This window comes from Thermobia domestica, chromosome 15, assembly GCF_964235325.1.
Source record: "Thermobia domestica chromosome 15, izTheDome1.hap1.1, whole genome shotgun sequence".
Lineage (NCBI taxonomy): Eukaryota > Metazoa > Arthropoda > Insecta > Zygentoma > Lepismatidae > Thermobia > Thermobia domestica.
Window position 1 is genome coordinate 175,211,448 of NC_137468.1, and position 144,179 is coordinate 175,355,626.

The 144,179-nt window shown below is 36.2% G+C and overlaps 1 protein-coding gene across 1 annotated transcript; it reads right to left on the reverse strand.

Annotated features, from left to right (window-relative positions):
• Positions 1–23,431: 23,431 nt before the first annotated feature.
• On the reverse strand, positions 23,432–93,987 carry LOC145671963 (uncharacterized). The gene is made up of 2 exons (XM_081741155.1): positions 93,827–93,987; positions 23,432–23,718 (listed from the first exon to the last, which is right to left on the reverse strand). The coding sequence occupies exons 1-2, from the start codon at positions 93,941–93,943 to the stop codon at positions 23,482–23,484; spliced, it is 354 nt and encodes a 117-aa protein (XP_081597281.1). The 5' UTR covers positions 93,944–93,987; the 3' UTR covers positions 23,432–23,481.
• Positions 93,988–144,179: the final 50,192 nt, after the last annotated feature.

Consider the following 144,179-nt stretch of genomic DNA (forward strand, 5'->3'; position numbering starts at 1 on the left):
CTGCTATGAATGTATGATTAACTTTTGCTTTACACGATGTGAAATACTTGTGAAAATTTTCGAGTGCAACGTTGTAATTCGTCTTCAAAAGTCTGCACTATACTGCTTCAGATATGGCTAGGGTTCTGAATTGTCCCGGTTAGGGTGGAATTAAGCAAGAATCTTAAGTGTTGCTCCGGAGGAATTTGTCTTTCATCGAGATGGTTAAAATTCTGGAATTCCATATTCTGTCTCTTAAATAATTAATATGCGTCACTTTGGTTATACAATAAATAAATAAATAAAATGCAATTTTGCAATTATTGCAATCGCAAGGCTCCAAAAAAAATTTTTAAAAAATACCAATTTAAAAATTCAGCTCAGGTGTCGAATACTGATCTTCCCAGCAGGAGTGGTTGTAAGTAAGATAAATAACAGTTCCCTGACCACCACTACCACACAAAAAGTTCTATGCACCGGATCCCAGTGTGTGGGTTCGATGTATTTTGTTACTCAGAATCTAAATTTCGAAACCCCGAGACGATCGAATATGTCAATTTTTTTGTTATGGGCGAAAAACTTGAGCGATTTTGGATAGTGAGGTTACACGTAACACAGCAATATATATATATATATATATATATATATATATATATATATATATATATATATATATATATATATATATATATATATATATATATATATAATAAATTGTGAGCGAACCCCAGGATATGGATTGTTACACGGCATCCAAATCTTAAAACCCCAGAACGATTGAGGGGCCGCGGTGGCTCAGTAGCAGAGCGTTCACCTCTGGTGCATGGGGTTCCGGGTTCAAACCCTGCTCCCGCCAAGTGAACGTGGGTTTCCTTGGAGTTCTCCCGTTTCCTCCTACTTTCTTCATTCCACCATTTCATTCATTGTTCATCATCACTGTCTTCTTTAGCCTAACCGGCATAACCTTGGGACGTAAAACTCAAAAATTTCATTTCATTTTCCCAGAACGATTGACAGTATTAATTCCTTTTCATGGACGAAAAACTTGAGCGATTTTGGAAAGGGAGGATACATGTAACACAGCAATACAATAAAACAAAAGTCCTGTGTAGTGGACCTCAAGGTATGGATTCAATGTATATATTGTTACTCAGAATCCAAATTTCGAAATCCTAGGACGATTGACCGTATCAGGTTTGTTGTATGGGCTGAAACTTCTGTCCTCCCTATCCGAAACTGCTCATATGTATCGCCCATATCGTTGGTAAAGGCACGTAGTGGCGTTACTCGCAAAAAAAGCACCATGCATGCTTATTTAACCTGCTCTATCAACCATAAAACTTTCAGAGCTGAAATCTTTATATGAATGGAGATACGAGCTGTCTGCAAAAGCCGTATCTTGAAAGTAAGCATCTAAAATAGCTTACCAAGAGGCGTGAATAACATATGGGTTCTAGCTATTTGGTCGTTGACTAGTTTCTTATCTTACTGATAATTTAATTGGTTCCTTTCAAAAGAAATAGCACATTTACGTATATCAGGGACATTACTACTTCCTGGTCGCAATTACACTCACATTGGAGTGTCAAGAGCAGTGATGTACTGCAGTGGTGATTATGAAAGTACCGGGGAACCCAACTCAGTGTATTCTTATTCTTATTGTTGTTGTTCATACTACTACTGCTATTACAACAACAACAACAACAACTACTACTACTACTACTACTACTACTATAATAATAATAATAATAATAATAATAATAATAATAATAATAATAATAATAATAATAATAATAATAATAATAATAATAATAATAATAATAATGTAATAATGGCCACACACACACACACACACTGTGGCACTTCCATACTGAGTTCAAACCACGGAATATGAAAAAACAAATTTTCTCGCAAAGAAATGTTCAGAATGGTACTCATTACCTGAAAATGTACCGGAGTGCTGCTATGGCAGTAAGAAAAGTACTACGGCATACCCTAGGCGCGTCCCGGCTCCACTTCATTTCTGATCATCAGTGTATTCTTGAACGCTGAACACTATTGCTGTACCTTATTTTTAATTTCTCAAGAGCGTAACTTAAACTTTTCTTTTCTTTAAAAAAAAAAAAAAAGCGCAGCAGAAGAGAGTAATGGATTGCGGCACAATTTTTCCCGTCAAAAGTACAACTTGGTCAACTTTTAGTAATATCTTCATAAACACTAAGGTCAAAGCTTTCTTGGTATAAACTTTCGCAACACTGTGTTCAAAATGAAATGAGTAGTAAGGTGTAATATTATACGAAGAAGTTCAAATCGCTTTCCTGTAAAATTATAAGCATTCAGATACACCTGAACGTGAGTTTACCGACGATATTACATACGTCAGCTATATGTAGTACACGTCCATCTGTATGTGAGATTCTTACCGCCGGCGTACATTTCTATCTTTCATACGTATAGATGGAACACTTATACGGAAAATAGTATAAAACATACGTTTTCAGTTACACGCTTGCTGGAGAAGTTACCTATAGTCGTGCGTTGGGTCCAAAAAGTACTGGATTTACGCATGAGTACTGGATATACTTTTTTTTTATCTGTGTGTATTTACATTCCTTGACTTGTTTTACTGTAATTGAAAAGTTTGTCAAATAATTAATTTCAATTTCAACAACACTATTCAGCCACATTTTTTCCTTATTTTGAACACGTTATTCTAATCATTTTTATAAAGAAAGAATTAAAAAGGACCCGGAAATTTATGAGAAATTTTCATTTTGTAATTAAAATATATATATATATATTTTTAAAAAAAGTTATATTAAACAAGCTGAATTCTTAGTTTTTATGTTTTATCTTTTTTCCTTTTCTTTCTTACTTGCCGGTCGAGAATATTTTAATGATGTAACGAAAAACCAATTTTCACGAGAAATTCTCTTTTACAGAAGTAGAAACAATCCGCTTAACCAGGAAATTAGCTTCGTACGCTTTGTAACTGATGCTTTAGTGCGCTTATATACATATATTCACATACAAATGTATGAATAATCTACCTATGTGCGTTAGTAAACTTTTCATGTTGCAGTTGTGGAAAAAAGTAAAAGTTTTCAATTTATTTTGTCACTCATTTTCTTGGAGCTCCTGTTTTCACATTTTTGTGTTTTTTTAAGCTCTTGTAATTAAAAGAGGATATCTTTCATATAGTGGAAATTAAAATGTAAAAGGAAGTTGCATTAATGAGAAATGCGGATTTATTTTGACGTGCAATCGCATAATGATTATGAAAAAAACTTTGTGTATTTGCTGTTTGGTAATGAGAATAAATCACTTCGCATAATTTTATTTTTTCCTTAGTGGATTTATCTGCTATAGACAGTTCACTATCTCTGGTAAAATGTAATTGCATTTGCATCTTTTCCCCTCTTTTTCTGAGTTTTTTTTTTAAAAAAATGAAATTTCATTCCCATCTAAAGGTAACGCCGCAGAAGGTAACGCCTTCTCTAGAGCCGTGAGCATTTATTAATTTGTAGTTTAATTTGAAAATGGGTAACGGGATTTATTTATTTATTGATGTGTTTGGCTAGATACAATATAAAATTACAGAAACAAAATTACAGAACAATACACAATAAAACAGGGAAAATTCATCTTATAACAAGCAATGCAGTGCTGGAGTGCTGAAAAGATTTCTTGACTTCATGGCAGTGGCGTATTTACGATTTTGTTTCGGAGGGGCTTTGCTAACTTTCGGGGGGGGGGTGCTTTGCCTGAAAATATGAAAATTCTGCAAGATATTTCATACAGACTACTTTACTCTAGTAAGTAAGATTTCAGGGGGGGGCTTAAGCCCGGAAGCCCCGCCTAAATACGCCACTGCTTCATGGTAATAGTTCACAAAAGACATCCATGAGGGTGGTGAATTTTCTGAACAGATCTGAGGCGTCTTTCAGCTTTGGCATGCAGGTGCGTAGCGTATATACCTTGTTGGTCAGGTTTAAATCTCTCACAAGTTTAAGAAGTTCTTTAGTAATGTGGGTATCTTCATAGAATGAATTATCATGAGGGGACGTATTCGGTATTGAAGCTGCGATACTGCGGTTCAGGTTTTGAAGCAAATGTAGCAGCGGTGTCTTGAAGAGATACTGAATGTGAGATTGCGTATTTTAGTTTCCTTTTTGCTTGTAGAATTTGTTGTGTTCTTCGACATCAGGAATAATTAGCAGGATGAATACTGCTTTTACTGTTGACACATTTCACTGGTCTCTGGTCTTCTTTTCGCATTGATACGTACAACGAGAGCCGGCATACTTAACGCACTGAGAATAGTAAAAGAACATGAATGTAGCATGTGAGCAAACTTGAATACCGTAACATTTTAGATTTATACAGGCTGTCACTACTATGAAACTCAGTTATTACTGCATTTTGAATAAATAAATTGAGTTAATTTAATTTTAAAAAGATATATGGACACTCATCGCTCATCTGCAAACAAAGCTATATACGCATTTTTACAATCACCTAACACTCAATATTACTATCATACCTTCTTGTTTAAGGATTTAGAAATTTAGGAATTAGATTCCTGGGCTTTCGGCATCCATGGCCATGTTAGATCGTCACGTCACGTTCCTCACACTATTCGATTAAAGGAAACGAAGAAAGGATTCGAAAAGGATCCCCATGCCTTAAGAGTAGCTGAAAATGAAATGAAATGAAATCTTAGAGTTTTACGTCCCACGGTTATGCCGGTTAGGCTAAAGGAGACGGTGATGATGAGTAATGAATGAAATGGTGAAATGAAGAAAGTGGGAGGAAACGGGAGAACCCCGAGAAAACCCACGCACACGGTGTTTGTCCACCACAAAGTTCACTTGACGAGGGCTGGGATCGAACCCGGGACCCCAAGCACCAGAGGTGAATGCTCTACTACTGAGCCACCGCGGCCCCTAAGAGTAGCTGAACCACCGATGGGCAACCCCACTTCTGTTTTGAAAATTATACCACCAGTGGCCAACCAGCGGTAGAGACGCGACAAAACGCTAATCAACCACAAAAGTATTCCCCAAAAATATGTTAAATTGCCTATATGCGTGATTTCTTTACATTAACGTGAGTTTAGAAAATACTATAAAAAGAAAAAAAGTACCACAGAGTGGGCCTGAACCACCAACCTTACCAGGTGCATGTTCTTCCAACTTCGCCACGAAAATGATGCAGAAAACCTGGCTTGTAAAGGGATAAATCGTGAAGGTCTTCTAAATTTGGCTGATAAGAGTGCTCCTTTAAGTGTGTATATTCAACAAAAACCGTTTGGGACCAGATAAAATGTGTTTGCCATGTAGTTTTATAACAAAATAACGCGCGTCTATTTACTTTATTTCATAGTTCTCCCATATTCACTTTCTAATGATCGTCATCAGTTGCCATCCAAATTCATACAATTATACACAATCATCTAAAGAGTTTTCACTTCATTATGTAGAGGCAGGGGTTTCTCTTAACCCCCGGAGCTCACTTTAGGAACAATTCGTCAGGAAAACATACCGTATATAATAATAACCGGATGTGCATGACTGCGATAGTCCGTGTTGGTTGGACCCTTCGCGATTCCCAGCGATCAATCGAAAGTGGTAACTTCAACATTCCGACTCTACATATCTGTTTCGACTCGACGAAACCCTGACGCCAGTGGCACACTAGCGGCCATCCTTCGACGCATCACTATATCGACGATCGCCATTTTCCAGGAAGCAGGCCACTAGGTGTTGTCGACGTTTAAGGAATGGAGATGCGGCCTGGGACCTATATATTAGGTCCTTCCCGGTATTTGCCTGGTGTAAATGAGGAAAACCCAGGAAATCCTCACTCAGGATCAGTGGCGTATTTACGATTTTGTTTCGGGGGGCTTTGCTAACTTTCGTGGGGGGGCTTTGCCTGAAAATGTGAAAATTCTGCAAGATATTTCGTATACTTTACTATAGTAAGTAGGATTTCGGGGGGATTAAGCCCGGAAGCCCCCCTAAATACGCCACTGCTCAGGATGATTGGCTTGAAAAAGCTTTTACATTTTTTGATCTAGTGTTCCCATTGTAATCGAACCCGGGATCGCTTACACCAAAGACGAGAACGTTAGCGACTACGAACTGCTTGTTGAGCTCTGAGGGTCTTTCCAAGTCCCTCCAATTGAAGCCGAGTGTACTTCTGTGTAATGCAGTAGATGTTTATATTTCCTATCCAGTTCTTTCAATAGCTGTAGTGAAGTTTATAATTTATCTGTATTTTTATACGAATTTCAACAATCTTGGCATCAAATGTAATTCTTTGCAGAAACATATTCCAAAATCACATCTTACATTACTTTACGAACAAACGCATTCATGGAATTTGTGTGTTAAAACATAAAATTGAAATATTAATGTATCCTAACTCGCAGTTATCAAAAGATAGATTAAATCTAGCATTTGCAGTAAAGAAGGTTAAAGAGGTGTTGTACGGATAGGGCGGAAAGCGCTTAATGATGTAGTACTGAATCTCAAAAAAGTAGGTAGTAATCTGTTTATCTTAATTCTTTGAGCTTTATAATTGGCAATTAAGATAGTTTAAATGTCGCAAGAGTCTAAATACCACATACACTTATCCTACAAGATTTTACATTTGATTTTGTGTTCGTTACTTTTAATTTCAGCCAGTGGCGTAGGGAAGGGGGGAGCCCGGAGGGGCCGCCCCCCCCAAAGAGGTCCGACAATGTAATTTGGTACTTTGATGTTTGTAATTTTTTATATATTTTTATGTTTATATATTTTTTTGTTTGTAATTTTTCTATATGTACCTATAACAACACTTGCCCCCCCCCAAACACATCCTGGCTACGCTACTGATTTCAGCTAAAAGAAGAATCCAAAGTTTGCCCTCAACTTATTCAGCAAAGGACTTGTTACCAAGAATTATTAATCTCAATCGCAGGACAAAGGGAAACTAGGATAATAGATCCAAGGATCTTATAAAATAGAGAATCTGCCCTTACAACAAAAACTTGAAGCTATACGTCACAGTTTCGCCACCCCTACTCTGCCCACGCCGCCAATAGGATCGCAATGTTTTTAGCCAACAATCATGGCGGAAAGGAAAGTAGCCAATCAGACGATGGCAGAAACGAGAGTAGCCAAACAGACGTGCCGATGCTCGTTTGTTTCTTGGCTTTATCGATTTAATAGGATGAAGATACATATGGGCAGATCATCTATTTATAACATCCTTGGATAGATTTGTGCCTCAAAACTATTATCCTCGAAACAGGTTAAGGAAGAAAGGAGACTCTAAATAGTGGGGGTTCGAGACTACATAGTGCCAATAGAGGATGATCCATCTCGAGCTCCGGTTTAATACAATATTATTATTTTTTTTTTAGAAATGTTATTTTGTAGTTCTTTTTATGTGAAACAAACTTTAAATGAGTGTGGACATTTCTAAAAACGACAATCTTATTACTTACAATGTTTAAGCTGTATAACAATTAGTTTAACACTCACGATTTCGGACAACATGTCTGCGCCATTTTGGTTTAATAACTTCGATTATTACCAAGACAATATATAGAGTATATCAATTCGCTTAATTCAATTTTCTACTTTTTATCAATTTAAAGTGTAATAGTCGACATGGCTAATGGCTGCGGCATTTAATCTATATATAACCACAAATGTGGTTCTAGAAACAAGAAACAAATAGTAATAATTGGAAGTGATTATAGATAGTCACTGCAAGGTATGTAAATACGATACAAAGATATATACGTGGAGAGAGTAAGCTGTACCTGTCTTGTGGGTAATAAAAGTGCGAGATTATTCTTCTCGACATTCAAAGTTGCATAGAAGAATACATTTTTCATGTTTAGTTTTACCAATACTACACAATCACACTTTTTTTCTTTTTTGTATACATATCTACATAGTGTATGTCCAGGTATACGTATGCAGAGGTACGGAACGAACTTGTGGCATGAAGGGTATGAGAGGCAATGGGAGAACTGAAAAAAAAAAACAGGGTATTTGCTCATCAGATTATCCTCTTGGCGAGAGCCGGGATCGAATCAGGGTTCCCACGCACAACAGGTGAGCGCTCTACCACTGACCCACCGTTGCCCACGTGTATCCAATCGAAATTGAATTGTTGAATATACACTATTAAGCTGGTCATACTATTTCATGAGCCATAGAATCAAAGATTTGAGAGTAATTTAAGCAATACGTTTTCCTTTTTCTCTTTGTTTTATTTTAAAGAAAAAACAGTCAGCATTGAAATTTTATCTGCTTGCTTAATTTTGTAGTATTTGAAGCGGGAAGTGATAATAAAATCTGTCCTCACTTGCATACAATCAGCTGTAGATGACAGCATCACGCTGGTCTTACCTTCAGCTGGAGTGTTTTTTTTTTTTTTAACTTCGCCACCGTTCGTTTTTCATACTATATCAATTCCTGTCCGATGAACGCCTGCAAACTGTGTTACTGAAAACTCATCAAACAGACATTTTTGCTTGTAAACGGCTAGTGAAAAACTATCCAGGACATTGTTTCATGTTGACAATATCTGTTTTACTCTCCTCATAGAAAAAAAGCCCTTTTCATGCATTGTAATTTGCTACAAAATATTAGTCATGACCATTTTGAATATATGTACTGCATATTCCAGTATATGGTTTGAAAACCATCACAATGCTAAGTAGATAGTTTCCGGAATGAAAAAAATCTATATAGCATGTGCTGTAGACAGCCATTTAAACACGTTTTAGTTGTAATAGCTGGTGAGCCCAATAAACTCTCCGACAGAGCAATCGTGTTCAGACAGCTTTTTGTATAGTTTATCCCAATACATGCAACAACACCCTATTTGTATTAGTAACCAAACATATGTGGAGTACACAGAATTGCTTGTCACTGAAAACTTGCTGCAGAACAAACCTTAACAATTGTGTAATGTCATTTCCGTAGTTACTGTATGGTCCATATAAGAAAAAATAAATGGAATCTTTGAGTTTTACGTCCTATCAGTGACGTATTTAGGGGGGGCTTCCGGGCTTAAGCCCCCCCCGAAATCTTACTATAATAAAGTATATGAAATATCTTGCAGAATTTTCACATTTTCAGGCAAAGCCCCCCGAAAGTTAGCAAAGCCCTCCCCGAAGCAAAATCGTAAATACGCCACTGCGTCCTACAGTTGTGCTGGGTAGGCTATAGGAGATGGTGATGATGAAAAATGAATGAAATGGTAGAATGAAGAAAGTGGGAGAACCCTGATAAAATCTATGCACACGATGTTTGTTTATCACAAAGTTCACTTGGATCGAGCTGGGATAGAATCAGGAACTCCATGCCCCAGAGGGAACGCTCTAACACTAAACCACCGCGACCTCGTCCATATATGTGATTGACAATAAATGAGGAAAATGTCCAATGGCATAGGTAAAGAAAACACTTCTTCCCTTGAACCATTTCGTCAGAATGTTTGTCTCGGATTTTAGCAAGTTATTGCAAAGGTAAAGTAAGAAGAGAATGCGCGGTAGGGGAATTCGTGCGAGGGACTAGAAGAAAGAAGAAGAGGGTATAGAGAATTGTAACAAACGGAGAATGGCAACTTTGCAAATAGTGTTGTCAATTACATTCATGTACCGATAGAAGTAGTTCTTTGAGAGATATGTTTAACGTTTTGCGTGAATGGTGCAATGTAAGTTCGAACATTATCCCATACACTCAGTATGTATAAATCCATAGGAAGGTTGTGGTGTGAAATAATACTCAAAAAGTTATGCGTATTTAAGTTAGTTCAATATAGAAAATAGTTTGCCGCCACTCTGGAAAATTCCAGCTGAGCTAGGCGCATTCGCAAGATTCAGGATTTAGATTTCTGGGGTTGCGGCATCTACGGCTATATTAGCCCTCACGTTTTCCTTCAGCGAGCACGCTATCCGCGGAAAGGGAAGGAAGAAAGGATTGGGGAGGAAGGAAGCAGCCTAGGACCTATATGTTAGGTACCTTCCCGGCATTTTCCTGCTGTGAATGAGGAAAACCCACGAAAACCTCATTCAGGAGAGCTGGCTTGAAAAGCTTTTCACACCTTTTCAACCTAGTGCCCTCAGCGGGAATCGAACCCGGGACTGCTCGCACCGAAGGCGAGAGTGGTAGCGACTACGCTACGCGGGACCACTTAGGCAGGTTCATATTTCTTATCTAAATAGAACAGTTAGTCTAATCATAAAGCATCAGAGATCGCACACACATTCATTGAACGCAATAATAGGAGAGATGTGCATACGGGGTAACTAACATATTGATCGCGAATGTCATACTATAATGAGAAAATATGCAACAAATATATCAGGCCTGTAGCTAGGCTGTTGTTTTCTGTAAATATATCAGGCCTGTAGCTAGGTGTGGCTGAAACCCCTGCATCTACCTTTAGCTCCATTGAAAATTTCAGTCGTTTGTTGTAATATACCCCTATGCATGAGGAGTAAACTAAAAGAGTCCACCAAAAGTGTTCCTGTCTTAGCGATCTGACTAGGACTTGAGGTAAATATTTGTTTCAATACGGAAAGTTGTTTGTTATTTTGGTAGCACAATTTACAATTATATTTTCATAGCATTGATATTGTTTTTATAATCGCTCATTGTACGTGTTTTCATAGTATCGTACAGTAGCATACGAATCTTCACAGTCATCTGAGTCATGTTTCTAAAACATATTTTGTAATTTCCTCATCAACCAGATGGTTTCTGTATTATCACCGTCATAAGCGATCTCTAATATCCCTGTACGAAAGATCGCGCAATAAAGCGTTTCGAAAAACTGAACCACTAAGAGCATAATCATTTTCAACAATGATTGCAGATCTGGTATTGTACACAAAGTACCCCAACTACACACTGAGTCATTCTTAATAATATTGCAATACTTATTGGATATTTTAAGCAAGTTCGTTAAAATGTCCGCGAACTACCCTTACTTTATCTTGTAAAGAGAATCATACTTTTAATCACAAGAAATCTTCCATTATGTTTCATCTCCTATAGGTTAAAAAAAAAGTATGTATTGCATGATGCATCGTAACTCTGAAACGCCCGAAACAACTTCAACCAAACTTTATACACATACGAATTACATCTGAAAAACATACTGTGGTTCTAAATACCCCTAGCGCTTCTAGAGTTAGGCGTTAGAAAAGAGTTATATTTAAGAACAGCCCCTAATGGATTAGGCAACACTTCCCAACTTATGTCAATGTTGGTTGCCTACACAAAAGACATATTATTTCCATTGATATTCGTTTCCTAGTGGAGAAAGGGGTTCAAATACTTTCTTTTAAGTCCTTGTGGGAAAAATGGACATACTGAAGGCATTTTTACCCGTCATCCTTTATTCTACTTAGTCCTATATCTTCGCCATGCTTTAGCATTTTTAAAAATTCCACTCCTAAGGAGAAAACCAAGAACATTTCTATTGTGAGGATTAGCGTTAAGTTGGAGATGTGAAATTTGTTTCATGCAGTCTCAGTAAGAGAGTACATTTTCAACGTTTTTGAAAATTCCTCTTCTATTGGGGGATGGACAGGGAAGGGGGGTGATTTCTACAATATTGAAATTTCTTTTAGGTTATTCACAAAGTGCTGTTTGTAGAGATTTGGTTACGTTGGAGATGTAAAATCCATTATATAAACTGTCTAATAAAAAAGGGGAATACGCGTTTTTAAACTTTTTCGAAAATTCCATTCCTACGGAGTAAATGTGGCTTTAATATCCAAATGTCCTTTTCTTTCTTCAAAGTAATGTTTCGCGTAAGTTGGAGACGTGTAATTCTGTATATAAACGCTTAAATAAAAATAAGATAATCAGTGTTTCAGAGTTTTTGAAAATTTCTCCATATTTTCTCCTTTTGTCTCGATTCTCGGAAGATTTTTTCTCGTTTCGTCACGAAAATGTTCTCTTCTTGTTTTGCAAATTCAGGAACAAACTTTGTGACCTTTTTTTAAAAAAATCATGCAGAAGTATCAGAATTCTTCCGTACACAAGATATCCACTAAGAGTGTGATGTAACAAATTTAAACCATATTTTTCTTATTGAAGTATATTGTGTGTAATGACTTACATTCATATAAGCTCTTCATTGCATTCGTACATTCACGTTATCAATTTGTAGTTTTTATATTATGAATCATGAAACATTAAAAAAAAATTTGAGATCGAAAGCTTCGGTGAACGAGAGCTGTTAACGAGACGAGAAATATTTCGTCTCGTCTCAAATTGAGAAGAAAGGTTCTTTTCTGTTGGTGTCGCCTCCATTTTCAAAGAAAATTCTTTCTTGACTCGTCTTGATTCTTGATAAAGCATTTTTCGTTTCACCTTGTTTTGTAAATGCATGTACACTCCGCATCAATAAAATTGCGACAGCTAACGCCGTGCAGTTAAGCCACCCAATATACACTTTCTTATCTCATAATCGTGTCTGGTAAAGAGACCCCCTCTCTCTCCTTCTTTCTTCTCTCCCATACTAAAATTAGATAACAACATAAGTGCAATTCTAATTTCAAACTACACATGTATTAGTTTCGATAAAATGAAATAACAAAAGCGAGACGAAACAAGATTCATAAGTTAATGTAGGGAGAAACTAAAACACACACACAAAGAAATATTGAAACCAATGGATGTCTATTATACAGAGATTCAGAAATGAGGCAGAAAGAGAGAGAGAGAGAAAAAAAAGAAGAGGAGAAAAGAAGGAAACTAAAAGGCAGAACAGATAAAAATGTGGAATTCATACGTAGTAAGAAAATAACCTACCCATATAAACTTCCGTTTCCAGAAATCCAACAGTGATATAGAAGCAACGTTTTGTTTTACATATTTTTTCAGAACTATTCGAATATATAGAAGATGGTTTAAACATTCATTAAAGTCACTTTCATAAAGGATAGAATACTCAATTGGCAGTAGAACTGTAAGTCTCCGAGACACATCTAGGGTAATGTCAAAAGTTTAACACACATGCTTTGTTTCCGCGGGGTTCGATTGCAAATTCGGTAGTGTTCATTGGAAGTACTGATCGAAAAAAAAATCTAATAAACTCAGTAGGTAGCGTAGGACATATCCTCCATTTCTGACTACTAATGCAAACTTAGCCAAAAAAAAGAAAGAAAAAAGAAAAAGAAAAGAAAAAGAAAGAAAGAGAGAGAAAATTGAAGAGTGCTATTTTACTGCTAAATTTCTATTAGAGATACCCTATATTAAAAGCCCAAACTGTATCGTAATGAAAAGTTACAAATGTTCGAAAGGAAAAGTTTATGTTCCTCATAGATGTAGCATGTTTCAAATTTCAACGTGAATAAAACACGTTGAATTATAGGATGGAAACAAATTTTGTGTCGAACTAGTATAAATATTTTTTTCAAATAATCAAAGATTTTACCATTCTAGTCTTTACCGAAGATTTATCTGTTCTAAACATCCAGGCAGCCAAAAGAAGGATTCCAACAGATCTTCAAGTAAGCAAAGAGAGGTTAATTGTCCCGCAGAGCTTCATGCAAGCTAGGACGTTGCTCTTAGAATTCTCTCATAGCTCTAGGCAAGCTAAGAGTTTTGTTTAGATTAGATCTATCAGAATTCCAGACAAGCTAGGAGAGGGGTATTGACCAGCAAAAACTAATGTTGGTTGAGGTGTTACATGAAGTTTTATACCTTCTCCTGGACAGCGCTGGCGCGAGTGTTCCTTTTCTGTAATCTAACCTGACGATGACGATGATGCCTGTCGTATGCGTTTTATAGTAGTTGTAGTAAGGGAGTATGTCGAATAGAAATTAACATTTAAGAGTTAATCGTATTTTTTAGGTATTTCTTATTAAGTACACTCTCAAAAAATACCGGATTCTTTTTGTGGTGACGCCACATTTTCTCTGAAAAATCCACAGAAATTTTCTTGTATAACAAGAAAATTAGGAAAACCAAAAATTGATCCAAAGATTGCGATTTTTCAAATAATTAGATTTTGGATCAGGGGCTACAAAATTTTTGAACGCCCCTAAATCGAGTTTTCGTATTTTGTACTGAACAAGTACATCATATTGAGTTAAATGATAGTTTGGGTTTGGCTACACTATATGTAGTTCTCCAGATATAAGGATTATAAGAAAATTTTGATTGAAATATATTGGATCTTTTGATTCAAAAACACACAGACTCCAAATGAACAAATGGCGCCAAAAAGTGTTCTTTTAAACGCAATTCAGGATAACATACGCAGAAGCCGGAGTAGCGGAAACATGATTCATTTAGTTTGTCTAAGATCCTTCTTAGGATATTCACGAGACCACGAGATGTTACACTATAGAAGAATTTATTAACTCATGAAATTGCTTTACGGTTTCATCCAGAAGAAATAATAAACAATATTTTGTAAAAACATGTTATTTTCATTGTTTTATAATTTAATACACATTCAGTTAGTAGAAAAAATATGTTAACAATTTCAAACATATTAAAATAGCATTTGTTAAGTGCTGGATAATTGTTCTAAAGTACTACTGAGATTTCTCCTAAAATACAATTCTGGTAAACGATCTGTAAAAGTTACCTTGATTTTTCTCCGAAACTTCCTGGATTTTTAAAGAGTGCACCCTACATACGGATCACTTAATAGTGTCATAATGACGAGTTTTATAAAGCAAGTCATCGTTATCAGATTATCTATCAATGTCACCTTAATAGACGATTTGTGTATTTTTTGCTCAGCATCAGTTTTTATGAATACTAATTAATGTTTTTTTTAAATTTCTCATAAACTGTGTATAAGCTTTTATATTGACACAAACCATTTTGTTCTGTTCAATGAGATCTATTAATTTGTATACACCTGATGTTTGAACATGTTTTCATTGAATGTTAATAATATTGGAAATTATTGTATAAAGATTTTCGTATTTTTAAAAGTTGATAAATGTTCTTCATTGTGTTCGTACAATCTCTTTATTAATTCATAGTTTATAAGTATACTGTAATATGACTGAAGTTAATTGATAAAGGGTTAATAATATTTTATTAATCTTCATATTAATATTTTGTAAATTTTCATGTTTGAAATGGAAATAAAAACTCAATTCCCACTCTGGTGCTGTTAAGTCGTTCACATGTGTAGAGCAATTGAGGAAGTTCTCCTAACAACTCAAAACTATGTCTGGATAAAAAATATTATTTTCAATAGGAAATATAACTTATGTTATGCTGCAATGTGTTAACTTAATAACAAACACTTTCTACTTCGAGTCATGAGGAACTTCTTGTAAATGTAATTGTAAGCGGAAGAAATGGCGCTACCATAAACTAGGAAGAAAAGGTAGGTGGACAAAAAGAGTAGTGAACTTGGGGGAGAGAGAGAGAGAGAGAGAGAGAGAGAGAGAGAGAGAGAGAGAGAGAGAGGGTTTTAATGTGACCATCACAGAACAAGGTTCGACCTCTTAATTCTTCTCCGATCAAAACTTGGTGAATACATGCTGGTTACGAATTGATCAAAATCTAACTCCTATGACAGTCATTATTAATTTTGTCATAAGGCCACAGCACCAGTTTTGGGTAATTATCTAATCTGATATCTCTAGTTTTTTTATTTACCCAATTAAAACAATCCATCTAACTATCCATTGCTCTACCTAAATTAAATGGTTAAGTACGTTATAAGATTGCACTCTAAATTGCCCTCATGCTAACATGTATATTATTATATAAGCTAAGTGTGGTTATAATCATGTATGTCGACGTCCGGATTTCGATCCAATAAGTTGGCATACGTTAATACTATTAACTCCTTATGTTTCAGGTATCATTTTCCTATGTGCTGTAATATAGTTTTCATTTACTGTTGAAAGACTGTGTAGACCGTTATACAGGGCATAGTTATTGTACACGCGTCAGGAGAGCATTCACAATACTGAAATTATTTGTATTGTGAAACATTTGGACTGGAAAAGGGAAACTCTGATGTTCTGAAGGGATTTTATGCTACTTAAAGTTGGAAACACTGACCAGAGATCAAAGACAAAGATTTTCCTTTTCCGATCTAGAAATAGATTTTGAAGTTGCTAATTGTTTATCGTCAAAATAAACACATGTGTGTTGCAATTGAATGCTTCCTTAGCCCTACCATCAACTGAGACAACACATGTTTTAAAATCTTTTCTGTCAGTAACGTGCTGTCATCTAAGGAGAAATAGTAGAACTAAGTTTTGTGTTGCATCCACTAACAAACTTCAGCACCTCCACGATTAATACGATGTTTAATAAGGGATACGTTTCCATGACATCCACTCGGATGTCACTGGTATACAAGAGGTTAATCATATAACACTTTAAACAGTGTTTGAGATATAAGTCTTGGGTGAACTAATGTTTCCCATAAGAGTAAGTCATAATTTCCACACTCAGAAAATGTCAAGACGATCACACAACCAGTCATAACCCCATACAAATGAATAGATCTCAAAAGACTTACACAATCGGTCATAACTACCACAGAAATGGACAAAATCTCCTAAATGCGCTAACGGCCATTACCCCTCGCCCCCCCACACACTCCAGAAATGTCAAAATGACCACAGAATCGGTCATAACCTCCACACAAATGGACAAATCCCTTAAATGTTCGAACGGTCAAAACCCCGCACTCCAGAAATCTCAAAACACCCACACAATTGGTCATAACCTCCTCACAAATGGACAAATTCGCTAAGTGGACGAATAATCATAACCCCAACATTCCAGAAATGTCAAAAACACGCACAGAATCGATCATAACGCCTACATAAATGGATTATCCCTGATGTCATGAACGGTAATAACCCTCACTCTCAAGAAATGTCAAAACGTCCACACAATCGGTCATAACCCTCACGTAAATGGACAAACTCTCCAAATATTCGAACGATCATAACAACCACACTCCAGAATTGTCAAAGCGCTCACACAATCGGTCATAGCCCCCAATAAATGGACAAATCCTCAAATGCATTAACGGGCATAACTCCTCAGCCAAAAGTCTCACACATACGAAATATCAAAATGCCCATACAATCGGTCATAATGTCCACATAAATGGACAAATCTCCCTAATGCACGAGCAGTTATAACCCCCACAGCGAATACCTCTACATAGGTAAGTGGTCATAACCCACACAAAAATGGACAAAAAACCTCACATTTCTTGAGAGTTGGGGTTTATGATTGTTCTCGGATTTGGCGGATTTGTCCATTTATGAGGCGGTTATGACCGTTTATATGGGTGTTTTGACATTTTCAGAGTGTGGGAGTTTCGGCTGTAGAGATTTTGTCCTAGATCCTTGCCCAGGCGATTCGAGAAAGTTCTCATGTTGTCTCGAATTTAAAAAGGTACTTCTCATTTCAACTCTAATCTGCCTCTCGAAACAAGACGAGAAATTCCTCGTTTCGCCGGCAACACTTAATTATAAGTACGAACTATATTTGTGTAACGTTATTTCCTCAAAATAGCATTTTACAAATTTGTTCCGTGTATTTGCTAATATGGTTCTGAAAAGCAGTTAGAAAATTAAGTTCGTTTTTTGGCTCGGATATTGAAACCGGAAGTGGAAGAAATCAACAATTTCCGTCAACATTTTAGCCAAAATTGACGGTGAACCATAAAATAGAATTTGAGTTTTGTTTCTTCTGAATAGACGGACATAGGGACACACAGACAGGCGAGGTAAATATTGAAGGACTTTTCGTATACCAAACTCCTCAGAAAGAAAACCTTGTTGCCTGCAGTTGGCTGCCTATCTACGTACTGGACTATTGAATAAAGTGTGTTTTAGTAATAAGGCGAACTGTCACCTTACGTACGTACGTTAATAGTCTAAACAAATGTATATTGGTCTACAGAAAACCTTTACGGGTTAAACGAAATAGTGTTACTTTTTTTGAAACATCGATTTTTGTGTGTAATGTTCACTTTCACTACAAAGTAAGATGGGAATTTTAGGAATTAGGAATTAGGAATCATATTTCTGGGCTTTTTAGTGTCTAAGGTCATTTTAGCACGCCGCGTATGAAAGATGACACCCTTCAGCAATCATACTGGAAAAAAGTAATATTTAAGGAAGGAACCGGCCTGTAATCTTTACGTTCAGTACAATCTCTGCTTTTGTCTGGTATGAATAAGAAAAACTCATTTAAAAAAAAAACCTACTCAGGATGGCTACCCTGAAATGGATTTTCTATCTTTCCGACCGAGTATCTCCAGAAATAAAACTTACCACGATTCTCAGTAGTACTCTTTTTTTTTTTTTTTTTTTTTTTTTTTTGACATTACCTTCCATACTGTAGTTAGATGTACAGTAAGGGTCACTTCTGGATGGTACACTTTTGCCGTAAATTTTCATATGGGTGTACTATCCAGAAGTGTGCCTTACTGTACCAGGATATAGTTATGATATTCGCTGCACCACTTCTTGAAGCAGTCTGTGAAAAGCTGCAGCAACGTGTTAAACATCTCGTGTCGTGACAGAGCACAAGTTATTAAAGAAATGTTTAATTAGCGTCTGATTTCAAGATGTTTATGTAGAACACAGGTCAGCTGATTTGTTACTACTGGAAATATCTCAAAGACTGGATAGAATAAATCCACGCACAATAACAGAGCTGAAGAGGAATATTAAAAGAGACAGAGAGAGAGTCTGTTTAATCAACTGAACGCTCTTACATAAGATTGAAAAGACTCGAATCTGTCTTGAGACTGAGGATAGAGAGTTTGAACATCTGTATCGTTGATTGATTGAACACTTTCGCTTCTGTCCTTATATGACTATGCAAATACCAGCTTCCTAGCAGTTTTGTACCTTTTTAAAGAGATATATCAGGTAGTAGAAAAAGAGTAGACATGAGAAATATATGGACTTAAAGTGTGATATACCTTTAAACATCAGAGTCATAGCTAGATATTTCGGCGACCGGGGCGAAGTAGAATTCAATGCCTCCTATACTCATACCACAAAACTTCTTCTTTTTATTTTTTTATAGCTGAAATGCATATTCTTCGCGTAGGTCAGATACAATATTTATGTAAACAATCTGAACAACCAAAGGAAAAAAATATCGTTCATTTTCTACTACTTTTACATATCCCGGTAAACGCTCCCTGAGACTCCCTGGTTGGAATTAAAAAAAAAAAAAACTTATCTGGCCTTCAGCCGATGGGGGCTGTATTTGGAAGTCAATGCCTGTGGAAGTATCACCATTTATCTTAGCGACCGCGAGAACTATGGATTTGACACTAATATCGGTCATTTTGTATTATTTTTACGTCTCATTTTTCCTCCCCCTCAGGTGACCCCCCGGCCCGCATACAATGGTAGCTGAATTTGAAAGTCATCACTAATAGAAGTGTCACAATTGATCTCAGCGACCGCGGAAACTATGGATTTGACACTAATATCGGTATGGATTTGACACTAATATGGATTTGACACTTATTTTTACATGTCCCGGTAATTCCTGAAACCTTCCTGGTTAGATTTAAAAAAAAAAAAAGCGCTTCGTCTTGGACCAAGGTACCCGGGACCAAACTTCGGTAAATCTCGGTCCACTCTTGTGGTCCCCAGGCCGTACACAGACCCACAGACAGACAGATACACAAACAAACCTTTTATTTTATTTATATTAGATTTTTATATTTTTTACGTATAAGAGAAGTCGCTTTTGTTGTTATGCTACACAGAATTTTTATCAAGCTGCTTGTACAGACCATTGCAACAACCAAAAGCGATCATTATGTATTCTTTTACAGATAAGAACTGTTTTCAAGACGCTTATTTTCGATACTTCTTTTTATTTTTAATTTGATAAAACTACATTTGGTTTGTATACAGATCCACTAGAAGAACGGTTATGGAAATTTATAGTACAAGTATTTGCAACGTTTCATTCTATCGATAAGAAATGCATTTTCAGTACGTTAGAAACTATATATAATTTTAAAATGTTCAAAATGGGTGACAGCATTAATTTTCAGTAATAATTGTAAACTTTTAAAATTTTATTCTCTATATAACCACAAAATAGCTTATAAAATTTGGATTCTTTTACGATAAAATTATTTTGTGAAATGTAATGTAAATTCAGAAGGAAAATTCTTTGCCGATTTTTTAAATACTAATCGATGTTTCGATGGAGCTGAAAAAAAAGTTTAATGTTTGTATTTAAATTCCAAAATATAGTTTAAGTACTACCTATGTTTGAAATTACAGTAATTACTTAATTTCTCAATTTCTCAATAAATGAAAAGTATTGAATTTAAGGTTACCTATTCAGTAACATATTAAAAAGACACACACATATATATATCTATCTATCTATCTATCTATATGTGTGTATATATATATATATATATATATATATATATATATATATATATATATATATATATATATATATATATATATATATATATATAGTATAATGTTTGTATATATTTTGTATATGTGCGTAGATAGATAAGAATATAACACAACTAGATACGAATATACAAAAAAAATGTATATATCCTGGTGATACAAGTAGTTGATGAAGAAGTAATCCCAATAAATTCCTTAAGATTAGAAGCATTTCATTCATCAATGGAATAAAACAAAAACACTGGATGTGAGCAGTCTTTAAAAAAAGAAAGAAAAGTCATTGGGTTAAGTTCTGACTGCTTTATCCCCTATTCTACAAATGCTTTAAGTTAGAAAATGTTAGTATTCCCCTCGTTTACCTTAATTTTGCTGCAGCTTGCGTGTATATCTTCACTTTTCTCATTTTCATATCTTCATTCTCACCTTCGTGATTAATCCGATTGGGTAGAAAAGCGGGACTAATTAACCAAACTTATCCCCATCAAAACGCCGAACAAGTATTTCAAACTTTGACTCTTCCTAATTTTGAAAACGCTCCTGCATGCAGTATAAGTCAGTACTCGGCACCTTGTATATCAGATAGTCATTAAGAAATCATATATAATAACTTCTTTTTTAAGGAATAAGTAGATACTTCTTTTAATTTCTATTGAAACTTTTGGGTTGCGAGCGGAGCGATCGAGAAAATTTTTACAAAATGTATTTCTTTGTAAACTGACAATATTGATTTAATAGAGCGCCAAACACGTTTAAGGAGCGCAACGTCGTTTACTCTTTTCGAATACTTTTTCTGTCTGCTTGCTCGTTCGGCGCCCTCTTGCTATCAGCGGCCAGAGGCAACGGGCCCCCTCGCCCGCCGTGGTTACGACTCTATTAAACATTAAATTTTAAGGTGAATACAACATTTGTTAATATTATAATATTCAGTAGAGTAACGGTACACAGTTTTTTCTTCCCTCATTCTTTTTTTAGTTATAAAAACTTACATAGTTCGTACGTACACTAGATTACAAATAAGTAATTTCTCTAATAGTTCTTTCCTCTATAAACTGGACCTCCCGCCCATAGCAGCTCGGAAGTTTTAAGATTTGTTGGTTGAAAACGACTCTGCTAGTTTCAGCTTTGTTTAAAGAAATTTCTTTCCTGATGCAGCTCAGAGGTAAGGTTGGGGGAGTTAGTCCCGCGCAATGCAGCTTGAAGAGATACGAGGGTCATTGCAAGAGTCATAGCAACTATTTTTTTCTCGAAAACGGTAACGAATAAACTAATTCTGAAATATGCAAATGGAAGGTTAGTTCACATGTAAACATTACATGTAAGGAGATGGATGAACACACACGCCACCATAAAGATATAGCACGAGAAAGAAGACGAAAAATTTTACCCGAAGTACCAACTTCAAACATAGACCTCACACAAAAACTGAAAGAGCTAATTGCGTTGAACATGCTTCCGTACACGTGAAGACATTGCCCCAGCAGTGACGCGTGAGATCCGAAGATTCGCTCATGGTGAGGCCACGAGTATTCGGCGTCTTTCACAGCGTTGGCAGTGTGTGATGGGTTCTTTGGGGGACTACTTCGAGAGACTATAAGATGTCACAGCTACGTGTTCCTGCCCTGTACTATTGCGTACTGTTGCAATTGACAGTTAAACACGCTTGAAACGACAAAATATTTTTCGTCTTGTTTCTCGTGCTATATCTTCATGGTGGTGTGTGTATTCATCTATCTTCTTACATGTAATGTTTACATATGAACCAACCTTCCATTTGCATATTTCAGAATTATTTTATTCGTTACCGTTTTCGAGAAAAAAAAAATTGGCATGACTTTTGCAATGAACCTCGTAGGTAGGATGTGACCAGTTAATAACTGATGTCTTCTGCCTCGAAGTATTCTTTTTTATAGCCAGTCTTTGGAGACGGAGTTTGTGGAGAGGTTGAAGGGGTCCTCTTCGTATTTCTTCGTGTTCCATCGGAAACGTCGTCTGTCGGTTGCTTGGTAGTGCCCGTGCCAAAGCATTGCTTACTAATATAAGGGGTTATTGCAATATTGTTGAATACAATTGCTATAGTATTACTTCAAACAAAGGTTACTCTATTTACATCAAAATATTTTTACGACACAAATTACGTGTAAATTATACAAGGTGCGAAATTGCTTTATTATTATTATGATTGCATGAAATAAATGGTTTTCCTTCATGAAATATGTACAAAGAACACCAATATTGAAAAAGTGTGAAAACCGATTACAGGTAAGTATACATTTATTTACATATAAATTCTTATACCACATAACCTTCTTGGTTTGTTTGATAATAAGTATTTTCGATAATTGTACATTTTAAGTACATATTTACTAAAAATCTACAGACTGTTAAACATGGAAATTACGGTAATCCATGTGGCAATTGCTTCGCACTTAAGAACATCTTTCTGTATCCTTTGATATCTTAGTACATCTACGCTTATGTTCGGTTTACGTCTGAAAAATTAAACAAACAATAAATGATTCATTTTCACATGCTTTAAGTTGCACATGTACTTCCAAAATATTGGAATCCCATTATATCTCATTCATGGGCGACGCTGCCAAAAATATTGGCAGGGAAGAAGAAACCAAGTACGTTTCACTCATATAACACCAAACACAAAGCTGAATATACATAATTAGGAATGTTCCAGATACAGCAAACCAGCAATTTTATATTCAAATTATACTTAAAGCACTAATTGACACAATTTTAGTTTACTTTAGACAATATTTAATAGAGTAGAGATTCTGGCTTAACATCAAGTAAATATCGTCGCTTTATTTCGTTAATAACTTTACGTGGGTGAGAGTACTAACGTTGTGTTTGCAGCACTAACAAGCACTATTGAAGCACTAACGATCGATAGTACCTTTGTATACTTTGGATAATATTAAAAAGTGGCGATTCTAGCTTGTAGTCAAGTGAATATCTCCATTTTAATTCATTAATGACTTTACATGAGTGAGAACACTTACGTTGTGTTATCAGCACTAATGAAGCACTAATGAAGCACTAACGATTTATACTACATTGTACACTTTGGGTATATAGAGGAGCTTTGGCGCCGAGTGGAAGCTGCTTGGGACGCCATACCTCAAGCAGACATCAATGTGCTCAATCTCTACATGTCTCATGGTGTTCCAGTAGTTCTGGGCGTCCCAAGCGTCCCAGTAGTTCTGGGCGTGGAGACTCTTCACACTATTAGCTTCAGCAGGTTCTGGAACCCTGCTACACATGTCACCTTTTACAGGACCGATCTGTAAGTATAATCATTTTCCTTCTCTTATTAGTACATCTCTGTTTGACAAGTTTCACATTTCTACCTCATCTCCTTCTATACATTATTCGGCGTAAGCTCTAAACTGCGATAAACAAAGCCACGTGAAACTAAATCTCGCTGATTTGCTGTTGTCCTACCAACGATTGTACTCCTCCGCAAAATAGTTCATGTGATTACATTATTACTTTTACTATGAAGCTTCCTATAAAACTGCTATATTATTATAAATGACAAAAATATAATACGGATTATGTAATAATACTGCAATCGAGTGTGGCTAATGAAACAATAGAAATAAACACTAAGCATGCGCAGTAATTCTGGCGCCAACTCAACTGTGGACGCGTGTTCTGCTTTTAAAGTCTGAAAGATGACTGGCATGAATCTCAGTTCCGCGAGTGTTGTGGTGAAATACCAACAAGGCAAACCTTTACTCACTAAGCAACAATTGTTTACGAGCGAAATTCAAATACATTTTTTAAAAAAATCTTTTGAGTTTCTTTTCTTTCTTTTCTGCTGCTGCTGTAAGTATCTGGACAACACGAGACAGTATTGTCAAAATGCACGTGTATAATTTGCTCCTCCCCGTGGGGAGTGGGAGTGATACATCACTAGCCAATCGTATTTGTGACAAGCGGAAGGATACAAATATTTTGTTTATCGGAGTTTAGAGCTTACGCCGAATAATGTATAGGTGTTGCAATTTTAATGGCGAGCAGTTTATATACATATAAAAATTTTTTAGCAAGACAAAATTTAACAACTATTTTAACATCCGCAAAACGAGGGGGAAAGGAAGAACTACTACGCATTATTCAACCTTATACGTACTTTTCACTTAAATGAACTTTTCGCAAGAGGCGTATATTGTTCTTTATTTTGTCAAAGAATTAACAGCAAGTCCTTGCCAAGTTTATTTTGCAGAGCGTTAGTCCTTTCACTGTTGACTCTTCCATTAAACTTCTCTATGGGAAAAAAAGCGCCAGAAGCTGTTAAATAACTTTGCGACTAGAAACTAATTTTTTCGTCTGACCGAGACTAAACACGAAACCACCCGGGACGCCGGGATGAGCCATCAAAAACCGGGACGTCTGGTAAGCTTAAGTAAACATCATTCTAATAGTTGTCCGATGTATAATTTTACAGCACTTTACTAGCACAACTTTACCTTCTAAAGACCATCAAACCTTAGTTACTCGGCTCTACCTAACTTTCTCCTAATCGAAAGGCCTTGAAAATAAATTTTAGTTCTCGTAACAGCATTATGCAGATACTACCAGGGTCAGTTTCTACATTTTTGATGTTTTTCATTGTGAGTTATTCAATATTTTTTTAAAATTAAAAAACTGAGGTTGAGCTTAGCAAAGGTATATTTAGAAAAATAAAATTTTTTACTCATCAGATATACCTGTAATTTGTTTTTCGCTATATACTTCGACTTCTTAGTGCCAAAGGAATGTATCTCCAACAATTGTTTTCTTTGAGATATGAACGTTTCTGACATATCAGAAGTCGAATGTTTCTTTCTGTGTAATGATTATAAGTCAAACTTCCTTGTAAAACATAGTTGCTAAAATATAAAGCATTATCACAAACTAAAATCAAATACGAAAAAGACATTTATTTACGCGATTCTAAAAGAAAACTAACTTTTTGTAAATATGTTCGTATGACACTAAACCGTCGACTTTTGACATTTTGTTTTGATTAAAGTAAAGTTCAAATTAACCAAACTATTTTCTCAGAAAAGTCAATCCGTTCTGAGTGAATAAGAATTTACATTCTCCAGTCAGTGTTTATAGTGAGTGTCGTGTTCACTGACTGGGGAATGTAGATCAAATGAAAGGACAACAGTCTCCTGCATGAGTTGGCAGTTAAAACAAGCACAATCATGTTTGAATATTATTCATATAGCAAATAACAATGAGTACTTATGGACTTTTTTTGGGAAGCATGCATTTTGACTATCACCGACCTGAGACTCATCTTTTGAATTTAAAAGGACATTGGGAAAGACAGACTTGATTTCGAACTTTATTAACTAACCCTCGTAGATAAAAGGGAACAACTCTGATGCTTTCTTCATCGGTTTGGTATTTCGTACATTAGTGTTGGTAGCCCTCACTTCGATTTTTACGGCCATATATGGTCGAGGAACAAGGACCATTCACGTGATAATAGCGTGCTTAGTGAATGTTCCTTTGAGTCTGATCTTCGAGACAATCACTTTCCACCTACGCGCTTTTATAACTAAAAGCTTATTGGATAATAATTCTGGTCCCAACGCTAAGAGTGAACACCGGGTTTTTCCCAGTTGGCCGTATACAAGCTTTGGTTTGCTAACTAGAACGCTCAGTGTGTTTTTGGTACGCGTGCCTGTTAGGCATTTTTTCGAAGAGCACCCACCAAGGCGAGTACGGTGCGCTATTTTCCAAGACTAAGACAGAAGTGCTCCCCTTGGAAGGGTTGAGCTAAAGTAAAAGTTCGACTTTGTGAGTCGCATATAGTACATATTAACATTTTCAAGTGTGTCTATAGTATCAGTGTTTCCGTAATGAACGTTTGAGTTCGAACTAGCGAGTAACAAGGGACTAAGAGCATCGGTTAAGACGATCACTCACTTCTACTAGCGGGGAGCTGAATTGGGATCCCAAAGTTAACATACGCCGCTTCAAGCTCATCCTGGCCTCAGCCTAAAAACCTTCGGTGAACCTGTCATCTAGTGGATTCTACCCCAAGGCCCGAGTGAAATCAACTGACCGGTCGAAGATTAACTGTGAGCAGTTAAAACATTGATTCGTTAATTTACTGTGTTTACTGTAATTATTACTGTAATTTACTGTAATTTTCTGTGTTATTGTAAGTGTATATTTCGTATCTAATGAATATTATACTTTTAAATAGTTTAACTAGGTTTTGTGATTTATATTATATAATAATTCTCGTCCATTAATACTTTCGTCGAAATTCACTATTCATATTCACTTTTACTTTACGGTTCTTATATTTTATTGATCTGTGTGTCCGGCTTCGGTTCCAATAAGATATAAGTGCGGAAGTGATCGTGACCTGCCGTGGCAAAGCTGGGTAAATGCAAATGAATGTTTAGGCTTACAGAATTTTAATACCGGCGGAGAAACACGATTACATGACTTTCTCACCTTCTGCTGATAGCGGCATTCTTCACCAGTGCTGCTGTGGGTGATAAGACAGTGAGTAACAACTAGAGGAAAGAAAGGAGCTTGAGAGCCTTGACTGGACTAGCCATTCCTCCTACTTTATTTTACGTCATAACAACGAATTTTCAGTTGAATTTGTGAACAAAACACCTCCTAGAGTATGACATCATTCCTTAATACTTTGACCCCCTTCTGCTCAAAACCACAAAACGCACTTTCTTATGTGTTATGGTATGCTAAAGGAGTAACTATACCCAAAATTTCAGATTTTTTTTATCCGGGCCCATTGGAGATATTGGACAGTGAAATATGCCAAATTGGCATAATTCCTCAACTTTACTATATTTTTTTCAGGCCTTTGGGAGCAGCTACAGGTCTGAAAATTTTTTAGTATAAACTAAGACACCGGACTACATGCACACAAAAATTCAGACCTCTATATCAGTTCCTTCCTCTCCCCAAACATGTCTTCAATGTCCAAAATTGTTGCTCCTGTAGGCCTTAATTTCATCCCTTTCAAGTGGTTTTAGACAAAAATGTTAAGAGGACAAAGTTTTAGCTCTGCACAAGTTGGACACTCCCAGCAATTTTCAATTTGCTAGGACAAATACATACGGAGAAATTCAAAACAACGTAAACGCCTGAAATCGAGAAAACGCAAAATGGCGGCAGAAGCTGCGTCGCTACGAGATGTTTTCAAAAATAATTAATTGTTGTTTTGAAGTATTGTGATAAGTATAAACATTCATGAAAAGATTAGATTTTTTGAAAAGGTCGAGCGGCAATTTTTCTTTTTTCTCGATCACTTGACATGGATTGACCCAGAATTAAAAATCTTCTTAATTGACAAACTATTAAAGACTTCTTGTTGAACATCAACAACTACTGTACGTATGATTTCATTATTATTGTGTAAATAATATCATAATGCTTTATTTTTTTTTAAATTACTGTTATTATGATTTCCTTTTATTGTGTATATGATATCATAATGCTTTATATTAACGTTTAAAATTCCTGTTATTATAATTTCATTTTATTGTGTATATTATATCAAAATGTTTTAACTTTTTACATTACTGTAATTATGATTTCATTTTATTGTGTATTTGATATTGTAGTGTTTTATTTTTAACTTTTCAAATTACTGTTATTGTGATTTCATTTTATTGTATATATGTTATCATTGTGTTTTGTTTTAACTTTCCAAATTACTGTTATTACTGATGTTAGCAGTTTTCTTTCTATTTGTGATAAAAGCTTTCTTATTAAATAAATCCTAACTGAAGATCAACTTCTACGGTTTTCGTATTGATGGGTCATGTTCAGTCGTTATTAAGTAAAAACGAACTACTTTAGATAAAAGTAATAAAAGTTAAAGTGCTTTTTAAGAGTTATCTACTATTCTGAGATTGCTTCACACTAAAAATTACTACTGGAGCAAGTATGTGGCAGGAAATACAATAAAACCAAGGAGAAAATGTGAAATGGTAGATTTCCTTCTAGAGATGGAAATTACAAGTTAATGAAGCGAAATATAGAAGTCTCAAAGTTCCCTCTCCTAAGACCATTTCCCAAGAAAGAAAATTCCTCGCCGTTATTAAACCATAATAAAATCATGTCTTGGTATTTGCTAATCATGTCTTAGTTAATCTCTAAAGTTTATTGAAATGAATTTTACAAAAATAATAAAATTCCTTTATTCGTTATGGATGTACATTTCGGTTATAATGCAGTCAGGAGAAAGAAAGAGAAGAAAAGTTATTAGATATAAGCTTCAAAGAATACTATTTTTCAACGTTTGTCAACTAGTAAACAAGACTTTGGGAAACGATAAATATAATTAATACTTCAGAATTGTTTTTAGTGTTTTACTATGGGGTAACATGATACTGACGGAGAAACTATAAACACTTTCTGAAAAATACTACGAAGTAGGTAATACGGAACAACTAAAATATACTGATTTCCTGTAAATACAGAGCAAGATTATTACTCGAGGTCCCCCAGAAAAATAAAGGTTTACTGCGGTCTCGTCGTCAGCTTCAGTGAACTTAAGATTATCACACGTCCATTTAGACAGCCCCCCCACCTTTTCAGATTCAATCAGAAATGGTCTCAATTGTTTGTACATCGTTTGTACAGAAATGTGCAGGCGAAATTTTCGTTTGTACACAATTAGGGGCGCCGCCAGAACGAAAACAAAGTGGGGGGGCTGTCTAAATGGTAGCCCCCCACCTTTTCAGATTCAATCGGAAATGGTCTCAATCGTTTGTACATCGTTTGTACAGAAATGTGCAGGCGAAATTTTCGTTTGTACACAATTAGGGGCACCGCCAGAACGAAAACAAAATGGGGGGGCTGTCTAAATGGTAGCCCCCCACCTTTTCAGATTCAAGCGGAAATGGTCTCAATCGTTTGTACATCGTTTGTACAGAAATGTGCAGGCGAAATTTTCGTTTGTACACAATTAGGGGCGCCGCCAGAACGAAAACAAAGTGGGGGGGCTGTCTACATGGTAGCCCCCCCACCTTTTCAGATTCAATCGGAAATGGTCTCAATCGTTTGTACATCGTTTGTACAGAAATGTGCAGGCGAAATTTTCGTTTGTACACAATTAGGGGCACCGCCAGAACGAAAACAAAGTGGGGGGGGCTGTCTAAATGGTAGCCCCCCACCTTTTCAGATTCAAGCGGAAATGGTCTCAATCGTTTGTACATCGTTTGTACAGAAATGTGCAAGCGAAATTTTCGTTTGTACACAATTAGCGGCGCCGCCAGAACGAAAAAAAAGTAGGTGGCTGTCTAAATGGTAGCCCCCCCACCTTTTCAGATTCAATCGGAGATTGTCTCAATCGTTTGAACATCGTTTGTACAGAAATGTGCAGGCGAAATTTTCGTTTGTACACAATTAGGGGCGCCGCCAGAACGAAAACAAAGTGGGGGCTACTATTTAGACCAGCGTTTCCCAACCTTTTTCAACTTGCGGCACACTTCAGGGTAACTTGAATTCTCGCGGCACACATATTATTATTATTATTATTATTATTATTATTATTATTATTATTATTATTATTATTATTATTATTATTATTATTATTATTATTATTATTATTATTATTTGAAAATATAAAATACTGTAGTATTTTTTTCTGATTACTGACATCCTTCTCACAGAGAAGAAAGCTAGACCACTGTTTTTCCCCCGTGGTAAATCATTATGCTTATTTTTCATTTTAATTTAAAAATAGAAAACAATTTCAATCAGATATAGGGCTCAAGTTGTTAAAAATACACTTCTTTTTTCGAAAACTGTATCCAACCTTTCATTAAGAAGGAGGATCACTAAATAACGAACGAACAAACGAATCTCTTTTACTTTTAAAACACAAATATAGGTAATTCGTATGCATGTTTACTTTGCCGGAAGGATTGAATAATATTTTAAAATTTCAAGTTACGAAATAGTCTGCAACAATAAAGAAGCAATAATGGTCATAACAATGATAACAAATACTTTTTTTCAAAATTAGAAATGTACAGAAAAATGTTCTACAGAAAAGTAACACAGTATGAAACTTTAAATTTTAGATTCATAGTAGTAATTTGAAATACAAATATATCTTTTTCTGTATGTCTTGCAATTTGATTTTTATAGAATTAATAATTTTGTTCCGATTTCCTCGCGGCACACCAGCGACCCATTCGCGGCACACCACTGTGCCGCGGCACACTGGTTGGGAAACGCTGATTTAGACAGTCCCCCCACCTTTTCAGATTCAATCCGAAATGGTCTCAATCGTTTGTACAGAAATGTGAAGGCGAAATTTTCGTTTGCACACAAATGGGGCGCCGCCAAAACGATAATAAAGTATATGCTGCCTAATTGGTAGCCCCTCCCCACGTCCGATTCAAAATAAAATTATCTCATTTTTTTGTACATCATTTGTACAGTAATGCGCAGGCGAAAGTTTTGTTTCTACGCTATCAGGGGCGTCGACAGAACGAACACACATGGGAGCTGTCTAAGTGGTAGCCCCACCATGTTCGATTGAACCACAAATTGTGGCGATCGTTTATACATCGTTTGTGCAAAAATGTGCAGGTAAAATTTTCGTTTGTACTAAATAATATACGGAGTATTTTTAATGTTTGACCTAGAATTGAAGAAAAGGGTTGGGTATTGCAATTACTATAATTATGTATATATCTCGGGATTGCTCAAATTTAGAGATATGAAAGTTGTTATTTCGACTTCACATTTCAAATGTTAAACCAGTGTATCATGGTTTAACGTTTTCTGATTCTTAACCTAAAATGTAAGAAAGGGGATTCACTAAAATGCTCACGAAATTCGCGATTTTGGATTTTGGATTAATTCTATATTAAAGACTCAGGATGACGACAAAATATTGCGCACAGTTGCACGTTGGACCATCTGCTAGTCCTAAGATGATAATAATAATAATAATAATAATAATAATAATAATAATAATAATTTTAATAATAATAATAATAATAATAATAATAATAATAATAATAATAATAGTAATAATAATAATAATAGTAATATTATAGTAGAAGCAATTAACTTTGAAAGTACTGGTTAATGGAACATTAAAAAATGTGTCATATACTATGGAGTATTTACTAACAAGACATGGGATGCAAATACAGGGGATATACAAAAAGAGTGGAAACACCTGGTATAAAAGATTGAGCCATTTCAAACACGATTTGAGTCTGAACATGATGGTGTCGCTGTGGTCACCGGCACATCCCTTGAGGTAAACAGCCTGGCCAATCGAACAGAAGGGCCAATTACAGTTCAACGACCAGTCCGTGCAGGTTATCGTGAATCATGTCTGAACTGATAGAGTTTCAAAGAGGGGAAATTATTTGTGTACGTATTGTGGGAGTTTCCGTAACGAAAGTAGCGGAAATTTTTAGTGTATCAAGAGGTACAGTCTCGAAGATCATGTTTGCCTACGAATGTTTCGGAAAAACCGTTTCAGCGAAGCACCAACTTTGTCGCAAGTGTGTGTTGCGTGACAGAGACACGCACATTGGGTAGGATTGTGACGAAGCAGATCACCATGGCGCGAAAAGTCAATGCTGAGCTGAATACTGTGCTTACAAAGCCTGTTAGTGTTAAAACAGTCAGAAGAGAACTCCACAAGTAAGGAATTTATGGCAGATTTTGCATTTCCAAACCACTCGTTACTATTTTCTATGCTGCTATACGGAGACAGTGGTGCAACGCCCATAAAAACTGGACAATGGAGAGGTGGAAGACTGGCATCTGGTCGGATGAGTCTTCCTTTACATTGTTTCCAAGTGCTGGTCGAGTTTACGTGTGGAAAACGCCGGCACAAGCGTACAATACAGACTTCTGTTACCAATAGTGATGATTTCGGCAGTTTTGGTGGTCCAGTGATGATTTGGGCAGCCATATGCTGGTATTCTGCCAGACTCATTATCACCTTGCATGAACATGTCACTGCCAAGGACCAAGTAACCATTTTGAGTAACCAGCTGCATTCCACGATGCAAATCTTATTTCCAGATGGTAATGCCATGTTCCAAGATGACAGAGTCCCTGCTCATACAGCTCACATCGTCCAGAACTGGTTCGATGAGCACAAATATGAAGTGTCGCAACTTCCATGGCCCCCAGAATCGCCACACCTCAATATCATCGGGTCCTTGTGGTCAGTTTTGGATACCCGCTACCCACCACCGTCCTCTCTATAACAACGTTCCGCTACTTTGGCGGAAGAATGGTATAACGTCTTTTTGACAACCATACGCGACCTGTGTTTCTCCATTCCCCATCGACTACAGGGCGTTCTGCACACGGTCCTACTTGCTCTTAGTGAAGGTAATGTGCATGAAGGGAATCCATATTTTTGTCCATCCCCTGTAACTTTTATTCTTGAATTTGAAATTTAGTAAAAATGATAACAAGGTATAATGTGGAGGAAAATATACGGAACTGTAGGAAATATATGGAAATAATATTCAATTGAATAATTGTTGCTTCAAATTTATTGTAACTTAAAAGAATGTCTTAGTGAATTTTTGCTCCATGTTCGATTAAATGAATGTACTACATTCATAGATGTACAATATGAACACAATTTAATAAATAGATAGAAATTGATATGGATAAGCAATGACGTAAATATTAAGAATAATTTTTAGCTCCCGCCGTATGAATATGGGAGCTTATAGATTCCTACCAGATGTTTTGTAGGTTTGCCTATCTCTCTCTTTCTCTCTGTGTGAATGTGATGTTTTATTTCTCCGTAAATACTGATCGGATCTGAACTAAATTTCGTGAACAAGTCAATAGAATATAGCTATATTTGGTACTTCCTCTGACCCTTCTATGGGTGCTGATATGTGTGTATGCGATACTCTATTTCTTGGTAATTTCAGATCTAAATCAAATTTGGTGATTAGGTAACCTATCGTCTAATTAATAAAGATCGCTATATTCTGTGAACCCTCTCTGACCTCCGAGGAGTGATGGGGGTTACATGTAAAAGTAATGTGTCGGATCCATAGTTCAGAGGGTCTGAAAAGAATAGTGATACTTCTGATGTCATTTAAATACAATTTTAGCCCCCACCGTCATGGGGGTTCAGAGGGAGGAATAATCGAAAACAGACGATATTAGTGTCGAAGGAACAGTTTCCAGGATGACTGAGATGAATAGTGACATATTCAATGCCGTTTTAATTTCAAGTTCAGCCGTTATCGACATAGAGTGGCATATAGAAATAATCAAATTAATGTTTAAATGGGAATAATAAGGACCAACACAGTTTGTGTTTCACGCTTTGCAAATCGAGAACTTCTGAGTTCGGTTCACAGACTGTCCCTCAGCTTCTACTCTTTCCAACTACGGTAAAGTTCGTACGTGTTTCACCCACTCCACTTAATACATTTACAGTATATTGACGATTATCGGAATAGGAGATAGCGAGAACTGGTGTTTTGCAATCTAGCGTTCTAATAATATGTACCATTTTCAATCTCAGCAATCGTTATTCAACCGGTTAACGTTGATCGCTAAACTGCAAAAACAGTAATACACAGCTGTAGCCCAATCCCCTTTCTTACTTTCTAGGCTAAATATCAAAAAACGTTAAAATACGATACACTGGTTTAACATTTGAAATGTGAAGTCGAAATAACAACTTTCATATCTCTAAATTTGAGCAAATCCTGAGATATATACATAATTATAATAATTGCAATCCCCATTCCTTTCCTTCCATTCTAGGTCAAACATTAAAAATACTCCGTATATTATTTAGTACAAACGAAAATTTTACCTGCACATTTTTGCACAAACGATGTATAAACGATCGCCACAATTTGTGGTTCAATCGAACATGGTGGGACTACCACTTAGACAGCTCCCATGTGTGTTCGTTCTGCCGACGCCCCTGATAGCGTAGAAACAAAACTTTCGACTTTGCATTACTGTACAAAGGATGAACAAAAAATTGAGATAATTTTCTTTTGAATCGGACGTGGGGAGGGGTTACCAATTAGGCAGCATATACTTTGTTATCGTTTTGGGGGCACCCCTAATTGTGTGCAAAAGAAAATTACGCCTGCACATTTCTGTACAAAGACGTACAAACAAGTGCGACAGTTTGTCATTGAATTCGACATGGTGGGAGGTCTACCATTTAGACAGCCCCCAGTTTGTTTTCGTTCTGGCGGCGCCCCTAATTGTGGAAAACGAAACTTTTGCCTGCACATTTCTGTACAAACGATGTACAAACGATTGAGACCATTTCCGATTGAATCTGAAAAGGTGGGGGCTACCATTTAGACAGCCCCCCACTTTGTTCTCGTTCTGGCGGCGCCCCTAATTGTTTACAAACAAAACTTTCGCTGCACATTTCTGTACAACGATGTACAAAAGATTGAGACCATTTCCGATTCAATCTGAAAAGGGAGGGCTGTCTAAATGGTAGCCCCCACTTTGTTTTCGTTCTGGCGGCGCCCCTAATTGTGTACAAACGAAAATTTCGCCTGCACATTTCTGTACAAACGATGTACAAACGATTGAGACCATTTCCGATTGAATCTGAAAAGGTGGGGGGGCTACCATTTAGACAGCCCCCCCACTTTGTTTTCGTTCTGGCGGCGCCCCTAATTGTGTACAAACGAAAATTTCGCCTGCACATTTCTGTACAAACGATGTACAAACGATTGAGACCATTTCCGATTGAATCTGAAAAGGTGGGGGGCTACCATTTAGACAGCCCCCTCACTTTGTTTTCGTTCTGGCGGCGCCCCTAATTGTGTACAAACGAAAATTTCGCCTGCACATTTCTGTACAAACGATGTACAAACGATTGAGACCATTTCCGATTGAATCTGAAAAGGTGGGGGGGCTACCATGTAGACAGCCCCCCCACTTTGTTTTCGTTCTGGCGGCGCCCCTAATTGTGTACAAACGAAAATTTCGCCTGCACATTTCTGTACAAACGATGTACAAACGATTTAGACCATTTCCGATTGAATCTGAAAAGGTGGGGGAGCTACCATTTAGACAGCCCCCCCACTTTGTTTTCGTTCTGGCGGCGCCCCTAATTGTGTACAAACGAAAATTTCGCCTGCACATTTCTGTACAAACGATGTACAAACGATTGAGACCATTTCCGATTAAATCTGAAAAGGTGGGGGGGCTGTCTAAATGGACGTGATTATCACCTCGATTCTGTTTGGCCATTGTCCCAGGGTAGTAACAACTTATTATTATCAAGTATTCTGCCTTTCTTCAGGTCCTGGGACTAATGAGGATTTTTTTCAATTTTTTTAGATTTGGGCCTGGAAATGTTTCTTCCACCTTTCTCAATCTTCAGCTTCCTCTTTTAATTCCCAATATTTTCTTCTATCTTTCAAATCATCGATCAGCTGTGTTCTTCTTCTTCCCATTCCTCACTTCCCTTCCACCTTTCCTTCTATGGCGGTGTGAAGAAAACAATTTCTTCGCAAGATGTGTCCAAACCAATTGACCTTTCTATGAAGGATGGCGGCTAGAAATGTCCTCTTCTCTCCTATCCGTTTTAAAACATCTTCTTTTGTTGTTCTCTCTGTCCATTTTATCTTCTCCATCTTCCTCCAACACAACATTTCGAAGCTCTCTAAATATTTCTTCTCGAACTTCTGTAATGTCCAAAGTCTCTGAACCATACAGTCCAATGCTCCATATATAGCACTTGACCAACTTCTTAAGTCCTGCTGGTTGAGAGTGATCTTTTCTTGTTGAATCCTTCTTTAGCTATGGCAATTCTTGACCTGGTCTCTTTGGTGCAGTAAGCGTCTCTCGTCAAAATACTTCCCAGATACTCGAAATTATCGACCTCTTCAAGTTCTCTTTGTTCTACTCTCATTCGTAAAGGCATGTTTCCACGAGATATTCTCATGGCTTTCGAGTTTTCAATGTTAATTTCCATTCTATACAGTTTTCCATTGTCAACTATTTTGTCAATCATCTCCTGTAATTCTCCTTGGGTTTTAGCTATTATATCTCTGCATACTTGATCTTGTTAATGATCTGCCCTCCAATCTTGAAATCTCCAATTCCCATTAGTGCTTCCTTCATTAAACATGGACTGTAAATGTTGAATAATTGAGGCGATAAACTACATCCTTGTCTGGCTGCTTTGTTTCTCCTTCATTCAAGCGCAATTTCACTTGTTGTCCTATGTACAGGTTTTGAATGAGTCGTCGATCTCTCCAGTTGACTCCGATTTCTTTAAGTATTTTCAGAAGTTTCGTCCAGTTAACTCGGTCGAAAGCTTTTCGCCAGTCGATGAAGCACAAATTCAACTCTTCTTTTACATCAAAAATTCTTCCTGATATAATTCTCATCAATCCAATAACATCTCTGGTGCCTTTTCCTTTCCGGATTCCAAGTGATATATATCTTACTTTCCGGCCGCCTGTTCAGTATACGTAAAATGATCTTTCCAGTGTGGGAAATCAGGCTATTGGTTCTGTGATCGCTGCACTTCTTTGCTTGCTTTTTCTTGGGCAATACAATCACTGTAACATCAAGAAAATCCTTTGGCCATTCTCCACTCATGTAGATCTTGTTAATAAGTGAAGTCAGTACTTTCATTGCGTTGTCTCCTAATCCCTTGAGCAAATCTACTGGTGGCCTTTCTCCTTCGCATGTCTTTGATTTCTTCTACTACTTCACTGTCCAATATACTGGGTCCTTTTTTCAGCATCATCCACCTCTTCCTCTGTTTCGATCGCAATACCTTTGGGGCGGTTCTTCTGACCATACAGATCTTTTATGTATTCCTCCTAAATTCTAAGGATTCTTTGATGGTCAGTGGTTACATTACCTTGTTGATCTTCGATGCCGAAGGTTCGTATACTTTCGTTAGCTTTCTCTCCTAATTCTTGTGCTTTCTGCTACATCAGATCATATCTGCCGCGCCGTTGAAGTTAAATTATTTCTTCACATATTTGTTCCATGTACTTTTCTTAGGCTTTGTCCGTTTCTCTTCTCAATACATTATTCAGCCTTCTGTATTCATTGATGTCCGTGTTTTTCGCCCTTCTGCATTCCTCCATCTTCTTAAGCATTACTTCAGTCATTCATGGTTTACTCTGTGCTCTTTCCATCCTGCGAATGTTACTGTGGAGTGTATCAAGTAGAATCTGTTTAACTTTTCCCCAACTATTCTCTACATTGTCAACCATATCGCCCATTGCACAGAATTTTTCTTCAATCTCTTCTTTCACATCATTGTCGATATTTCTTAGTCGCTCCAGGTTCCATTTTCGATTTCTCCTCCCATTTTTCTTGATCGACTTTAACCAGGTTTGCACTTCCGCCACCAGGAGATTGTGAACCGAATTAATGTCCGCTCCTGGCAGTGTTGTCACGTCTCGTACACTATTCCTGAAACGTTGCTTCACAAGAATGTAATCGATTTGGTAGCGTTTCTTATCTCCTGGATTTTTCCACGTGTACAACTTAGTGCTGTTCAAATGAAGGAGTTACAGTCATCTGAAGAAATTTAAATAAGAATTCTAAATATGATATCTCATCCATACATTCAAAAATGTGTTACATTACAGAATAGCGGTTGAGCCATATAGAACCATTAAATATTTGCAATACTACCAATGCCAGAGGCTTTGCCATATTCAAACAATACGATCTGTTCTACTATGCTGTTTAAAATGTTCTAAGCCTCATTTGCAAGATACTACCCAAAAAACGTACAACTCCAGCGCTTTGTGTTAAGTACAAGGGAGACAATTTCGCTAATGAAGAATGGAGGTGTTCCAAATGGAGAAAGAGCCTCGGAGCAACCTTCAGGTACAAACATTTAAGAAGACTCCAATCGAGGGAAATATAAGTGTCTCTGCGGAGGAACAGAGGAGCATATGTCCTCCCCCCAAAAAAGATCTGTAGAAGAAGAAATGGGTGAAGGTTAAAAGTACTTAGTGAAAGAGATAGGAGGAACACACGAATGTTATATTTGTTGTTAAGAGCTAGTGGTATTGCATTGTGTATATGCTTATATTTGTGTTCTGAGTGCTGAGGTATAGAGAGGAAGAGAAAGACTACAATCCCTGAATAGTATTAAAACATGTAATTGCTATGTCACAATAAAGATGTTGAGCACCATTCGTACCAGGGGTAAAGGATCTGAAAAGGTAGGGGAACACATGACGTCACGCCCTTCCCCGTTGCCTATATTTGCCCATTGTAACTTATTTAGAAAATGGGGGGACGCCACAGATATTTACTGGAAGCGGGTGGCCGGCGTCGACCCGCGTTCCCCCTAACTTTTACCTCTAATTGGTACGAAAAAGAACACAAAATTGGTCAAGTTACAATCTGTGCTGACTGAGGTGGAGCTCCACTGAAAAATATATCTAGGAAGAAAAGTAACAGACAATATGTTAGATACTGAAAAGCTTAGAGATAGGGAAGTAGAAACACACACACACACACACACACACACACACATATATATATATATATATATATATATATATATATATATATATATATATATATATATATATATATATATAAAGTTATAAATTAGATACAGTAACTAATTAGTTGCGGGAGTATTTTGGACTTGCGAGTAAAGGTGCAGTATCATAAAGGTAGCGTAGAGAGTGGGTTATGGAAGAAACTTCGGAAAATTTTGAAAAGATAAATAGCGAAACAAAGTTGCACTCAAGAATGCATGTAAGATAATGGTGTAGAAAGTTCAACTCTGAATTAAGAAGCAAAATTGGCTGAAACGTTGAAACAAATAGCAGACAAAGATAACAAGAGAAGGAAAAAGAAATTTCAGTATTACATATGGAAGTAAATTCAACAGAAATAGAAGGGTAGTAAATGAACTAGGGATGGAAATGAGTCTTTAATGAGTGAAATGCAGTTTAAGAAAATGGAAACAACAGATTGAGTTATATGACAGAAAGAAGAAGCTGTGTATTTTGGGCATAACAAAGTAAACGAGGTTTCCAAAGAAAGATGTTAGTACTTCTAGCGACTACACAACTAATCGAAGTGTAGGCAGTCAGATGCTGAGGCTATGTCTGTCTTGGGAGAGCCTTGTTTTCAGAGCCAGCTGGTGTTCAGGAGTCATAATGTCCCACACATTCTCGATGGGGCTTAGGTCCGGAGATCTAGCAGGCAAGAGTAGAAAGCGCATACCGCGTAGAGCAAGGGTTCGCTCAGTATATGGCTACGGTCGAAGACACTTAATTATACACTTCACAGCTGGCGTCGACCTAGGAATGATCCACAATTAAGTGCACTCGTCTTTTGTCCGATAACTTCTATACTACTACGAGTATGTAGTATGTCCTTCTACAAACCCGATGATCAACCTATCAATTACGGTGACTAGTGTACTGGGAACTTCAAATTAAGGTCAACATGCCCTCTACAGATACACTATTATATCATATACAGAATAAAATGAAATCACAATTACAGTAATTTAAAAAAAGTTAAAATAAAACACTATGATATCATATAAAGAATAAAATGAAGTCATAGTAACAGTAATTAAAAAGTTAAAATAAAACACTATGATATCATTCACGCAATGAAATCATAATAACAGTAACTCACAAAGTTAAAACACTGTGATATCATATACAATAAAATGAAATCATAATAACTAATTTAAAAAGTTAAAATAAAACACTGTGATATTATTTACAAATAAAATGAAATTATAATAACAGTAACTTACAAAGTTAAACTAAAACAGTATGATATCATATACAATAAAATGAAACCATAATACAGATACACATTCTGTGGTACAAATTTTGTTTAAATTGGGCGATGTACTGCATACTAGTAGGATCAGAAATGTTTTAACATCAGTCTCTTAGTTTCAGGTCGCACGCAGCAAAGAAATCAACTTGGAATAAGAAAGAGATTATAAACGAAGAAATAAGAAATTTGAACAGATAAGATTTAGAAGGAAACATAGCACGTAGATGCAATTAGTTTCCATCAAATAAAATAGATTAAAGATTTTCAAACAAAGGGAAATAAGTATAGGTTGTATCGTTAATTTAGAAAAGGTTTTCTAACCACTTGAACTGGGTTATTTGAAAGATGCTTGGGATGAAATGAAAGATCAATCTCGGAACGAACTTACGTATGAAGCAACTTTTAAAAGTTACAATATAGTAAGAAATCATATTGAACAGTGAATTTGGAAGAGGTGTACGACAACAATTTTGCGTTTCAGTGACACTGTTTGCTAACTAGAAGAGTAGATAAGAAGAATATGATTACGTAACAGGAACTACGGATTTAAGAGGAACTAAAAGCAGTACTATACTTGCTTTTCGGATGATTAGACTTTCGTTGTGAAATCTGAATTGAAAACCAACATTAGGTCAAAAAAGATAAAGAAAATCTGTGAAGGTAATTTGATATTAAAATAAATATGAAAAAAGATGAAAGCGATGGTGGGTTGAATGATTGAAATTGAGGTATTGTAGAAGTCTGACCAAACGAAGTAGAATGGGCAGATAGTTTTCAGTATTCGGGTAGTATTATTAAGGAAGATATGAAATGTAAACGATAAATGCAAAGCGACGTGAGAAATGGTGAAATATCTATTTGATGATTGTGGTGATAATGATGAAAAGCAGAGTATTTGAGTCACTGAATGAATAGTTATAAAAAAAGTTAATGCGGAGCACTGTACTAGACTACTAGTATTGTACGGAGTAGAAACTTGGACATTACGAATAGATGACAAAAAAGTGTACTTGAATTCTTCGTAATTTATATGTTGGTATGTATGAGAAACTTAGCTGATTAGAATGAGAAAATAATGAGGGTCACTAGAAGTAATAGGGATGAAAAGTCTAATATGAAATGATTAAAAATATGCTAGGACTTGGAGGAAAAAAAACTGTACTCTGTAACGTGATAGAAGGTATGATGAAGAGAAAGCAAAGAAAGCAGACAAATATTAAATTAATGGAAAGTAGTATTGATTGTGTAATTCCTAGATCAAAACGAAGTTCTATTAGGATCGTACCACACTTACGTGAATTCGGAATTACGTGGTTCTGGATATATATGGGATACGGACAAAATCTCGTTGCCGAAACATCGCCGCCCAAAATCTCGCCGGCCAAAACCTCGCGTGGCCAAAATCTCGCCGGGCCAAAACCTCGCGTGGCCAAAACCTCGCCGCCCAAAACCTCGCGGGACAAAATCTCGCCGGGCCCAAACCTCGCAGCCCAAAACATCGAGGGACAAAATCTCGCCGGGCCAAAACCTCGCGTGGCCAAAACCTCGCCGCGAACGAATCTTTTATTTAAAATTTATCCAATGAGTTTCTTAATATGCAATTCCACATTACAAATAATAATAATAATAATAATAATAATAATAATAATAATAATAATAATAATAATAATAATAATAATAATAATTATTATTATTATTATTATTATTATTAGTATAATAATAATAATAATAATAAGAAGAAGAAGAAGAAGAAGAAGAAGACACAAAAAATCGTGTGCGTGGGCCTTCTCGGGTTATTCCCGTTTCCTCCCACTTTCTTTATTCGATCATTTCCTTCATCCTGGTCATCTACGTCTCCTTTAACCTACAGGACATAATCAAGGGACGTCGTAAAAACTCATATATTATTTCATACTTTCATAAATATTATTAGATTTTTGCTAAAATTTTAAGTTTTTGGATATTCTAAAGTTCACGAAACTAACCCCGTTAGTTGTTATTACTTTCCTTATGCAGACTTTCTTTCCCTATAACCAGTTTAAAAACATCCTGTCGCCCTACCTTCACATTGAAATCCTCTAATACAGAAATAGAATTTTCATATGGTATCGCGGGACTTGGTCAAATACCCGTGATACTTCTTCTGAAACAGCGTCTTTTATACCGTCATCCTTATCATCTGTTGGAACATTTACATTCTGGTCAGGCGAGATTTTGGGTGTGGCGATATTTTGGGGCGCGACGTTTTGGAAGACGTGGTTTTGGCAAGGCGAGGTTTTGGCCCGGCGAGATTTTGGCCCGCGAGGTTTTGGGTGGGGAGGTTTTGGCCCCGCGAGGTTTTGGCCCGCGACGTTTTGGGCGGCAAGGTTTTGGCCAGACGGGGTTCTGACCCGGCGAGATTTTGGGCCGCGAGGTTTTGGGAGGCAAGGTTTTGGGAGGCAAGGTTTTGGCCAGGCGAGGTTTTGGTTCGCGACGTTGTCGCCGCGAGGTTTTGTACCCAAACCATATATATATATATATATATTAGCAACACTATGGCTCACTATCTTTAGTGCTTTTCTTGCCGTTATACACATTGAACGCATTTTGCGGAAAATCTAGTGTATGATTACGATTCTACGATCGATGAAAATAAGAATGTTACATAAAAAAATCAGCTCTATTTGTTTCACTTGTACTTACTAAATTCTATATTTAAAAATATTTTGTGTTAATATATACTTTAAAAAACTGCAATTTTATTAAATATTTTTCTTCTAAAATAGTGCATTTGTTACTTTTTAGTCCTCAAAACGTTTAAGTTTGTAACAAGTGATCTAGGAGTGATAGAGGAAAATTATGATTAATGTAGTGATGAAGGTAGAAACTCGATCCCGCTAGCCCAAACTAGTTTCCCATTTACCTCACGATTTTGATGTAAATTTAGTTGGGGTCTACAATCACCCTTTGTTGTAGTCGTTTCCCTAAGTTTTTATATGGCAGAAATGCCCATGGATATGGCAAATACAACATCTGCAAGAAATATTTATACTACCAAACATAAAGTACCAGACAACATCAACAAACTGCCTTCATCAGAATCACAAGACTTCATTTACTTTAAAGAAAATTATCCTTTATCCAAAGGACTGAAACTCTCAAATAATTTAGCCGAAATAATAATAATAATAATAATAATAATAATAATAATAATAATAATAATAATAATAATAATAATAATAATAATAATAATAAATATAAAGAATTCCAAAACTCAATAGAGCAAAGGGCTCCATTTCAAGATTCACCATCCTCATTTAAAAAGGAGCGGATATTTTGGATAATGAGATTTACCAATCATACAAAATCAGTATTTACATACTAGATCAAGGAGTGCCTCTTCTTCGTCACTGACTGACTGAATCGAATGACAGGAAGGACCACTCACTGCTACTCCGCTCAGTGGTATAAATTCCTTTTGGTATCTTGGGGCGCGGTGGCTCAGTGGTAGAGCGTTCACCTCCGGTGCTTGGGGTCCCTGCTTCGATCCCAGCTCGCGCCGTGTGGAGTTTGTGGTGGACAAACACCGTGCTCGTGGGTTTTCTTTGGGTCCTACCGTTTCCTCCCACTTTCTTCATTCCACCATTTCATTCATTTCACGTAATCACCGTCTCCTTTAGCCTAACCGGCATAACCGTGGGACGTAAAACTCAATGATTACATTTGATTTCATTTCCTTTTGATATCTCCTTATTTGGTTTTTACATGAAATATATCTCGTTTGTCATTGCTGTGTGATTCAGTTTGGAGGAGAGGCGAATGCTGTGGTTATCCTTCCGTTAAGCTCAGTTGTTATTCGTGGCTTGCGGTGAAATTTCACTTCTCTGTTCTGTTCCCAGTTGAGCTAGTTATGTATTGCTCGTCGTAGTGATGTTCTATTTGGCATGGACCAGCGAGTACGGTCTTTTGCTGTGTTGTATTTTCTACTATCTGTGGACTTGGGTTCAGTGGGTGTTGTTTCTGGTTGCGATTTGTTAGTTTGTTATGTGCTTCCTTGTTTGTAATTTCGTTATGTGTTTTAATTTTCGTTTCTGTAATGTTCTTCATTGTTGTGGCATGGTGTATGGATCGATGTTATTGTGTTGCTGTGATTACGACTGAGGTGTTTTATGGAATGCTGTGTTTGAGGTTTTCAATATTGCGGCTGCTAGGGTCACTTACTCCTCTGGTCTGGTGGTCATGGTTAGGATGGAAGCAATGTACGCCAAAAATGTTGCGGATTGCTTCTTCTATTGCTTGTTTTATTTTGTTGTCTATTCTGTTTGATGCGTGTCGCGGTAATATGTGTTCGTCTTCTGTGTTTGGAGGCTGAGTGGGGTTCTGGTTGATTTCATGTTCTGAGATATTTGAGGCTGGAGAGTGGCCCTGCAAAGGTCTGTGGCTTTCCGTTCTTCTTTCTGTTGCTGGCGTCATGATGTCCTGTATCTTCTTCACTTATTGTTCTCTGTAGTGTTGTGTCGATCATGAACGATTCGATCATTATGAACGAATCATGACGTGAATCAAATAAATTATGATTCTTGCCAGAAATGAATCGATTCTTCTAATGAATCATTTGTACTTTCCATTGAATTCCTTGCCGTGATCCAAATGAATTGAGAATCACTATCACTAGTTCTTTGGGTTGCTTCCAGTCCGATATCCTAGCTCTAAACTGCCTGTCAAACAACGTTGCCAACCTGATGAGAAGATATTATCGTACCTAGCACTTAAAATTATCGTTTTTATCCTAAAATTATCGTACATTTTGTTCCCAGTCTCAATATCAAGCTTTTATTATTATTATTATTATTATTATTATTATTATTATTATTATTATTATTATTATTATTATTATTATTATTATTATTTTACAGACAAAAATAATGACGACTCATAATCTCAAAAACACAAGAATGCCGTTGAATTTTATCATTGAATTTACACACTATAAGAATGAAGTCAGAATTTACAATCTATCGCCCCAAGATGCATTCTCATACATCGTACATCTTTTTCTAGGCCAACCCAACAAATATGTATATATAATACGCAAGGCTAGATTTAACACTAGAACAACTACTCTAGATTTCAGTGTTATAGACCGCTGTGTTTAAATCCTTGTTATGCTAAAATAATAATAATAATAATAATAATAATAATAATAATAATAATAATAATAATGTTTGAAATATGTTTATTAGAAACAAACAGCAATACAGCCACAAATGCCCCTTACAAGAAAGAAAAAATATGTTTTACATAGGTCGCATGCAAATAGAATAACATCATACAACTGATTATACAAAAATGGATGAAAATGATAAAATATTTGTTGAAAAAAAAATAACAAAAAACATGCAGTATCTGTTAGAAACTGGAAATACAAAAATAACAATAGTGAAAAAAAGACGCATGATTAACATGCATATATAAAAAAAGTACCGTATAGCATATAGGATTAGTATACAAAGTGAAATTCAAAAATAGATTATTATTAACCATGTAGCTGTAACAGTTTACAAAATAATAAAAGAGAAGAAAATTCAAAAATACACTTTGTAGCTGTTAATACAATATGAAAATAAATATTTCTAAGTTGAACGCTTCTGCAAAATACACAGATTAACAAGGCTAATAATAATAATGACGAAAAAAATAAGCATAAAAAATCATATGACACAAATAAAAAATCCATGACCAAGTTTATTATTATTATTATTATTATTATTATTATTATTATTATTATTATTATTATTATTATTATTATTATTATTATTATTATTATTATTATTATTGAATGCAGTGTACGTAGTAAGGAAGTAATTAAGCACAGAAGAAATGAAAGATGATAGGAAAATGAAGACGAGAGAACAATAAATAATAATAATAATACGAAACGTAGTGGAAATTGTTCAATACTCATTTTTAGAGTTTGAACTCTCTTTCTGGAAATGAGTTTGAATTTGCAAGAAAATCAAAACGTCTTGTTTATGCTTTCTGCATGTGTTAATAGTAGTTTCTCAAATTGTTTCACTATTATTTCTGATAGCAGCAATTTGTGCATTTCTTCACTGTGATAATTCAACAAGAAGCATTCCGTAGATTTGGCAAGCATAATGTCTCTTATATCTCAGTAAATCTACCGATTTGTTGAAATCCGGTATAACAGCCTCAACGAAGTCTTATTTCTTTAATTAGAGTAAGTTTGTTTTATCTTGGCACACTTCGCGCTAGTGCACTTGGTTGGCCTTTAAAGTATTTTCTGCTAGCATTCACGTGGACGTTTTAATCCAATAGACGTCGTATTGTTTTTGTCGTGTAGGTGACGTTAGTTGTCACCCAGCCCATCAAATGAGGTCATTTTTATATGGCGGGTACTTCAAGTGCTCAGCTGCCACACGCGAAGTATGTTTCAGTGATTTGTGCGTGGTGTGGCGTTTTGTTGTTTCCTAGCGTATTGTAACTGTCAACTTAACCGCGGCGTGGCAAGAGCGCGTTGCAGACAGATCCATCCTTTAGGCGGGAAGCGTGCCAAGATAAAACAAACGTACTCTAGGTGAACGCAACACAACTTGGAATATGGAAGTTCACCTGTCTAGGTGGTTCTTCTAGTTGTCTGTTACTAATATTCAGATAATACATTGAGCATAGTCTTGTTTCAGCTTCTGAACTTTACAATTGAAAAAAAAAATACAGAATGTTGACAACAAACAAGAGATCTGTCTGGAGGAATTCAGTTACTTTCCTTCGTATCACAATGTCTTCATATTTTACTTAACCATTTTTCTGTAGTTGAATACTCGACGATATTTCGTGAAACGATGCCCTAACGTATTCCAAAATGCCCCTTCGAGCCTTAGAAAAGTGCATACAACAGTAATACATTTTAATTTGCGAAAAGACTGAACCACACAATGTATTTTGCGCTATGAGACTTATACAAATAAAACTCGCTTAGTGCTGCACCCACGCAGCGGAATTCGGAAAAATATTCGCACGGTGATCTCCATGTTATTTTTTGGTGATTCAACAGGCAGTATAGATGATGGAGCGGGCGGTGGGTGCATTGATATTGTCAGTGACCGTAGGGATAACATTCCAGTGAGATTGAGGCCTTGGGGTTTTTCTTGAAGTCTCCACTCTGAGTCTTCTTTGTTTGATAGTGATTCCCTTCATGATGAATTCACTCACAATCCCGAGATGTCTGGAGAACAGTCTTCTGAATAGTAAAGGTCCTTTATTGGATTGTATGCGAGTGATGTTGGTTTAGTCGAGACACAATGTTGTCCTGCACAAACTTACTTGGCCAAGAATTGAACCTTGAAGAAAGACTTAAATCTCCGAATCACCAGCAACAAGAATAATAGATCTACTAACTTTTCTATCACAGACTTATCACTTAACATATTCGTCTTTCCCTCTTCCCAAGTGTTTGGTTTATCAGTTTTCTTCAATGATTCACTCACACACTCACTCTATGGCCTATGGAACCCGGAGGTTCAATGCCGCGTTCACAAAAGCTCTCCACTGACTTCTATCCTTAGCTAACTGCATCCAGTTTCTACTTTGTATTCCAATCTCTGCGAGATCCATCTTAATATTGTCCTCCCATCTGCGCCTAGGTCTTCCTAATGGTCGTTTTCCGATTAGTCTTCCAGTCAAGACTTTGAAAGCGTTTCTACTTTCTTCCATTCTAGCTACATGACCCGCCCACCTAAGCCTCCTAGCCTTGACGACCTTAACAATGTTGGGTAAACCATATAAACTATGTAGTTCCTCGTTATGAAGTTTCCGCCATTCCCCATTCCCGTTCCTCTTGGGTCCGAATATTCGTCTTAGGATCTTGTTCTCAAAAACTTTCAGTTTAATTATGTTTCTTTAATGATTACCGTTTATATTTCAAGTAGCAGCGGATATATGAACTGGTATAATTCGTAAGTTGCTAGTTTTAAAATATTGGTGCAGTGGCTCAGTGGTAGAGAGTTTCTTCTGGTGCATGGGGTCCCTGGTTCGAACCCGTCAAGTAAGCTTGTGGTGGACAACATCGTGTACGTGAATTTTCTTGGGGGCACTTTCATTTCCTCCTAGAATCTCATTCCATCAAATCTTTCACCGTCATTCACTTGCGTCAATGATCCGTATCTCTTGGCCTATAGGGCAAAAAACATGGGATGTTAAACAGAAAGAGTTCACTTCATTTTCATTTTCATTAAGTACTAAATAAATCTAAAATTGTTGTAAATGCAAGTTTACAAATTTGTGATTTGTTTGTGTGAAACATAACGTATTTTTCGTCATCAAGGAAATACGAGATATGTACTTTTATGTATTGTAATATGACAGGCAAATCATGTGTATTCTCATAGGGAATCAAACTTAGGTATTCTGCACTTCTGCACTGCACTTTTGGGGGTCCTTGGTTCGATCCCAGCTCGCGCCGACTGAGCTTCGTGGTGGACAAACACCGTGTGACTGGATTTTCCCGCTGTTCTGCCGTTTCCTCCTACTTTCTTCATTCCACCATCTTATTTCATTCATTTCTCATCATCACTATCTCCTTTAGCCTAACTGGCATAAACGTGGGACATAAAAACGTAAAGATTTCATTTTATTTTTTCTCACCTATTCTTCTGAGTTCAAATAGCTAAAATTTAATTAAAACTTTTACAGCAGTTTTAATTCCAAACTATTATTAAAATGATTCTCCTCTAGATCTATACGTATAAAGATAGCTCATTTTCTTCCAATTGTGGCTGGGAAAATTTACAACAAAATTCATCTAACAATGTCAAAGCTTGTAATACATTAATCACAAACAAAGTTGACACGCAAGTAAAACAACCAGTTCATTGTTAATTATTAGAAACATCTTCGGGATTGTTAGTCAGAGAAATTGATCCACTCTGAGAAGGTAGTACATCCCTCTTTCTCTTTACAAAGATAGAAAGAAATCGTTTACGAAGATGAGATGCTTCGCTGACACATGACAGATTGGCGTGTTAATTATCGCCTGAGGGATTGATACGTTGTAGAAGGAGAGAGAGAGAGAGAGAGAGAGAAACGCACACACACACATATACACGTGCGCAGAGGGAAAACACGACTCGAAGCTGTTAGTGAGCATCCGTGTAATAGGATTAAAGCGTATGTTATACATTGACACTACTCCATTATCACATCGCTAGCTAAATTGAAAATTCAACTACCCGGCACATTTACGATAACAAATTATTGTTCTCCGGAGAGTCAATAATCGCTTCTCTATTCAACACAAATATCAAGATACGTAAAACGCAAGAATATCAATAAAACAAAATACCATAAAGTATGTGTTACAGGACTAATTTTTGTCTTTTAGATGAAAGAGAATTTGAAATTCGATATTTTTTTCAAATTGAATTATGTGTTGACTTGCAGTATTAATTCGTTACAAATTTTGTGGCCCAGAACATGAGAAATAAATCTATTTTATCTAGTAAATTTTATAAAAGTCTCGTCTCGTCTCATTATGCAAATTTATGTACAGCATTTATGGCTAGAAATAAAAAATGAAACGAAATTTTTGGGTTTCACGTCCCAAGGTTATGCCGGATAGGCTAAAGGAGACAGCGATGATGAGAAATCAATGAAATAGTCGAAGAAAGTGTCGTTCTTCATTGCAGCGATCTCGAAAACTATGAATTCGACAATAATATCGGCCATTTTCGATCATTCTAATATATCTCCCCCCTCCGCCATGTTGCACCGTCAAAGTGAAATGATAAAATCACTTCCAAGCCCCAAACTCATGTATGTTGAAAATGTGATCCAGATCGGTCGGGTGGTTTAAGCAGTGGGAAGTCATAAACACAGCCACTTTCATTTTTATGTATATAGATGAAAATCATATCCCCCATTTTGGGTATATTAGTCAATATTTTTACCCTTGTCATGGATTCCCAGTTCATGATCAATAGCAAGATAAGATCCTTGAGGAAATGTCCCACATTTTAATGTGTGAGGAAATAAACCGGTACCATAGGTAATTCGATTTTCTATCTAAAATGCTGGATATTTCCAATCGCACCAGAAGTTCGATAAAGATTTCAATGATAAGTGAAAAAGTGATGTTTCCATTTCAGGAGGCTTTTCGTGCGGATCGGACGGGCAAGGAAAAATGACACGGAGATAGTTGGTATTGTGAGGGCGCAAGGGAACGGTATGTTGAACTGGTAAAATTTCTTCGTTCATTTAAACAAAGGAACCTTAACAGAGGCTTGATATGAAAAAGTCAACCATTTTACATTTATAACCAGGTATTTAGAGCAACTTTACTCTATCTTTTCATTTTTTCGTGCCTTTATTCATAAAAGAGGGTATACGGACAAAATCTCGCGCCCGAAACATCGCCGCCCAAAATCTCGCCGGCCAAAACCTCGCGGGACAAAATCTCGCCGGGCCAAAACCTCGCCGCCCAAAACCTCGCGGGACAAAATCTCGCCGGGCCAAAACCTCGCGTGGTCAAAACCTCGCCGCCCAAAACCTCGCGTGGCCAAAACCTCGCTGGCCAAAACCTCGCGGGACAAAATCTCGCCGGGCCAAAACCTCGCCGCCCAAAATCTCGCCGTGCCAAAACCTCGCCGCGAATGAAACTTTTCTTTAAAATTTACCCAATGTGTTTCCTAATATGCAATTCCACATTGCAAATAATAATAATAATAATAATAATAATAATAATAATAATAATAATAATAACATACAAAACATCGTGTGCGTGGGCTTTCTCGGGTTATTACCGTTTCCTCCCACTTTCTTTATTCGATCATTTCCTTCATCCTGGTCATCTACGTCTTCTTTAACCTATAGGACATAATCAAGGGACGTCGTAAAAACTCATATATTGTTTCAGATTTTCATAAATATTATTAGATTTTTGTTAAAATTTTAAGTTTTTGGATGTTCCAAAGTTCACGAAACTAACCTCGTTAGTTGTCATTACTTTCCTTATGCAGACTTTCTTTCCCTATAACCGGTTTAAAAACATCCTGTCGCCCTACCTTCACATTGAAATCCTCTAATACAGAAATAGAATTTTCATATGGTATCGCGGGACTTGGTCAAATACCCGTGATACTTCTTCTGAAACAGCGTCTTTTATACCGTCATCCTTATCATCTGTTGGAACATTTACATTTTGGTCAGGCGAGATTTTGGGTATGGCGATATTTTGGGGCGCGAGGTTTTGGCCCGCGAGGTTTTGGGTGGCGAGGTTTTGGCCCCGCGAGATTTTGGCCCGCGACGTTTTGAGCGGCGAGGTTTTGGCCAGGTGGGGTTTTGGCCTGGCGAAATTTTGTCCCGCGAGGTTTTGGGCGGCGAGGTTTTGGGCGGCGAGGTTTTGGCCAGGCGAGGTTTCGGCCTGGCGAGATTTTGGGCCGCGAGGTTTTGGGAGGCGAGGTTTTGGTCCGCGAGGTTGTCGCCGCGAGGTTCTGGCCGCGAGGTTTTGTACCCAAACCATAAAAGTAATACATGGAGTTGGCAACTGTGCAGAGTTTCAGCCATTCGCTACCTATAGCGCTAGTTGTATGTAAACACAGATGGCGACTCGTTTCGAAAACTGTTCTCGCGAGGAAGTCCTCTCAGTTATTCGATTTCTGTGAGCGAAACATGTAACCGCTGACTGATACTGTGAGACTTCGATACGATTGCGCGAAGCAATAAGGAAGAAACTGTCTGGACTTGTCACCGACGGCGTCATCTCCCTCCACGATAACACGCGCCCTCATACAGCCCAGAAGAACACCACGCTGTTGAAGCAGTTTTGCTGAGACATTTTCCATCACCCTCATCGGTTCTTGCACTTGAAGGAGCACCTAGAAGGCTGTCGCTTCGCTTCAGACGAGGAGGTGAAACACTTCGTGACAACGTTTCTGAATACGCAAAAAACAGAACTATCTTCAAGCTCATCCCACGATCCGATAAGTGCTTCAACCGATAAGAAAACTACATCGAAAAATAAGCTAATGTATGTACTATCTGTTGGCTGTATGAAATAATGTGCACACGTTTTACTGCAAGCTTTGTAATCTTACTTTTTGATCACTTCTATTTAAATCTTAACTATATATATTTTTTAAATTTTAATTTCAAAGGTTGGAGTATTGCTCTTAGCTCAGATGGTAATCCGAAATATGTATACACATATTCAGGATTTCAGCTTTCTTTTACAAACAAAAGTAACATCGCAAGAACAGCGCAAAAGAAGTATAACATTATTTAAAAAGTGGGAAAAGAAAACAGACGCAGAAGATAAAAGCGTCAAACGAAAAGAAAAGGATTTTCAGTCTCTGACAGTCGTTCTTTATACAATATGCACGTAGAGCTCTTCTGCACTTGCTTGTCAAATAAAATTCTGTGAACTTAATATAGCTCTTGAAAATGAACCGTTTATTATTAAACATATTTCAAGAACTAAGCAACAGAAAGAAGGGTTGTTATATGCATTGCAGTCAAAGACATAGAAGTGTTAGTTTAAAGTTTGATATTGGTCTCTAGCTTCGAGAATGGAACGTCAATTTACAGCTTAATATCAAATTCAAATTACTGTATATACAGGGAACTGAACCCACTTTTGATATATAAAACGGTAGCCGCACTAGGTCAGTGATAGAGTACTCATCTCTAGTGTTTGGACACCTAGTTTGATAGCAGTTCTTGCCAACTGAACTTTGTGATGATAAACCTCGTATGCATAGTTTTTCTTTCATGTTTCTCCTGTTTCCTCGACTTTGATCCTAGTATTTCGTTCGTTACCTTCCTCACAGACTCCCATACCCTCGGAGCATAATTGTGAGTAGTGTTATCGAGACAAGAAAAAAATAGTTTTCTTGTCTCGTCTCAATTCTCCGAAAGCTTTCCTCATATTATTTTATAAATTAATGTACAAAATGTATACACTGATTTTAATTTTTAATTTCGTCTAGCATGTTACCAGAATATCTTCTGCATCATAAGAGCTCCATGAACGGTGTGATATAACAACATCCATATTATATTTATTATTGGAGTACAGTGGCGTATTTAGGGGGGGTTTGCTATTAAGGAAGATGATACGTTGATGCTCAAGATTTGCTAATAAGGAAGATGATACGTTAGTGCTCAAGATTTGCTAACAAGGAAGATGGTACGTTAATGCTCAAGATTTGCTAATAAGGAAGATGATACGTTAATGCTCAAGATTTGCTAATAAGGAAGATGATAAGTTAATGCCCAAGATTTGCTAATAAGGAAGATGATGCGTTAATGCTCAAGATTTGCTAATAAGGAAGATTATCCCTTAATGCTCAAGATTTGCTAATAAGGAAGATGATGCGTTAATGCTCAAGATTTGCTAATAAGGAAGATGATACGTTAATGCTCAAGATTTGCTAATAAGGAAAATGATAGGTTAATGCTCAAGATTTGCTAATAAGGAAGATGATACGTTAATGCTCAAGATTTGCTAATAAGGAAGATGATACGTTAATGTTCAAGATTTGCTAATAAGGAAGATGATACGTTAATGCTCAAGATTTGCTAATAAGGAAGATGATACGTTAATGCCCAAGATTTGCTAAGAAGGAAGATGATACGTTAATGCTCAAGATTTGCTAATAAGGAAGATGATACGTTAATGTTCAAGATTTGCTAATAAGGAAGATGATACGTTAATGCTCAAGATTTGCTAATAAGGAAGATGATACGTTAATGCTCAAGATTTGCTAATAAGGAAGATGATACGTTAATGCTCAAGATTTGCTAATAAGGAAAAAATGAAATGAAATCTTTAAGTTTTACGTCCCACAGTTATGCCGGTTAGGCTAAAGGAGACGGTGATGATGAGAGATGAGTGAAATGGTGGAATGAAGAAAGTGGGAGGAAACGGGAGAACCCCGAGAAAACCCACGAGCACGGTGAGGTAGGGAGAATGAGTTTGTCTATCTTATTGTACAATTTGTCCCCTCGAGATAAAATTAACTCAACCGGAATCTCGCTTACAACGGAGATTTGTGTGTTTTTAATGTCTTTATAGTTATTTCTACTTCTGTTCGGTTAGGCTCTGGAATATACAGTTCTCCTCCGTGCATTTCCCTTTCTCCATGAACATTAGTTTCTGGCTCGATGTTACATAAATCGTGAAAGAAATTGTTCCATCTATTCAAGATACTATCTTTATGAGCATCCTTATGAGATTAGAATTGTTCCGTCGGCTTTCTTTAATATATAAGTGCGAGGTAGATAGCCCTTCTTAAATTCATTGATGCTCTTATACATGTCCCGTATGTTTTTGTTTTTACTATTATCATCAAGTTCATTAATTTTAACTTTCAATAAATTTGCGTTCTTTGTTCAAAAAGTTTTGGAAGTTTCCCATCTGATGTTGACGAAATTTTGTATAAGCCTAATTGTTTCGTAATGATTTTGTAGCCAACGCAATTTTGTCTGTTTTCTCTTCTCTGCATTCCTGATCGAACTATGATTTGTTCATACCTATTTCTTCCGTGCCTCATTTTTTCTTTTGTTAAAATTTTAACGCTATCCCTATTTTCAACCCAAATAGCCTCAACATTAGTGCACTCCGAACCTTCTAAAAGTTAGAATCTACTCAACACTTGAACATGATATTTTCCCTCGTTTCTCTTTCCTCTAATTTCTTTAATTAAACCTCTCCGTTTTTGTAGATGAATATTTCCATTATTCAACAATAATCGCTTATTTTCGCTTCTACGAGGTGGTGATCAGTGTCATAGTCGGCTCCTCTGAACGACCGAACATCAATTGCGTTAGATTGTCTTCTATTTACTGAAGCGTGATGAATTTGATGACGTGTTTTCCCATCTGGTGATTTACAAGTACCTTTATGAATATAGCGATGTAGGAATTTTGTACAATTTGCGATGATGTTTTTGAATGTTACGAAGTTCACGAATCTAAAGCTGTTATCATTGCTTTCTTTAAACAGAATTGCATTCGCTATAATCGGTTTAAGAATATCATCTTGTCCTATCTTTGCATTGAAATTCATTAAAGTTAATAAAAGTTTCATATGGCATCTAGGGAGTTGGTCAAATACTCGTCCACTTCTTCGTAAAAAAACTGTCTTGTATATCGTCATCTTTATCTTTTGTTGGGGCATGTACATTTAAAATAATAATATCACACCACCGACCCTTAGGAGTAATAAAAGAAAATCTATCATTAACAAATTCAACCAGCTTAATTGCTGATATTATTCATTTGTGAACGAAAAACCCTGTTTCTAATTGGTGACTTTAATTTCCTTCCCCGTGAAAGAACGTAAAATTTCCGGACGTCACAGTTCCATATCCTTCTCGCCTAAATTCCTGAACTCCTACTAGGTCCATCCTGTATTTCTTTAACTCACTCATTACGGATTTTAATGTGCCTGCCACTATAAAGACTTCTAATATTCCATGTTCCAAATCTCATGTCCATTTTCTTTGTTGAGGTCGTGCCAAGTTATCAGTCCTGGTCCGAGGCTTCTGTGAATGTTTCTGAACAAGTTCTTTTTTTGAAAAAATACAGGATGAAGTCCTTAGCCTCACACCAAAACCCTAATCTGGAGGACTAGCCCTTGTCGTCTGTCCACGACTGTTTATTCAATATGTTCGCAGCTAACCTCTATATCTAGAGGTCTTCTCCTCGATCAGCAACCTGAGGACGCACCATGCCGTTGTGACAGGAACCTACATTACACGGCTGGTTGAATAATTTTGAAATATTTATCCCAATTAAAGAAATCGAATATTCAGAATACCATAATACTAAAATGATGTAAATTCACATAATTTAGAAGAATTTTCCTAAATGTTTGTATTTCAATGGGTAACAAAATTGATCATTAGTATCACTACGCCCACATATAAGCTAGTTTTGAATTATAATTTTATACAGTTGCTATTGGCAGAGAACAGGTAAAGAGTATAATCACTTACAAAAACATTATAAAGTTATGTAGCTATAAAACGAAACAATGTAATACATCAAGAATAGTTCGGATAGTCAAACGTACGATGCATTCATGAAGCACTACACTGACACTAGTCTCTAATTTACGATTTTTACGGCATTGAAGCTTTAACAGTCCTAATATGCTCCGAGCATATTGATTGTTCCTGTGTATTTTAAATCAGTGTTCGGGTAATCAGTGTCTATTGTAATTCTAAAATATAAAGCTATATTAATTTTCTTAAAATGTGGTCTTCCTGTTACCACGGCATGGCGCCCCTCAGGTTGTGGATCAAGGAGAAGGCCTCTAGATATAGAGGTTAGCTTCGAAAATACTGAATAAGCAGTCACGGACAGACAAGGAGTGATCCTCCAGCTTGGGGATTTGGTGTGTGGGCTAACAACTCGTCCTGTAAAAAAAGAAGAAAAAAGCTTGTTCAGATATATTCTCAGCATCCTCGGATCAGAACTGATGACTTGGCACGAACTCAGCAAAGTAAAATCAACATAAGAATTGGAACATGGTAGATAAGAAGTCTTTATAGGGCATTCGCGTTAAACTGTGTAACGAATGAATTTAGAAATAGAAGATGGACCTAGTGGGATATCAGGAAGTTAAATGAGAAGGAAATGGAGGACTCAAGTCGGAAAATTTTAAGTTCTTTTACAGGGAACGAATTAAAAATTACCAACTAGGATTAGGGCTTTTCGTTCACAAACGAATAAAATCAGCAATTACATGGGTTGAACTTGTTAATGATACATTTTTTTTTACTTCTCTTAAGGGTCCGTGGTGTAATAATAACTATTGTTTTAAATACACATACCGTACCCTAACAGAAAATAAGGATGACAATAAAAAAGATTTTACGAAACAATAAAACGGGTATTTGATCATCTCCTGTAATACCATATGAAAATTCTGTTAGGCGATTTCAATGCGAAGGTAGGACGAGAGGGTATTTTCGAACCGACTATAGGGAATAAATGTCTGCATAAGGAAGTTCGTGACAACGACATTAGACTCGTGAATTTTGCAAATCCAGAAAGCTTATCGTGAGATTACAAAATTTTTACATCGCGACGTTCATAAATATACTTGGACCTCACCAGACGAAAAAACATACAATCAAATCGATCATGTTTTAGTAGATAGAAAAAAAAAAACAGTCTAGCACAACTGATGTTCAGAGGAGTTGATAATGACGATAAGAGAGAAACTATCGTTGAATAAAGGAAATATTCAATATCTGTAAACGGAGTGGTTTAGTTTAAGGAAATTAGAGTCAGGTGAGAGGGGAGCCAGATTGAAGTGTTCGATTCTCGATTTTAGAAGGTTCGGAGTGCACTGGTGTTCAGGATACTTGGTTGAAATTAGAAATAACATTAAGATTTCAGCAAAAGAAATATTGGGACACGCAGAAATACGTAGGAACAAAGCATGGTTCAACCAGGAATGCACTAAAGTAGCAGAGAAGAGAAAACAGAACAGCGTTGGCTACAAAATCCGAACAAAATAACTACATAAAATTTCAGTCGTCTGGCGGAAAACTTCCAAAACTTTTAGAACAAAGAAACGCGAGTTTTGAAAGCTAAAATTAATTAACTTGAAGATAATAGTAAAAATATAAAAACATTCGGCAATGTATAAATGCATCAACGAACTGAAGAAAGATTATCAGCGTCGTGCTTATACATTAAAGAAAGCCAACGGAATAGTTCTCACTGATCAGAATAGCATCTTAAAAAGATGGAAAGATTTCTTTGACGATTTGCTTAACACATAGCCAAAAACTAATGTGCGTGGAGAAGGTGAAATGCATACAGCATAACCGTATATTCCAGAACCTAACCAGACAGAAATAGAAATCGCTATTAAAAAAATTAAAGAAACACACATCTCCGGGTGTAGACGAAGTTCTGGTTGACTTAATTTTAGCTGGAAGGGAAAAATTGTAGAGCAAGATACACAAACTCATTCTCCCTATCTGGAACAAGGAATAATTACCACAAGAATGAAAAGAATCAATCATTGTTCCAGTTCAGAAGAAAAGCAACAAAACTGATTGTAATAATTATTGAGGCATTTCTCTTCTGTCAACATCCAATAAATTCTCTTAAACATTCTATTAGCAAGATTGACTCCATACGCAGATGAAATTATTGTAGATTATCAGAGCGGATGTAAGTAAAATCGATCAACTATCGACTAGATATTTACTATTCAACTAATACTTGAAAAAGAAATGGGAATACAATATTCTGGCACATCAATTATTGACTTAGACTAGGTTAGGAGGGAAACATTGTACAACATGCTTATAGAATTTGCAATACCGGAAAAGGTAGATTAATTAAGAAATGTTTAAATGAATCCCAAAGTAAGGTTCGAGTACAGAAATTCTTGTTCTCTGTTTCACGTTGAGAATGGCATGAAAGGAAATGCTTTGTCGCCATTATTATTTAACTTTGTTCTGGAGAACACTATAAGGAAAATCAAAGAGAGGAAACAGGCTCTAGAGCTGAATTGTATTTATCAGGTTATGGCGTATGCTTATTATGTAAATTTAATAGGAGATGATAGAACAATAGAAAGGAATGCAGAAATCTTACTTAACACTTGCAGAGATATGGGCGTAAAAGTAAATGCAGAGAAAACTAAATAAATGGAAGTTTGTTGGGATTGTAATGCTGCATTTTATGGATGCGTTAAAATATCAAATAATATTTTCTTTCGACAAAGTGGATACTTTCAAATATCTAGAATCATTATTAACAGACCAAAACTATAATCACTAAAAAAAATTGATGTGAACTGAAAGCAGGGATTTCGTGTTATTATTCAGTTAAAAATCTTTTGTTGTCGCAAATTCTGTTGAGGAATTTGTAGTTTAAAATATAAAACGATAATCATGCCTGTTGTGCTGTATGGTTGCGAAACATGGTCACTGACTCTGAGGAAAAACCACAGACTAAAAGTATTTGAAAACAAGATTCTTAAACCACACTGAGGAAAATTCGTTCTCCGGACAGCGGTATATTGTATCCTCGTCGCCATAAGTGCCTTTACATCGCAGTGACGGGTATGTGACCGCGCAGTACTCCAAGGAAGGGATGGTTGTATAAGAATTTGTGATTAATTTTGAAGAGATTTTATTTTGACTAGGGAATTAACATAGGTGAAGGGAGTAAAGACACAGATTTGAAGCATCAGTTCACTGTTATTGAAGCATTAGTGCACGAAAAGATTCGTATTCTCAGTTTTTCTATTTATTGTTTTATATGTTAAGTTAAACACCACAATATGTATCACTGATATCGCAGATCGTATTATTTTTTAAAATCGTGTTTGTAACCTATTGTCAAAACATTCATCTCCAGACATGATGTAGAGAGAAGAGAAAGAGATACGACATCTGTAATATATGTATATGTGATTCACTAAGTAACTGTAGAAATTAGTTAAAGGTCACATAAGAGAGCGAAAAGGAGGTCTAGAAGTTTGAACTTTTTAGAAACGTCCTAGATAGGTGAAAATATAGTTAAAAATTGCAAAGGGTATCATGTAATTTACCTCTCTTTTCTTATATTCTCTTTTCTTATATAGTATACTTTTTCTTTCACATCCAAAGATCCCTATTCAGATTTACGAGATAAAGGTGAAGAGAGAAACATTCCCATTTCAAGAATTATATAAGGAAAAAAATCTTTTGACTTAGACTAGATTCGAACTCGCAACCCTTGAATCCATGGCTCAGCGCTCTACCGATTGAGCTAACAACTTCTGCTGGAAAAGCCAGATTTCTACAACTACTGGTTGCTGAATGGTGTGTATTAACCAAGTTTGCCGAGATAATTGCTTCATATAGCTATTGCAATAATAATAATAATAATAATAATAATAATAATAATAATAATAATAATAATAATAATAATAATAATAATAATAATAATAATAATAATAATAATAAAGCAGAAGAAGAAGATCAGAATTTAAAAAGTCGCATATGTTAAAAGTTTGACGTGCAGAGTAAGTCCTAATATGAGATTTTATTAATTATATATAATAAATGTAAGCGTGGTTTATTCGTGCGTGCTACTCAAACTGCGTAATTCACTACCTAGTCCCATAAGGGTTGTACAGTATGGTACAGTAGCCTTGCGTCCTCCAACCGTGAAGAATGTTTCGGTTTGAACCTATGCGTGTCCTAAGAGGAAGGAGGGGATTGAAAGAAAGAAAAGGGTTTAGAAATTATGCAAACGTAGAATATCTCACGAGGTGAGGTGATATAGAGTTCAGCGTGTCTTTCAGCTAGTACTCTATACAAGACGTGCATCTACGACTTAACGTGGAACCCGAACCACACGACTCCTGACGGGAATCGAAACCCGTATCACCTCTAGTTCTATTATGGGAGACACAGGAACATATAAAAATAATCGAAAATGAACGATATTAACGTTAAATCCAAAGCTTTCGACGTCCTAAAAATTCGTAATTGAAAGATATGAGTGTCTATTCAATAGTTTTTGGGGTCGCTGAAGTGAATAATGACACTCCAGATACCAAGAAAGCCCAAGGCTTTATTCTCCGTTAGCGGCAAGTTTATTCAGTTGCTCCTGCTGGAAATGGATTCGTACTATTTCATTCCGATTCAAATACGTATTCTACTGGGAAAACTAATCTCAAATATATCTAATGGTTATATTTAATGGAAATAGACATATGCATTTTTGAATATTGTATATGAATTGCTAGTTCATACTTTATCTAGTAGAAAATGGTGCATCTAGGATATATTCTGAAGTAATAGGGAGAACTTTTGGAGGTACCGTAAAACGGGGCTACTTTGACAGGTTTTGGACTAGTTTAGATGTGTACACGGGACACTTTCTGCAACCAATGAATGATACTATTCTCATCATAACAATAGGTATCTAGGCTATCACATCCACTACTAAACCTAAGTCTCTACAAGTAAGTTTTGTCGGGAAGAAATTAAGAAATATCGGTCAAAGTAGCCCCTGGGGTGGGGCTACTTTAACATCTTATGTATTTGCTGCATAAGGTCAAAGTTACTCAACGTATGGAGTTATTTTGACATGGAATTTATGTAAAGTGTATAAAACACTGTTTTGGTCATGTGTAAAGTACAGCATGCTGTATACTTGATAAGCACGAAATCTTTATTTAGTTGTGGTACATCATTATACACCACTATACAAGTTTTTTCTAAAACTTTTAACATCTTTTACTTTGAAGATACACGGTGCTTTACCTTACATTGTTACTTTATTTTTTTACTCTACTTTATTTTTTTACTTTACTTTACTTTTAACATAATTACATATGTACCGGTATGTTATCTTTACATGTAACAATGGAAAGAAGAACCTTAGTTGTCAACATCACAGTCGTAACAAGCTTACTGAGGATTTTTTGATCCACCATTACAAAACCCACACACCCATTTTTTGCACAGGACACATTGAATCCACTCTCTTCCACCCTTGTACTTTCGATAGTCACACATACAAATGGCACAGATGTTTTCGTCATAGCCTTCTATCTTCCTTTGTAGGCTTCCTTCTAGAAGTCCTTATATTATATATTGGGGGACAGGAAGGATATTGAGAGGGGGTAGAAATACAATGGGAGAAATCCCTCATCCCCACCGGCAATTCGCACCGTGGACACCATATCAGCCTTTATCTATGAAAGTATATGCAACAATTCTCACAGGAAGCACGAATTGCTCATCTGTCAAAGTAGCCCCGCTCTATGTCAAAGTAACCCTAAATGTCAAAGTAGCCCCGTTTTACGGTATATTTTATTAATCTACTGTCGAATTTAGTGTGCAATAATTTCACACAATTTACTTCGGAACTATCGAGACGAGACTAAGATAGCTATTTGTCGATTGAAAGGGGACTAATACTGTAAGTAGTCTCGTATTGTCTCGTTTTGATACCAGTCTTACTTCGGGGCTTGTTCTCTAGTAACTGGTTGCGTAGTGCACTTACATAAGACGTCGTATATTTAAATGTTTGAGAACTTACCCCACCTCCAGTTGACGGATCGTTCTATCTAAAACTACCAGACCGTTTATGTAATTTTTCGTTTAAGTACAGGTCCTATCCTTATGTCAATTATTTTCTTGCAACAGAGAATGAAAAATGTAACAGTTATAATGTTGATCGCGCATAATCCTGTATAGATAAAAGGCACTTTATAGAGTGTCGGACTCCGTGGAGTAAATACAGTAGTTACTGCCTTGGTAAGTTCATCACTGAACGCGTTTCTGTCCTACTCGTGCAATGACGTCACCTTTGACACTCGCTCGGGACAGAACCACAGGAGAAGTAACGCTGTTGTCTGCTTACTCGCTTGCTGTTGTGTATTCTCTTTGGAACCTGATGTGAAATTGCTGTTTTCTCCTTACTTTCAGCTGTCTTTTGGTATTTCTAATTTAGATGTCTATTATATTAGTGGAATTTTATTCCGTCATGGAAATATATTTTATTTCTTTTTAAATGTAAATAAAAAGAAAAGTCTATTTGGACAACTTTCCCCACAACTCTAGAGTTATTGTCTGTGGTGCGCTTTTCTTTCCTTTTCCTTAAGGGCCCCGGTGGCTCAGTGATAGAGCGTTCACCTCTGGTGCTTGGAGTTCCGGGTTCGATCCCAGCCACCTTCAAGTGAACTTTGTGGTGGACAAACACCGTGTGCGTGGGTTTCCTCGGGGTTCTCCCACTTCATTCATTACTCATCATACCAACCTCCTTTAGCATAACCGTCGGACGTAAAACTCAAAGATTTCATTTTTCTTTTTTTTCCTTAAGTTGTATCCCCAGTTGGCCTAATCCAGTTGCGTTTGTCAATCAGAATTTCTTTCCAGAACTTTTAATTTTCTCACTTCATCACTTTCTTCATTTGCTTGTAAAATGTTCTTTCGGAGGAAGAACTTTTCAGTTGCTTGTTTAGTTAATTTATACTTATGTATGTTCTAAATGGGATAAAATATTAAAACCTCCGGTTCACACTTGCTAACAAATTCATTTTTTATGATGCCTGTTAATTTTCTAATGATGTTCTTTCCTTGGCTCACTTTTCGGCTCGGCTCGGTGGTTACTGAGCCGTGATCCGATCAGCTCAAGCCGTTGACAACACTGGTACTGTTGTAAATAATTCATCATGTAGTGCCGAGTTTCTCAAGTATATATACCTTCAATTAATGCAGATGTTACTGTTCCCTGCTGTGTATAAGGTTCTTCAATGGCTTCAATATTTTTACGTAGAATGCTTTTCCATTATATACCCTCTTATCTGTACTTAAATCTTAGAGAATCCGGATGGTCATTGCTTGAACTCATTAGTTTTCTAGGTATCAGGACATTTGCGGTAAAACCAGAACACCAGTTTTTCTGGGATATTTGCGGTACTGTTCAAAACTTTCCCTTAAACAGTAGGACATTTGCGATACACACCGTGGAACGTGCGCCGAAATCATCCGTTTCAGCCCCGTTAATCTAAATTAGAATGAATACATTAATAAAGAGGTTGGGTATGCAGATGCAACAGCCTAATATATGTGATTCATTCTGTTTGGCTGATTTTAGTAGGTCATGAATATATAAGAGGAGATCACGCGGGCTGCTTAATGGAAACTATCACAATAATCGAAACATCTAAGAAACCATGCGTTTCTCATCAGGGTTTCAGTACAGACAATATTGAAATTTCAAGAACGGGAACATATCTTGAAGGAAACAAATATTGTCCCTTGGATCTTCGTCCTTTTACCAGCAAGAGATAGTAAGAGATATCAGAGTTTTTCCGTATGGTGAAGGTTAATATTATGATTGGAATCCGAAATTAAGCAAATTACGTTTTGAGCAAAAAGCAATAACATCTCGAAGAACACTGTTCCAGGAAACGCACATTACTTGGTGTAAGTTCCATTTTAATCAGTGCTTGTGGAGGAAGGTTCAGGAATTAGGACTCAACTATAAATCAGTTCCAGAGGTGAGGCTCCGCCTCAGAATTTGTTTTGCCCTACCATTTCTCCCTGTAGATGATATTGCTATTGGGTGGCTTTCCATTATCGAAGATGCATCACATCACGAAAGACTTTAGGTTTTTAGATTATCTTGCAGAACAGTGATTAAGAAATAATGCCGGTTAAATAATACTGGTATTGACATATTCATGTGAAACTACTCGAATCAAGAGCACAGAACGAATAATGCTGTTGAAGGTGGAATTACAGAATCAAATCATTAATAAGTAAATGAACTCCTAAGTGTGTTGTTTAGAAGTATCTAAAAAATGAGGCTGTGTACAGCAGCTAGCTGTATCAAAGAAGACCTTTAAACATTGAAGGGAAACGTAGACAACAAGCGTACATAGAATTGGACGGAAGAATAGAAAAAGCATTAACTGATTATGTATTCTCAAAAGATGTCAAGAAATTCTTGAGGAAAATGGTACACATTCAAAAGTTGGAGTAATTATTGTTTCTTCCAGAATAGAGGCTACGTTGTTTATTGTTTTTATTATTGTGATTGTAAGTTGTCTCAATCTATCCATCATAATTATCTGTAGTTCTTGGAAAAGTGTTAATGAAAGCTATGAAAGAAAACAAAAATATAAACATTTCTAGAAGTTTCCTTTAAATATTATGGACAGGCATTTGACCAATGAGAGATAAGAATTTGTTTACATTTTCCAGTTTTGGCCAATCACAAACAAACATTTGTTTACATCTTTCGGATGTGTCTACCATGTATCCTAGTAAATGTTTTTCTTTTCACTTTTCTGTATAATTGATCCTTATATTTGAGTTTACAAGTTCTTAGTGTTCTGAGAAAAGTTTGTATGTATGTATGTGAGTTAATAATGGTTTCATATTCTGAAAGAAGATTTTTAGTCTGCTTTTAGTATGCAAAAACCCGAGTCCCCTAAAACAGTCATGTTATTTTCCCCTAAAACAAAGTGCTAGCTACACCAATGTTATAAAATTTGGTCGTTGTGTAGCAGTTGATACTGCGTGCTTATCCTGTAACTGAACACTCGAAAATATTTTCTCTTAGCAAAGAGAATAAGAAGTTATTTCAAATAGTACCGCAAATGTCCCAATACCACAAAAGTCAATACTCGAAGTACCGCAATTGTTGCAGTATCACAAATGCCGATACCGCAAGTGATTCCCTTTCAATTTTCTAAACAATCTTCATTTAATTCCTTTCTCAAAAGCAATTTTCCTGCACAATTCTGTACTTTGATTTTTCTACAAAACGAAAGGAACAAATAGCAGCTGAAATACAAACGGATAAGGACGAATTTTACTTCTTTATGTTCCTTGTTTGATCTACATAAATAATTTTAGAAAGAATAGGATTATTTTTTTTTAACGATACATGTAACATTAGGGTGGTCCAAAATCAAATGCAAAAATTCAACTTGTTCAAAATAATAGTCCACAAGGCTTATTTTTTCCTCTAGCCATAACCTATTTACTTGCTTAATTTCAGCTCTGTTGCTTAATATTTACAGGTCGCTCCATTTTAAATCTTTTTGTTTATGTAGTATTACCAATGAACTAACGCTAGAAGTTTTCTGAGGTATACGCTGGACCGTTCTCAAAAATATAGCGTATACCCTTCTCCGTATATACTCGTTCATTCGGAAATTTAAGGTAAATATATGCTGCACTAGAAAAATATTAGGTTCCTAATGGGTATTATATTCATGTATACTATATTATAGGCGTCAAGGCTACAATGTAATTTAACACAGTTGCTGTGCAAATAGCCGGATAGCCGGATAAGTTCGTAGCTTTCATTGTGATCATTAGATGGTGTCATCATGTTATGGAGGTAGTCCTCTCTAGTGTCTTAAAAAATAAAATGAAATTTTTGAGTTTTACGTCCCACGGTTATGCCGGCTAGGCTAAAGGAGATGGTGATGTTGAGAAATGAATGAAATGGTGGAATGAAGAAAGTAGGAGGAAACGGGAGAACCCCGAGGAAATCAACGCACACGGCGTTTGTCCACCACAAAGTTCACTTGGCGGGAGCAGAATTTGAACCCGGGACCCCATGCACCAGAGGTGAACGCTCTACTACTGACACACCACGGCCCCTCTCTAGTATCTTCAAATGTTTGTTTAGTCCGGCAGAAGGTCTATCAACTTCATCGTTCAAACAATTTCATAAACAGTGGTCATCAGTAAATCAGGATGATTTACAAAGATAACTGACGACCTATTTGAGAGTCCAGTGATGCACAGATGCTATGCACGAAATCCATTGAAGCACAAACATATCAGATGTTAAAATATTTACCAAGTGCTCCTTAAGCCAAAAAGCCTAGAGATGATTATAAGGAACTTTTGCGTTTATTTCTCATATTTCTTGGTGGATGCAACGACAATCAGTCATTTCGAGCTCGAGACCCAAAACATCACGCTAGATGGATGGGGAAAGGCATTTAAGCATTGAATTTTTTTTAAGTCTCAATTTAGGATGACTGCGCGAAAGTAAATTATCACATGTTTAGCGCTGTTTGTCAGCCTTGTTTATGTGAAAAAGTGGAATGAAGCTCCCCTTGTCAACCAAATCCCTCTCAATGACTAACTTTATGCCAGTTTTGAAAACTTACTCAGAGGACTGCATTTCTAGTAGTGCATGTGCAGCATTTTAAAGATATCTCTAGTTTTTGTCTGCACTTTTATCAGAATTAGCTTTTTTTTATGAGAGAGTATCAGAAGAAACAAAGGAAAAGATGGTCCAAAGCCTGCAGCGGCCAGCATAACCAAACATTCCACTACGACTTAAGTTGACAAAGAAACCCGAAGATCTTAATTTGGAGGATCTAGTAACAGCAAGAACACTCAATATTTGATGTCCTAATGAAAAAAGGCAAAGAGAAGTCTCAATCTTTCCTCAAACAAACACTACAACGCTGGCGAGATAATGCTTTTTTTTTTTTTAAGAATTTTGTGAATTATCAAAATAAATGGCTGTGGTGAATAATGTAGCTGAAAGAGGTATCAGTCTCATCCAAAAGTATAATGAAGCCTTGACAAAAGACTAGGAACAGAAACAGTTTATTCTTCGATTGGTCGAAAACCATCTTAAAAATGTTTCCACTCCACTGAAGAAAGCGTTTTTTTAAATTGAGGATACAAATAGTGACATTTTTCTAAAAGTTTTGGCAACAAATCAGGGGTAAAACTGAGGGGGAATGGGGGGACGCCGTTAGCCTCACTTCAAAAAATATACATGGCATCTCCTACTTCCTAAAATATTACAAATGGCAAAAATAGGCACGCGGGACAGCGTGACCGAATGCGTCCCCATGCCTTTTCAGATCCACTTTTAATCCTACAATAACTAAAACAAGGCAAAAATGAAGCGACCTGTAAATATGACTTAATTCTACTGAAATTTCGTTGGTTATTTGTATACATCACAAGGAATAAAATAAACCTTGTGGACAATCGCCTACTGTTCGTTTTATATTTTGGCCCACCCTAATGTGACATATTAAAGGAGAGTGCTTAAGATTGACATTACTGTATAACAAAAGCCTCAACTATGAAAATATTCTAATAAATTATCTTCTATCTTTCTGATAAAGAAAATAAAGTTGATACCAGATATAAATAACGAAAAAACATATAAATTTAAATGTAAAATTTGAGTCCAAAATACCCACTTATAAACAACTGCTGAATTTTAGAAAATAAACACATGTAAATTGAAGTTATGTGATTAACTTGGAGCTTCAAAAACCAACACCCAGAAACCGCCGTGTAAAGTTTAACTGATGCAAATTTTTTAATTGCATAACTTGCTTTCGGCTAGGCAGGGAGTCCGCCTCCAGACGCTTGCATTTGCTCTTTCTCCGGCCTCTCACTTCTCATATCCCTAAGATCTCTGATCTTAAGTGGTTTCGAGATATGGCATATCTTATTCTAACAATTTCAACCCCCAACTTTGTCTTCCTGCTGTTTTTCTTCTAACCGTAATATCAAAAAACTGAAATACATCTTTAATCAAGATGTTTCTACTCTTAAGGGATTTTGGAATATGGCCATTCTATTTTACCAATTACAATTTAAACCTTTTTTTTCTAAGGAAAAATGAAAAAACGCAGAAACATGTCTTTAATTGTTTTACTTGCAAAACCTAAACACCAATTTTCATTCCCGGTGGGAGCTCATGTATTTCGAATTCCGCGTTAATCAGTAGGTTCACGTTTCATATAGCTTCGCTGCTGAATGGGACGTTAAACTCAAAATCAACTCAACCAATTTTCATGTCAATAACCTTAACGATTTTCGAGTTATGACCATCCAATTATAACAATTGTAACTTTACCCTATTTTCTTCCTTCCTAGGGCAAATATCATAAAAGCGCTTACATACACATCTAATTATTTTAAATGAGAAGCCCATATACCAAATTTCATGTCGTTAACACTCAAAGATTCCAAGGTATGGGCATTTTAAGATAATTGCCACTCCTCTTTCTCCCTTTTCCCTTCAAATTTCCAAATATTCTTCTTTTAGTGGGACCTTACATTACAAATCATATGCCCTTTCTAAACTTCAAGTTTCTAGCTTAAGCGGTTTGGCCTAGCGTTGATCAATCAGCCAGCCAGAACTAGTTATTTTATATAGAAAGATACATAATAAGCAAATTAATGACAAAAATATTATTAGAGAAGCAGTATAGCAAAGAACTCATATACTGTGTTAAAATATGTAGATATTCATTAATTTGGTAAAATTCATAAAACTAAGGGCACAAGCTTAGCGTACGCGCGTTTGGCGTGGGAGACCCAGGTTTGATTCCCGGTGGGAGCTCATGTGATTCGGATTCCACGTTAACCAGTAGGTCTACATATCATATAGCCTCGCTGCTGAACGGGATGTTAAACTCAAAATCAGCTCAGCTCTGCTAAGGGCATAAGCAGCGTGGACCTACGGCTTTTTGGGTCCAACCACAGATGACAAAATTACACTCCTATTGCTTTACAATTGCTGTAAATCTCCCTGCTTTGGAAATGAACGGAACTTGACATTCTCTTCACCAACTTTTCTATTTCGTGTGTTCATTTTAAAGCCGTACACAGCGCATGAGAGCATTGCTAAAGTTTTCAAAGTCAATGTAAGAAATACAGATGAGTTCTATTTACACAACGTGTACAGTACAAAATATACAATAATATTCCACATAGAAAATATCATACACAACAGTGTGTAAGAAATTCATCAAATGTTTAAAAACCAAAGAAAACGTACTTCAACACAAATGCAATTAAAACCTGACTCTGAGAGCGCGACAATATTATCTTGTTCGAAGGGTCAGTGATTTTTTGTCGAACAGGCTGAGCGTGGGCTTATCTTGTCTTATGTTTCGCAACATTGCTCTTGGTCAAGTGGCCTATTGCTTGTGCCTTTAGGTATTTGCCCTAAAGCTATACAGCGAGTTGTGTGCGTTCTGTTACTCCTTCCCTGCCCCTGGCTGTTTGCGAAAATATCATTTGCTTTTCATGCATTGGGATAAGGGGCAAGACACCTTGGAAGGGAGTAACATATAAAATGATCGAAAACGACAACCGATGTTCATTTAGAGTTCATAGTTTCGAGGTCGCTGAAATGGTTAGGCGTGGGAGACCCGGGTTCGATTCCCGGCGGGAGCTCATGTGGTTCGGATTCCACGTTAATCAGTAGGTCCACGTCTCATATAGCCTCGCTGCTGAACGGGACGCTAAACTAAAACCCACTCCACTCCACAATAATTATTAATCCATTTTCTGCTAATAAATTTAGACGGAGCTATATTTTAAATTAGTAATAATTCTAATGCAAAGTAGAGTTTTGATTATTAGTTACTTGTGTTCAGGGATGTACCGACATAGGTGCTACGGATGTGCACGAGACGAGTCGAGACAGGATTTTCCAGACTAAATTCGAGTCGAGACACGGCTCTTCCAATAGAGAAATATACATTTTTCGAGTCGAGCCATCACTTTTACAGCACATTTTCGAGACGAGACAGCCACAAATCTTGTATCGTGCGCATCCCTAATAGGTGCAGTTTTCCATTCAGAAAAAATCTTCCGGGGGGCACACTTAGTATTCAGAGGGCCACTGCTGGTACTCTTTTATTTATTATTATATTATAGACGTATTATTTTGATCTCCTCCCGGGGGGAGTGGCCCCCTAAAATATGTGTGGACGAAACACTGAACAGGTAGTCTGAGAGTCTGGATCTCCCAATTAGCACAATTTCAGGGGGCAAATACACAAAATTATTTGCATTTTGTAGGCTATTCCGAAAAACTCTACGGACCCCAAAGAAAAATCTTGGGTGCATCATTGCTTGTGTTTACATAGTGTTACTGCCTGATTTCGAACGTCTATGTTGGAAAGAAACATGAAAGAATTGAATTGTTCTATAGGCATAAAGGGCCCTGGAAAGAATTTTTGCGGAGAAACCTGATTTTAAAGTTCTGCCACTGATCGGGGACAAATTACATATAAATTAAGACACACACTTTTGTCATTTGTTGTGTATTGAACTAGTTTAACTAAAATTAATAAAGAATTATTTGAAATCAAGTATATCTCAAGAACGATTAAATGGACTATCTTTGATGGCCATTGAAAATGACATTCTGAATGAAATTGATATGGATGCAATAATAAGAGATTGTGCCAAATTGAAAGCCAGAAAAGTGTCTTTATAACATGAACTTTACAGTAACAAAGAAAACGAGAAATTAAGCTAATTACCATATTTGTATCACTAGAAAACACTATTTAAATATACTTTTAATGAAGTGTAAGAGCATATCTCTTTGTCAAAATCAAACCTGTGATAATGTTAGACTTGAAGCTCATTAGTTTTATTCTATTTCGACTTTTGTTTCAACTGTATTTGTCAAAATACATCTTAGGTATACATTTTAGTTGTTTCCTGTGCTTATTTAATAAAAACAGATATAAATTATTAAAACTGGAACTTTGGTCATGATTCATCCACAGTTAATTAGGTTTAATTTCGCCATTTTCCTTTAATACTCACAGGAAGACTGAATTATTATATATTGAAGAAATTTGTAATTGTAACAATTATCTGAAGAATTTTTGTCCATTACAGCATTCTATTATTTTATTATCATATAGGCGGGGCGCCTAAATATTGTTTGCTTACAGTTACGAAATGTCTACAACCGACCCTGTTTCTGTTATATATATATATATATATATATATATATATATAGAGAGAGAGAGAGAGAGAGAGAGAGAGACAGAGACAGAGAGACAAAGTTTTGACTCAGAAAAAGTACGTTGAACGTACGATGCTACATGAGCTCCTGGAGGGATTTCAAATGAATTTAGTATACGTATACATTACCATCTGGACAATTTACCCCTAAAAATGCTTTCGATCACTGAAATAAATTCCTGCCGATGTCCCTGTAAAGCAGTAAGAATTTTAGGGACTGATCAGGGGGTAATGCCTCCGTGGAGCAACGACAGTTCCCCAGAAATCATACCTCTGATAGGTTCGGATGTGACACCAGTATTTGTGTGTTACCACTCTTCACTCTCAGTGTACTGAAACTTAAGTGAAAGGAACTGTTCTGAAATCTTCACCGGTTCTCTCCTCTGAAACCGCATGCAAATGGGGCCGACCTTGGTCATATACCACATCTGGAATATTACTATTTATGTCAGAGATACCGAAAAATATATATTCGACACAAATATAGGATATTTTCGATTTTATTTTATTTATTTATTTATTTATTTATTTATTTTTTGCCTGTCATCCTCCCACTCTGACCTCCATGCCAACCAAGGCTTAACTTGTTCCTAAGCAACATCAACAGCGTCACTATTCATCTGCGACCACGAAAACTATGATTTCGATACTAATATTGTTCATATTTGACTACTTTTACATGTCCCTTCCCCCCTTATTACGAATGACTTCAGTGTCTCGCCCCACTGGAGCAATTTCAACAAACTTAAGTATAGCTATAAACCACCACCTGTAAAATAAATGTGCGGGTGATCTTTTTCGGAGAGGAATTCATTAGCTACTTTTCCAATGTGGTGGCTTTATTCACTTCCCATGCTAAAGATTGCCAAAGAGCTCAACTTTATTTGCACCACTGTGCTATGAATATAGATTTTAATGGCATTCACTTTACTGAATGCTCGCTTAGGTGTTGCTCCCGTCACAGGAAAAGTGAGATACTGTTATAAATGAGTAGGGATATAAACAAATACGGAAAACTGTTAGCAATGACACCACTCGAAATGAGTTTTCGCAATATAATGGGGCAGTATTTTATTCGAATGTGAGGGAAATCATTGCGTAAATTGTTCCTTCCCCTCCTTAGAAGTCTAAGCTACAATAAGTATCTAATAATTTTGAATTAGAAATATATGCATCGAGTTTCATATCCTTAACTTTAAAGTGTCCTGAGTTAAGTAAATGAATAAACTTCCTGCTAACGAAAGAGTAAAGTTTTGGGCTTTAATAGTATCGGGACTGTAATTATTCATTTCAGCGACCCCGAAAGCTATTGAATAGACAATCATATCTTTCAATTAGGAATTTTTAATTTTCACCCCTCCCATTAAACCTCCATGCCGATAATGCTAAACTTTGATGTGAACGATATAGAGGGTATCATACATACTTTATGTACTCAAAAGCTATGGATTTAACATTAATATCGTTCATTTTCGATTATTTTTACATGTTCCTGTGTCTCCCATAATAGAACTAGAGGTGATACGGGTTTCGATTCCCGTCAGGAGTCGTGTGGTTCGGGTTCGACGTTAAGTCGTATATGCATGTCTTGTATAGAGTAGTAGCTGAAAGACACGCTGAACTCTATATCACCTCACCTCGTGAGATATTCTACGTTTGCATAATTTCTAAACCACTTTTCTTTCTTTCAATCTCCTCCTTCCTCTTAGGACACGCATAGGTTCAAACCGAAACATTCTTCACGGTTGGAGGACGCAAGGCTACTGTACCATACTGTACAACCCTTATGGGACTAGGTGGTGAGTTGCGCAGTTTGAGTAGCACGCACGAATAAACCACGCTTACATTTATTATATATAATTAATAAAATCTCATATTAGGACTTACTCTGCACGTCAAACTTTTAACATATGCGACTTTTTAAATTCTGATCCTTTTCTTCTGCTTTATTATTATTATTATTATTATTATTATTATTATTATTATTATTATTATTATTATTATTATTATTATTATTATTAGTATTAGTATTATTATTATTATTATTACAATAGCTATATGAAGCAATTATCTCGGCAAACTTGGTTAATACACACCATTCAGCAACCAGTAGTTGTAGAAATCTCGCTTTTCCAGCAGAAGTTGTTAGCTCAATCGGTAGAGCGCTGAGCCATGGATTCAAGGGTTGCGAGTTCGAATCTAGTCTAAGTCAAAAGATTTTTTTCCTTATATAATTCTTGAAATGGGAATGTTTCTCTCTTCACCTTTATCTCGTAAATCTGAATAGGGATCTTTGGATGTGAAAGAAAAAGTATACTATATAAGAAAAGAGAATATAAGAAAAGAGAGGTAAATTACATGATACCCTTTGCAATTTTTAACTATATTTTCACCTATCTAGGACGTTTCTAAAAAGTTCAAACTTCTAGACCTCCTTTTCGCTCTCTTATGTGACCTTTAACTAATTTCTACAGTTACTTAGTGAATCACATATACATATATTACAGATGTCGTATCTCTTTCTCTTCTCTCTACATCATGTCTGGAGATGAATGTTTTGACAATAGGTTACAAACACGATTTTAAAAAATAATACGATCTGCGATATCAGTGATACATATTGTGGTGTTTAACTTAACATATAAAACAATAAATAGAAAAACTGAGAATACGAATCTTTTCGTGCACTAATGCTTCAATAACAGTGAACTGATGCTTCAAATCTGTGTCTTTACTCCCTTCACCTATGTTAATTCCCTAGTCAAAATAAAAACTCTTCAAAATTAATCACAAATTCTTATACAACCATCCCTTCCTTGGAGTACTGCGCGGTCACATACCCGTCACTGCGATGTAAAGGCACTTATGGCGACGAGGATACAAATATATGTTATCCTCTTGCTTACTACAGAAATCATTACGGAGCATACGTTATCCGTATGCTACATAGGCTCTCCCTTAGATGTTACATCATGCCGTTGCAGGATGTCTGACATCTAACAGTTTTCCGTATATCACATGCATATACTTATGTTACCTTCGTCAGCTATATGTTATAGGGTCTAACGTCCATTTGTATGTAAGATGCTGACTGTCTACATCGTTGCATACGGAAAGTACGTGTAGATGGTCCACTTATACAGAAAGTATTATAAAACATGCGTTTTTAGTTATACGTCTGCTGTACGTTAAGTCCAAAAACTACAGGAATTACGCATGTAACCTATCTTTTTAAGTACGCAACCTACATGTTTTTCTCAGTGCAATATTCGAACCCCAAGAGGAACGGGAATGGCGGAAACTTCATAACGAGGAACTGCATAATTTTATACTGTTTACAAAAACATTGTTAGGGTCATCAAGTCTAGGAGGCTCAAATGGGCAGGTTATGTAGCCAGAATGGAAGAAATTACAAACGCTTTCAAAGTTCTAACTGGAAATCCAAATAGGAAAACGAAAATTGGGAAGACCGAGGCGCAGATGGGAGGAAAATATTAAAATGGTTCTCGCAGAGATTGAAATATAAAGTAGAAACTGGGTCCAGTAGGCTAAGGACAGAAATCAATGGAGAGCTTTTGTAAACGCGGCACTGAACTTCCTGTGTCCATAGGCCATAGAGCTATATTAAGTTGTTGATACATTTAGCTCCTTTTTATTTGACAAAAATGCTATTAGAGGAACCAAAAAGTTTTTTCTCTAGTAAAGAGGATTTCGATTTATGGCATCCACACTTTCTTTCAAATTCTCTCTCTCTCTCTCCCTCTCTCTCTCTCTCTCTCTCTCTCTCTATATATATATATATATATATATATATATATAGGAACTATCACGGCACTGTCAGGAACTATCAAAATGTGTTTTCCCTCCAAGCAACCTTGTAATCCATCTCTCTATTGTTGAAAAATGAGGGTACCAAGCACTGTATGAAGAAGTATGTGCCTAGATAGTAATTGGCATACCCCTGCCAGGTGGATCACTAGGCGCTCTGCATGCTATGCTAAACGCTGGTTGAATAGTGCGACGTTGTCATATAGTGTCGAGTGTTTACTCATGCCAGATAATAAAGCAAGTAATCGTGGAATTCTGCTTGGATACTTACTGGAGAAAATTTTCAACCCTTACCGGAATACACAGCAAAGTTCGCAGGGACGGCGCTAAGGGTGGGCGGGGGTGGGCAACCGCCCACCCGATGGATGGCCTCGCCCACCCATCCGCCCACCCCAACAGAACAGGGGTGTCATTAAAGGGGGACAGGAGGGGGCAATTGCCCCCCGCAAGATTTTGAGGAATACATATACTTTATCGATTGTCTACTAATATACTAGTGCAAACTGTGAAAGTCTTATGTTGTTGGTGTTCTTGCCCCCTCAAGCGAAGTCTGAAATGACACCCCTGCAACAGAAGAAGAAGAATAAAGGTGACCAGTGCCGGATTTCGGTTTGATGGGGCCCTAAGCTATTGAAGATAATGGGGCCAATTTATTTCTAGCATTCTTTTTCAGCGACAAAATTTCGCCTTTTCTGTTTGAATATATGCTATATGGTAATTTATGGACCTAATACATATCTATTAAGTAAATACGTTTTCGTGTATATTTCGTTAACTTAACTTACTGTTTTGAATACATTACAGAAAAACTGTAAAATTTGTAAAATTAGCGGTAGTTTAATTTGGTACCAATAAAGTCTTGCCGATCTTTTTGCACCAACTATGATCCACGCTCCACGCCATGCTTCTACAATATGTGGAGACCGCATCATTTCTCATTTCAAGTTGTTTCTATTCAGTTTGGTAAAGTTTGAAACGTTTCCAGGGATCCGTGTAAGTAAATACAGTCTAAATATCATCCAGGGTTGGTAATTACTGCCTGAAGCTCAACTAATCGTGTGAGCTTTTTCCAGGTCAGGTTACTGGAGTAACTCAAAATGGAATGCAACCCTCGAAGATTACACAAGGTGTAATACGACACAAATTCGCTGGAACCAGAGGCGAACTTAGAAGGTTTAAACTGGAGAAGGGGCAACTAAAACCCAGATTATGATAGATATATCGTGAGTTTACTCTAAACTTTCAAAAATATGTAAGTAATGGCTTCAATTATTTTTGTCACTCAAAAAACTGGGATCGTAGACCTCTCCGCACCTGGATCCGCCCCTGCCTTTAGTGATCCATTATCGCACTCTATAGATCACTATATGAGCTCCTCCGTGGCTAAGCGGTTAGCGTACGCACCTTTGGCGTGGGAGACCCGGGTTCGATTCCCGGTGGGAGCTCATGTGGTTTGGATTCCACGTTAATCAGTAGGTCCCGTCTCATGTAGCCTCGCTGCTGAAAGGGACGTTAAACTCAAAATCAACTCAACTTTATAGATCACTGTGAAAATCAGTGCCAAGTTCTGAAAGTTATGAAAATACTTCTGCAAACTACTTTTCATACTTACTTACAGCGAAATAAAATAGCTATAATTTCGCGATGTAAAGATTATTGCCGCTTAGGGCTGTAATTCCTTTATATTTTACTATTATTTCGCGAGCTTGTCGTTTTATGCCTTCTTCTTAAGCATCCACTGTTACCAGACTCAATTTCTTGTCGAATTCCAAATAGTACAAGAAAGGGTAGCACTAGAGTTCTATCCGCATACAAGATACTGTATCACTTATGCTGTGAAGTCTTATTAAAGTAGCTAAGTGTAATGGCTGGAAAACAGGGTCCCGATTACAAATGGGGCTCTGAAACAAAATCCCCATTACAAGCGGAGCTGGGAAACGAGGGTTCCATTATAAGCGGGACTGGGCAAAAGAAATCCCATTGCAGGCGCGTTGGAAAACAGGGCCCTATTACTTGCTTCATGAGAGCTTAATACATAACAGTACAGAACACCGTTGTTGTATGTGCGTTTTATCTTATTTGCTTTTTCTTATTATTTGGAAATGACATTACAGCCACTTTTTCTTTAAAATTTTTGGGGCCCCCAATAGAGCTATAGCTTGTTTAGCTTATACGCAAATCCGGCACTGAAGGTGACATCCTGTACTTCACAAGCAATAGGTATTACTTTCGATTGTAATGTAATAGGTTCTATGACTCTGTTTAACTCTGCAATGGACAATGATTTTAAGACAGATACTTGTAGTAATATAATGGGTGCCAAAAGTCGTGATTAATGAATTGAAGTTTAACACACACGCACAATCGTGCTATTGAAACGCCAGTGTTTGTATGTGCTGCACTGAAAAAAAAAAAAAGTGCTTTCTAAAAAGCCAACTAAATAATGGACAGAGCTGGCCATTATTATCTATTGTCTCATTTTGAGAAAGAGAGGGAGGACAGTAGTGCTTTGTGTCAAGGGCGCCGATCCTGGGGGCCCAAGGGGTCCCGGGCTCCCCCAAAGCCCATGTGCGCCCCCGCATTTTATTTATGAATATACAATATTTGGCATAATTTGAATTCAATTTGTCTTAAAATCCTCATGCATGCCTTCTGCATGCCCCTCCCCCCAAATTTACAGAGAAATCGGCGCCCTTGCTTTGTGTTGGCGCGATAGCTTCTTATAAGAGGGTTCCAACTTGCAATTGTTTACAGCAATGTACCACATGTCTTACCCGTGTGGCATTAAACAGATTTGTAAAAACCCTTATTATAGCATTGTTGAGTTGATCTCTGTTGCGTTCAGAAGTCTTGGCGGTCGGTGCTTGTTCAGCTAATATGTCGAAAAAATTTAGCGATTTCTTCTCAGGCTCGGTGTCTTTCTCGTGTTCAAAGAAGCGCGATTTTCAATCCGTTGATGTTAGTGATAATCCTTCTTCTTCAATGGGGAAAAAGACAAAAAATAAAAATACATGTGACAACCAGGATTCGCAATTTGAAGTGTTCGATTTCGAGGAAAGTGAAAATGAATTAGATGTTGGAGAGACCGAAGACGACAGCATAGATTCTGAAGTTACTCATTTATATTTTTTGCCTCTTGCTTTCTTGTAATAAATACTTCAAAGATAAAAATGTTTGCAGCAGCCTATTTTATCCTTGTTTTACTTTACCTACTTATTGTGTATTTTATGTTATTAACGAAAAGTAGAGTATTATCTGTTAGTCTGCGTTGTTTGAACCTTCTTTTATTTCTATGCATTCATGTGCATTCTTGGAGGGAGAGGAGTTAAAGCAGTCTTGAACTTCTTCGACTACACAGAACACACCGTTATTATTATTTAAAAAGCTAAAAGTAGAGGTAGTGTGTGTGCCACGCGGAATTCGGTAGGTCGAGCATATTGCCACGAACTCCCGCAGCCCATCCTAAGTCCTGCATTTCTTCAGTCTTACCAGGTGAATGCTGGAATGGCACCTTCTATAAGGCCAACACAGATGTTCCACATCCTTGTTTCTCCCCTATTTCCGTCTGAGCTTTAGCTAACTAAAAAATATAAAAATTGAAATTTAAATATTGTCAAAAAATGTCTACATTGCCCAGTTCTCATTTTCGTTGTCCGCCCACCCAGCAACTAGGTCCGCCTCTTTCCGCCCACCCCATCAAGCGTTCCTGGCGCCGTCCCTGAAAGTTCGCTTCTCGAACTGCTACACTAGAATGAAGGAATTTTCTTATTGTGACTGTCATAGTAAACGTACAAATTTGGCAACAATGGATTATGGCGTTCTGCGCAAGTTTCTTCTCAAAATGTATTTCCTTAAATGTAAATTAATATTTAAAGATAATGTGAAACATAACAGGAGAAACAGTCAAACAATATATCTATTACATTACTTTACACATACAAATAAACATTTCATAAAACTGAGCACGTCTAATAATATCTAGCATAAAGTACCATCTAGTGTACTCATTGTAAAACATATCAAATGTTTTCCTTCATTTGTTACCTTTCTCGATATCACAAGACACAACCAAATGAATCAGTGTCTTCTGTTGTAGCTGAAACATAACTCTATCTTATAGTACAATACTTATAATTTGTAATGTTTCATTGCACAGTAGTTAAGGGAATGAGCTAAAATATGTACTGACTTCCGGTACAAACGTACTAAATTCTCGTGTTCCTACGTTAACTCTTTCTAGTCAATGACACCCCTGCCAATTACTGTATATTGTGGTGCTAATCACTGTAATTCAAAAATAATCAAATTGAAAAAAATTGATCATTTGAGCTCTTAGTTTCGATCGCGTGAATTAGAAGTCATGGCATATTAGTATAGTGTCAAACAACACTAGACCAAGCGCCAGAATCTCACTATGAGATAATTAAGTCTAAAGTTTCTAAAGTGAATCCCATATACGTAAACTGGTGTTTAGTCTTTAAAACTATTTGTAGACAACGGTGCTAAGAATTGGTGGTGATTTTTATTTACATGACTTCCCAAATAGAGTGCGCATAAAACAGGAATTCTAAGAAGTAAGGCTTTGCCTATTGATGCAAAACATTGGCCGTTTTTCTTGTTTTTTTAATTGAATCATTGAGCTTGAAAACCTTTCATCCCCATCAAACAAGTCTTTCCAGGATATGGCATATTTTCAAACTAAAGCAAAATTTCAATGGTCAATATTTTCTACGACCAGTGGGAGGAGATAACTTGTTTTCAGCCTAAGTGGTGTTGACATATCAGTTGAGTTGTAACGTGCAAGAATCTCAATTTTGTCAAAAAGTGGAGATGACTGGTCCTCGAACTCACCTAATCTATTTATATTTATGACGGTACGTTGTGGTAATGTTAATTCTTATATCTTGTACTGAAGTAGTTTCTGTTGGTTAGAGATCTAGCCCAATATTGCAATATGCCAAGAATTCGAACTCTTAAATATTATAAGCAAAGGCTTGAAGATGCTCTCCAAGCAGCTTCAGAAGGCATGGGAATCAAAACAGCCTCAAATATGTACGGTGTAAGAAAAACTACACTGTAATTCCGTTAAAAATTCCTAGTCGCAGAGATAACTTCGGTCCTATTCCATTTATGCAAAAAAGAAGAACCTCTATGAGTAAAAAGGATACAGGGAGTGTTCTAGCTGAAAAGAGTGCCAAAATGTGTATCAAGTTAATGCTAAAGATTCAATAACAGTAATGTTTACATTTAACGCTAACGGTGATACAACTCCACCAATGATAGTGTACCCTTATGTCCGTATGTGACAAAGTCTGTTCCAAAGGGATGGGGTATTGAACATAGTAACAACGGTTGGATGAAAGGTGAGGTATTATTCTTCGAATGCGTTGCTTATGTGTTGTACAAATAACAAAATGTAAAATTTCCAATCATTTATTTTATTGATAGACATAAGACGCACCTAAGGTACCAGCTGAGTCAGCTATGCTGTGAGTGACAAATAGAACTTAATGCTTTGTATCCAAATGCAACTCGAATACTTCAAACAGCAAATGTTGCAGCATTTCGACCAATAAAGAAGGGGTGGAGAAAAGAGGTTCGGAATTGGAGGCATAACCATCTCGATGAAATGTTGAATAAGCTGAATTTTGCTCCTCTTCCTAAAGAAGCGGATAATTACATTTTCCCATCAATTCTTAAGAATACCCTTTCTTCCTTTGACTTGTTTTCCTTTTACCCACATAGTATGGACTATAGTAAATGCATTGGGAACACATATCCTCACCAATGTTTGCTTAACATTATTGTGCGGAAACAAACGAAATTATTGTTTTAACAGCTGAGCAGTTCTCAGACATTGTAGGGGAAGATGTATTGCAGTAGTTGGAAAGCACTATGGAGAAGAACTCGGAAAAGAATCCGAGTGGAAATGAGCCTTATATTGTTTGTTGAGACATTTCAAAACATCTACACAAAGCAATAACCCAGATTCATTAGAAAAAGGAATTAATGTAAATATTCTTCAACATTCTTTAGCAAAGGACCGGTCAGTGAATTACATACATCAGGTGCTGTAACGTATAGGAACCACCATCTAAAATGTGACGATTATTAACTTATTATTCTTATACGTTATATTTAGCCCACAGTTCGTGTAGATTTTAAAATATGTCAACACAATTAAATTGCTCTAAATCAGACACGTCACTGATATCTCTATTGCCTTTTTTATTTTTATTTTCGCAACTCCATTAATAATAATCTTTTTCGATCGTCATAGCAACCTGTAAACAACTATTTACTGTTACGGTAGCTATAGGAATACATTTAAAACCAAGAATCAACAACATATTATCTCTTTTCTTCTTCTACTCAACAGATTGTGTATTTTTATGCATCGTTGCCCAAAATCAAGATACGAAAATGGAAGTAATTTATCGCATAGATATGCAATATCGTTGTAGTGCCGCCATATACGAACAAGAAGTAAATACTCATGATTAAAATACCTCCAACAATGTTAGACCATCATTATTTTCTGGGAGTGCAAATATAGAGACATTTGAGAATGAAGTCAGTGCATCGTGTTCAGAAAGTGCTGAGATGAGCAAACGCTCAAGCAGATAGTTGAAAACTGGCAATTTAAATTATGCTTCATTTGCTGATCATCTGCATTGACCAGAGACACCTAAGCGCAAGGGGAAACGTAATATAGAGCGTCTACCGTTTGTTATCACTTCAGAGAAATACCAAGAAATGATAAGAGAGAGAAGGAAATTCGGAAGAAGCAAATTGAAGAAGAAAAAGCTGAGCGGAAAAGAAAGAGAGAGAAATCTAAGGCAGAAAAGGGAAGGAAAATGCCAGCAAAAATAGGATATAAAGATTGTACAGCCAGAAATGAATCGAAAGCTTGTGCAGCCAGAGAGGAACCAGAAATAGGTGAGAGTAGTGCCATAACCGGAAGCATTTCTCCTCAGAATTCAAAAGAGGAACAAACTGTAAAGAGAAATTTGTTCGGTGCCCAAATGGATGTCAATAAGAACTCCAATAAATCATGTCGAATATGTCTACTACTGTTAAACGCTTACAACAAGATAAAGCGTTCTTTGTGTACGAATAGTTTTCATTCATATTGCATTCCTAGAGATCACAAGATCCATATTCCGGAAGACCTCCAAGATGATGATTTTATGTGCCATATTTGTTACGTTCTGCACGATAACAGCGAAGATATACCAAGCAAGGGCACCGATTTCTCTGAGAATTGGAGGGAGGATTCAAATGCAGAAAGCATATATGAGGATTTTAAGACATATTGCAATCAAATTATGCCAAATATTGTAAATTTACAATGAGGGTGCCCACATGAACTTTAGGCGGGCCCGGGCCCCCTCGGCCCCCCAGGTTCGGCGCCCTTGATACCAGGTTATGACGATAGTGCGTAATATCATTCAGTCTCTGTATTGCAAATCGTACGACCCTTCTTTCGAAGTTTTTCGTTTATTTTTTTCATGTTGAAAGATTCATTAAGATAGCGTTAAAAAAAAAAAAAGTGGTCATTTTGCCAGAATTTAAATGTGATTGTTAGTAGAACGGTTGAACAATTTTAAGTAATTTCTTGTAATTATTGGTCAAAGAGTAACCTGATAGTATTATATTTCGACACATAATGTAAAACTATGTTGTCCTTTATAAATAAATAAATAAATAAACATTTGAGTTGCGGATTACTAACACTGCCAATCTCTATAGGAATAAGTGTCAATTACTGTATTTTCAGTGTCAATCACTATAGTTTTATACTCGTGTTCACTATAAGCTCTAGAAACATTTTCTGCTTTGGAAATTAGTAAAAATTACACATTCTCCGTAATCAGTATGAATTATTGTATATTTAGGGGGAAAAATTAAGAGAATATATTTTAAAAAAGATAAAAGATGTAGATATCTATATTAAAAAAAAAATTAAAGTGCCAATCACTCTATGGTTTACCCCATAAGACTTTGTTTTATTATTTGGTAGCAACCTATTGATAGGCTGACCGCAGTATTCCCACTAACAAGGGAAAGAAAAATTGTGTTGGTATAGGGACAGAGAGCGACAATTTTTGAAATTGTTAATATTAATATTCTAATAGGTAGGTGTTCCTCAGTCACTAACTGCAGAGGGGGGGGGAGCTCGAGGTCCTAGACCATTAAATTTCCTAAACTATCAACCCATATATTCTTGAAATGAAATGAAATCTTTAAGTTTTACGTCCCGCTATTATGTCGGTTAAGCTAAAGGAGACGATGATGATGAGAAATGAATGAAATTGTGAAATGAAGAAAGTGGGAGGAAACGAGAGAATCCCGAGAAAACCCACGAGCACGGTGTTTGTCCACCACAAAGTCCACACGGCGCGAGCTGGAATCGAATCTGGGAACCCAAGCAGCGGAGGTGAACGCTCTACCACTGAGCCACCGCCCCCCATATATTCTTGTCATGGGTTTTGGAAACATAAGGATTTCACCTTGATATTTCTCTTTTGTGTTGATATTGTACAGTCAGTTTTGAGTTGATTTTCAGTTTAGCGTGTCTTTTAGCAGTGAGGCTATATGAGACGTTCACTTACAGTTTAATGTGGAACCTGAATCACATGAGCTCCCACCGGGAATCTAATATAAAAAATAAATAAACAATTAGTAATTGGCATTGCTGTTGCTCTGTGCCCCGTGGTGTGGGGAACAAACACCAATTGTAGACTTGCATTTATTATCATTAAAAAAAAAAAATGTGCTAAGACTCTTCGTGAGCTAATGGTCATATTATGTTTTCCAAAGGTGCATATAAATTTTGAGTATAGTTTCAGTTCAATGTTTCTAATGGGTTTTTACAGTATTTTTTCTAAATCCTGTGTCTCCCATTGCCCCACATCATCCTATGTGAAAATAGTGTAGGAAAATTAAAAAAAAAATAAATTTCTACAGCTAGCTCTTAGCGACTGAAGCTTTTTATTTAGTTTTTACTCAACTCTCAGAAGTATCGTTGTAGTATATACATATAATAAAAGGGCTCAGTGATAGAGCATTCACCTCCGATGCTTGGGGTCCCTCGTTCGATCCCAGCTCGCGCCGTGTGGAATTTGTGGTGGACAAACACCGTGCTCGTAGGTTTTCCCGGGGTTCTCCCTTTTCCTCCCATTTTCTTCATTCCACCATTTTATTTATCTCTCATTATCACCGTCTTCTTTAGCCTAACTGGCATAACCGTGGGACGTAAAACTTATAGATTTCATAATATTTCATAAATATAAAAAATAAATAACTTTCTTTATAGTTTTCTTTGATTTTCTTTACCACCACAATAAAGTAGTGATCGTATTTCTATCTATGTTTCTAAAATATAGTTCTTGGATAAATATGCATACTTGATAATTGACATTATACATGTTTGCAATGGACCTTACGAATTTCATAAAGAAGTGAAAACGATCACTTTGTAAAATGAAATATTACTGACTAAGGAAAAATCTGTGACATTTTAGCATCTCGACTTCAATTGCAAAAAGGTGCAGTGCCGTGGCCTTGGGCGGGGGGAAGCGAGCGAGGCGATTGCCTTGGGGCGCAAACTTCGAGAGAAAAAAGAAAAGAAGGAAAGAAAAGAGAAAGGAAAAATGTTAGTCATGTTAAAAAATTGCATGTGCACATATATAAAATGGAAGGAAAATAGTAATAAAAAGAGCTCAAAACCAAGAAAACCATTTTTGAAAATTTTCTTATGCTTCGCAACAACCAAGGTGGCCCTTCACTGCTAGTCTGTCAACCTCACTCATATGTAGGGGGCGTCGTCGTACAATCTGGCCCCAGGCGCTGATTTTGCACGGCACGACACTGAAAAGGTGTGAACTAGGGTCAAAAAGGAAAGACTATCCGGATTAAATCTGGATACTCTTTTTTTCATTATAATTTAAATGTTTGAATTAAATGATAAATATTTAAATATGTAAATTCTCACCGTCAGACAAAAAACCGTAAAAATGAGAATTTTGTTTCTTTTTTTAAGAAAAATTAATTCCCTTTTTCCTCTAACCCTTTCAAATGTAAAGGAAAATCACTTGTTTTATTGAAGAGATGTTAGGTAAATAGAGGTCACACGCGTATCAACAATTAAAAGAGTAACAACAAGTAAAATAAACATTTGGACAATTACAAAATATATTACTAATTATTTAGATCATGCCTACTGTGTTTGGTTTTCCCTTTTGACTGCAATTTCTGTATTTGTTAACGTTTCGAGTAGAAAAGTTTTTCATCGTAGATACGTAATACGCATCATATTTCTGCGAATTGTCTAATTGGAGTTGTTTATGGTTAAAACAAGATATTAAAATTAGTTGAAAGAGCTTGGATGTTGGGAAATAGTCATTGCTCTGGGAACACGATCAAATACAATTAAAAGTAAACAACGTAATGTAATAAAGCATAGTGAGATAAAACACAAACAATTCCTATCACTTTATGCCCGTTATAACATTGTACAATCCGCGGCAAAAAACCTGCAACATGAGAATGTAAGTTTATTGTGATACTACGCCTAACAGCACAGGGAATCAACATAACGTCTAAGTGGCACGAATCACGCCAGGATAAACCTCGGCGTCCTCCCGTGAACACTTATTTTGGAGCAAAAGACTTCATCATTTCACAATAAACTTACATGATTATGTTGCAGGTTTTTTGCCGCTGATTGTACAAGGGCAAATCAACTTGTTAACTTTTGAGGTATTCCTGGTTGTCATCTTTGAAAACCGTTTAGTTTTACGTCCCACGACGGCTAAAGGAGATGGTGATTATGAGAAATGAATGAAATGGTGGAATGAAGAAAGTGGGAGGAAAGGGGAGAAAACCCACGAGCACGGTGTTTGTCCACCACAAAGTCCATCCGGCGAGAGCTGGGATCGAACCAGGGACCCCAAGCACCGGAGGTGAAAGCTCTACCACTGAGTCACCACGCTCCCAGGTTGTCATGTTTGAGATGAGGTGAGGAGTACGTTTTGTAAACTTTAACAAAAGTCGAATTCTACATTCTGTCCAGGATTATTAATGAGCTTGGCTAAGCAAAAACGTTTTCATATATCTACTTAGTCTGTCTATCTGTCCGGAAGACAGAAAATCTCAAGAATTACTTGAATCACCATCAATTTTGACCATGGTGTACAGAGTAAATAGTTAGGGATCGGGTTTATTGATAGAGGATTATCGAACTGGAATTTTAGTAAGTCTTCTCGGGCGATCGGACGTTTCGAATGTAGACATTGCATTCATCTTCAGAGATTGTGATGAAGAGACCGGGAATGTAGGCATATATACATAGTGATTATTTAGAGGTGCAGCTATGAATGGGGACTCGTGATTGGTTGAGGAAAATGCTGGATTTTGATTGGTTGAGGGATGCTGGCTCCTGATTGGTTGTTGTTGAGGCTACGAAAAATGACTTTGTTGGATGTCTGTTTTTTGTTCCTTAAAAGGGCCCACCAGACAGGGCTGAGTTGAAACCCATTGTCTCTATTGAAACTGTTCCTTTCACGTGAGATAGCTATGGCTTTCTTTAATATTCTGTCCCAAAAGTTGCTGCATTTGACTGCTATGGTGGTATTTGTAAAATCAATTCTGTGTCCAAGCTCTAGCCGTGACTTCTCGGGTTGCTGAAGCCTTATGTAACTGTTGTTTTCCTTCCATCGTTGTTCTATTGTACGTTCAATTTGTCCTATGTATGATCTGCCACATTCACATGGTATACGATATACACCAGGAGGGTGCAGGTGAAGGTCGTCTTTCACTGGTTTGAGGGACAATCTGATGTTGGCTGGAGGTTTGTGAATAATTCTTACACGACGTGTGGCAACTATTTTGCTGAGTTTACCAGAGGTACGGCCGATGAAAGGCAATAGGGTAGTAGAGATACAATTCTCACTCTTAACTTCTTTGATCACATTGTGTTGGAAAATAACGGCCTTTTTTATGGCCATAATGATATCTGTTAAGACTACCTTTTTTTTTTTTTTTTTTTTTTTTTTTTTTTTTTTTTTTTTTTAGCGTCGAACGAAGTTGGTTGAATTTCTCTAGTAGACTATCGTGGTCACTTACGAAGACTGCTATGTAGATCAATATGTTTAGCACTGTAAGATATTGTGACTTGTGATGGAATCTGCTTACGTTGAGATAAAGATCCGTATGTTTCGGCTTCCTATATAAGCTGTGTTCTGATAACCGGAGAAGACTTACTAAAATCACGTCATTAAGAAAATTTCATTATTTGATCCATAGGAAGTTATAGAAAACACATATTTCCAATTTGCACGTTGATGTTCTTGAGCAAAACGGTAATAGACAGCGAGAGCGGTTAAAATTATGAATATTTATGAGGGGAAAGCATGCATTAGTATACAAGCTTTTCCCACATATCTATCCCGTCTATTAATACAAAACTTGGAATACACATTTCTTATCCCTATAGTATTTTCGAGAAACATTTGGTTTGTGTACTTTTACCTGGGGCCACTCCAGAGGAGTCCAAAGTTGATGGGAGGGATTTCTGAAGGGAAGTTTCCCGACATTCTCCTAATTTTCCCTGTTCAAGTACGTTATGGATCCAATACATAGCACCTCTGGAAAGCTTGTTTCATGCTGAAGAGAATGAACTATAAACCATTACTTTCCAATGAACAGTGTTGATGCAGTAGCTATTTCACTGCAATTCTACGATTTTCTTTATATTAACAGAGTGAATGGGTCTCAGGGACTTAACACCGTCGTCCATGGCACCTTTTTTGTGCATGAACATATCTGTGTTATGTTTATCGAATGGACTAAGTTTGATTCGGATGTTCGGATTACACGTTCATGTATGTTCCTTGTAAGTTTCGGGTCCTACCGAACCGATTACCGCGAAAGAAAAAAATATTCTGGGTGCGGAACCGAAAATGATGTTGGAATGGAAGCCAAACTACAGGGAAAAGTGAAAAATCAAGTTTTACAACAAAACCGCTGTAGGTGGTTCCCTGAAGTTATCATTTCACATTTGATCAATATTTTGTAACGATTTTTAGGTAATCGATATTTACAAATAATGATATCAAATTGTTTCTCGGTTCTCTTCTGGAAACATACCGAGCTTTGGTTTTCAGTTTTGTGAACAGAACCAATATGGCGAAAATGTATTTCGGGTAACTGCTCTAACCACGCCGAATTAAAAGGCCTGGAACATAATGACTGTCCCATATCTTCCTCCGTAAGTAAAATAAAATAAATGGTTGGACTTTCATTTCGCTATCAGGCCTCGGCTTCGAAATCTACGTCTCTTTATGCTGTTTTCTATAGCAATGGACATTAAGTTTAAGTAAAGTAATATCTCTTTCGCCTGCAAACCTCCCTTGTGGCTAAGCAGTTGGCGTACGTGCCTTTGGAGTGGGAGATCTGAGTTCGATACTCGACAGAAGCCCACGTGGTTTGGATCCCACATTAAGTTGTAGCTCCAGGTCTGATATAGTCCCACTGCTGAAAAGGGACACTAAACTGAAACTCAAATCGATCTTCCGCTGGTATATAACGTTCTTTTCAACTTAAACCAGTAGTTCTCAAACTTTCTGATAATGCGGAGCCCCTGTTCATTCAAAAAGTGATCCGCGGACCCCCTTGCAATGCTATCTGAAATTTCAGATAGTATTAAATATATACTGTTTAGAATCACAATTGACAAGAATAAGATAAAAGAATAATAAGAATAATGCAATAAGTAATTTATTCTGAAGATACATGATTGTTTCCTAGTGAACGAAATTTCAATTGAAAACACAGTAACTTTCAAGACTGAAAATCAATTTTTTTTTAAAGGAAATTCACTTGATAAACAATGTTCTCAAATGTGGGGTCACTAATATGAGGAATGAAGTCCTTTCTGTTTTTCCACAATTGCATTGAAATCTGGAATAAGTTTTGTCAGTCACTATCAATCTTAGGTCCGATTCCGCATTAAGACGATTTCGCTTTAAGACTGTAATACTGCAAAGAGCAGAAAAGGTCTGTTCACATAAGTAGGAAAAGTCATCAAATGTTACAATGCCGTTTTAGGCAACTCTTCATATTCACAGGGCAGAAATTTAGTAAAGTAGGAATACATTTAAATTTACAAACGTAGATATAATTTCTAATTGGTTTCTTTTTAGTGAGTGAAAAAAAATGTTGCATAACAGCTGTGATTTCTCATTTTGTTGCAACAAATTTCAATGTTTAGGCGTCGCAGACTCCTGGCTACGTCCCACGAACCTCCAGGGGTCCGCGGACTCCACTTTGAGAACCACTGACTTAAACGCTTTCTCCCTCTCTCCCCCCAAAGTATTAAGTGATCTGTATATACCCACCAGATTGTTGTTGCATATAAAATATACATTTTCGTTATATAGCAAGCGAGGTCGTATAATACACATGTTAATATGTGTAAAAACCTAGTATATATCTATATCAATAAAAGTGAAAAAAAAACGTCTATTTTTTCCTTTATCAGAGAGATAGCCACATAACAGATTTTTGTGATTTAATTTAGCATAAAGTAGGTAGTCATTAAGCCAGGATAGGATTTTATTAAATCATTTTGGTGAAATAATTATCATGTTCGTGACAATTGATTGACCACAAAAATATCCATAGAATTTCAGTGGAAAGAACTTTCTCTGGCTGATGCAACAAATGAACATTTTTTCTCTACTGCAGGAATTCCTGTAACAATTTTCATTATTCTTTTCGTTTACTTTCATTACTTAATTAAATTCACAAGTGAATTATAATTAAATTATCAGTATCGTTAATTTTTAGATATTTTAACATTTTCCACAAGATGCTGTTTTCATAATCGCCGACTTTTAGTTTTTTCAATGGATGGTCAAGACGCTTCGGTACCTCTAACAGTAAGATAAATCACATCTTGAGTTTCCTACTCTATTTTTTTTTAAAACAGATCTAATACACCAGTGGTTTTCAAACTATGGACAGGGGTTGATAAGGATGAACAACCATCAAGGAGCAGACAATACTGTAATGTAATGAAAGGCCTAAGGTTTTATTTTATTTTAATTTACTTATTTATTTGGGTATTTATTTTTACCACGATCACCTAAACTTTGTATTGAACAAAACTTTAAAATTGACATGTTGTATTTCTATTGCAAAGGGGTTTAGCAATTTTGACCAGTGAAGCATATATATAACATGCTTATCGAGATGCATTACAAACATTAAAGTTTACAAGTTAATGATATATCTCATTAATGATGGGTGTGTTGTAGTCAAATGAAAAGTCTGTCTAAAGTATATTTTAGTATTATTTTCATCTTAACAGATGGCCTGGTTTCCGTATAGGGGTGTTCCAAAAACCGGTTTCGGCTCGGTTTATAGTTTAAAATAAATCAATCAGTTTCGACTTCAAAACGGTTTGGTTCGGTACGGTTTGGAAAAGGTTTGGTTCGGTACGGTTTGTGAAAGGTTCGTTTTGGTTTAGAAACGGTTCTATTATTTTTCGGTTAACCATTCCAAACAGATTTGAGTGGCAAACCAAAACCGCGGTTTACGTTTTCAGGAACAGTTCAGCCCTATTTTCGTATAGCACCAATTTTCATGTTAGTCAAACAAAATTGTTTATATCGATTTTCGCGAATACTACACATAAATGCTTACCCTCAAACATGTCATTCTGTTATGCTTGAGTAGATTTATACAATTTTTTATATAGTAGGGGAGACCGGGGCACATTTGCCAACTTTTTTTTTTAAGTGCATGTGTGGTATTTTATCTTAAACCTATTTAGAGGTAAACAGAATATCATTTTCTTCCTTATACCTTTATGAACGAAGTTGAACAGGTATTTTTTCACAAAATCAATATTGAGTTTCACTACCAATGGTTAAGTGAAATCATGTAACTTGATCATGTATGCGGAGCAAGTTGGCCAACCTACTAAAACTATACAGGGGCAAGTGTTCCAACTACTTCACATGCTAAGACACAGGTAGGTAATAAATCGTTGCTTTTACTGAAAATGTACATTTTCTTTATTGCTTGGACAGTATAGAGAAGTGCGATTATGGTAGGCCTCATCAACAAGTTAACAAAAGTCATCATTGTCTGAATCACAATAAACGCGAACAAAAAATACAACATCTCCCTTTGTACAGTTTTCGTGTGCCCAGTTGTTGCATTTTGTGTACCTCACCCACTTCTCCTTTGCCTGAGAGCTGGGAAAAGGTTCAAAGCAATAAATGCATAAACAATCTTCATCACTTGAATTAAAGTTTTTTTTTACACAATAAACTATATGGTCAATGGCAAACACGTATTCAGTATTGTTTTTTGGGGGAGGGATATGGCCGCAGCCGCTTCTATATTTCGAGGGGGTTGTTCATTTTTGAATATATATATCAGCATAGAATAACATTAACTTTTTTTTACGTTCCCCCTGGCTGCGTGCCTGGTCACGGACTACGTATTTTGTACCATAAATTGTTATTTCGGAGATTTCTTTACACAGTAGATCCTAAATGCATTTGTTATAGTCCTACTAAAATTAGAGAAACTGACTGACAGCGGAAAAATATTGGAATACGTGCCCCGTCGCCATTTTTGAACTTCAACATAACCTTGACGAGTAATGGTGTATATTATTTGCAAAAAAAAAAAAAAAAAAAAAAAAAAAAAACACATCACTACGTAAAGGAAGAACACCATCTTTAGTGCATGCAATCTCAAATCAGTACGTTTAACACTAGCACATTTATTTTAAGTTTTAATGCAGACCTGCTACTTTACTCATTTTCGAAAAAATGATCTCACAAGATCTCCTTCCTACGTCAACACAGCTACTCAACTGAAACTTGCATAGATGGTGTCCCAAGCAATGCTGCTTTAGCCAGTCCACCCGCAAGAGCGATCTATCGGATCCTTTCAGAACTAAAGCCAGTTGGAAAACGTGACCCGGTCTCCCCTGCACGGTGAACCAAAAGTCCCTTACCTCCTTTGTATTTTACCAGTGGCGTAACAAGACGGGGGGGCAAGGGGGCATTGCCCCCCCAAAGTTTTGGTAGAATTTATTGGGGGCGCCGAAGGCGCCTAATGATTGCTTTGCCTTTTTTAAAGCAGATTAAAGAATGAAAAGTTTACGTACAAAAGCAGTGTTTTGTATGCACTACCAAATCTTCGACAAAATATAGAGTGCAGTGCTTTCCTGTTCCTTTGGTGATGATTGTCTAGGACACATTTGATACAATAAAATAAAGAAATAAAAATTACCTATATGACAATCAAGCAGCTATATAAAAATTTTCTTAATCCTTTATCGCCCCTCATTATTACGGGCGACATAATGCTTCGATAGATTAAAAAAGGAAACAATGTTACAATGATGGAGCATTGTAAATATATTAATTATTCCTTTCGTCGCCCCTGATTGTATAGGGGCGCCTTCGATAGAATAAACAGGAAATAATATTGCACCAAGAGTCGCTGTAGATACATTAATTATTCCTTATCTCGCCCCTGATTGTATAGGGCGCCTTCGATAGAACAAAAAGGGATATAATATTGCACAAAGGGCGTTGTAGATATATTAATTAATTCTTTTGTCGCCCCTGATTGTATAGGGGCGACTTCGATAGAACAAACAAAGATGTAATATTGCACCAAGGGCTCTGTAGATATAATAATTATCACCTTTGGTCGCCCCTGATTGTATAGGGGCGCCTTCGATAGAACAAACAAAGATGTAATGTTGCACCAAGGGCGATGTACATATATTAAGTATTCATTTTGTCGCCCCTGATTTTATACGGGTGCCTTCGATAGAACAAACAATTATGTAACATTGCACCAAGGGCGCTGTAGATATATTAATTATTAATTTTGTCGCGCCTGATTGTATAGGGGCGCCTTCGATAGAATAAACAATTATGTAATATTGCACCAAGGGCGCTGTAAATATCTTAATTATTTCTTTTGTCGCCCCTGATTGTATACGGGTGCCTTCGATAGAACAAACAAGGATGTAATATTGCACCAAGGGCGCTGTAGATGTATTAATTATTCCTTTTATCGCTCCTGATTGTATAGGGGGGTCTTCAATAGAACAAATAAGGATCTCCTCAGCTACCGCACAGGAAACAGACCCCGAAAAGACTAGAACACTCGCAGACATCCGCGAAAACTTACCAATTCAACACCGCAGAAGAGAAATTACGCGCTACCTATTATGAATATTTGGACAATATCGTTTGCAAAATTTAGTCGATTCCATCAGCCTGAACTGAATAAGTATCGTGTAATAGAGGATGTAATTCTGGAAGGTAACTTTTCTCACGACATTAGTGACATTTTAAAAAAAATACCATGTCAAATCGGACCGACTACAACTACAGATGCAACAGTTACTCACCACTATTTCCACTTCAAAAAATCTGAGAGACCTGCTTGAGAACTTCAAGAAACTCTGTAAAGAAACAAGAGAGTTGTTTCCTGAAGTGTTGAAAGTGCTTCGTCTCCTGTTTGTCATCACGGCGACATCTGCAACTGCCGAGAGAAGTTTCTCAATACTGCGGCGTCTCAAACTTATCTGAGGTCCACAATGACCCAGGCAAGACTGAACCATTTTGCAGTTTTTCATGTTTACCCAGACAGGCTTGATTCACTGGACGTGAAGGTACTGTGTAGAGAATTCACAAATAGCTCCTACCGTGCAACTATCTTCGGAAAAGTGTGAATTCTGCTCTTTGAAGTCTGCAGTTTTTGTGTCAAAATGAGCTATAGGATCACAGTAGCTCGTTATTTTTTACATTGAACATTTAATCAAATTGAAACTATATTATTCCGTTCTTGTTAAATGTATTAAAAGTTAGATGTTACGTCCGCAAGGGCTCAAAAAACGGCATTTAAAAAAGTTTTTTCCACCGCTTTTATACCTCAAATTTTGAATCTTTTTTTTTTTTTTTAATATTTTAACTTTAATGAAGAAAGTACTTTCCACCTTTGTTCCCCATTATGAGAAGAAAAAGAGCCTTAATTACTGCATTCTGAAGAAAAATAAACATGAGAAGTTCAACAATCAAGAATAATCGATTACTCATAACTAAAGGGAGATCACTGATATTAACCCTTTGGGGACTTTTGGTACAGATCTGAACTATGTCCTCGACTTTCGGAATTTGCTTTATAAATCTCTAGTAAAGCTTTTCACACCGTGTCTTTTTTGCATTCATTCAAGCGGGGAAGGATCAAAGAATTGGTTCCGTGGCATTTTGCAGTCATGATTGCGATGTCTGGAGGCAGTGACGTCACAAACATTGACGAAGGAAGGAAGAAAAGGATAAATTTTAGAGCTCTTTTTTTTTAAAAAAAATCCTAACACCGCTATTAATCCTAGGATCATGGTCCATACCTAGTTGTGTTCGTAATAAAGAAATGTTTCAAACGGTACCACTTAAAATTCCCTATTGTGTATCAGAAGCGGGAATATCCCACCCAAAGTGGAAAAAAGGGGATTTTTCAGATCTTTCTTTTTTTGGGAATTCCTCCCCTCAGGGACATGTGAGTAGTAACGTTTAAAACCTATCACCATTCCAAACAAAACAAGGTATAAACCATGATCGTATGGTAAATATATCTACTGATTTTTCAAAAAAAAAAAAAAAAAAAAAAAACCTGAATTTTTCCCCTATTACACATTTTAACTCAACGTGTTTAGTAAAGTAGCTACAGTTCATCCCTATTTGTCGTAGGATCATGGTCTGCACCTCATTTTGTTCGTAATGATGCAACGTTTCCAACGGTACCACTACCATTGCGCTGTCATGTACCTGAGGAGATAAGATTCCGAGAAAGTTAATTTTTGAAAATTTTAATTTCCCGCTTTTCTTTATACATTTTGGGCGGGGATTTCTCCCGTCAGGTACATGATAGGGACATGCAAGTGATACGATTTAAAACGCTGGTTCATTACAAACAAAAAGGTACAAACCATAATCCTACAATAAATAGTCTTGGTGCTAGAGCTGATTTACTAAATTTCCCTCCCCATTTTTGAGTGATAGTTACTAATGTATTGTTATTCAATAAGCTCGAGCGTCAAGAGTATTCATTGTAGAATCATGGTTCGTACCTCATTTTGTTTGTAATGAAGTAACGTTTTGAACTGTACCACTGCCGTATCGCTAGCATGTTTCTGGGGGAAGAAATTCTCAAAAAGGTTATTTTTCCTGACAAAAGTCTCTTTTTCCTAATTTGAGCGGGATTTTTTCACTTCTGGTACATAATGGGGAAATTTGAATGGTACAGTTGGAAACATTCCTTCATTACAAATACAAAGAGTTACGAACTATGATCCTACGATAAAGAGTCTTGACACTAGAGTTTGTTGAATAACAATAGTAGATATTAGGAAAAAAATTTAGCACCAAGACTATTTACCCTAGTATCATGGTTCATACCTCGTTTTGTTTGGAATGAAGCAAAGCTTTTTTTGTAACATTTGCATGCCCATGTTGTGTACCGGAGGGAAGGAATTCGCAGGAAATGGGGACTTTTTTAAAAAAAAAAAATCCTTTTTTCCCAATTTGGACAGGAATTTTATTGCCTTAGGTACATATTAGGGAAATTTACAAATTAAAATTACACTGTTTCATTCCGAATATAACGGGATATGAACCATGATTCTACGATAAATAGTCTCGACGCAATAGCTGATTGACTGAAAGTCTAAAATTTACCTAAAAAAGTGGAAATCTCAAAAGGGTTAATGTGTAGGGTTTTCTAGTTCAAACGAATTGTTTATACAGTTCTTAGAATAATGTTTAACGACAAAAAAAGTTCTAGTGAAAAGTTAGTGGTGGGAATAATAACTGTTCCTCGAAAAAAAATTAACGAATATATTTTCCATGCTTTTTTGGCTTGGGATTTTTTTCTTTTAATATTTCATATTTAGCGAAGAAACAATATAATGTGTTCCAGCTTTCTTTTCCCATTAAGGTCTAATTTAAAAAAAATATATATATATTGCATTCTGAAGAAAAATAAAAGGTAAGAGCCACCGCACTAAGTTTTGTTGCTCCAGTTCATTAAACTAAATCATATTATGCTGCTGCTATTAGTGAAACATTTTCTTCTGAAATATGAACAATATTATGAAGCCTTTTCGGTTCTAATATTAGGTATTGAAGAATATCTGAAACAATAGTGTTTCTGGAACGGCGGCGATACTTTTTTCTTGTCTGCCAGTTTGACTTTAAGCAACCCAAACAACACATTTCAAGATGTATAAATTTCAGGAACTTGATATCATGGTTAGGCAACCAACGTGGGACTTATGAGATCCTAGTGTCAAAAGAGCGAAAATTTCCGTTTTCTTTCCTAAAGCCGTTTTTTATAATGAAAATAAAGCGCGTCTTAAAAGATCCGGCTATTTTGCATCTCTAGTCCGGTATATCAATACAAAGTGCAGTTCAATCTATGTACTGAAACATTTGAAGATTAATGTAATGTGAAAGTAAAATAAGAAAAGTGTGCCTGTAGGTGTATTGTGAGAATCTGTTGATCACTTTAGAAAAAAAAAAATGTCGTTGTGATATGTCTTCAGCCTAAGAGTTCTGGAGAGTGAGAGTGTGGCTTTAGTGCCGAACGTATACGGAACAATCATGTCGTACTATTTAGTGATTAATTAATAGTAAACTGTACTTCATAACCCGACGCAAATCAAATGAGGTCTACTAGTTTTACTAATGTACGACTCTTATGTTGAATGAATACATTGGTAGGGTGCAGAAGCTGTCTTTACTTCAAGTAAGTCTAATATTTTAATTTTTCAAATGTATAGCTGTTTTCGTAAAATTACAATTATTTTCCCACACGCACGGAAAAAAATACATAACAGTAATACTGTAAAGATTAGTGGAAATTGCGCACTATGATGGGGGGCGCTGTTGAGAGAGGGGCGCAACAAAAAGACTTGCCCCCTCCTATATTCGAAATGTTGTTACGCGGCTGTATTTTACAAATATTATTAGTGTTGACAGAACTGAAGTGAACACAGTATAGCTAATAACAGAAGATATATGCTTTCTGAGGAAGCTATAGCCAACAATTTATCCAAGAGTGTATGTATATGTGCCATCATTCTGTAACATAATTATTCGTTTTCACATTATGATGTGAAACTCTTCATTGTATTGCAATCTGTTTCAGAAAAACCTTCTCCCATCCCAATACAGTTGGTTTAGGTGGAAGAGGCTTGTTAAAATCTTGCATCAAAATTCTTTTGAATGTTTGAAGTTGATTTTGGGCTCCACATTGGTAACGGCGACTTACGTTAAATGAAAAAGTAACGCTGTTAGTTGCTAGGCCGGCCACCATGAAAGATTCGACGAACGCTTTGTGCAAGCAAAATATTGATCTCTCACTAAAAAAAAAAAAAAAAAAAAAAAAAAAAAAAAAAAACTCATTCAGACACTTTACAAGGCCAACTCACCAGATTACGTGTTGTTTGCCAGGGTGACGTTTGCCATGACTCGATTTTGGTGTTGTTTGCCACGGTATTGTTCTCCCTGATTTATCTTATATTATAATCATGAAGTTTTATAGAAAATCGACTCATGAGCTGGGGATTGCCGGATGACTATATTATAACAATCAAATTTATTATATTTATAAACAGAGTAAATGCAATACAGACGGTTTCAAGCTATAGGCGTCATTTCAGACTTAACTTGAGGGGGACAAGAGCACCACAGTCATAAGACTTTCACGTGTTGTACTAGAATATTGGTAGACAATCGATTAAAGTATATGCATTCCTCAAACTTTGGGGGGGCAATTGGTCCCTCCTTCCCCCTAAATGACGCCCCTGTCCCAAGCACGTTATTGGGTTAATGCGCTATCGGCTGTTAAAGCCGCAGTTAGATTTATTTATGTTGAATTTAAGTACTCAAGGTATTCATTTGTGAGTTTAGAAACTCACCAAATACAGTTTTAAAATTGATATGACGTATACAATTTGTATGTGTGTTCGAACGTGTAGCCAACATTGAATGTAGTCATATAACCAGAACCGCCCGTAAGTGGGGGTAGCAATCTCAACCAATAGGGGCCCAAATCTTCAGGAAGGGTGATATATATCTATCTATCTATCTATCTATCTATCTATCTATCTATCTATCTATCTATCTATCTATCTATCTATCTATCTATCTATCTATCTATCTATCTATCTATCTATCTATCTATCTATCTATATCTATCTATCTATCTATCTATCTATCTATCTATATATATATATATATATATATATATATATATATATAATATTTCATAACTTTCCTAGAGATAAACTAAATCAGATTTAAATATACACACACACACACACATTGATTTAGTTATCTTTTAAATAGTTTAGAAGGAGGAAAGGAAATTTACTCTACTAGTAGTAAAACAAAAATTTAGTGACTTTTGTATTGTTACTTGGCTACTTTCAAACCCACAAAGATTATTACAAACATTATTCACATAGTACACCGGTGGACAATCCTTTCATAGCCTTAATGAAACAAAATGGAATGTTCACCAATTGGAGTGGATTTGAGTTAAGTATCCCCTGCACCTACAGCTTAACATGGAATCAGAACCACACGAGTTTCCGCTGGTAATCAAGCCGCCTAGGAGTATGAACCAAATGTGATGTGAAGTTACTAGGTATAATCATTATTTCATGCTTCTGGGTGCATAAATTCTATTCTATAGTATACTATGTTGTTTTTATAAAAGCCTGCGGAATATAAGAAACGAGTTAGAAGTAGCAGAAGGGCTATATGGCATCAACTTCGAGCTTCGTAAGTTAACATATTTACTTGTCTTACAGTTGACATTTTGTATCTGAACTATTATACATATACATTTCTTAAGTATATAGGAGCAAAATTGGCTTAGTGGTAAAGCATTCACCTGTGGTGCTCGAGGACTCTGGTTAGATTCCAGCTTCCGCGAAGTGGGCTTTGTGGTGGATAAATACCATGTGCGTGAGTTTTCTCGGGGTTCTTCTGTTTCCGTATCGTATCGTTTAGTTCCAAGTAGCGTTTCGTCCCATCATGTGTCGTATCTTTTCGTCCCAAGCAGTATTTCTTCTCAGTAGCGTTTCATCCCAATTTCACGAACACGCTTAGGTTTCGGCCCGCCACCTGATCGAGTAGCGTTTTGTCCAGTAGTTACACACACTCACACTCACCCACCCATCCACACACACACACAACATTGATTATGTTTGCAGTGTGATAATGTCTATTGTTAGCTCCAGCCAGGACTGCGTGCCCTGTTTTATTGGCACCTCTCTGACTAAAGTGGGCCTGCCGTATAAGCTTCGCACTCAGCATATATGAAAAAGGAGAGTAAGTAGGTCTAACCCGTGCAGTTAATTGATGATTTTTTTTTAATTTTTAAAAACTAAAAAAAATCCATCTGCTATGATTAAACTTTCTGAGCCCAAATCCACTTCCTCACGGCTCTGTCTATATCCCCTCAGCTACACGCCGCTGTCTGTCAATGTAGTTTTAAAAGCCTCAAATTTAGGAATCTTGGTCCCAAGCCGGTAGCCAGCCCAAAAATGTAGCGGGGCGGCTGAAGTTAGGGGGTCCGTTCCAAAAATATTATAGTTCATCACCATAGTTCACTTGCAAGCCTACCGTGAAAATTTAAGGGGGGCCCGCAAAAATTTAGGGGGGACCCGGCCCCCTCCCTAGACCCCCCTGGATACGGGCCTGCTTGGTCCCCAGTTCAAATCCTGTCTGTTGGAAGTCTTTGAATTCATAGTCAAAAATCTGAAAAATAAATAAATAAATAACGCTCCGCTAGTTTGGGGGTCGTTAAAATATTACGTAATCATAATCCGAATTTTTACCATACAAAAGGACCCCTAAGTCATAAACTAATAAAGCCTCACTAGCCGAATTCAAACCACGTATTACTAGACAAATAAAGATTGTTCTGTGAAAATTTAAGATTTTTCAAGTGTGTCACTTAAGAGCCTGCTTTACTAAAAATAATACAAAGCTTACCATTTTTATTTTGCTACCATCTTTTGCTTGATTATTCATCAGTGAAAGGAGATAATGAAATGCAAGTCACCACGATCAGAGATAATGCTATTCTACAAGTGAAAATATGAATCTGAAGAATGCTCAACGTTCTCATACATAGAAATTACAGTGTTGCCAGAAAAACAATTTCCCTAAAATCTAAGTTAAGGCAGCGAGTTGAGGAACGAACTCAACTGCATTTGATTACGTATCATGTTGTTTTGGTTCCTTGTGAACTACTTTTTAAATAGCATTATTATTTAGTTTTAACAACTGTATATTAAAACTATTTTGTTTATTACAAACTAAATACAACTATTATTTAAAAAGTAGTTCAAAGGAAACCAAAACAATATGATACGTAACCAAATGCAGTTGAGTTTGTTCCTCTACTCGCTGCCTTAACTTAGATTTTAGGGAAATTGTTTTTCTGGCAACACTGTAATTTCTATGGATGACAACACTGAACATTCTTCAGGTTCATATTTTCTGTTGTAGAATAAGCATTATCTATGATTGTTGTGACTTGCATTTCATTATCTCCTTTCACTGATGAATAAACAAGCAAAAGAAAGATGGTAAATTTTGTATTATTTTTAGTAAGGCAGGCTCTTAAGCTTGAACATACCTAATTTTCGAGAAATCACAATGTTTGAAGGCTAATAAAAATATTGTTAATAATATTATATATAAATTACTTCATAAATATATATAATTCTTTCATTTCATTTCATAAATATATATTTCATTAACAACCTTATAGCATTGCATACTTTCTTTCTCATAAGTTTAGTGATACAAAGATCACATCTGCAGCAAAGGGTCCTTGGATCGATTTCCAGAGACAAGAGTTTGTCGTAATATCACTGTGTCCGTGTATTTTAACGCGGTTCTACTGTTTTCCATCCAAATCCTCACTTCACAAATTATTTCATAATCATTTAGGCCTACTTTCATTATAGTCACCGGCACGTAGCATGGCAGCTCAAGATCACAATGTGCTGGCCGAGGCGAGCTTCCACATTATTCTGTTGCAGGGTGGGCAGGGTAGTTAGCTACTTTTGCACTGCAGAATGTACACTCATATTCAAAATTATTGTCGCATATCTATAATTGTCTTCTTGTAAGAATATAATTTGATAATGATTTAGCAGGGTACTTTTAATACTGACACTATGTGTATAATTGAGAAATGTATATTTGTGGTAAATTTCATAGGAAAAGAATTATCAATACAAAAATTAGAATGAATAAAACAAAATGTTGCTAAATGGACAAGGAAGTTTTACTTTCGTTTTATTGTTCTTATTTAGTGCTCTTTTGACATGAAATTTGCCACACACATGTCTTTGTCGATTATACACATACTAACATTATAAGAAATACCAGGCGAATTCGTTATCAAATTATATACTTACAACAACACATTTATAGACATGCGACAATAATTTTGGACATAAGTATATGTTGTAGTGTCTCAGAGTTATGAGATATGCGTATGGTGTGAAACACAACTACAATATTGTAGTAAATACGCGAATATATTGTCACTCACATACTGGAACTATGTTTGTTACACATTTTTAATTAATGTAGGGACGTGAATTTTCCTTATCTTCTACCCAAAGGAGATGTTTTTAAAGTCAAATTTGTGCTAATGTTCCTGTCAAATTGAAGATATACATTGTTATTTATTTCAAATCGTGTTATTTTTTCCGGATAGTTATAATAAAATTTAAATATATTAGAACATGTGTGTGTGCATTTTCCCGGATTAAAATATAAATGTCATATGAAATGATGCACTTCGATCTCAAAATAAATTTTAAGACAGAAATGCACACACACATGTCATTATTAATTAATTTTTATTATTTCTACTATAAAGATTCTTTTTTAATCCCCTGTGATTGACTGTACTTCTTGTTATTGATTGCTGGAATAATTGCGTAGGGCTGGTAGCACTGCCGGTTATTGGAAAGCTGATTGAAGGTAGGATCGCTGTACGGAATTCATCTGCTTTTGTAGTGACCTTGAGCTGCCATGCTACGTGCCGGTCACTATACGTCTCTGTCCGTCTCTTTCGCACCATCCATTTCTTTCCTGACACCATGCCTTCTAGAAGGTCTCTCCCGCATTCTCATTACACCAATTCTTGCGTCATCATTCAGTTGCTTTAATTATCGTCTCCCTTAGCCTAAAGGGTATAATCATGAGACGTTAAACTGAACGATGTCATTTCATTTTCCATTTCGAGCTTACCATTACAACACAAACTTATTTAAAATGTTAGCAAGTGTTCGGCGGTTGATTGATGTGTGAGTCATTACTTGTGTGTCGCAGGGGAGAAATTCCAGTCATTAGCCTATTCACTACTCAATAAAAATAGCTCGAAACGAAATGCCACTGATTTGCATTGGGACGAAACACTACTACATCGGGACGAAATGCTATGGATTTTGTCTTAGGACGAAACGCTACTGCGACGAAACACTACGAAACCTCTGTTTCCTTCCACTTTCTTTATTTCACTATTTTTCATTTATTCTTCTCATTACAACATCCTTTTCCTTATACGAAATAGTCGTGGGACGTAGAACGGAAATATTTCACGTTTTCTTAAGTACATAAAATACAGTTCTTTAGTCACGTAGCATAACGAAAAACAGAACATTATATAACAGCAGGCGATACTAAGAACTCGTTAAAATAAGAAGTGCAATTCTATCAATTTACTATGCTATTGTGACGTTTTGTGTTCATTTGTTTGGAGGTGCATGTTTCTTTGAGTAGCGAGTCTAATGAGACCTCTCTCGTCCCAAAGGCGAGAACGCTTACAACTTGTTCCAGAGGATCAAAAATAGAGGTGCTTGGCAACCCTCCCTTTTACTCCAAGTATGTGTGAATATTCACGATAATGAGGTCTGATAAAATTGGATTGCAAATGCTGCGGCAAAATCGTGGCAAACGACACCATGGCAAACAACACGCCACCAGTCACCAGGTCAGATAAACCACGTCGGACACAAAGTTGAACAGCACAACATATCTGCATTTTTAACCAACTTAAAAGGAGCTTATCAATTCGCCCCAATAAATATATAGTATTTGTGTTGACGCATAACTTCGACGCACTTACACCGATTTTGATTTTTTTAAAAATATATTTTCCTTGTGGTGTCACGCATAGTCACCGACTTTCAACTTTATTCAATAGGCGCTCTTCACGCTTCGGAACTTACAAGCTAAATAACAACATTTCACATTCTATTTCTAGTTTAATAGATTCAATAGACAAGTAGTTCCCAAACTTGGGGCTTTCGCCTGAGTCGTAAAAAAAAAAAAAAAAAAAAAAAGGAAAGAAAGAAAGAAAACACCAATTGGACTCAGATACTGAAATAAAATGAATTTCTAAATTATTTTCAAACTGCAAAAGCGTCACATTTAATTAAACTACTTTGTATTCAACAAAACTCAAACTAAACACTAACATTTTGTGTTTAAATTTTCAAATGTGTTTACCAATATTGGTCAAAGGAAAAAGAAAAATATTAAAATAATAACGATTGCAATCAATCTTCTTAAAGTTCAGGAATATTTTGAGTGAAAGATGAAAAATGATTGAACTTATTGAATTTATACAGGGTGTCTCAAAAGTCCCTTGATATAGGGCAACTGTTATTATCAGAGTTACAACAAAATGTAAGAGGGGAAAAATGTCTCCAAATATGATGTTTCCAATCTAAGGTGAAGGATTTTTTTAATCGGACGAGCCATTTGGTGGTCTTTATGCGCCAAATGTTAAATGAAAATGCAACGTTGCCATTAATAGAGTTGATGGGGAAGGGAGGGCGAGGAGGGAGGTGGATAGATTCTGTAAGAATATGGTGAATTGGGACATGTTTGAAATGGACATGTTAGTGTAAAATACAGTAACTTCTTTCACTTTTTGTGGGTCGAAATAAATGGCAACGTTGGATAACAGAGTTACCCAATGTCAGGGGATTGTTAAGGCACCCTGTATATAGTAAACTCAATACATAAACACTTTTCACATTTCTTGAAAACGCAGTGTTATAGCGCCAAACTGCATAGGTTATTTGAAGAGATAATTCTATAAAATTATAGTCGCTTGTGAATATGAATTATTATTATTATTATTATTATTATTATTATTATTATTATTATTATTATTATTATTATTATTATGGAAGACAGAGCTGAAAAACAACTTACATGAACGTTTGTTATTACAGTTTCAAAAATTCCATCGTCTAAATAAATAGATTATATTGTAAAACTTTGTGTCATATAGGATCTTACTGTTAACTAATAATTCTACTTTAACGTATATACTTGTGTCTTTTTTTTCTGCTTTATCCCAATGTTCATTTAATAGCTTGAGAAGAAACATGTTTCTAAGTTAACAATGTCTTTTGATTAGACCGGAAGTTATATTCTTTCGGGATATTTTCTCATCTTTTCCAATTATTCCAAATATACCTTCTACTAATTTCAAAAGAAAGAAGGAAAAAGCAAACAAAAAGTTTGCAAATTAGGTTTAAAAAAATGCCTTGAGATATTATAAATGAAAATGTGTCTTTTTACAATTGATAAATCTTTAGTTTTTATCCTTGTCGTAAAAAAGTATGTAACATTTTAATCTTGCTCTAGGACTTGTCTTTTTAATTAGGATACTATCATTTTAAAAAAAATAATAGCCCAGGAAATTTATCTTTTTTCTGAAGATAAGGTGATTAAACTTTTCAGTAACCTTTGAAGATAAACTTTTTTTCTCTTTGAAATCAAAAGCATGTAATCGCTAATAGTATATCCTTTATTTTTTTTACCGCTTGTTATTTGCTTTCATTCGAACATGAAGCAATTATAGAATTGATATGTAGTTAAACTATTTAGAAACTTTACTTTCCTACTCCAAGCAGTTTTTTACTTTCTAGTGACGATAGAAGAGAAGAAAGTTTTGTTATGTTGAAAAATAAATCGATTTCTAGATTTCGATGTATTTACACAGTCCCTTATGTCCGAAAAAGGGCTTACATAATGAAAAAGGCATTTCAGTAGGAGGTAGAATGATTAGGTGTATACCGTTTGCAGATGATATGGGACTTGTGGAATCTGAAAAGAAAATCAATAATATGTTAGAAAACTTGAGGAAGAACTGTGAAGAATATGGGATTAAAATAAATGTTAGAAAGACGAAAGCCATGGTGATTGAAACGAAGCGGCCTTGTCAAATAGAGAAATACGAAGGAAGAAAATAGGACTAGTTTTCGATATCCCAAGTATTGTTAGTGATGATAGGAAGTGTGAACGTGATATAAAAGCAAGGATAGGAATGGCGAAAGAAGCCTTCAGGAGAAAGAAAAATCTATTTTGTGGGTCCTTGAATAAAGAGTTGAAAATAAAACTCATAAAATGTTTCCTGTGGAGTGTTGTTGTACTGTATGTGTCAGAAACATATACATAACGCAAAAGTGATAAAAAATGACTGGAAGCTTTCGAAATATGGGTGTGAAGAAAAATGGAGAGAATCAGCTGGGTCTAGCGGAAAACGAATGAGAGGGTTAGAAATGGTGGAGGTGAAAAGGACAATTTTAGGTATTATTAAGAGAAGGAAGAGAAACTAATTGGGACATTGGCTAAGAAGAAACTGTATCATGATGGACGTGCCAGAGGGTATGAAGGCAGGAAAGAGAAGGAGACAACAATTGATGGACGATATCAAAACAGAAAAAAATAGTATGTGAAGACGAAAAGGTTAGCCGAAGGCTGTGAAGCATGGAAGCTTCTGAGTCATGAAGTGAATTGCCAATAATGCTAGAATAACCATGATGATGATTATTATGATTAAGTTTGTCCGTCTATTTGCCCATTAGTCTGAATCTATGTATTCGATCATTCAACATTCATGAACCAAATTTTAAACTTTAAGTTTTTATTAATATTGTGCAAGGAAGTTCCTCAAATTTTCTTCTTATTCCTCAAAATAACCACGGTTTGCCCTAAAGTGAAAATCACCATTTTTTCCGAAAATAATTGTAGTTTCCCTTTGTTTATATTTAATAAGTCAATATTCCCTTAACAACTCTAGGAAAAATTCTTGTAATTGTGGGATTTCCTCTCTTCCTCCTACTTGATTCATTCCGCCACTTCATTCATTCTCGTTTTCTTTAGCCTATACGGGATAACGTGGGACGTAAAATTGAAATATTTCGATTTTCATTTCTATGAAGAATTCATTTTTTTGTTTGTTAGTTGAGAACGATTGTTTCAAAAGTAGCTCGAGCAATTTATCTCACAATTCATAGTCAAATATTTCATTAACAACCTTACAACATAGCAAAAAAAAAAAAAAGAGTTTGTTGTTCGGTGTGATTTTTTAAAAAATCTAGACAATGACATAAGCGATTTTGTAAGTAAATATACAGGGTGTCTCAAAACAACACCGACAACGTTTGGGAGGTGATTCCTGACTCCAAGATAAAACAAAAAGTATAGACCAACCTGGGTGTACAAATAGAAAAATGAACTTTAAAGGTCCATAGTTCTAATATTATGGAACTTACCGTAGTCGGGTCAAGACTTCACTTAGGAATTAATATGTGCGCTATCCAAAAATGCATGTTTCAGAATCCTAAAGTACACACGCAACAATTTTTACAGAGGGAGTTTGGCGACGAGCATATAATTCGAAATACTCGCCAACTACCTCTATAAAAATTGTTGTGGAAGTACCACAGGGTTCTGACACATGAATATTTGGATAGGGTACATACTAGTTCCTAACTAATTGTTGTACTTTGGAACATGATTCCAAAGTACAAATATGGCTCCATGGTTTGCATGGTTTTGTTTTGAAACACCCTGTGTAATTCACAATTTTGCAATCCAATAATTTTATTCTCATTGAGAAAAACTAGGAGCAATTGTTTTAGAGGCCTACTAGTGGTTATTTAATTTTGACGATTATCTGAAAATTATTCCTGTGATTTTCATGACATTTTGCAAACAAATAATTTATTATTAACTCTAAAACATAACACATTTCGTCTTTGTGAGAAATTCAGAAAGGATGTTTCACTGATAGGGTGTGTTTTTCAGAGAAATGAACTTTCCCAAAAATATCCGTTATTCTGTTGTTCATATTTCGTATATATTGTGAATAACGGCATACGTCGTATTTGTAATCTTAAAATACAAAACAGTTCTGACTCCAAATCATCATTTTTCTTAACTAAAGAAGTTAGTGCATCTTTGGCAATTGCACTTACAACATTTAAGTCTAGAGAAAGCACCAACTCCTTGATCCTGTCAAAACTCTTGCAAAAGGAAAAGTACAGTCAATCCACGATTCACCATGAAATTTGAATATAATTTTAAGAAGTACAACAGGGCTCATAGTGGTCTGGTCTCTTGTAAATAGCTGAAAAGTGACCAAAAGCACACGAAAAAGTGACCAAAAAGAGACCAAAAGCACACGAATAAGTGACCAAAAAGTGACCAAAATCTCATTATGCCCATTTTTTCCTTTGTCAATTTTTCCATCACCTCTCTCTTTGTTGGTTTGTTTCATCTTTTCTTCTTTACTTCTTCTTTTTGACCTTCTTCCTTTCTTATGTTTTCTAAATATGCTTTGTGGTTAGCAGATGTAAGAAGCTTCTCAGTAAGTGGAACCAGTTCTGGCCTATTTCCGAATTTCTTCATCTCAGACATTATATTTAACTTAGCACGGAGAGTTCTCAAAGCCATGAAATATTCAAATTCATCACCTACTCTTAAGAAGAACACACAAGAAGCATAACACAAGACAAACATGATTAAACACACAAGCACACACACAACGTTGAGCGAAGCGTTAACTATTAGGAGAGAAACTAAAAGACTATTATGATAGAAGAAAGAATAGACACAGAAGGGTTCTCAACCCACTTTGAGAGCTTAAGCATCCACCAACCATCCACTGTGCTTTAGAAAAAATAAAAACTGAAGTGAGAATAAAGCTGACTAGAGATGAAAAAAAATAATAATTGAATCGATGTTTTTTTTTTTTGCAAATAAACAGCCGGCATTTTAGAAAAAGAAACGAGAATTTTGGAAATTTTGGCTTTTTTTCATTTTCATGATTTTTCTATCTAAATAGCTTTCTTATAGTATACTCTATAGTTAAATCAGGTTTCATGACCTAAATGCCATATTTCGCTCTGGAATTTGCCATCATGATGAATGGATCACATGGTTTATGAATTAAAGTAACATAAAGTACGTTGTATTTGAGGGCAATTTTAGATACTATTTAACTTTATTTTAACTTCTGAGTTACCGACATTTTTTTCTTCTCTAGATCATTTTATTTTTAGTCATCTGTGTTTCATTTCTTAGAGCTTAGTACTCTAGCTTCTTACATATAATTAAACTTACGTTTTTCAATATATCCATCAGAGCGTACGTTTTTCAATATATCTGTCAGAGCCAGTGGCGTACAGTGGCTTTTCTCACAGGGGACTAAGTTTGAAGGGAATGTGCGCTGTACAGAGGAGGTCCTGACTATTATTGTTAACAGCAAACAACACAATTTATATGTTTCTGTATTTATGTACACATCTTCTTCTACCAAGCCTCTTTCTTTCAAGAAATGGATAATTTCAGTCACAGTTTTACTTGAAAAATCTGAGTCTGTAAACCGATATTAATTCACTCCGCAAATTGTTAAAATTAAAAAAAAAACTTCTGTAACTTAATTTAAGGGCCAAAAACAAGCAAGCACTGAAAATTCTTTAAATCTAACAGCTCACTGAGATTTTGAAATCTCACCTCCATTTGTCCAATCACAGTATCAAAAATGTCATTGTAAAGACTCACCTATTTAATTTTTGGATCTGCTGAGTCATCTACTTTACGTCTTTTATTAGAAGGTTCCCGTTGTCATCTAATTCTACTTTTCTATAAGTCTCTCCAAAATCGTTTCTTGCATTTCTAAGTTGAGATACCATCTTTTGTACTTTTTGGATGCAATATTTGACATCCAAGGTTTTACCTTAAAGAATGTTGAATAGTATATCTGTGCGCAAAAAAAAAAAAAAAAAAAAAGTTGTAGTCATGAAAGGTTTGGTGTCCCAATTATCTCAATCTTCTACAATGTTCTCAGAACACCGTAAGAGCTATATTTGATTTTCATTTATGGCATTCACAATTCTGGAATTGTAATTCCATCTTAAATTGGCAACCGTTGGAAATCGCTTAGTTACTTCTGATTCAGAAAGCGCGTTACAGCATTTCGATGAATGTGAAAAGAAATTTGGAATGTCACTTATTGTTCTAAAAAAAAAAAAAAAATACATTCCTTGATGTGATTAACAGACTGTGGAACAACAAGATTGAGTCTGTAAGCATAACAGTGTATGGTGAGTGCACTCGAGCACCTTTTTACAAAAGGTTGTAAACCGTTCAAATGTCCAGAAAACGTGGCAGCTCCATCTTAGCATAGTGCTACAAGCTTTTGCTTACAATTAAAGTGAGAGAAAAGTGAATTGGAAAACATGCTCACTTAGAGCAGTCGCAGTGCAGTCACTAGTAACATCTGAAAAACAAATAAATCTTTCATGAATAATGCCGTCTTTCACGTACCGATTGAAAGTTGAGAGATCTTTGTAATGTCAGTAGTTTTGTCCAACATTATTGCTGTAAAAAAGTGTATTGTTTGTTTCTGATTTAATTTTATCCAGAATTACGTCACTAACACATTTAATAATATAATTCTGAATCCTGTTTGATGTTCCTTTAAACACTCCTGTGCTGTGAAGATGACAAGTCAACATGAGAGCCCGAAAGAGAGGGCAGGGTGGGGTCCGGGCCCTCCTCTGGCTCACGAAAATGTATACGTAATATAGCAAACCACTTATATTAAATACCAGAAATACCAGACGCAACATAGCAACCATGGAGATGGTCCCCTCCCTAGAAAATTTTCTTCGAGCGCCCCTGCAAGTCCATTTAGTACTTTACTTAGAAAGTAACTGAATTACTTCAATATAGTTTCCCTAATTGACAGAATCTTCCTGTTCGTTATGACCTCTAAATGATAGCTCTTGTTTAGCCATAAAACAAGAGGAATAAATCAATCGGTTTATTAGTTCTCGGTTTGAATCAACTTCTGCATACCTTGGTCAATTGAAAATCAATTCTGGTTCTCCTGGAAGTTTTCAATTTAGTTATTGTAGACAGGTGTGAATAACACTTTTCATGGCGCAACTTTGTTTGTGAAAATTGTTCATGTCACAAAAACCATCATTATTCCACACGTCCTTTTCTATGTGGAACATAATACATAAGGCCAGCAATACAGTTTGTTTCTTGATTTACATGCAGTTAACTATTTTGAAGAAGCGAAATAATCCGTTTTGATATTATGTATACCTAGGTATAATTTTTCATTTTTGTCTGAATGGAAATGCTTGGAGTTGTTCTACCACTGGTTATTATTTTTTGCTTTTCTTGAAAACTAAGGAATCCAAATGATATCACGAATAATTAGTCCAGAATACAACACTGAAACGGCCGATCCTCACCCCTACTGTCTCCTGTACCAATTGAAGTAATATCATTGCTTGCGCCATCGCTTTGCTGCAAGGGACTCGATTTCTCACACAAGTCCCCTTCTATACTTTATTCTCGAGTCATTTTCAAAATATATTGGTAATCTAAAAAGTTCACACTTCATTAGATCTCTTAAAGCGTCAAGATTAATACTGTAAATTTAATAGCGTTAAAATTATTAACTGTGAAAAGCAAACGAGCATTAAATTCGCTTACGACAGAACGTCTAAGCTTAGAGCTTAGACAACATGCGGACTAACTGGCTGGACCCAGTGATGCTAGGTCCTCAAGTTGAAATTTCCCTCAGGAATGCCCAAAAATTCACTTTTAAGATAAAATTTTCCTAATATTTGTTCACTATATATATATATATATATATATATATATATATATATATATATATATATATATATATATATATATACAGGGTGTCTATAAAGTCCGTTGCCACCCCGTGTATCTTCGAATCTACTGCGAATATGAGAAAACGCAAAGCACATCCATCATTATTTTAAGGGTCTTGATTTTTGAACTATAAAAGGTCCATCCCAGACACCCCCATATAGGGGTACGTGGGGTCAACTTGAAAATTTTAAATGGCAAAGGTGGGTCGAGTAATATATCGTTGGAAAGGACTCGACTAGAGAAATATTTTGTCGGAAGTTTCAAGTCACTATGTTGACCCCATCCGAAATGGCGGGGATTCGTATTTCGTCTGTAAAGTCAGTTGCCACCCCGTGTATCTTCGAAACCACTGAAAATATGATAACATGCAAAAACACGATCCCTAGTACCTAATGATCGGCAGTGGGAATATTCCCGGTGGAAAGGAAAATATGTTTTTTTTTCTTTGGCATATAAATTCCGGGAAGAAATTTATTCCATTTCTTTACTTTATCTGCCAAATTATAAGAACCATATAACTAATTACTTTATTTTCATTTATAATGATTTAATTCTAGGTTTTAAATAATTTGGGGATTAAACAAATTAAAATTTGTTGACTGTACTTTATATAACTGTTAATATGATTTTTAAAGTTCCTACTCCATTTATACTAAAAAGTAGTAAAGTACTAATTTAAAAATGTTGAAAAAGGAATCAAATGTCGTCGGTTTGCCTCCTGTCTCTGACTCGAATTTCTGACGAGGTAATCGGACTTCTCTTACATGTGAATTAAAGCATAAAATTTCGATAAATAGTAGAAAGAAAGGTCGTGTGTGGCAATGTTACGTATATAATTATAAAGATAAGTCAGTATCTTGCGAATATTGTGAACATAAATATGTACGCGCAAATGTTGATAAAATGGTAAGACATGTGTCTTCTAGCAGTTACCCAAACCAATTTGTTTATATTTGGTCTAGGAATTAATTCGTGCGGGTGGACAAGAGATGGCGCAACGAACGGAGCGTCCCACAGTTCCATTATCCACACATGTGTTGCAAACCCTTGTCATCGCGTATCGTTCGTAGTATAGGGCAGTGGATTAAAGCGTCAACAACACCAGTTTGTAGTTAAGTGAACATGGCGCAATTTGTGCCTGATAAAGTGTTTTTGCGGGGTGTCCTGCTGCATTACTTTAACATGCAGAAAAGTGCGACTGAAAGTCATCGTATTTTGGTGGAAGTGTATGGTGACCATGCTCTAGCTGAGCGAACGTGTCAGAAGTGGTTTGCACGGTTTAGAAGTGGTTATTTCGACTTGGCAGACCAAGAGCGAGCTGGACAGCCAAAAAAATTTCAAGACGAAGAATTGACAGCATTGCTCGAGCAGGATTCGTGTCAAACGCAGGAACAACTTGCAGCAGCATTAGGCGTTGATCAAACAACAGTCTCCAAACGTTTGAAAGCCACGGGAATGATTCAAAAGATGTCACATTGGGTTCCACATGAATTGAAAGACAGAGACGTTGAAAGACGAAAAACCATTTGCGAATTGCTGCTTCAACGACAGAGCAGAAAGGGGTTTCTGCATCGAATTATTACGGGTGATGAGAAGTGGATCCATTACGAGAACCCTAAACGAAAAAAGGCCTGGGTGAAACCAGGTGAACCAGGTCCATCACAACCAAAACGAGATATTCACTGTGCAAAGGTTATGCTGTGCATATGGTGGGATATGAAAGGTGTGGTGTACTATGAGCTGCTGCAACCGGGTGAAACTATGAATGGAGAACGTTATCGACGACAATTAATGCGTTTGAAGCAAGCTCTGGCCAGAACACGACCAGAATGGGAGAACAGACATGATAAACTTATTGTTCAACATGATAACGCTCGCCCACATGTCGCAAAACCGGTCAAAACCTATTTAGAAAATGTCGGATGGGAAGTTTTACCCCACCCGCCGTATTCACCAGACGTTGCTCCTTCGGACTACTACTTGTTCGATTGCATGAACAACGATTTGATTGGACAGCGGTTTACTTCTTCAGAAGATATCGAAACATGGGTCTCTGACTGGATCGCTTCCAAGGATGAGGACTTCTTTCGCCACGGAATCCGTACATTGCCTGACAGATGGGCGAAAGTGGTGGCTAGCGATGGACAATATTTTTCTTAAGGTATTTATGTATTTTGTGTTTGTACTACAGCTTCAATGTGTGCGTACCAACCGCACGAATTAATTCCTAGACCAAATAACATTTAAAAATTAATATGTTTATAATATCAGTAGTAGAGTCAAGTTTAGAAAATCCACTTTCATACAAATTAAACTGTTTAGCAGTGTAAAAATATGTAAACTTACTATATCATTTTTCCACATATTTACTGCATAGAGCATATTTTTAAGTAAATATACATTTGTGCGTGCTCTCTAAATATAATAAAACATTAATAAAATAACGTAATACCGTTCAGAATTCACATTTTAACCCGTAAGTGCTCGCGTGGGGGTCTCCTGGACCCCCAGCAAGTTTCCTTAGTGATTTTCTTGAAACTGGAATTGGTTATACTGCTGCCATTTACAGTACCTTCCTGAGAAACATCAATATTTTGTCTTATATTAATCACTGATTCGAAAAGAAAGGTTATAAGGAATGTCTCTAGCAATTCTCACCGCAATATTTTAATTAACAGCTAAAAAATATGGGGGTCTGTGGCACCCCCACGCGAGTACTTACGTTACAAAAAATGGCGCGACTACTTACGGGTTAAAGAATCTCTGAAGCCAACAGTAATAATATACCGTAATAAAAAGCGAATTTAACTTTGAAATCATATTATAGAAATAGAATGCAATTTTCTTTCTGATTGTACATAAATTCTCGGAAATTCCCATTTATGGGAATCTTCCCAAGAATCTTCCCAGGGAATATTCCCGAAAAATATCTTCCCGGGAATTTGCCAATCACTACTCGTACCTCTATCTGGGGGTGTCTGGGGTGGACCTTTTATAACTCAAAATTCAAGCCCCTTAAAATAATGATGGACGTGTTTTTGCGTTTTAACATATTCTCAGTTGTGTCGATGATACAACAGACTTTATGAACACAAAATGTGAACTCCCGCCATTTTGGATGGGGTCAACATATGGACTTGAAACTATCAGGAAAATATTTCTTTTGTCAAGATCTTTCCAACGATATATTACTCGACCCCCTTTTGCCTTTTAAAATTTTCAAGTTGACCCCACGTATCCCTATATGGGAGTGTCTGGAGTGGACCTTTTATAGCTCAAAACTTACGCCCCTTAAAATAATGATGGACTTGTTTTTGCGTTTTCGCAGTTGTTTCGACGATACACGGGGTTGCAAAATTGGCAACGGACTTTATAGACCCCCCTCTCTCTCTCTGTCTCTCTCTGCATATATATATATATATATATATATATATATATATATATATATATATATATATATATATATATATATAATTCTTTAAAGAGAGCATTATTGCCTATCTATGGATTATTATCCTGTGATCGATTTTCTGTTATTACTTCAATGTTATCTTGTATAATGACGTCCTCAAGGAAAGCCGCGGAAGGCTTGTGGAAAAATAAAGTTTGTCAGTTTTTGTGTGAGATTCTGGAAAGAATGCCACGGTCTTTCGTCATGCTGTCACAATGCTTAGTAACATAACATTTGTTGAAAAGCTAAAATTTCCCTGCATTTTATCTCATATTCGTAAAATCTCCTTCTCTCCCTCCTTAAAAATTTCTTTGTAAAATTTTTCTCCGCCACGGGAAATTTCTCTCAAACTAAGATCACTGGCTGAACTCTGTTCCCTTCCCGGAGGTAAGCCGATTAAAACGAGCGTTTCCGATGTCCACTTCGCTGTCGCACCCAGCACACGGGCGCTGACTAAAGTTGTGTCAGAACAATTGGAACAGTGTTATTTTACGAAAATAGAGAAATACAAACAATGTTTTCGTTTTCTTTGGTATATATTTATCACAAAATACTTTAATTAAAATGCCAGGGGACTAGCCTAGTCCTCTAGCTTCTTTGACGGCATCCGCTGTTCACAGCGTACTTCCAAATTTCTGGTTTATTGTAGTTGTGCAATGATTAAGCAATAATCTTCCGAATACAACCTTGAAGACCAATTTATACTGATAATCAGTGGCGGATTTATAAAAGTATTTTGAGAGGTTCTTTTTTAGTTTTTCTAAACATTAATAATTTTTATTTGTGGGGAGCTTGAAGTTTATGAGTAAAGGCATAACTAATATTTCGTTTGTTTTAGAAGTTAAGTAATTTCGGGAAACAGGCTTCAATTCGAAAGACATCCAAACCCTAATCCCCTTCGCATATCCGTCACTACTGGTAATTAGTAATAACGACGGTTTAAAAACGATAAGAAAGGAAATAGACCAGGACTCATAGTACATGCACTATCTCTACATTCACGGATGGAATTAAGAAAAACTTTTGTCAAAATGGTCGAATGCGGAGTTGAATCCCGGACTTCCTGACAGAAGCGCAAAAGCTAACCACTCAATCATGTTTGTTGTGTTTAACTTAAATGAATTCTCTCTTTCTATCTAAAGGTTCAGTACCGCGTTCACAAAAGCTCTCCATTGGCTTCTGTCCTCACTTACAATTCGATCCAGTTTCTACTGTGTATTTTTATTTCTGAGAGATCCATCTTAATATTGTCCTCCCATCTGCGGCTAGGTCTTCCTAATGGATGTTTTTCGATTGGTCTTCCAGTTACGACTTTCAAAGCGTTCCTACCTTCTTCCATTCTGGCTACGTGACCTGCCCCCCTGAGCCTCCTAGACTTGATGACCCTAACGATGTTTGGTAAACCGTATAAATTATGCAGTTCTTCGTTTTGAAGTTTCCGCCATTCCCCATTCCCGTTCCTCTTTGGTCCGAATATTCGTCTCAGAATTTTATTCTCAATTACTTTCAATTTGCGTTCTTCCCTCAGCGTAAACGATGGTGTTTCACAATCATAGAGCACAACAGGCATGATTTTCGTTTTATATATTTTAAGCTTTAAATTCCTTGGCAGAATTCGCAAAGACTTAGTATTTTGAACTGAATAATAACACGAATTTCCTGATTTCAGTCGACATTTAATTTCTTCGTGGATATGATTTTGTTCTGGTGATATTGATCCTAGATATTTGAAAGTATTCACTTTATCAAAAGTATTATTTGATGCTGTGACTCATCCATAATTTGCCGTATTACGATCCCGGTGAACTTCCAGGTATTTAGTTTTCTCTGCATTTACTTCCAAACCAATGTCGCTGCAAGCGTTTAATAAGGCCTCTGCATTTGTTTCGATTTTTCTCGTATCAGATTTACATCATCAGCATACGTCATAACCTGGTGAATACCTTTCAGCTCTAGGCCCTGGTTGCTATCTTTGATTTTCCTTATAGCGTACTCCGGAACAAAGCTGAATAATAATGGCGATAAAGCATCTCCTTGTTTCAGGCCATTCTTGACTTGGAAGCTTGTGAACAAGAATATTTTTCTACTCGGACTTTACTCTGGGATTCATTTAAACACATTTTAATTAATCTAACTAGCTTTCTAGGTACTCCAAATTCTGTAAGAATGTTTTACAATGTTTCCCTCCTAACCGAGTAGTAAGTCTTTCTAAAATCAATAAATAGTTGATGCACTAGGTAATATATTTCCATTTCTTCTTGAGTATTTGTCGACATCTGGTCGATAGTTGATTGACTTCGCCTAAATCCACACTGATAACCTCCAATAATTTCGTCTGTGTATGGGATCAATCTTGTTGATAGAATGTTTGGGAGGGGTTTATAGGATATTGACAGAAGAGAAATGCCTCGATAATTATTACAATCAGTTTTGTCGCCTTTCGTGTGAATTCGAACAGTGATTGATTCTTTCCACTCTTCTTAAATGTATTCCATAGGCCTTTTTCTAAAAGAGTGAATTTCGTAATGATATGTTGAATTTCTCTTGTTAAAATTCAGAAATCTTCAGAACTGGGTAAACCGTAATTGTGGTTATATATTCTAGACCTAGGAAACAACAGGCTCAGAAGAAGAGTCTATTACGATATGATTCATGAAGAGAAAATCCGGTACATTTTCCGATCCTGAACAAGCTTAATTAATAGTCAGTGCATTACAGAATTCGGAACTTTACCGATTTTGCAGGTCCGAAGCACCTGATAGGTTGGTAACAGATTATTATGTATGCCATCAATGAATGAAAAATTTGTTCAAAATATTCATAGAGTATGTACTTGAAAGTTAAAATTTAACTAAAATTTTCAAGAATGTATAGAACCACTCGAAATGAAGCTCTTGATGTGCAGCCTTTGAGACTATCATATAAATGTATTTCTCTCATGTTTTACTTAATTTGTTTCAGAAAGACTGTGTGTGATATTTTGAAGTGAAAATATTACATACAATTTTGGTAGTTATTTGTGTATCATTTTTTTAAAAAAAAAACTTACTTTTGTATATAAGAGGTTAAAAAATATTATATACATTGGTTAATCCTTAACGAGTTTTTGTCTTTATCAATTTAAAGACAAATTTTGAACAAAAAGCCCAAAATTTCCCAAGCAAAAAAGCAACTCTAAAAAAAGTGTTTTTTTTTAAAGCCGTTTCTTTCTGAGCCCTCGCACCTCTAAAGTACTGAAGCTTTCAGAAGAGTAATGAGCAAAAAGTTTCTGCATTTTTCCATTTACTTTTATAATATTTTTCTTAGAAAACTGCCAATGCAAAACATAATTCACACGAAAAAGTCACTTTGCCTCCCAAAAAAGTAACTTTTAGTGAGAAATTTCAAAAAAGTAACTTTTAGTGACCAACATGAAAAAAGTAACTTTTAGTTAAAAAAAAGTGACTCGCTATGAGCCCTGGTACAATATTACGTCTCAAAGTTATATCGTGTTTGACTACATGAGTAAAATCAACAATATGACATGATTTAGTTTCAGATATGAGCTGGCCCGTATTTAGGTAAGTGCTATTGTGTGTTCGAGCTCAGGGCGGCAGAGTTTAGGGGGTGGCAAAATTTTGGATTTTTTTTTTTGAAGATTTACACAAAGTAACATTTAAAACTTGCAACACGCAGAGTCCCGCGCAAGCGCGAGAAAATATGTTAACGTGTTTGATTCGCTCTAATTACAGCAGTTACTAATTAGCTAGCTAACTGATTATTATTGGCGATGAATAATGTAAAATTTTCTTATTAGTTATCCCCAACAATTATTGGTGTTTCACAGTGACGTACACCGATGCCTACTCTCCCTCTCTCTCTCTCTCTCTCTCTCTCTCTCTCTCTCTCTGTGAACTCGGGTGTCGCTCACCTTCTAGTTCCTGTGGGTCGATATCGGTGACAACAATCCCTCCATTGTTCGCTGGGCAGAAGTTTATCTGCAAATACTTTGGAAAGAGTTTCTCTTATTCGTTCGAGTAGCTTAAAAACATATGAAAGAATCCATACTCTTATGTAAACTACTATAATTGTTTTTTTTACATATAAAGTTTTAGAACATGCTTTTTACTAAACTCACTATAATCTTTAATTATGAAATAAGTTCAAAGTAAATAATGTAAAAAACAGTGCATATTTAAAAAAAATCCACATTTTACTATTACAGTAATAAGAGTAAATATTTAAGAAATTCAATGGTAATTCAAGTGAAATTATAAAATATAGAACTGACATAACGGTTGATTAAGAATTAATAGAATCATTTTCTCCGGACAGTACATTAAAGCCTACATGAATAAATTACATGCCAGGATTCAGAGAATGTGTCCCCAATAAATCAGTGGTTAAGCTCGTTGCCTTGTAATCAAGGGGTCCCGGGTGAGATTCCCGATGGGGATAAGTGGTTCGGATTCCAATTTAAGTTGTAGATCCCGTCCTCAGTACGCTATCATCATCCCATGGAAGGTAATGGTAAACTACCATGGGTTCATCTTGCCCAGGGACCTTCGGGCAGAACACCACATCCTAAACATCATTGACAGAATTAGGCCATTTAATATTACGTTGTAACTTTTGTAACTTGTAATACCAATTACGACTTAACAAGATCTGGTATGTTTGCAAAATCAGGCTGGTTTCCTTGTTTGAGATATAAGTTTGTTGCGGGGGGGGGGGGATTAATTAAAGCAAAGGGGCGCACAATGTATAAATACGTGCCTGGATATGAGAGCGGGTGAGAGTTCAGTGAGAGGCATATATTTTTTATTTGAACTTTAATAAATAAATTGGGCAAAAATACAGGATGGCCCACAAGTAGGTATGTAGTATCGTACTGATCAGCTCATTGCATTTTATATCATTTCTTATTATTATTCATCAGGTAGACTTAGTTTCTTTATTATTTGTTCTTAATGTGTTTTTACTTACATCTTAAGCTCAGGAGAGCCGAAGCAAATAAACCCATCAAGTAGAATGTTATACTTGATCAATGGAGGGTGGTATACCTACTTTTGGGCAGTTAAGAGCATTAATAGTCTTATAATAGTAACATAAAGAATAAAGGAACAACAAATAGACAATTTCTCTTTTAACTATAGTGATCATCTTTCACCATAATATATTGAATAAAGTGAAGTTGATTGAAACAAATATTGCCGTTTATCTCGGTTTAATTCTTATATGTATTACAGGTAATTTGAAAATGAACAATAAAAGATCATTTGTGATTTCCATTACCCCAAATGGAGACTTCCAGAAAATTATGTATACATATTTTACTGATAAATAAATTAAAAGAGAACGAATATTTAATGACAAGTAAACAGAGTACTGTATCCAAACTACTTTAGCTGAAAATGTGAAATAATACTATTACTATAGGGTGTCCAATATACAATGCAACCCGGAGTTTGGGATAGTAGAACTTTTGAACCTGAAGCGATACATAAATAATGGTTATACCAAAATGAAACTTTTTATGCATGTATTTTTAAACTAGGAAGCAACGATTGAACTACACTAGGAACCACACAGTGTTGTCAGATGTAACCGAAAGTGTAAATCATTTTTTTTTTTTTTTTTGCAAAACATGTAAATTGACTCATACGTATGGATGTTCTATCGTTAATTTTCAGTTTGTGTAGTTGAAGTAGCTTGGAAACTATGGAGCAGAAAAAAGAATTTTTCATTTCCACTGATAACTAATCTGATGAGGCCTCTGTAAGAGGGAACTAGGGAAATCGTAGTTTTCATAAATTAACACTCTGAATTGGCAACCCTGCTGATGTTTCAGTGAATCAAAAGGTGTGTGAAGGATCTGTTTATATTATGTAATTCCTGAAAACAATGAAAAAGAAAGTTTGAAATTACCATGATAAAACTTTTACTTACATGCTCCCGGCTACACTGCTACTATCAGAACTGAGTTACCAGCTCTACAGCAGATGGTGAAATTGTTCCCTGTTTGATTCAATCACTGGTTTATATGTTTCACCAAGTTGGCAGCAATTTTACGAAGACTAGAAGTGTTAATGTTCTCAATGGCACTGCAAATGTTCGTTTCCAGATCTTGAATAGTTCGAGAATTGTTCTTGTATACCTCTTGCTTTAAGTAGCCCCATAGAAATGAATAGCAGTGTTACCGGGTGCATGTAAGTAAAAGTTTTATCATGATAATTTCAAAGTTTCTTTTTCGTTATTTTCAGGAATTGCATAATGCAGAAGGATCCTTAATACACCTTTTGATGCACTGAAACATAGGCAGGATTGCCAATTCAAAGTGTTAATTTATGAAAACTACGATTTCCCTAGTTTCCCCTTACAGAGGCCTCATCAGATTAGTTATCAGTGGAAATGAAAAATTCTTTTTCCTCCTAGATAGTTTCCAAGCTACTCCAACTAAACAAACTGAAAATTAACGACAAACATCCACACGTATGAGTTATAAGTTAATTTCCATGTTTTGCAAAAAAAAAAAAAAAAAGATTTACATCTTCGGTTACATCTGGCAAAGTAGGGTGGGGACACTTGGTGCTGTTTTTTCCTACTGCGCATGCGCAAACCCTTGACGCTGATTGGCTGGCGCAGGTCACGTGACCCCGCCCCTTGGCCACGCCCCTTGACGCTGATTGGCTGGCCACGCCCCAGGCCACGCCCCTTGACGCTGATTGGCTGGCCACGCCCTCGGCCACGCCCCTTGACGCTGATTGGTCGGTGCAGGCCACGCCCCATGACGCTGATTGGCCACGCTCTTTTACGACCTCCATTTTAGGAGTATCTACTGCGCTGACTGGCTGGTGCGGGACCCACACCGATTGGCTGGCGCAGGACCACGCCGATTGGCTGGCACCGGACCCCGCCCCCTTAACGCCGATTGGCGGACCACGCGCACGGTCTTTTAGGAGTACCGCGCCGATCGGCCGCCGCCGGATCCCCGTCCACGCACATGTCACATAAGATTCGTTCCCTCTTATGAGCACTTTACGAACATATAGCAGATCGATAACACAGCAGAGCTAAAGCAGATATTACACAGAGACTACGAGCACATAGCAGAAATTACATAAGACTAGCAGAGCTAATAAAAGACTATGGCTTATTTAACATAACATAGCAAAGATTCGTTCCCTTTTATGAGCACTGTTTTTAAACATAGCAGAGAATAATGGGGGTGTATTCGCCCTCCATTTTGAGACCAATTTTTGACTTACTGCGTACTGAAACATAAAATAAGACATAACACCCCCGTTCTCTTTTACAAGCACTTTATAGCAATATAATAGGGCAGAGAATAAAAAAATAACAACACACACACACACACACACACACACTTGATTGCTTATGCGCAGTAAAATTAAATTTCCAATTAATTACACATTGCACGCATGCGCAGAAAAATTACACTAGACTACAGACTGTTCCAGTTCAGTGCTGGTTCCGGTTCAATAGAGCAGACTACGTACAACGAGCAGGTCATAAAAGACTATGACCAAACATAGTATACACACACTTGGTTGCGTATGCCAAATCCGATTTAGTACAAAAAAAAACGCATGCGCAGAAACATTTACATTTCCGATTCGACCATGCTGGTAAAGAATACCACACTTATTTCTACCTGGGTCTTATAGTTTATGTGGGATACGCCCTTTCTATGACACTTAAAACCCAATAACTCGAAAACGGAGCCACATATTGAGATGCTGTTGCCACATTTAGTAATTGGTCATCAGGTACTACAAGTTCCAAATAATGACTATCGAGGTCAAAGGTCAATATACTTAAAACCTAATCACTCGAAAACGGATCCACATATTGAGATGGTGTTTCCAAATCTAGTAATTGGTCATCAGGTACTACATGTTCCAAAATAATGACCATCGAGGTCAAAGGTCAACATACTTAAAACCTAATAACTCGTAAACGGATCCACATATTGAGGTGGTGTTTCCACATCTAGTAATTGGTCATCAGGTACTAAAAGTTCCAAAATAATGACCATCGAGGTCAAAGGTCAAAATACCTAAAACCTAATAACTCGAAAACGGATCCACATATTGAGATGCTGTTTCCAAATCTAGTAACTGGTCATCAGGTACTACAAGTTCCAAAATAATGACCATCGAGGTCAAAGGTCAACATACTTAAAACCTAATAACTCGAAAACGGAGCCAAATATTGAGGTCGTGTTTCCACATTTAGTAATTGGTCATCAGGTACTACAAGTTCCAAAATAATGACCATCGAGGTCAAATGTCAACATACTTAAAACCTAATCACTCGAAAACGGATCCACATATTGAGATGGTGTTTCCAAATCTAGTAATAGGTCATCAGGTACTACAAGTTCCAAAATAATGACTATCGAGGTCAAAGAACCTAATCACTCGAAAACGGAGCCACATATTGAGATGGTGTTTCCAAATCTAGTAATAGGTCATCAGGTACTACAAGTTCCAAAATAATGACCATTGAGGTCAAAGGTCAACATACTTAAAACCTAATCACTCGAAAACGGATCCACATATTGAGATGGTGTTTCCAAATCTAGTAATCGGTCATCAGGTACTACAAGTTCCAAAATAATGACCATCGAGGTCAAAGGTCAACATACTTAAACCTAATCACTCGAAAACGGAGCCACATATAGAGATGGTGTTTCCAAATCTAGTAATCGGTCATCAGGTACTACAAGTTCCAAAATAATGACCATCGAGGTCAAAGGTCAAAATACTTAAAACCTAATAACTCGAAAACGGCACCACATATTGAGATGGTGTTTCCAAATCTAGTAATTGGTCATCAGGCACTACAAGTTCCAAAATAATGACCATCGAGGTCAAAGGTCAACATACTTAAAACCTAATCACTCGAAAACGGATCCACATATTGAGATAGTGTTTCCAAATCTAGTAATAGGTCATCAGGTACTACAAGTTCCAAAATAATGACTATCGAGGTCAAAGAACCTAATCACTCGAAAACGGAGCCACATATTGAGATGGTGTTTCCAAATGTAGTAATCGGTCATCAGGTACTACAAGTTCCAAAATAATGACCATTGAGGTCAAAGGTCAATATACTTAAAACCTAATCACTCGAAAACGGACCCACATATTGAGATGGTGTTGCCACATTTAGTAATCGGTCATCAGGTACTACAAGTTCCAAAATAATGACCATCGAGGTTAAAGGTCAAAATACATAAAACCTAATAAGTCGAAAACGGAGCAAAAATATCGAGGTGCTGTTGCCATATTTAGTAATTGGTCATCAACTACTACAAGTTCCAAAATAATGACCATCGTGGTCAAAAGGTTAAAGTACTTAAAACCTAATCACTCGAAAACGGAGCCACATATTGAGGTGCGGTTTCCAAATCTAGTAATAGGTCATTAACTAGTACATGTTAAAAAACGTACTGACATTCGAGGTCAAAGGTCAAATATTTAAGCGTTAATAACTCGTAAACGGAGCCAGCAAGAGATTTCTGTGACCTATTCATTTTTTTGTTCCAAGCAGAAAAAGTGAAGAATGAATAAATTTTAGTGACTTATTTGCTATTGTACTAACGAGTAATCTCATTTGTAACTAGCTCAGAATTTCTGTACATTTTGGGTTATTCAAAATAATTTGGATAGACTAACGAAAAAGAAAGCAAAGATATGCCATTTTAGCTAGCTGAGAATTTAAAGAAGCAAAGGGAACCTACTCAATTTTCTATCAACGAGAAATGCCATTTCAACTACCTCAGAGTTTATGTGCCTTTTTGTGCTAAGGTCTATTTTAACTCTTCTTGACTAATTAAATAAACGAGGGAATATTGTACCAATGAGAAATGCCATTTTTTCTAGACCATGTTCTAATATTTAAACAAACGAAGGGGTTGATTTGAGTGACCAATTCAATTTTGCACCAATGAGAAATAACGGCGTATTTTAAATCATTTTGTACTATTTAAATGAACAAACAATCGGATAAATTTAACCGGCTCAGAAGTGTACTATTTAAACAAACGAAGGTCTCTTGAGTGAGATTTCCAATTTTGTAGCAAGAAGGACTATTTTCTAACTAACTCAGAATTTCATTTCATATTGTAATACTCAAATTTGGATGGAGTGTTTAGTTTTGTTCGAACCAGAAAAATTTGTTTGGATTATTTCCTTATGTACCAACTGGAAAAAGTGAAGGAATAAATTTGGGTAGAATATCTAGTTTTGTACCTATCAAAATAAGAAAAAGAAGTGAAGAACGAATAAAATTTGGATGGACTATTTTCTTATGTACCAACAAAAAAAATGGAGCACCAGCGACAAAAAAGAAACCAAATGAGGAATAAATTTGGGTGCCCTAATCAGTTTTGTACTAAGCAGAAAAAAGCGAAGAAGGTAAAATTTAAATAGCTCAGTATTTATGTACATTTTTGTACTACTAAAATAAACGAAGGAATAAATTTGGGTGTTCTACAGAAGAAAACGGGGAAGGGCCATTTTATTTAATTTTGTAGTACTCAAAATATACAAAGATATAAATCTGTGTGACCCATCCAGTTTTGTACTAAGCAGAAAATTTGTTGGCTTTTTTAGAAAGATCATTTTATCTTTTGTATTCAGATTTTCCGGCTACTTTTTCTGCTCTACAAATAAACGGAGGAAAAGCAAAGAGAGACCATTTTATGTGCCTTTTCTAACGAAGAAACAAATTTAAAGGAGATTCATTTTAACTAATCCTGCTGCGAGTAGATCAATTAGTACATAGTAAAAAAATAAAACAATATGGCATTATTGCGACTTTCATTTTCGAATACATACGAATTAGGCCACTGTGGCAAAAAATTCTACTCTCTCCTTATGCTTATTTGGAGCAGACTTAAGAGGACCAAGCATTAGAAACCCGCTAGTAGGGCGTCGATTCAGTAATCCATATTGGAGTATACCTTTTATACAACAAACAAGCTTCTTAGCCCCACTCCAGAAATTAGAAAACAAATTCTTTCTTTTACTGTCTTCGGCATGCATTTTAGACCAAGGGCAGCAAGACACTATATTAAATAACACTTCTGCTGGATAGAAATTCGATTCTCTCGATCTTCTGCTTTATCCGGCAACTTTACTTGGAAATTATCCACATCTTAGAATTTATCGGGTTACATCTAGTAAAAGAAAACGAATAGCTAATTTTGAGACAGTTCCATATGGGTAAATACAGTATTAGTAGAAACGATTGTTTTTAATTAAGTAGAGATAAGGAGAGAGTGAAAAAACAGAAAATTAAATTTTAAATCATTATTATTATTATTTTAGAGGTCAAAAGGAAGAATAAATGAATTTGAGTGGCATATGTACGGAATTTAGTTTTGTACCGGGCAAAAAAGAAGTGAAGAATTAATAAAATTTGAATGGAATATTTTATTTTGTAACAGCTGGGAATTTAGTGTTGTACCATTGTATCAATTTAAGTATTTTGTACTATTTAGTAGCACCGAGAAGGTGTAGAATATTTAGTTTTGTACCAAGCAGAAATTTGTTGGTTTCTTTATTTTGTATTAACGACTAAAACCTTTAACACATACTTGGTTGTGTGCATTACAATGGCCGAAATTTTTCATTTCCCTGTGGTACAACGTAATGGTCGCCCCGCTTATTCTAGGTCTACAGTTAGATATTTTTGACTGGATAATGGTATACAGCCATGTTTTGTTGAGCACAATGCCCACTATAACGATGTGGTAGACAATTATTTGATGGATAGATATTTGTTTAATAGTCGCTATAACAAATGGTATTTGGTAGAATTTGTTAAGCATTTATCGCAGGTAGATATTAAGATAGACTTTTTGTCGTTGGTTACTCGTTTAACCGCACACAGTTCTCTTTTCCAATCAGCTACCTTTTTTGCCATGAAAACTAAGGGTAATAGTTATACTGTGACAGCTTTCTTTCGCTATGGGGGAACGTAGGACACTTTGGATGAGTTATTAAAGTTTTGGAATCATGTGTGCGAGTTCAGGCCAAGTATCCAGATTGCAGGTTTACTTGGTTGCTTTACACGATGTGGTAAAACTGGCCTTTTTGCGGTATCTCCTGATACCTATCTGTTGGACCTCGCGGTATTTGGAGACTTGGTGAAAAAGAATAACAAATGGTTTTTCTCACAATAAAGCTATACATACAGAATAATCCATTATGGCAAAAAAAAATACTACTTTCTCCTTACGCTTAATTGGAGTAGACTTCGATACATTGTGTAAGAATTTCCAAATTATAGCGGTATTGCACTGCACTTATAATAGTCTGTAATAGTGCAGTTTATTTTTCGAGTGAGAGTAGGTTTTAAAGGTGTATTGTAGTCTACCAGCAATAATGATCTCTAAGAGAGTTATTAGGTAAAGATAACAATTACACCGCCGTTCTGCGAACACATTTATACGATCCAATTTCTCAGATTTAAACAAAGAAAGACCATATTCTGCTACTCAAACAAACGAAGGAATAAGCTCAGAATTTCTATACCTTTTTTGTGCTATTCAAATAAACGAAGGAATAAACCTATTCACTTTTATACCACCTTTTAGTTTTGTACCAACCACAAAAAAGGGAAGAAGGACCATTATAACAAGCTCACTATTTTTATACCATTTTGTATTACTCTAATAAATTTGGGAGGTCTATTTCATTTTTGTAACAACCAGAAGAAAAGTGAAGATGATACATTTTATATCTTTGTGACAGATTAAAAAAAACGGGTGGTTCATTTAGGTGTGGTGCTACATTTTGTATATTTTTTTGTCATCCAGAGAACAATTTAAATTGACTCTCCCGTCACTATATGGGTATTGACGTGTGTTTAGCGAATTAGGTTTACAAAATACTAACGGCGACGCTAAAGTCCAAAGTTTTCCGGTCACTAACTAAATATTTGAGCATGAGATTTAACAAACCGGAGTTGCGTCATAATTCAATTATAACTTAATCCATAGCAATTAGCGTACTAAAGAAAACTGATGAAGGACGACGAATCATAACAGCATGCATGGCCATTTTTGATCACAGTGGTGATAAAGGAAAAAAGCAGAAGGAATCATATCAAAGTAAGAATCAGCTCATCAAGGAAAACAAAAGTTTGATGTTCCACACCATCTATAAAGAGTGCGAAATTATTCATTCTGCTGCTGCAGATATTTAAGCAGCGTTACGAATGCGTTACCTAACACTTGTATTGCAAAGGTACTGCCTATTGCTCAACGATTCAATTATTTTTTAAACTTTCTTTCCTCGTCTAAGTCCAAAAAGACAAATATATATTTTTGCATTTATGTATTTTATTATAATGGAATATAAGATTATGGAGTATATTTGGAAATAATAGAACATACATCATGACGTTATATTAACGAAATATTTTGCATTGCCTTGAAACATATTATTAAACACGGCGAATGCATAGAGGTATATAAGTAGATGTGTAGTTCTACTTCTTCGCTTTTATTGTAGGTATATACTTTTTTTAACATGTACTAGTTGATGACCTATTACTAGATTTGGAAACCGCACCTCAATATGTGAATCCGTTTCCGAGTTATTAGGTTTTAAGTATTCTGACCTTTGACCTCGATGATCATTATTTTGGAACTTGTAGTACCCGATGACCTATTGCTAAATGTGGAAACGCCACTTCGATATTTGGCTCCGTTTTCGAGTTATTAGGTTTTAAGTATTTTGACCTTTGACCTCCATGGTCATTATTTTGGAACTTGTAGTACCTGATGACCAATTACTAGATTTGGAAACACCATCTCAATATGTTGATCCGTTTTAGAGTTATTAGGTTTTAAGTATGTTGACTTTTGACCTCGATGATCATTATTTTGGAACTTGTAGTATTTGATGACCAATTGCTAGATTTGGAAACACCACTTCGATATTTGGCTCCGTTTCCGAGTTATTAGGTTTTAAGTATTCTGACCTTTGACCTCGATGATCGTTATTTTGGAACTTGTAGTATTTGATGACCAATTGCTAGATTTGGAAACACCACTTCGATATTTGGCTCCGTTTCCGAGTTATTAGGTTTTAAGTATTCTGACCTTTGACCTCGATGATCATTATTTTGGAACTTGTAGTACCTGATGACCTATTGCTAAATGTGGAAACACCACTTCGATATTTGGCTCCGTTTCCGAGTTATTAGGTTTTAAGTATTCTGACCTTTGACCTCGATGATCATTATTTTGGAACTTATAGTACGTGATGAGCTATTGCTAAATGTGGAAACACCACTTCGATATTTGGCTCCGTTTTCGAGTGATTAGGTTTTAAGTATTTTGACCTTTGACCTCAATGGTCATTATTTTGGAACTTGTAGTACCTGATGACCAATTGCTAGATTTGGAAACACCATTTCGATATTTGGCTCCGTTTCCGAGTTATTAGGTTTTAAGTATTCTGACCTTTGACCTCGATGATCATTATTTTGGAACTTGTAGTAGTTGATGACCAATTGCTAAATGTGGAAACACCACCTGAGTGTGTGAATCCATTTTCGAGTTATTAGGTTTTAAGTATTCTGACCTTTGACCTTGATGATCATTATTTTGGAACTTGTAGTAGTTGATGACCAATTGCTAAATGTGGAAACACCACCTGAGTATGTGGATCCATTTTCGAGTTATTAGGTTATAAGTATTTTGACCTTTGACCTCGGTGGTCGTTATTTTGGAACTTGTAGTAGTTGATGACCAGTTACTAGGTTTGGAAACAGCGCCTCAATATGTGGCTCAGTTTTCGTGTTATTAGGTTTTAAGTATGTTGACCTTTGACCTCGATGATCATTATTTTGGAATTTGTAGTACCTGATGACCAATTGCTAAATGTGGAAACACCACCCCAATATGTGGATCCATTTTCGAGTAATTAGGTTTTAAGTATTCTGACCTTTGACCTCGATGGTCATTATGTTTGGAACTTGTAGTAGTTGATGACCAATTACAAAATGTGGCAACAGCACCTCAATATGTGGCACCATTTTCGAGTTATTAGGTTTTAAGTATTTTGACCTTTGACCTCGACGGTCATTATTTTGGAACTTGTAGTACCTAATGACCAATTACTAGATTTGGAAACACCATCTCAATATGTGGCTCAGTTTTCGGGTTATTAGGTTTTAAGTATTTTGACCTTTGACCTCGGTGGTCATTATTTTGGAACTTGTAGTACCTGATGACCAATTACTAGATTTGGAAACACCATCTCAATATGTGAATCCGTTTACGAGTTATCAGGTTTTAAGTTTGTTGACCTTTGACCTCGATGGTCATTATTTTGGAAGTTGTAGTACCTGATGACCAATTACTAAATGTGGAGACTCCATCTCAATATGTGGCTCCGTTTACGAGTTATTAGGTTTCAAGTATGTTGACCTTTGTCCTCTGTGGTCATTATTTTGGATCTTGTAGTACCTGATGACCAATTACTAGATTTGGAAACTGCATCGCAATATGTGACTCCGTTTTCGAGTTTGACCTTTGACCTCAATGCTCATTATTTTGGGACGTGTAGTTGCAGGTGACCCATTACTAAATGTGGAAACACGACCTCAATATGTGGCTCCGTTTTGAGTTATTAGGTTTTCAATGTCATACAAACGACGTATCCCACATAAACTATAAGACCCAGGTAAAAGTAAGTGTGGTATTCGTAATCAGCATGGTCGGAAACCCCATATGCCGAGTATCATAAAAATCAGAAATGTAAATGTTTCTGCGCATGCGTGTTATTTGTACTAAATCGGATTTGGCATACGCAACCAAGTGTGTGTGTATACTATGTTATTTAGGGGATGAAAAATAGGTCATAGTCTTTTATGACCTGCTCGTTGCACGTAGTCTGCTCTATTGAACCGGAACCAGCACTGCAGGTGGAACAGTTTGTTATGTGACTGTAATTTTTCTGCGCATGCGTGCAATGTGTAATTATTTGGAAATTTAATTTTGCTGCGCATAAGCAATCAAGTGTGTGTGTGTGTGTGTGTTGTTATTTTTTTATTCTCTGCTCTATTATGTTGCTATAAAGTGCTCGTAAAAGATAACGGGGGTGTTATGGCTTATTTTATGTTTCTGCGCATAGCCGTAATCTGCTCCTGAACTGGAACAGTCTGCGGTCTGCTGGTGTGTGTGTTTGGATTCTGGTACCATTGATATAGAGAACGGCAGTTCTGCTCCGGCGGAATCGGAACAGATTTGCGCATATGCGCAGTAGGTCAAAAATTGGTCTCCATTCTCTGCTATGTTGAAAAAAGTGCTCATAGAAGGGAACGAGTGCACCCCTGCTATGTTAGATAGTCTTATGTTATATGTGCTATGTTATGTGTTCGTAGTCTCTGTGTAATTTCTGCTATGTTAAAACTGCTCATAAAAGGGGACGAGCCCACCACTTAAAATGTACTCATAAAAGAGAACAAGTACACCCCTGCTATGTTATATGTGCTATGTTAAATAGGCGGTTGGAGAATGTGTTATCGATCTGCTATGTGTTCGTAGTCTCTGTGTAATATCTGCTATGTTCAAAGTGGTCATAAAAGGGAACGGATACACCCCTGCTATGCTATATGTGCTATGTTAAATAGCTGTATGGAGAATGTGTTATCGGCTCTGCTATGTGTTTGTAAAGTGCTCATAAAAGGGAACGAACCTTATGTGGCATGTGCGTGGACGGGGATCCGGCGGCGGCCGGTCAGCGCGGTACTCCTAAAAGACCGTGCGCGTGGTCCGCCAATCGGCGTTAAGGGGGCGGGGTCCGGTGCCAGCCAATCGGCGTGGTCCTGCGCCAGCCAATCGGTGGGGGTCCCGCACCAGCCAGTCAGCGCAGTAGATAGGAGGTCATAAAAGAGCGTGACCAATCCGCGACAAGGGGCGTGGCCGGAACCGACCAATCAGCGTCAAGGGGCGTGGCCAAGGGGGCGGGGTCACGTGACCTGCGCCAGCCAATCAACGTCCAGGGTTTGCGCATGCGCAGTAGGAAAAAAACAGCACCAAGTGTCCCCACCCTACTGGCAACACTGTGTGCTTCCTAGTGTACGTCAATCATTGCTTCCAAGTTTAAAAATATAAGCACGAACAAAGCTTCATTTTGGTATAACCGTAATTTGTTTATCGCTTCAGGTTCAAAAGTTCTACCATCCCAAACTCCGTGGTGTATATTGGACACCCGCTAGAAATAACTTAAGAAAACATGAAATTATAGCACGCTGCTGATACACACATACACACACACACACACACATTATATATATATACAGAGTGTTAAGGAACTATATTCACAAACTGCAAGAGGTGATTCCTTACATCAAAACAAGAGAAAAAGTTCATATGGACCTGTGGGAAAAAGTGCATAGTTTCAGAGCTAGGGCTGTCCAAAATCACGAAAAAGACATATTTCAAGTGGCACTATTTTGAATTCAGGAACTGTGGATGGCGGTCCTTATCAGCGTAAAGGAAGTCACGCATACGCCATCCAAAAATGAATATTTCATTGATGTTTAATAGATGTACAGGGTATTACATGCAGGGTGAAATTCCCAGACATGCCATCAACCGAATTTTGAGATATGCTCTGACTTTATGATTGGTCTAAAGTAGGCAAACGATAAGCGTTGATGCCAGTGAACACGGAATCCTCTGGCGCGATGTTGGAAGTGTTAAGGATCGTTAGCAGCACGATCTCGCGTACTCGGGAAACGCATGCTGCAAAGTTTTCTTTCACGCTTATAAATGAAATAAACGTGAAATATACCGTGAAGAAATATATCGTATCACATGTTATTCCGAACACACACACACACACAAGAAAAAAACATGGAGTTGCCTGTTCCTAAAACTTCCGACTTCCCTCCGAACCCCTGGATGTCCATTGTTGTTAAGGCCTACCTCGTGCCTACTTTGTACCTTTTTTGAAATCAAGGTATATATGAAAACTCTATTGAGAGCATATCTAAGAATTTTAGCCTGTAGGGAATACCTATACTTACCTATTAAAAATTGACGAAATATGCACTTTTGAATTGTATATGCGTGGCTCCCTTTACGCTGATAAGGACCACTCTCCACAGTGTCTGGAATTCGAAATATGGAATCTTGTAATTTGGCTTTTTCACGATTGTGGACAGACGAAAGTATGCACATTTCGCCATAGGTTCATATGAACTTTTTCTCTTATTTTGATGTGAGGAATCAGCTCTTACAGTTTGTCGGTATAGTTCATTAGCACCCTGTATATATATATATATATATATATATATATATATATATATATATATATATATATATATATATATATATATATATCAATTGACTGATAGAGTAGAATCTCTAGCCACAATGCTTCACGTTGCTATGGCCAGACAGTAGAAAATGTCAGACACGAGTCTATGCATGTAATTTGTGAAAAACTTCGATGATCCCATAGATTTTATATTGGGTTGGCCCATAAGTTCTGTCGTTTCGTTTTCCTTTACACCTTTCCCATCGAGTGAAGATGACACTCTATGGTACTGAGGGAGCACTCCATTATTTCTGCCAGTTCCCTCGTCGTTTGAGGTCGATCATCCTGGATAAGCTGATTCAGTCGCTCCTGATCAATTTCATACGGAGCGTCCGGTACGATGATTGCTTTGAGGTCAAAATTGCTGTCTTTAAATCACTTAAATAAATTTTGACTATCCTAAGACGCATCGTTTTTTTCGTCATATACTTCACAAATCTCTCGAATAGTTTCTTTGGTTTTGATACCTCGGTTAAACGCAGAAAGCAGAAGGTGTTGGAAATGTTGTTTTATCGATGTGACATTCCATTTTAATGACCGGAAAAGAACAAAAAGTATATTAACATAATAAAACTGAACTATTTTGTAGAGCACATAATTCTCTATCGAATAACATAAAACGCATTGCAAAGTACTTTATTCTTCACGTAAAATTTTCACTTAAAAAAGAACGCCGGGACTTATGGGTCAACTCAGTATATTACAGTAGATGTTGTATAGGTAACCTGAGCCAGTACTAAATTGAACGATATTTTTTTATCATTTTACTAAGAGGGCAGAAAACACATACTATATATAAAGATATAGTGAATCAAATGAGCTGCCAACCATTCACAATTTTGTTTTACGGGTAACATAGTTTCTGATCGTTTGTTCATTTCGTAACGATTTGGGTCAACGTAATGCAAAATTTGAGATGATTACGAAGAATCAGAATGCGTACATATATCTAGTATATTAAGTATGTATAATAGTTGCTTGATGTTGCGTATACAGTTAAGTGAATAGAAAATTGAAAGTTATTCATAACCAAGTTACTTTATATAAGTAGGAAATATGAAAGATGACGATCACTTCCTGTTTTCTTTTAATTTTCAAGCTACTTATCTTAAAATACAGCTTGTAACTATCAACATGGTATTTTTATGCTGTATATGCTGTATTTTTATATGATTGTACAGATAGAGGCAGGTACAGGGAGAAATGGAAAGAAGATTACGTTTCATAGCCAAGTTTCTTTTTTTCATTTACATTCACTATTCAAGTTTATTTCACTAAGTTTCCGTCCATACTTTAATCGGACAAAGGCTCTATTAAATCTCGAAGTTAAAATAAATGCGGTTAAGTTTTGCATCAGCTTCTATGATGTTTTCTAAGCTTGTAAATATGGCAATTCTCTTTTTGCAATTCTCCTCTTGATGTCTTCAGTTTGCGAACTTTTTTTTTTTTTTTGGTTTGGTTGCTGTTTAATGATAGGGGTTTGGATGAACCCGATTCCCCACTGATCTCAACTACCACGTTTGCCCTATATGCATAACGGTAAGGGGACAGAAAAATTAAAGAAGACTGAAAAGAAAGGAGAAGGCAAAAAAAATAAGATAAATAAGAAAGGAGAAGACAAAAAAGAAATAAGACAAAAAGAAAGTAGAAAACAAGGAAAAAGAAAACAAAAAGAAAGAAGAAAAAAGAAAAGAGAAAGTAAAAAGGAGGGAGAAGGCAAAAAGAAGGTACAAAACAACAGAAAAGAGAAGACAAATATAAAACAAAAGACAAAATAGAAAGGTGGAGGGAAAAAGCAAGGAGAAGACAAAAAGAAAGTAAAAAAACAATAAAACAAAAACAAAAAGGGGAAAGCAGAAAGGAGGGAGAAGACAAAAAAGGTACTAAATAAAAGAAAAAGAGAGAACAAAATAGAAAGGAGAGAGAAAACAATGAGAAGACAAAAGAAAGTAGAAAAACAATAAAAGAAAGGAGAATACAAAATGGAAATGAGGAGACAAAATAGAAAAGAGATAAAAAAGAAGACAATAAGAAAGGTGAAAACAAAATGGAAATGGGAAGAGTACAACGCTTACCTCTGGTGCGTATTGTTCCTGGTTCGACCCCCGGCCAAGGAAGTTTGTGGTGGACAATATCGTGTCAGTGAATTATCTCGGGGTACTTCCGTTTTCTCCCAGTTTCTCATTGCACCAATTCTTCCATCATCATTCACTAGCCTTAATTATCGTCCCCGTTAGACTAAAGAACATAATCGTGGGTATATTAAACTAAAAGTTTTCATAAATCATTTTATACTGTCGTCTAAAGACACTAAAAACGTGACGAGATTTATACATCAGTATCAGTTTTATCTTAGAAAGTGGCGTGGTACTCTTACGACATAAACTTTCAGGTTTACCAAAAATGAGAATTTAGTCTCATCTACATAACTAGATCAAAGAAAAAAGAATATCTATATCTATATCTATCTATCTATCTATCTATCTATCTATCTATCTATCTATCTATCTATCTATCTATCTATCTATCTATCTATCTATCTATCTATCTATCTATCTATCTATCTATATCTATTTATCTTTTCTATTTATCTATTTGCTTTCTATTTATCTTTTCTTTCTACAAAAGATGAAAAAAAGGAAAAAAGAATACGAGGAAAAAGAAGAGAAGAGACAAGAAAGATTTGAAAAAAGGAAGAAAATGAAAATTTCTTTCTCTGGTTCTCTCTCTCTCTCTCTCTCTCTCTCTCTCTCTCTCTCTCTCTCTCTCTCTGGAAAAGAAAACCCTTGCCACGCCTGTTTCACTCTCTGTTTCTGTCTCTGTTTCTATTCTGTTATTTCTTTCTTTTTCTTTTTCCTTTCTCTTTTTCTTCTTCTCTGTTGTAGCAATGAATTTTATTTTACATATTTTGTAGATGACTGATAAACAAAAAAACAAAAAAAAAAAAAAGAAAGAAAGAAAGAAATCGTAAACGTATGAATGTCATTAGTTCACATACAGAAACGACATAACAGCGATTAAAAATCATAAAACTAGGCGCTGGATTACTTCAAAACGTAAATTAATATACACGATGCTACTTAAATATATATATATATATATATTCGTTTCTCTGAAAATATGTACTTTCCCTTTAAACAGTTCTGTAAGTACTTGACGAAAAAAAAAACTTGGGATTAAAATGTTCATTAAAGTGAGACTAATCGAAAAGTTGAAATCTGAAGTAAAAGATTAAAACCAGGAAAAGGATGCCATGTTTTGAATAATACTACATTTGTTTTTATCAAAGAGATACACTGTCATGTATATGTAGAAAGAGAAACTTCAAAGTACAGAATAATCGCATATTGCGAAGGATTTGTAGATTCGTAGAATTAGAAGCTATTTATGGAGGAGAAAAAAACAAGATTTGGGGCGGTTCGTTTATCACAGTTTTGACATCTAATTAGGCGAAAGCTATCAAGTGAGATATACCATATTTTCCCTCAGAAACACAAACGAAGCATAATTTACCACGTAAAATTAACCATCTACTACAATCCTTGTATTCTCTGTACATTAAGAGATTGAATTTTCGAATTAGTAAAATACTGCTAGCAAAATTTAAAAAAGAAGTAAAGAAATTCACGTAAAAACCATGAATTAATGTAAAGGTAACTCTTTGTGTTAGAAAAATTAATTCAGTGGACAAATCTCTCCCACGACAGTGCAGATCATGGGAATTTTACCATTATTAAAGGGCTCCAACACGGTGAAATTTTACAGTAATAATGTGATATCTTGAAATAGATAAAAGAAAATCGAAAAGTTGAACAAGAGCTTGCTAGACATTATTATTTTACATGAAATACCGTTATCATTTATCTGCTTTACATTTCCAGCCATTTAGAAAATCGGCATTTATTTTCGCGTTTCTAAATGGCTACAAACGGAAATATACTAGGTGACTCGTGATAACGGTACCTGATGTAAAATAATATTGTCTAGCGCACTTTTGTTCCACATTTCGATTATCTTTTATCTATTTGAAGATATTGCATAATTATTGTAAAATTAGTTATATTTTAATTTCGCAGTGATTATGCCTCTGGAATGTAGTAATGCTGGTGTCGGTGTTTTGGCAAATAGCAAAGAGCTTACAGAGGGTATTTTCAAAAGTTTCTGCCCTGATAATCAAATACTCACATCAGTAGTTAAAAAGTTCGTTCATGGCAACTATGGAAGAAATAATATACAGAGTGGACAAAATAAAACTGGCCACGGAAAATGTTTATAATTCTGACTCTAAATTTACGCTTTTCAACGAACAGGAGACTTCTTTGTACAGAAATTACTGGAAGTGGTCATTGTTGACGTTGATGCACGTTGTGCTCGATATATCAAACTGTGCTATTTAGATGACGATTTCACGAAATTTGGCCAGTTTTTTTTATTAACCACTCTATATCAGTTTCCACTTTCTAGCTGCGTCGGTTCGTTAAGGGCAGTCATTTGAATCAGTTGCTGTGCATTAAACTCACATACTACATGAGTAAGCATAAAAGGTATCTTACCTTGAAGCATTCAAAATACGACCATCCTGCATCGATACTTCCTTGTGTCTGGCCGTCAATGCATAGAAGGATTTCTGGAAGTCCTCTCGTAGGATACTGTTGTAAACTCTTTCCGTAGTCCTCTTGATAGCCGATACGTACGAACCTTTGAATTTAGACTTGAGTTTAAGAAATTCAATATAATCGCACGTTGCCAGATCTGGTGAGTAGGGAGGCTGGGACAACACACAGATCCCCCTTTTGGGACAAAAGGTCTTACACAATTCTGCCTTGTGACTTGGGGCATTGTCGTGGAGCATACGCCACCGAACATTTCCAGATACTCGTGCCTCTCACGTGTGATACGTTTCATTAGGCACAAATTCATTATACACAATGCCCTTACTATTGCAGAAAACAATGAACAAAAGCTTCATTTTAGATTTTGACCCTACTAAATGTTTTTGACTTGTGGAGAGTTGAGTTACTTCCACTCCGCATTCTGATGTTTTGTCGACAGATAATATTCAAAAACACGTGTCTCATCTCCAGTAAAGATATTCAGGGAGAAATTAGAGTCCCTATTGACAGTAGCAATCGGTTCTTTGCAGTGATCAATTCTGTCCCTTCGTTGGTTATTTGTAAAGGAGTGAGATACGAAACAGGCACATACCTTCCTCTTGTTGGGTTCGTGGGTTATTATTTGCCTCATAGTTTCTCTATTCACTCGCATCACCTCAAAAAGGATTCGCAATGTCACATTTCAGTCTCACGTGACCAGTATCCTCACTTTCTTCACGGTTCCTTTGTTCTCACTGTCTTTGCTGCACCTGGGTATTCGTCGTCTTCAATTGACAAAATCCCTCTCATCATGCAAATACACGCATACGAAAGAAACAAGTGGCTCCATATGATGCTTGTTACAACATTTGATAGGTTTCTGTAGCAGTCTTACCCAGAAGCGCACAAAACTTTTTCGTTCTTTGTTCCATGTTAAACTAACGACGCAGCTTAGTAACATCCGTCTGTGTTCACTACGCCCACACATGTAAAATGCCAGTCTAAAAAATTCACTTGGTCAATGTATATAGAGTATTACAGATAGTACATTTTCTGGTATCGAGAGAAAATATTACCCAGAATTCTTGCGAAAATTACCCAGAATATACTATCAGAAATCCTCGTTCTTTCGATAGACTGAACTATACGCAACCCGCTATAACACTGAGTAATTTGGGTTGTCTGACTTGATGGGCTTCTGAGACACTCTTGTGAACCTCCAGAATACGTGACCAAATTTAATACTTTCTTGAGTTGAAAATTAAAAAGAAAAGGGATTCGTACATAAGTACATCTGTGTATAAAATTTGGTGACTTTAGCTGACTATGCAATAACCTGTGACAGACAAACATAAATATTGTTTTAGCAGACCACAATAAGCACAAATTCTCGGCGCTGTAAAATTACATTAAAAAAAACGGCCTATTTTAAAACAACGCCATTTATTGCTTTCAGGGAGCTGCCAATGTATTTATTTTCCCATATTTTAAATATTTTATATTAGGAGATTGTAAATACCTTCATTACGAAATATTGATTATTCTGTAAATTGTTATCCATGGTTTCTATTTCTTGTAAAGATACACAAACATTGCTGAAAATCGAATGTTGCAAAATATTAAGTTAGTACAAAGCTACCAAGAATCTGTCCCCGTAAAACTGTCAGTTACTATCAGCCAGGCCCGTGCTGGCCCACCGGGACACCGGGACGTGTCCCGGTGCGCCCTCTGAAACATCACAGTATAAATAAAGGTACAAGTTTTTAGTAATAAACTCGTACAGTTTTATTGGTAAAGAACCCGTGAAAGGTGCAGTGCGCCCTTTACATTAGGCGCCCTTGCGAGTCCACATCAAAGGTGAACGATTTTATTTACTATTCTGTATACTACAGTTCTGTACAATAAATACATACAGTTACTATTTTTAAACAATCCGTGAAAGGTACAGTGCGCCTTTTACATAAGGCGCCCTATGAAACATCACATTGTAGATAAGTGGTTTTTAATTAAGAAGCTGTGAAGAATACAAGGCGCCCTTTATAATTCATACAGTTGCTATTGGCAGAGAACAGGTAAAGAGTATAATCTCTTACAAAAATATTATAAAGTTTTATAACTATAAAACGAAACAACATGATACATCAAGAATAGTTCGGATAGTCAAACGTTCGAGCATTCATGAAATACTACACTGACACTAGTCTCTAATTTACGATTTTACGGCATCAAAGCTTTCACAGTCTTAATATGCATTCATATGTCCGAGCATATTGATTGTTCCTGTGTGTTTTAAGTCAGTATTCGGATAATCAGTACCTATTGTAATTCTAAAATATAGTTTTATTAATTTCCGTAAAATGTTGTCTTTCTGTCACCACGGCACGGTGCGTCCTCAGGTTGTGGATCGAGGAGAAGTCCTCTGGGATATAGAGGTTAGCTGCAAATATACTGAATAAGCAGTCGCGGAAAGACAAGGGGTGATCCTCCAGCTCGAATAGATTCTCGGTTTCACAAGGTTCGGAGTGCACTATTGTTCAGGATATTTGGTTGAAATTAGAGAAAGCATTAAGATTTCAGCAAACGAAATATTGGGATACACAGAAATACGTAGGAACAAAACATGGTTCAACCAGGAATGCACTAAAGAAGCAGAGAAGATAAAACAGTAGAAACTGCGTTGGCTACAAAATCCGAACGAAATAACTACATAAATTTCATTGCCATCTGGCGGAAAACTTCCAAAACTTTTAGAACAATGAAAGGCGATTTTTGAAAGTTAAAATTAATTAACTTGAAGATAATAGTAAAAAACAAAAACATTCCGGACATGTATAAATGCATCAACGGACTTAAGAAAGGCTATCAATTTCGTGCTTATAATTAAAGAAAGCTAAAGGAACAGTTCTCAATGATCAGGATAGCATCCTAAATAGATGGAAAGAAATCTTTGACGATTTGCTTAACACATAGCCAAAAAACAAATGTGCATGGAGAAAGTGAAATGCATACACAATATCAGTATATTCCAGAACCTAACCAGACAGAAATAGAAATCGCTATAAAAAAAATTAAAGAAACACATATCTCCTGGTGTAGACGAAATTCTGCTTGACTTAATTTTAGCTAGGGGGAGATTATAGAGCAAGATACACAAACTCATTCTCCTTACCTGGAACAAGGAGGAATTACCACAAGAGTGAAAAGAATCAATCATTGTTCCAGTTCAGAAGAAAAGCAACAAGACTGATTATTATTGAGGCATTTCTCTTCTGTCAATATCCAATACATTTTCTTAAAAATTTTATTAGCAAGATTGAGTCCATACGCAGATGAAATTATTGGAGATTATCAGAGCGGATGTAGGTAAAATCGATCAACTATCGACCAGATATTACTATTCAACTAATACTTGAAAAGAAATGGGAATACAATATTCTGGCACATCAACTATTGACTTTCGACTAGGGTAGGAGGGAAACATTGTACAACATGCTTACAGAATTTGCAATACTGAAAAAGGTAGATTAATTAAGATATGTTGAAATGAATCCCAAAGTGAGGTTCAAGTAGAGAAATTCTTGTTCACGAGCTTTCACGTTGAGAATAGCCTGAAAGAAGGAGATGCGTTGTCGCCAATATTATTTAACTTTGTTCTGGAGAAAAGGAAAATCAAAGACACGAATCAGGTCCTAGAGCTGAGTTGTATTTACCAGGTTATGGCGTATGCTTATGACATATGATGTAAATTTAATAGGGGATGATAGAACAAAGGAAAGGAATGCAGAAATCTTACTTAACGTTTCCATAGATATGGGCTTAAAAGTAAATACAGAGAAAACTAAACAAATGAAAGTTTGTCGGGATCGTAATACTGCATTTTATGGATACGTTAAAATACCAAATAATATTTTCTTTCGACAAACTGGATACTTCCAAATACCTAGAATTATTATTAACAGACCAAAACCATAATCACAAAAAAAAAAAAAAAAAAATGTCAACTGAAAGCAGGAATTTCGTGTTATTATTCAGTTAAAAATCTTTTGTTGTCGCGAATTTTGTTGAGGAATTTGTAGCTTAAAATATAAAACGATAATCATGGCTGTTGTGCTGTATGGTTGCGAAACATTGTCACTGACTCTGAGGCAAAAAGCAGACTGATAGTATTTGAAAACAAGATTCTTAAACCAATATTCGAAATCCAAGAGGAACGGGAATAGGGAATGGCGGAAACTCCATAACGATGAACAGCAAATTTTATACCGTTTACAAAAGCATTGTTAGGGTCATTAAGTCTAGGAGACTCAAATGAACAGGTTATGTAGCCAGAATGGAAGAAATTAGAAACGCTTTCAAAGTTCGAACTGGAAATCCAAATAGGAAAACGAAAATTAGGAAGATCGAGGCGCAGATGAGAGGACAATATTAAAATGATTCTCGCAGAGATTGAAATATAAAGTAGAAACTGGATCCAGTAGGAGAAAGACGGAAATCAATAGAGAGCTTTTGTAAATGCGGCACTGAAACTCCTCTGTCCATAGACCATAGAGCTATATTTAGTTGTTGATACATTTAGCTTCTTTTTATTAGACAGAAATGTTACTACAGAAACTAAAGTTTTTCTCTAGTGCAGAGGATTTCGATTCAAGGTTTCCACAAATGAGCTATTTACGTTAATACGAAAACAAATTTTGTGGTGATTTTGATATAGAAAGACATCTATACTTTCTTTCAAAGTACACATACACACACACACACACACACACACACACACACACACACACACACATATATATATATATATATATATATATATATATATATATATATATATATATATATATATATATATATATATATATATATTCCCGTTTGTATGGGCGCCTTTTTAGTAGACATGTCCACCGCCCTCATTAGTATCCCAGCACGGCCCTGCTATCAGCAATGGATGACGATATACCTTTTAGCGCACCAAAAGTTCATTTTTGTCGATTTTCTCGGAAACTACACATCGGAACATTTCCATAACCATGTCTTGTCTTTCGATAATATTTTACTTACACAGAAATGAAAGGTTGACTGGTAATCATAGTTTTCGATTATACCTCATTAAGACAGTAAGGTGGTTCAGTGGTAGAGCGTTTATCTCTAGTGCGTGGGGTCTCTGGTTTAATTCCGAGCCCAAAAAGTTTGTGGTAGAAAACCTCCGTGGTCTGTGGGTTTTCATTAGTAGCAAATATAATTGCAGGTCATCTCCTACTGACACTACTAGGTAATACTGGGCCTTCTTTATCAAACTGCGGTTTTCTCCCACATTATCATTCCACCAATTCTTCCGTCGTAATTCACCTGTATTAATCATCCATCTTCCTTAGCCTAAAGAGCATAATCGTCGGATGATGTTAAACTAAAAGATTTCATGTCATTGCATATACTTCAGTAACCATAATGCGTACTCTCTTCTAGATGTAGTGTCGTAATGAAGGAAAAATAAAATGTCATTTGGAGTAAGGGAGACGGATGACAGCAAGTGAATGATAATGCAAGAATTGGTGAAATGACAATGTGGGAGTAGATGGGAGTACCCCAAGAAAACTACGGACACGATGTTGGTCATCACAAACTTACTTGGCCGAGGCTCGAACCAGGAAACCCACACACCATTGCTAAGCGCTCTATCAGTTTTTTTTAAATCATCCTGACTCATACTTTCTCTTTTGACCACTGTTCAAGACTACTAGATTCAACAAAGACACTAACACAGAAGCAACGACGACAGTTAAAATTCCAAAGACCCTTCCACCAGGAATCGAACCTGGGACCGCGTACATCAAAAGTGCACGTGCAGGCTATTATACCAGCAGGGAGACCTATCTAAACCACCGTAATGAATAGCTTCATAGTATACTTTTGTACTAGTTTCACCTTAACACGTGGCGTAGTTCTCCCATATCATAAATTTTTAGGTTTATAAATTAATTTGTTTTTCTCAATTTTCTCAAAAACGACGTATGAGGTTTTACACTCACCTATAACATTATATTCAGCTCAGTGAGGTATATCAATTGAAAGGTAAGGGGGAAAACAAGGAATGTCCATCTATGTGCTTTTTCGGGTGCATGGTCCTATCTGTTGGTGACTCTTGGTACTATTTGACTGTATATGCCATATGCGTGCGTAGATGTAGAAATGTCCATGTAAAAAAGAAGCAAAGATTTAACTAACCCTATTCATTTTACGCGGTTTTCAATATTAAAACGGA

Bases quoted from the DNA above. Each gene is read 5' to 3' on its own strand.
- LOC145671963 (XM_081741155.1), bottom strand. From the start codon at position 93,943: ATGACAAACAGGAGACGAAGCACTTTCAACACTTCAGGAAACAACTCT. The intron at 23,719-93,826 runs GTGAGTAACTGT...TTATACTTACAG, and splicing joins TTTTTGAAGTGGAAATAGTG to ATCGGTCCTGTAAAAGGTGA.